The sequence below is a fragment of the Cyanistes caeruleus genome, chromosome 2, assembly GCF_971803275.1.
Source record: "Cyanistes caeruleus chromosome 2, bCyaCae1.hap1.1, whole genome shotgun sequence".
Taxonomy (NCBI): Eukaryota; Metazoa; Chordata; class Aves; order Passeriformes; family Paridae; genus Cyanistes; species Cyanistes caeruleus.
In genome coordinates this window covers 40,067,303-40,211,481 of record NC_141702.1, presented here as the reverse complement: position 1 = coordinate 40,211,481, position 144,179 = coordinate 40,067,303, and the positions used below count along the sequence as shown (strand labels likewise).

The 144,179-nt window shown below is 38.4% G+C and overlaps 1 protein-coding gene across 15 annotated transcripts; it reads left to right on the top strand.

Moving 5' to 3' along the window:
• The first annotated feature begins 26,280 nt into the window (after positions 1–26,280).
• On the top strand, positions 26,281–83,627 carry LOC111925700 (uncharacterized). 15 transcript variants are annotated; one of them, XR_015283043.1, is made up of 10 exons: positions 26,731–26,893; positions 29,343–29,427; positions 30,209–30,312; positions 30,548–30,633; positions 31,405–31,677; positions 63,370–63,456; positions 69,840–69,986; positions 71,486–71,574; positions 72,717–72,880; positions 76,383–77,445. XR_015283043.1 is itself a non-coding variant. In XM_086876604.1 (6 exons), the coding sequence occupies exons 1-4, from the start codon at positions 26,318–26,320 to the stop codon at positions 71,507–71,509; spliced, it is 750 nt and encodes a 249-aa protein (XP_086732730.1). In that variant the 5' UTR covers positions 26,281–26,317; the 3' UTR covers positions 71,510–71,574; positions 72,802–72,880; positions 82,829–82,988. The 15 variants fall into 15 exon arrangements, 3 of the variants coding, with proteins under 3 accessions (XP_086732730.1, XP_086732731.1, XP_086732732.1); XR_015283038.1 differs by lacking the exon at positions 30,548–30,633 and having other exon boundaries at positions 26,701–26,857; positions 72,802–72,880; positions 76,383–79,346; XR_015283036.1 differs by lacking the exons at positions 30,548–30,633; positions 69,840–69,986; positions 76,383–77,445 and adding an exon at positions 82,829–83,627 and having other exon boundaries at positions 26,685–26,845; positions 71,375–71,574.
• Positions 83,628–144,179: the final 60,552 nt, after the last annotated feature.

Here is a 144,179-nt window from a genome sequence, read left to right as displayed (position 1 = left end):
AAGGATAATTCAGAGAAGCTGTAGCGCCTTCCAAATATCATCGACTAAAGCCCATCAGCTGTTCTTCAAGTTGCCTAAGAATGTTTCTGTTGAAACTGAGTTAATCTGTATTTATATGTCTATATTGTTTTTATTTTTTCGTAAAAAAAGAGAAAGTAAGTTTTCCATTTCGACATTCACAATAGTTCAGGTTTTTAGTTTTGAAATAACTTTTGTTATCAAATGTTTAAATGTATCAAAGTAAAATGAATTGTGACCCCAAATATTTATGAAAAATCCATCGCCTACTGATTTGATCTGATAAACCACAGGAGACTAATTAGTCTTGGTTATGTGACTTTTCAAGCACTAAACATGGCTGAAGGGGTTTTGATTTTTGTAGTTTAAGACTGTATTTTCATGTAGTTATATTAAATATATAGCATATAGGGGAATTTGCTACATGGCAGCATTTACCACTGCTATGATGATTTTACCCCATATATGAAAATCTCTGTTTCACCAAGAGCTATAAGGTTACTTTCATAATGAGAGTAAGCCTATGTAATTTTTCATCCATTAAATTAAAACTGCTCCTTTTCAATTGCTTGAAATGATTTTGTACAGTAATTAAAAAAATAGTATGAAATTATTATTATTTCCCTTTTAAAGTCAGAAGGTATGATATACACACTGAGCAATCTAGATGATTTTTTTTTCTAAGATACAGGCTACAGTGTCTTAAAGTAGACCATAAGACTTCTTTTTTCTTAAAAAAGAAAAAAGAAAAAAACCCTCAAAAGCAACAGAGGACTCTGCCCCAAAGATACACAGAATTGACTGCTCTTGTGCCCTGCTTCACATGGTCTGACATATGTCCACGGTGTTTTTAGCTCTAAACAAACACCTCGACAAACTGAAACATCTAATTCTAATGTTTAAATCAGAAGAAATTAAACTTCCATAAAACCTACTAACCGTATCAAACTCAAATATCTTTCCTCATCCTGCTTCATTTATGCAAATACATTTATACTGTTTCATAAACAAGAAATGTAGCAGCTTAAAAGTTTAAAAATAAAACTGCTGCAGATAAATTAGCTTTAATTAATTTCAAAGTGCTCTTTTTCTTTTCTTTTCAATGGATCTTGTGATTTAAGGTTATGCTGTGTTGGGGTTTTTCTAGAGCTTTGAATGTCTTTCCCCATTTGGCTTGTAGCAGCCCTTTCACAGTGTGGTGCTGTTGCAGGTGAGGAGCATCTGTGCCTCTGCCAGGCATGTGTTTGATAAGGATGTTGACAGGTCAGAGGTTGTCACCATTAATCCCAAAAAGCTATTTCTGACTAACCGTCATGACAGAAACACACTGTAATAAGACTTCCAGGTTCAGTATTGATTTCCCATCTAATATAATATCATGATTGTATATTACTTGTTTTTGCACTTTATTATTCCCTAGGATGTTAACTTTGAAGCTTTAAAAGCATTTAGTTCTACAGCTGCAATCCTTAACACCTTTGCAGACTCCTATGCATCACTTTGTCACCTTCCTCTCCAAGTGCTCAGCTAACCTGGTGCAGTGGAAAAACCCTTTCTACACACTTCATCAGGCGGTAATGACTCCTGAAACAACAAAACAGAATTTTAAAAGATGTAGCACTATTAGAAAAGGGCTTCTTAAAAGAAAACAATAAATAAGCATCTTTATTCCCTGGAACATCTTTACAGGGTAAGAGGAAGGTTCATCAGAGACCCCTGCACTCATGGGGACTTCAGGAGACTTGATTTCACTGTTGACTCTCAGAAGGGGCCAATTGCTTTCTGGTGGTCCATCTCCCCATTGTCTCTCTTTTGTCTGTCTTACTGCTGTAGACTTTGAGGTCTTTAGGACATTCTTCTGCTGAATGCTCTTATCCACCCATCATCTGGGTTCTCCTACAAGCTGCTGTAGATATCTAGAGCAAGGCTAGTTAATTAGAATACAAAATGGTTAATTGAATTCTCTTTTGTTCCCTGGTGATATTCAGGAGGGCAGCACATGGTACCTGCAGATGGATGGCAGCTAAATAGCCTTTTAAAGCTGCAAGCAGAAGTGGAAGTTTGTTTTCATTCATTTTCTCTCTCTCGTTCAGATACAGCAAAACATTTATTAATCCTCCTCCAAACCATATGCCATGTGTCTAATGAGTGGTAGGTTAAGTTAATCATATACAACCAACCAAGTGTAGTAGAAAAAACGTTGCAGAGCAGGTGAAAAAGATAATACCGTAGATCTGAGTTACTTAAGTAAGTAAAGGAGATGAAGAATATGCAGGGCCAGGCTCTCCAGGAAGTTCAAATAAATATTGAGTCAGACAAAATTCTTCTGAGTTCTTGAGGTGCTCTCTTGGTAACTTTTGAACCTCTAGCTGGGACAACTTCACAGCTTTTTGTGAAGGCTCATGCTGCAAGTATTGCTGGTCCTGCTTTTTAACATTTAGGGGTTATTCTGAAGGCTTAGCAGATATAGATGTATATACTGGACTTCATCACACTGCTTTAGGTTGCTTTAGGCTCTAAGGAACCAGCAGAAAACTGAACCACAAGATTTTCCAGGCTTACCTGTGGGGTATCTGAATTACTGAATAAACCCATACTTAAGTTTTCCAGACATATTTTATTGATGAAGTGTCATGACTGCTCATAAACTGTGATAACACAGAACATCTGCAAACTTAGCAAGGAAGAGCTGGAGGATTTTTTTTTTTTTCACTATTCCACCAGTTTTACCAGGCTGTGGTATCTGGTATGATCTTCTTGCTGGGACAGCAAATGCTGACTGTGAAAAATGAGTGTTGACAAATTCTGTGCAAATTTCTGTGCGTTGTTCAGTGCCAAGTTATAACTTGTAACAGCTCTTCTATTCTCAAGAAATTAGCCTGCAATGCTTGCCAAACTAGAGCAGTTTTGTGGCAGGACTAGGAAGACACCATCATACTCATTTCATTTGAGCCCTAATTTGACCCAAAGATTTGATTTCCAGCTTCCATAAATTCACTAACTACTAACCCACTCCTCCAGCTAGGCCCTTGAGTCCTTTACTTGCTGGAAATTATGCTCCTATTTAATTATAAATATTTATAAAACCTCTGTGATCTTTTAAAATGTGAGAACTCGCTTGTGTTTATAATTGTTATAAAAAATATCCCAAACCCACTAATTGAATGAATCTTTCAAATGTGAGTAATTTTTTATTTGAATTCTACATCCTTATGTATTATGTAACAATTAGTAATGATGTGATGGATAATTTTTTTGGAACAGTTCCTGATTCCATTACTCAACTACTCGATCGACCAGTAATTATGAATCATATCTTTAATTAGCTGCCGCTCTTCAGAAACATATGAAAGCCAAGGGCATAAAGTAATTGGCATAAAAGTTTTCCTAATTAATTTATCTGTCTATGTGAGTAACCGGGACTGGAGTCAGGGGAACATTTATAACTCCAGGAAGGCCAGCCCTAAAACCCAATGTCAAATGAGATTTATATTTCTGAATTATAAAAAGAACAACAACAAGCCACAAAATTACATTATCCCCAACTCCAACAATAAAGCACATAATGCGTTGTTCAGAGATGAGCAAAAACTTCTTATTGATCCAATTCATTTTCATCGTATTCTCCAGTGGGTCTTTCAAATCTCTCTGGCTATTTCCCTCATTCCACATAGTAACAGTAATCAAGCACATTAAGCAATTCATTAAACAACAGCCCCACTGACCACAGGGAGTATTACAGCTAACATTCATTAGGCAACTAGCAACTTTATTTAAGCAGAAGAGAGCTGGGGAGTGCAAGACTCAATTCTTGGTCTTTTGGGAGTCTGTGGCCCACCTAAGCTGTGCTGGATCTGCTTTCCACAAACTATAAAACCTTTAAGCTTGCTGGCACAGACAGTGCCTTTTTCAAGGAGCCGCCTGGGAGAGAAGACAAAACTGAGTGTGTGCTGGTTTAATTCTCAGCCTGCCAAAGATTAAGTTAAAATCTGAGCTCATTGTTAAGTGTGGGTTGTTAAGATTTATGCCTGATATAAAACTAAAACCTTACAGTATTGATATTTAGGTCTTATATTTTTCGGATCTGATTTCAAGAGGGCAAAAGCTGTAAAGCATCCAGGTTTGTTCATTTGAATATTGTGGTTTGCCTGGCACTTTGCAGTAAAAATGATATATATTGTTCTTCATAATAACAGAGGAAAGGCTAAAACAACAATGGAAAAAAAGCCTTCCTACAAACAACAATCAGAAAAGTGTTTGAAAAGTTAAACTGATATGCCTGTACAGTGTTTCTGGCCTAATTAATGAAGAACCTAAGATTCATGCTGTTGCAAAGTCCCTGAAAATGAGAAAAGTCATATGAGCAAATGCACTGCTGTTCTCTTGCTTGTTCTCCTGTTCATGTATTTATTTATTTTTTCCAGTTGGTCCATATTACATAATATAGAAAAGAGGATTTTAGACAGTATTACTTGGCATTACTTTTTTGTATAAGGATTCCTACAGATATCCAATTTTATTTTCATAAAAATTTTACACTCTGAAAGCATGAACCCAGATTTTTAAGTAGCTATTCTTCACTGTCCATTATGTGAACCCACAGGATGAATATTATATTCCTGAATCAGAAAATGTCTGCCTTCTCCTTCTGTTGTGCTGTTATTTTCTATTCACAGAATCACAGAATTGCTATGGTTGGAAGGAACCTCTGGAGTTTCTCTAGTCCAACCCCTCTGGCAAAACCAAATTTGGCACAATTACTGTTAAAATATACAATGATGTAATGACTTGGCTTCTTGTGTGGTGCAACAAGGTATAACTCCCTCAATTTCAGAAGAACTAGATAAACCAAAAAGTTCTTTTTTTTTTTAGTCATGGCCTTCTTCTGGCTTTAAAATCCTCCACTACAGCAGCCATGTTTTTCCCTATTACTGATGCAGAAATTATTCAGACAATTCAAAAGAATCAATGGCACTACTGATTACTGACACTTATAACTGGAAGGCAAATACAGCTCTGCTATAGTTTGAAAAGACATTTCTGGGGTGTTTAATTATTTGAAACCTGATGATTAAACCTTCAAACCTTCTTCTCCAGAGTAAGTGGCCATCATGTCCAGAAACATGGTAAGAGGTTCTTGCCAGAATTCAGATGTTCTTCCCACCGGGTTGGACCCGTATCTGGGGAGTTCAGTAAGCTCTCACTGAGGGAAAGTCACAGGACAAACTTATTTCCCTACATTAGGAAGATGAAGCTTGACAATGGATGGGGTTTCATCCTAGAAGCCAGCTGGGAAGATCACTTAATCTTAGTTACCTACTTGTAGCAAAAGTTGTGCAGAGGTGGAGAGGTGGTGGGCCAAAATGCTGGTATGAAAATGAGCTCCAGCAAGTGGAGTGGGCTGTTGGAAGAGCATGAAAGTCAAATACAGCCCATGGGGCCCTGCTGCCTTCTGTGCTCCACCACTCATCAGCACTATAATTCATAAGAAACCAGCAGAAAATAAGACATTTCTCTTACCCAGACGTCTTGAGAGCCCTTGTGAGCAGAATGCATTTGGTTGTATGATCAAATATTTTGGGATAACATGAACCCCGGGTCCACGTTTCTGGTCAGGCAATTCAGAGCCCATACAATAGCTGAAGCTCTAACTCTCTCTGTTATGAGATTTTAAAGAGAGTACTGTGCTTATTCATGACACAGAGCCTGCAATTTCAGCTCTGCCAAACTAGCCCTGGAAGTGAGCTGGTGATTCTAGCAACAGAAAGTATTACAAAAGGTGTGTCTAACATATACGGTCGACTGCTTGTATTTCCTGTGCTTGTTTCCAATACTGGCATACAAATGCATTTATACTAAGCCACAGAGTTGATTAAATATGATGAATGGCACTGGAATACCAGTTTTATCCTTCCTGTAAAAACAAGGGCCATAACTCATGACAGGTGCAGCCTCCAAATGCCAACAGTGGTATTGGTTTCAGGGCCAGGACCAGGAAGACACAGATAATTTTGCTAATTCCCTACATTATATTATATTATATTATTATACTCTTACCTGCACTGTGAGACAGCTTATCATGGAATAATCCAACCAAAAATGCATCCTTAATGTTTTATTACCAAAAATTAAATGTGTGCTGCAATTCAAGCACTTTTCAAACATTATGCATTATACAGCAAACTCTGTTCAGTGAATGCAAAGTTTTTGATATTTTTAAATTTATTTTTGGTAACTGTATGTTTGAATATCAACTTTTTATGTCAGGAATTTTTAAATGTCTCCATCATCATATCTGGGCATGGAAGAGATTATTTCATATATATATATATATATGTGTGTGTGCTCATGTGCTTTCATGACAAAGGACCACTGAGCAGTCAGTGCCATGGGCCCTGGAACAAATGTTCCTGATTTATTCTTTCTAGTTCCTGCTGAGTTTTCCCTCCCAGATAGGGACTAGTAGTAGAATTTAGTACACAGTAGAATTTACGACATCGTAACAAGTCCTACTGAAATGGAGGAATGTTGTCACTTCATTTACTAAAACTACAGGATCTCTGGGGAACTTGTTCTGCATTTCTCTAAAACCATGATTGCATCTCCCAGAATTGGATAATACTTCAGTTCTTGCTTTATAGGTAAGATGAGGCACAAAAGGGAATTCCAAAATTCCTATAGGAGAACTCTAACAGCGTATTGATGCAGACCAGGGTCACCCAAGCTCCAGGTAAATTCCATAACCCCTGGACAAGTGGTCATTTAACAGCACTATATTCATCCTTTTTCTTTTTTCTCTTCTTCTGTTTTTCCACCACTTCATTACCTCATCGATTTCAAGTAGCTCCCACTGCCTCTTGGAAAACTTTGAAAAGCATTCATTTCTAGAAACAATTTTGCTGATTTGTAGTTTACCTTATATCCCTTTCTTCCTTTATTATTATGCAAATGCCTTTGGAAGAATAAGCATACTTCTGAAGAATTACCCTGCTAATACTGCTTATTTGTGTCTGCAGACATTCTCATTTTGCTCTTGTAAACACAAGCAGCAAGTATGGAACATACAGAAGAACAGACCACGAATCAAGTTCACATATACCTTAAATATTTTGTGGAGGTATCTTGAGAATACTGAGTTTGCAGGTCTACCTTATCTGAGGCTTGGATTTTATTTTCACTGAGTATTTACAAAAATGGCCTCTACAAGAAAAGATTTGGCTGCATTAGAATTGCACTCTCCTGCTGATCTCTGGTATGACAGATGGGATCAGCTGAGCTGCCTTAAATGACAGTCTCTGCAGGAAGACAGAGAGAGGAGACTTGCCATTACTCACAACCCATCAAAACACAAATCTGACTTCAGTCAGATCTTCACAGTGCCCAGCATAACTTTCACACACACTATCCAACAAAATACAGCCTAAATCACTATGGGGTGAGAACAAACTGGTTGAGGACTTCTGTTTTGAGAACAGTCACCAGTCTCTTTCATTAGAAGACCCAGCAGGCTTTGTAACACATGGTGAGGAACCCTTGTGAGTCTTGAGCGGAGGCAGGTCTCTTCATCATGCCCACGATGGAGGACAGACAACATAAAAGTTAGAAAGGGGGTGAGTGTGGGAGAGATAGCAAACCTTGGTGAAGGCATGGTTGAGGAATGGTACTGGAAATTACCTGCTTGATTCTACACCCATCTTCTCCCCCCCTTAATGTTTCTAGACCTTAGTTTGAATTGCTTTCCATCCCTTCCCACTCTGCTCTCCACAAACACAAATGTTTAATGGAAATTAGCCATGCACATACGGTGAGAGATCTAGGTTGCCCTGGTTGCATCCTAGTGCAAGGGTTGAGATAGCAAATCTCTGTAAGACTGCAAGGTTTCTATGGTGTTTTCAAGCCATCATTAATTCATTTTAATTACCTCATCCATTTCTGTTCCCATATCCTTACTCTATTTTGTCCATAGAGTTTAAACTTTCAAGCTAGAAAGTGTCACTGTGTTTGTATGGGGCCTGGCAGCAGGGTCTTTTTCTTGGCAGGTCTCCAGATACAAGAGTATAAACCAAATTAATAATAATGTACCATTCAACTACAGTTGATATGCACTGGGCAGAATGATAACACTTTTCTTAGCATTTAGAAATGTATAAAACTATACTGACAATAAAGACTTTAATTTTCAGGCTCCTCACCACTAGGTCTCACTCACAAACTCTGAGAGCTTCAGAGGCACTTTGTTGCCCAATTCCCCTTCCATTTTACCAAATATTTTAAGAACATGGAGCTTAATCTATAGAATCTACAGTATAAATCCAGGATCCACCTAGATTTCATCTGAGGTTTTTCCTTGATGTCTGATTTTGTCCTTGCATGAGATTATCCCCATGGATGGATATTATTATAGGAAGCAACTGACTTAAATTATAATAATAGTTTATCATCATTATTTAGTCCTCTTCAATCCTTTATCAGTACCAAATATTCCTAATAGTGTTCTATATTCCCCATTAGTAAGAAAACATGAAAACAAATTGTAAATATGTCATCACTGAGACTCAAATCCAGACTGACAGCTTTTATCTTTATTTTCTTTACCCTACTAAAAAGGAGTTAATGAGTGTACATGTGGTTTTGTCACTGTTTCTTATATTTTTCCTAAAATTTACTGAAGTATACTGTATTGTTACTTTTAAATTGTTTGAAAAACAATGGAGCAAGAGAACGACTTACTGTAGCACTTTATTTCACTCTCATCTAATATTAACAATTATTTTCTGCACATTTCATTCTGCTGGGCTGACACAGTCATACAAATCAACCCAGACAGTTCCATATATACAACCTGATACAAAACTTTTCCTAATTAGAAAGTGATTCACTGTTTTCTATAGATATATGTAATGAGAACTTCCATTGCAGAAAAGCTTGGAAAGTTCAAAGTTTTTCCAAGCTTTACCAGTTGGATCTATGAATAATTTCACCCTGACTGTGGCAGGAGTGTTGTGCAAAGAAAGACTAGATGCAGAAAAAAATTCCTGTTTGAGGTCATCCTGGACTTTTATGGAAGGAGCTCGGTGGTGCACTGTCAGATTTATGCCATTTTAATGGTTTTTGCCAGCTCAGTACAGGAGCCAGCAGGAGTAGGGAGATGGTACCTCAGCTGAAGCTGATGTTCCTGCACCCTTGGCTGTCCCCTGGGAAACCTGGAACAGAGTAGAGGCCAGCTTTGGCAGCATTCTCAGCTGAGCTATTTGAACCCAGCCCTGGTGCTGAAATTCAATGCTAAACATCTATGTAAAAAAGAAAATAATCTGGACTGAGACACATGCCCAGTGCAGCAATTCAATAAAGACTTCCTCTCTGAAAGCTTTACTTTCCTTTGCAGCTGCCCCACACACCATTATTTGGCACATATTTTAGATCTTTTAAGTGTGTACATGCCAGTTTTGTTCTTTTCAGCCAGTTCTTATTCTTCTCTTGCCCTTAACACTTCCCCTTGTCCACTCTTTTCCCCCACCCACCCACATCCACCAACTTCTCCTCCCCCCCACCTCTGGCATTACAGAACCACTGCCTCAAACTATATAAAACCCTTGGCCTCAAACCAGAGAAGACCTAAATGCAGGAAAGTAAGGATAAATTAAAGTGACAGGGTCTCAGCAGTGGAAATTAGTGCAACTCTTCTAATTGCATGTCTAGCCTGAATGATGGGATACTTAATTCTTACACATCCCAGACAATTGCTTTATACTAACATGAGCTCTGGGAAAAAGGCAGATTCCAGAGACATATGGAGCAGTAGATGGAGTGGAAAAATAAATCAGTTGTCCCAGCCACAGTGGAAAAAGTGCTTTATCTACACTGTTAATATAAGGTGTTGCCACTGTTAAACAAAACTACTAATGTCTCCTTCATCCATTCCTACTATGAAAATAGAACATTAAATAATTAAGTGGCAAAGTGGGCTTTAGGTTCTATTTATTGTTACTTGAACAAGAAATGAGCTTTGGGTGAGGAGGTTACATTCCTCTAGTTAGTGGACACAGTCCTAAATACACGATTCTGAGAGAGACGTAGTCAGGGGAGTAGAATGCTCTACTTCACTTCTATAAGGACTGCTAATAAAAGGCTTCAAAACTAGCATGGGTTCTTATATCTATTTAACCTTTTGCCCCAAGAAGCAAAGAGCATCTGGTTAAGTGGAGAGTAAAAGCACAGCTACTTTTCATTATCAGGGCTTAGAGCCAGCCTATGTGGAAGCCTGAGCTGCCAAGCCTGGGTTAAATGCTTGTTGCCTTCACTGCCTGAGGCCATCTAGCGTGTTTAGAAATGATTAAGTACTGCAGCCTAGAAAGGACCTGTCCTGAGCGTTCATCTCTGACTTCCAGCAGAAAAGAGAGCCTGGCAATGACAGAGGCAGATGGATGAGTCTCATTAGTATGGTGAAGCAGCGAACCAGACTGCCTTCACAGAGCTGTCCAAAAAAAAGCGAGCAAATTAAAATAGGAGCTGAGAAAACCAATGAGCAAGTGTTTTAACTCTCTGATACCTGGATTCGTCTCCAGCCGGTTAGGGCAGCTGGCTGTGCTTCCCAAGAATCTCTGATCCATAAGCAGGTGATGAGCACTTGGTAGCATGGAAATTTCCACCTGTCCATATTTTATTTTTGCATCTTTTTTTTTGGCAAGCTTTTAAAAAATGTAGGATCCTTATACATACTACACCTCACACACACATACTTCGAATATTCTATAGTATGGCAAGTGCAAACTAAACATTCTGCATTTATAAGATTCCATTCATGCTTATATCATTATCAAAACTCACATGGTAATTAGGTTTTGAGAGAGAGTTTTGGCATACAACACACTATGAGGATGTCAAATCTCTTACATTAAAAAGCGTTACATTCACAAGATTGGTAAAGATATGCTACTGCATTCTACTAATATATGGGATTATTGCCATTCTGAACGAGAACATCCCACTGACCACAGCTTTATCTGAAACACCTTTGTGTAATAAAATAGCAACTCTAGCTCTGAAGTGCAGGGAGCCCCATTACAAAAGTGTGGTGACTCACTGGCATCAGACCCATCACCCTGGAAGTCTTCATAGTGTGATGGACTGGCAAACCTGCAGCTATTTTGAATGAGATTTTCTGCAAGACTGATGGGAAATTCTATCAATTTATTACCCACTTTGATTTGTTTGAGTTGATTCAGGCACCATCAAACTATGAAAACAGAAAGAAAAAGCATTTGAATAATTCAGAGTGCAAATTGCAGCATGCAAGGCAGCCATTTTGCTTTGTCTTTTCATGCAAGATGAATAGTGTAGCACAGTAGAAATGTTCCTAGTGCCCTTCATTTTTCCTTTGATGAAATAAGTAGGATCAGAACCCACAATTTGAAAGAATTATGAAAGAAGTCAAAGATCTAAGGCCTTCTCACTGTAAAAGAGGCACTAGAAGTGCCCTCAAAAAACTGACACCACAACAGATCCTTTTGGGATTTTTTTATAAATAAAACTGTAGGTTACAGTGTTAGTATCGGAATCCTTACCCAGGAGTATACTGGAGGAGATGTTGAAGAACAAGTTTCATTCTCCACTACAGGTCTCTGCAGTCATTCAGGAAATGGATGAAGTCATGTAGGAAAATGAATCTCACAGAGGTTTTGTTTTTCACGAAGATACAGAAAAGTAATTTCATAATTGCCGTAGAAACTAGAATATTCAGCCAGTCTTTAATATCTCTGTAGACTACAAGGACATGGTTTTCAGACATGTTAACATCTTTGTGCAGTCCCACTTGTTTCCTACTCAGCACTTTTGTCTTGTGATACTTTGTGTTTGCTCAGAGACTTCATTCCACCCTTGTCATCGTGCCCAAGAGAGTCTGGAAAGAGAGATGTTATTTCATTTTTTTTAAAAAAAAATGTGACGTTTTCTATTCAGAATGAAACATCAGTGCTCAAGGGGCATTAGGAGCCTGTATTTTTTAGGTCTTTTCTGAGTAGGAGGAACAAAATTACTTTTCTCCTCTGGTGAAAATGAGACATATCAAGAAGGACTGAGAAACTGTGGAAGCAGCAGTGTCCTCCCCAGCTCCTATGTTATTTTGCATTCGAAGCAGGACAGATGACCTGACAGATCATCTTTGCTATCCCTTTATTTTCACTTAGTGCCTTCTCTGTGCTCTCTTCTACTTGCCATTGCCAGCCAGCTGATCTGTACCACTGCTCATCTGCTTGTTCTGGGCCAGGCTAGTACTGCTAAGGCCACAGTTACACAGGAAAATATTCCTAATTACCTCATGAAGATGATCATGGGACCTAAATGCCTACGTAATTTTTTTTTCTGGTAATTTTCTTTTGTTTTGCTTTTTTAGCTAATAGAGATCAATGTCATTTTCCCCCTCCAATTTAAGGTAATGTTAAGTCAGTGATTAACTTTCAGGTTTCAGGGCAGACTACAGCGGGCAGCTAATCTGAGCTGTGATATAACAAGAGTACAGACAATACCGATTTCTTACATTTAATACTTGTTTGAACTAGAGCATTTCCTTTTCTGAAAATCTAATCTTGAATCAAAAGCTACTTGAGATGGTGAATTAAAAGCAGTTCTTAGTAAGTTCTTCCAGTGGCAAATGCTTTTGATACTAGATAATTATAATTCCTCACTAATCTGAATTTATCAAGTTTTAACACTGAGCCAATTCATCTGAGCACCTAAGACATTTTGAAAGAATAGTGGCTATAGTAAATGATTTAGGCTTCAAACTGTGATTTTTCAGATGGGTGCCTGGAAGATGTAGGGCTTGGTAATAAAAGAAAGACTTTTAAATAAATTGCCTTAAAACCTAACTGCTAGCCACAGAAAATGACTAGGGTATTTAAAGTACACTTAAACTTACAACTCTGAAAAGCTCATTTGAGATATTACCTAACACTGGAAATACTAGAAAACACAGTCTGTCATTTTTCACAATTACATTTCTCACAAGTGCCTCAATATTGCCAAGGCAGAACAATCAGATTCCTTGTTCATACCTAAAGCCTATCATCATCCACAAGTCAGATGTTCTTCCTCTTAGCTTCATGCAAGGTCTGAGATAATCACACCCAATTGCATTCCTCCAAAGAACAGGCCACTTTCTTTAACAGTCCAGAGGTAAATTTCCAGGTCAACCCCTCTTTAGAGGACTTTCCCAGAATGCAGGAAGTTGTCATTAATTAGTTTTCAGCCTCACAAGTTCCATCTTACCATACCTGTAGCTAACTTTACGCTTTTCCAGAGTGTAGAATATCCTTTTTCTAGCCTTTGAAACAGTGCCATTATGCAGATAGAGTAATTGCTATTTGCCTTAACTTTACCACTTACAGTTCATCATACACTACTGCATTTTTTTTTTTTTCATGAAGCATCCTACTTTTCTACTCTTGTGGTCCTGTCAGAATAAATTTTTCCTGACTGCAAACAACATTTAGCATATTTTCTTGGTCCCTGCCAGTGCAGAAGTTGCTCTTTTTCTTTAACAAAAGCCAGCAAGGGAGAGGGTAGAACCACAGTTACACTAGTAGAAGCTCCTGCAGGCAGCATCAGCACTGCAGAGACAGTGGTGGCAGGAGGCAGAGGGAAGACTGGACAACTACAGTACATACCTGGTTCCTCCACACCTGCAGCTGGGTCAGAAAGGAGAAACTTTGGTGCAGAAATGGTGAAAAAAAGAGAAAGCTGTTTGGGAAACTCCTGTGCTGCAAAGGAGGATTGGGGAGGTCTGGTGCATCTGTCCAGTCATCACTGCTGGTATCCGGCTCTGAAGACAAGAAAAGCAAACAAGATTATCGTCCTCTCTCAGGAATTTTGGGAACACAGCGGTCCTAAACTTGTCTTACTGATAAGCACATATGGCAGTGAGAAGGTGAAGGAGGAAGGAGGAAACTGTTAAATGGGAAGAGGGTTGGTGGAGCTGGACTACACATACAGGCTCTCACCACAGCCTGAGGATTTCCACCCATGTGGCACCCTGGGATGCAGTGTGGGTACTGATACTGCAACCACTCCAAGAAATGCCTGACTGCACCTTGTGGGAGCACTGACAGCATGTCACTAAGCTGGGCCCCCATATTCAGGCATGCTCATGATCAGCCCCCCTGTAGACAGGCAAGTGGTGAAAGACCATCAAAGCCAGCAGCAAACTCCCAGTGGGGTGGCTGTGATGGGGGTCTGGGCTCCTCTCACAATTGACATTTAGGGATGGGAATATGTGTGACTGACTTATCAGCTCTCACACAAAAGCTGCTGTCTGAAGGCTAGGCAAAAGAGATATCTCCTCCAAAACAATATTTGGTGCCAGTTATAAGAAAACGCTCATGGACAGGGGTCAGGAATTATACTGCCGTGCTGACTTCTGAAGAAGAGAGAAATAGCAGTAGGTTTACAATCAGATTTAATTACATATTCCAAATTGACCATGAAATTTTATCATTAGGTAACTAACCTCTTTTAAGTAGGAAAGGTGAATGATTGAGACTGCCTCATTGACTATTATTGCTTTACCTGGATTCCTGTGTCTCCCTAATGCATCTACTAATCCTTTAACTCAATATGAGGAAGAATTCAGCTTTGTTCATTCCATTTGCAAAATGAGAAGATGCCAACTTTTCCCCTTATAGGCTGGTATTTATTTTAACTAACAACATGAAAAAGAGCACTAGAGTTAATCACTTTCAATCAATGTCAAATACATTATTAGTTAATGGGAGTTTGTACTGCATAATATTTGTTTGTGAGCCATTTTCTGATGTGTTACATCTAGTTAAATGCCTTATCCTTGTGTATTTTAAATAGAGAAAAAATGAAGGCTAGAATCAGTGAATTTGTAAACACTGACATACAGAATTTATTTTACTTAATCATAATGAGGACATTAGTTAGGAATGTGAGACTTATTTCTGGAAAATGTGTAGTACACTCTATACAGAGCTAAATTTTGCTTTTTAAGTATTTTGCCAGCTGATTCTAAGCAGATCATTATTCTACAGTCTGAACTTCAAAATTATTGTTTATATATAAAAATATCATTTATATATAAATCTAACAATTTCTGTGTTTTGTATGTTTTTTGGAGCTGTGCAAGCTCCTTAACCTCTTCCCCCTGCCCCCTCTTCCCCTACTCCAGCTTCTGGCATACACATTGCATCTTTAAACAGTCTCATTTTTGTCGTTTGAGGATCTGGGGGAACATTCCAAACATGAAGATTTGACTTGGAATCAGCAAACTCAAATCAGAAAAAGAGCAGATTTTAATGAATTTGTGTATAGTTGAGTCTTGTACCTATAATATCAATATTTCCACTTGGATTTTGACCTCATATTCCTTCTCCACTCTCATACATTTCCTTTTCCTTAGCACCATCCCAGCCAAGAATTAAATGGTTCTGAGCAGTAATAGAGTAACAAGTAGATGGAGCTTGAATGAGAAAGAAATGAACTATACATAAGTTCCTTTTTTAAAAAGGACTTCCTGCTCCATTATTACTTTATACTACGACAAAGGCCTGACCTGAAAGTTAATAAAGAGAGCATGTTTACTAATTAGGCTTTATTCTCATTGGTCCATGTTAATTGCAAAATATCAATCTATCTCACTTATGAATATGCAAATGTTATGTCAGAGTGGCAGAAGTTTCCAGCACACAGTACTCTGCTAGCTTTAATTAGATCAAAAGTGGGTCCAGCTCAATTCAACAAGATGGGCCCTACTCTTTAATCAGGAAAATAAGTTTGTCTCCTAACAGTATCTTCTTTTGACAGTCAGCAAACACTAATTAACAGACATAGCTATATTAATTGCATTACTCCACTGTATTCTTATCAGCTGGCTGATGTTGCCTGTTTGCTAATGCAAATAGTTGCTGCTTTGGTAAAGTCAACTTGCAAAAGTCTTTCTAATGCTAACTAGCAATCAATGCATGTAAGATTTCTAAGATTTCTGTAGGGAATTCTGCATAATAGATGTATTCTGTCTTTTGAGGTATCCACGGCCATTTAGTATAATTATTCCTTAGAGCTGCACCTATCATATTATCAGCTTTTTTGGAGGATAAAGAACACAACTTATTTGTTTAAGAACAAAGGACTATTATCATTTCCTTTAGGAATCACTAAATCACTGTGTTAAATGAAGATGTATGACCCAATGGAAAACTTGCATTTATAGTAATAATGCATTTTTTTTTCTTGAGATTCTTTGAGCATCTTTTAAAAGGCAACTTACTGCTTTTATGAAGTACTGACTGGACAGCCCTGGAGACTGTAATCCCATGTAATGGGTTTTATAGAGACTGTGTTAGGCAAGGGCTCCCAAGGTGCTGTCCATGTGTTTTGCTTTCCGCCCTATTCTTTGAGAGCCTCTGGGAAGGCCAAGAGGGTAATCCAGTCTCTATGTTCTCTGTGTTCTGAAAGCAGTCTTGTGGAGAAGGACTTGGGGAGTGATTCTGCCCCTCTGCTCTTGTGAGAGCCCACCTGGACTACTGTGTCCAGCTCCAGGGTGCCCAACATAAGACAGACATGGCCCTGCTGGAGCTATTTTTTAGGAGCCCACAAAGATTATCAGAAAGATGAAGCATGTCTCTTGTGGAAACAGGCTGAGACAGTTGGAGTTGTTTTGCCTGGAGAACAGAGGGTTCCAAGGAGACTTCAGAACAGCTTCCAGTACTTAGAAAGGGGCTTACAAGGAAGAGGGAGGGCGTGCAGTAATAGGACAAGGATAAATGGCTTTAAAATGAAAGAGGGTAGATTTAGATTAGATATTAGGAAGAAATTGTGAAGGTTAGATTTGACAGTGCTTGAATAACCTGGTGTAGTGGAGGGTGACCCTGTCCATGTCAGAGGTGCTGGAACTAAATGATCTTTAAGGTCCCTTCCAACCAAAATCACTCTATGATTCAGCTCCTAAACTCTCTTGATTGCTGACTTGGGTGTTGATTAATGCAAAGGAGTTTTTGTCAGCCAGCTGGCTGCCATCAACAAGGCTGAGACCACCCACCACTTTCACACAGACCACCAAGCAGATGTTCCCAGGTTGTTAATGTTTTCTCCACACCAGCTAGCACTATTATCCTGAGAGATGCAGTCATCTATCAGGTGACATCTTTCTGCAGCCAGACTGAGCTCTCTCACCTTCGCCCAAACACAAAGCAGACCATGATGAAGGGATCCTGATAAACATATACAGAACATAGATAATTAGCCATGTTCTCCTAAGTCTGGGCAAAGCTAGGCACACAAGGTTTGGGCAACACCATAACTAAGATGGCTTGCACAAACATATAACTGTACTTTCTTAATAACAGTGCCTTCTTGTACCTGACTGTGGGATGACCTAAAGTGAGAGTTCATCCACCCAGTCCAAACATGCAGGGATAATCAGCTGGAGACCACCATCACATCTAATTGAGCTGCTGTTATTTCAAGACCACAACTCTTAACTTTGTGATGTGGAAGGCAATGAAGTCCACAGGGCTCCCAAACCACAGGATGCTAGCTTGGTGTGAGGATACTGAAGGAAAAGCCATGTGCCCACTTTGTATTGCAGCACCAACATTATTACTACCAGTGGAGTCACACCGAAGCAGAATAATGCCTATGATTTTCCCTGGTATAAGCAAGACTAAAATGGTTTGGGGCTAGTATTCCCAAGTGGAATCTGCAAATGGAATTATTATGTATTATTTATATATTTGCGGGTATACCTTCACACGGCTGACATTTTAATGAATCCCTACAGGGAAGGAGTGGAAGTGATAATGAAGCCTCCATGTCAAAGCCTCTCCAGTTTTCCAGTGAAGCTGCAATACCCCTTAATTCTGCCCCAATACTTTGTTTACCTTTATTTATTCTGGATAGGAAAATGAAGTTGAAAAAATATAGTCAAACACATTTAAAGTATAAGATTAATAATCTTATGAACAATAAGGGCATTTTTCATGTCCTCTAAATTTTTAAAATAATGTTTTAAATTTAGGTGTACAAACATAACCGAAAATCTCAGCACTGGTTCTGATTATGTCTTTGACATTTTTTCCTTCTTTTATGATATATAGGGTATGGAATCATAATTTCTGTAGTCAATATGAAACCTGAAGACTTTCTCATTGCAGGATCAATTTTGTATAGGAGTGTCAGATGAGCCTCAGCTTTTTCAAAATACAATGTAAGATTCAAAGAATTTTGTTTTACCACCAGCCCTTTATACATATAAAGCTGGCTGCTCTGTGTGTCACACCTCAAAATTATGGTAGTGGAATCATTACATAACTTTGCTAAACTTTATGTGATCATAAATTTCCATGCTGGAGAGTTAAAATATTCTTTCTAGGTTTCAGTTAAAACTGAATTTTTGAAGAGAATGTTAGTGAAAAATATGTTTTATATGTCAAATAGGTCTAATGGTTTAAAAACAATTCAGTGATGTAAGCTTCCAGGCAGGTACTTGATACTTGTTTGAGACAATTTATTGGGAGTAAAATACATACCTATTGCTCTCCCCATTAAAAATTTGCTTGAATTTGAAAAAATTAGAGCCTTTGAAGGAAACCTATATGTAGGTTTCATGTGTTCTAAGGTTTCCTGTAGGTTTCAAAGATGCTTTTTGGAGAGTCTTCACAGCTATATGTATTGCACTTTCATCTTCACTAAGACATAACAAGAAAGCCATCCAAAACTTCTGGTCCCATAACTGTGTCAGCAAATTAGGCTAAAAGACAAGCAAGAATTATTCTCTGGGTTTCAGTGCAAAAGCCAGAACAACTCGAAGAGTTAGGCACTAGTTCAGTGCCTAACCCCCAGTAGGCAAAGAAGGAAAGAGAATCCAGGTGCTTCTGTTCTCATGGCATGATCTACACTTGACTTACCTGCCAGTGCTATCCGACTTTTGTTTTCAATACTGAAATAGATACCAATGCTACCAAACTGATACCAGTTTATGGTTTTCTGGCCTAGTGAAAAGGATCATCACCCAAGAATCAGCTCCTGCCTCACTGAATGACACCTCAGCCAGTCTGGAGTGAAAGTGTCAACATGATATAGTGGGAAAATCCCTGCTTAAAACAACTGCTCTTCCCTGGAGAGGCTGATGCTTGTTTCCTGGTACAGAGAAAAGTGATTATAAGCTGGGGTACAGGGACATGGATGCCATCTTCTGCAGTGGATTTGGGATTCAGCCTTTCACATATTCTGTTTGTGCCATAGGAGAGTAAAGCAAAATACTGTATTATCCCTAAAGAGAATGATCTAAAGGAAATATTTCAGGCTGGTTTACTAAGGAAACGGAGCCTCTGTCCTTTTGGCTCTATACTTTTCTGCCAGTCAGTCTCCTTTACAACTTTTTAGTCAGTTGGGCAATTTAACTAAAATCTGAAAGAGAAGCAGAAGTCTTAGAGACAATTAACTGCATTTTTTTTTTTAATCTGCAGCTGGGAAGTGGAGAGAGACTCAGCATGAAAACTCCATTGAAAAGAGAGCAGGAGAACTCGGATGTGATATGTTATGTGGCTTGGTAGTAGCCAGCTGCCCAATCTGCATATGCATGGATCCAGATTAGCCAGGGTATGTGTTATTTCTTGCCTGACAGATGTCAGAGGGTTTACAGAGAGAGACAGAACTATTGTGGTGGGAGTGAGGGAAGGAAACGGGATACAAATCTGTAGGAAATCAAACCCAATAAGCTGCAATACTCATAGGACAACTTGTGTTCTTTCGCAAATTTGGTAAGAAAAAATTACAAGCACTATACAGTTGTACCTAACCAAATGCTTTTCACTTCCTCTGATAACTAATAAAAACTCTAACCCTGCTGTGTTTTTAGGGTCTAACATTTCTTAAAAAGGCAAATTTTGGAAATACACACAGTAAAAACTACACTAATAGTGAGTGTCCTCAAAAAGAGATGGAAGAGTCAGGATGAGGTAGGAAAGAAATTCAGGATATATAGTCCCTTTTTCAGGGAACAGTGGGAGGGTAAGCAGCCACCTCCAGGTTAACAGGGCTTGACAGCAGGAGCAAATGGGAAGGCAAGAAGATGGCAGCATTCTGTGGTCAGCTCTCAAGACAGAAACGCACCTCCAAGAAATTATAGTGACGCCTTCATCAAATTTTCTTTTTCATTTTACAGCAATTAATCCAAGCTTTCTATACCCAGGCTGTTCCACTTCTGAAATGAGACTCTAACTTTTATTTATATGTTTTTGGGGTACATTATTTGGAGAAAAAGTAAATTCTTCAACCTCCTTTCTCATCCTAACCCAGAGTTCTACCACAAAATCTAGTAACAGGATGAACAGGAAATGAAAAGGAAATCCATCCTGCTCCCAGCCACACTCCTCTTTTCCCTGCTTGCATCTTCTGCCCCCATTTACATGAATGCCAGGATCTAAATATAACTATGAACTGGTTAGGCTGCTCTAACAACATTTAGACTGTCCCTCCAAACCAGTGGGTCTGCACATCCCCCAGCATGACTGGCAGAATCTGACCAGGCCTCTCTAAAATAGTCACCAAGTATAATTTTGTCCAGCTCATGGTCTTTCCTGCCAACCAATATTTTCTACTGCTTCCTTGTGTGCTCATTTAAGGCAGATTTCACTATACAATAAATACCAGCACCCTGTGACCCTGCTGTCAGAGCTAGTTGTGCTCCTTCAGGCTCAGAAGAAATTACAGCCACACAGCCTCTGATAGAGCAGATTCCAAGAACAGTAATTCACTGTTTGCTCCAACCTTTATATATATGATTTTTCTTTGCCCAAATCCAATGCAATACGAAATTCTTACAGATGCTTTGCTAAGCTTGTTCTCCTTTGGATTTAAATTGGGACTTTACCAGAGCTGTTTAAAGATTATCATGCAAAAGAGTACTTGGAACATGACTGACCATCCTAGCAAATATCAGGTTATTGTTTAACATTACTTGCTCGTCATTGTGTATCTATTATTAGCTCCTATTTCGTTCTTGGAATATAGGTACACTTCAGACTTTTCTCTAGTCAAAAAGATAGCTTGCCCTGTAGCTCTGTGAAAAAACATATAGTCACAATGATAATTTTGAACTAGCACCTAGCACTGTGGAAGAGAACACAGCAAGTACATTATTCCTCAGGTTGCAGTATCCTTGGGGCAGGAACATTTTGAGATTGTTTTAACTATTATTACTTTCAATTAGGTGTTTGTCCAGGACCTGTTTCCACAGTCCTGGTTCATGGCTGAAACTGTAAGACCTGACAGGAACCAGAGTCATTTAGGGAATTTACAGCAGTAAAAGCAGCAGAAACGTGAAAGTAAGGAAACAAAATACAATGTGAAACACTTTCTTGTGTTGCTTTTTTATTCCTCATTTTTTCTTGTGGGAAATCCTACAAGGAAACTATCATGATTTCCCTCATTTACTAGAGAGATGCTAGATAGGACATAACACATCAAGGACTTCAGAAACAAGCACTTTTTACCTCTGAATTGTCTGTAACTGACGACCTTAGTAAAAGACTCCTCCAAAAGAATACTGTAAGTTCATTTCATGGGCTTCCATGCTGAAATCCGACCAGAGAGCACAACCAAACCAGTGGCAGTCGGTGGAGACAAAAATCTTTGTCTAGTGGGACACTCAGACTTATTTTTTGCTATGGAAAAATTACTGCTAGGGCCTGCACAAGAGAAATTTGGGGGCCAGACAGAGCCATCTACTTGCCTGACTGAAAAACCTTGGTGATCCAGCTACCTCCTCAGGGTGCAGCGGCTCTCTGTGTAATATGGATCCAGACACCTGGGACATCATCCATGGTCCTTTAATGTCAGAGGGATTGTCTTGAAAACACTAGACCCTGAGCAACAAAGTGCATTTAGAAAAAACACTTATCAAGCCTCCTCATGAAAGTTGCCAACTTTCAAAGATGCAGTCACCTGCCTACACAGCACATCAGAAACCAAATTCTTGCTCTATGCAAACAACAAACACTTTAAACCCCACTGTGCACTTTGTGAGTGAAGCTGAATGTGGAGCGTTTTCACTGTGGCTTGGTGCTTGACAAGCACAAACAGCAATGGCTGTGAGAAGCAGGGCTGGCTTCTCTGTACACAAAAACACAACCTTTATTTAAAAATACATAAAGTACAAATATTTGAAGGCAATTCTCAACAATCTCTTTACCACAAGAAAAATTGATACTTTTAGCCATCCTTGTAGACAAAACTTTAATCCTTATCAAATGGAAATCACCATCTGTCCAGTAGATCAATGACTGGCACTTGGGTCTCATTGATTCAGCTATTATGGAAAAGATATCATATAAGACACATGATAAATTAGACTCTGTCATGGATATTTGGTCAGATTTTGCTCCATCTTTGCAAATGAGATAATTAGTTATAGCTTTCTAATTTTAAACTAGTGTAAGTGTTACAGATTAAGTGACTGTAATCTCTCTTTCCTATTCACTTTTCTTTTCACATACATGCATAATGAGGCTTTTGTCTATAATTCTGGTGTCACATTAAAAACATTAAAAGATGGAAGAAGGGGATCGCCCTCCAGTCTGAGCTGAGTAAAACTTCATTATTAGTCAAAATCAATCACTGTAAATAAATTGAAAATTATTCAGTATATTGTAAGGAAATAATAAAAATGTTCCAAATAAGCTTCAGTCATTTGAATAAAAATTGCATAATATTTCTACATCTTAAAACACCTTTTCTTGAAACAACTGCAATTCCAAACCAGATGTCTATCTTGTCTGTCATAATTTTAAAATGCATGTGTTTCTTTTAAATTTCTGTCATACCAGAAAGACAAAATAATAACTGCAGAAACATGGCAACTGCCTGTGTTCAAACATGTAAGCTGTGTTCTTATCCAATCTGATGTTTTTAAAGGTCTTGCATGTGCACAGTTGAAAGCAGCTGCCATTGTCACTGACTCTTTGAAAATCAGTCCTCCCTGTGGCAACTGCAGAACCTGGCTTTGCTACAGTGGACATATGTAGAGAGGCAGTTCTTCTTGGAATGGGCTCATGGATACACAGAGTTAATCCATATGGCTGCTTATTAACTTTTTTCCACCTGTATTTCATCCATAAATCTCAGAAGGCACTTTTCTCCCTTTCCTTGGGCTGGTCCCATTGCTCCTCTAAAGTTTTGTGCACAATCGTGGTGACCTAAAGCTCAATCTTGCTATCTCACCACTCTGTACTCTGCTTTGCACCTCAACATTACCTCTGGGGGGCTTATAGGAGTGCCAGCTCTTTATATCATGCAGAGAGAACAGCATTGACTTTACTGCCAAAAGTAGCAATCATCTTCTTTATCCCCTGTTCCTAATCCCCAGCCCCTCTGTGGCAGCCCTGCAGGCAGCTGGCTTGGGGGATTGACTATGGCGAGTGACGGTGGGGATTTCTACTTCCTTTCCACGCTTTTCCATGGGGTAGGGTATAAAGGTCATCGCCAGAGGTGTTTTGTGCCTGCTGGTATGATAGTGCATGATCATGCAATGAGGAAGATGGATGGAAAAACCTACTTGGGGCCAGGGGCAGGCAGGACTGCTTCTTCTGGTGGCAGTGCTGGATTTAGCAAATGCGGAGTGTCTGTGGAGCTACACATTTAAATGGCAATGAAAGTGTATACACCTGTCCTCACTGTCCCACTGTTGGGTGCATTATCTCCCGATCTGCTCCAGAATGAAGCTGCTGTGGAAAGCGTAAGAGCTTCTTATCAATAAAGGCAGTGGAGAGAAATAGAGAGAAGAGCACTGGCAGCCTGAAGGGCTTCGACCTTAAGCTCCAGTTGATGTTAGAAAAAGCCTTATCTCTGTACCTAGCACAGCACCAAACCAGCAGTCAGCCCTACCTCTTTAGTTCAGGAGCAACATCTCCCCCTGCTCTCCACTTCCCCCTTTCTTAGCCCACAGGCTTTTACTAACTGTTTTAAAGTACTTTTCTCTGCGAGCAATTACCATGTCCTACTTGTTTAGATTAAGTTGCTGTCAGTTCATTTTCATCCAGATTCCTACTTCAGTCAGACAGTGAGGAACTGCTAATGAGACAGCATAATCTGAGTTCAAAGAAAATAGCGGAGCAGAAAAACATTTTCCCTGGTTAAAACAGTCTCAGATTTTCATTATACACTGGGCTACATGTCTCTTGTAAAGTCATGGCCACTGAACTCACCACAAGATTCAGAGTAGCTTCAAAATTATGATTCTACAAGGTTTTCTTGAAAATACTCAAAATATAATTAGTCCTGATTAGATTTTTAAACCTATCAATATAACTTAAGCTGAAGCAGATTTGTCTTCAAGGACCTGAAAATAGCAATAAAACAACATTTCTTAGAGAGGAAATGTCCCACTCATTTCCACATTTTACTCCTGAAGGTTAAAAGAGATGATGCACATTTTCAAATCATAATTACTTTGGCTGTTAATCTTATCCTACTAAGGCTACGGCTATATGGTCACTGGAATGGTTACTTTGCAAAATACAACCACCCACTTGTCAGGAAACCCTTATATCCAATATATCTTCAAATCCTTCATTGCAGTTATGAATAGGTGCTGTTGAAAAGCAACACTAGAATAAAGTTAGCAAATAACAGCCATGGAATAATAAGTGAGCCTTTGGAATAATTATTATATTAATTAGAAGTACTATTTTTTGTTTGCTTGTTTTGTCTCAGAATTTCCAAAGAGCAATTACAGAGTGCTATAGAAATTAATAAATATAGTAAGGGGGCCAGACGCCCATAGCCTTACCACAGAATTCTCAAGTCCTTGATTTTATAAGAACAGGAAACATGCACAGCATCTGGGATTACAATGATGCAAAGGACTGAGCAGTTAGAATACACACATACAGACCTCTGGCACCAGCACTTTCCTACATCAGTCTTGACTTCAAAAAATGGAGCTCTGAAGCTCTAAATAGAGGGAAACTGCCTGTCTTTTGCCTGATTCTACTCCAGCAAGACCAATGGCGTTTTCTGAGATTTCATGGGACATATATTAGTGCAGGATTTGCTGCTTCTGTTTTCTCATAAGCCCCCCTTTCCCTAAAGTTTGGTATATTAGAATTTTTGAAGCCAAGCAAACTGTATCTATATTAGCTTCCCATTATTTTTTCATGATATCTTCTAACCACTGTACTTCCCTTGGTGCTGTAGGGTTTCCAGCTTATATCCTGAAAGGAGGTACTTTCATGACCCTGACGGCAAGTATGATGTTTCCAGCTTTGCTGTCATACTAAAAAACCCAAAACCCCATGAAAAGCCCCAGTAAGCCACAATCCCAGAACTACTAAATGAAGGTACCTAATAATGAGGTGATTTATAAGATCCTGTTTCACAGCAATCTAAGTAGCATAAGAAGCAAACCAGCATTATTGCCTAGCACAAAGTGATGTAAAATGAATTAACAGCCATAGAGCCAGTGCTACCAACTGAAATTTGCTGCTGTCAACTTCTAACTGAGAACTAACTGCTCATATGATTCACTTTTAGCTTCTCTCCCACCTTCCCATGTATTCCAAGTTCTCCTGTATTTGCAGCACTAGTTTCAATAAATCTAATTTATTGCACAGTTACTATTTCCTAATGTGGCTTTTTTTGAGTAAGGCAGGAGTCGGCATGGGAATGTTTGTTATTCAACAGAACTTTTGCTCCAGTTAAGTAACACATTTGTATTTTTTTTTAATAGATGCCATATATGTTGTCAATAATTTCGGGGGCTCACATAAAGCATGCAGATACACATCAAATAACACATAGCATTGGAGTCTATCACATATATGCCATATATGCTGTATGTTCAGATAGAGGGCTCCTTGTTTTAATATTCTGTATCAAATATATTTGTGCTTAGGTTTTCACAAAATATAAACCCACAATGTTGAAACGCGCACTTTGTTGTGCCATAGTAATGACACCAGGTTAAAGAACCCCAAAACTCAACTCCAAAATAACCCAGCGCAAACCCCCCTACCCTATAGTTTAGGCCAAGCTGCCAAATCCTATTACAAATTCAATCCTATTAAAATGTTCCCAGGTTTAAGCCTGCTTTGGAGTTTTTCATAAGAGTGCGTGACCCCAACCCAAACCCCTCCATGTGTGGTCAAGGGACCTGCGGATAATTGTAAACTTCACGGGCTCCCATTAATCTCGGCACAGTCAGATATTAGCGCTTGTAAATCAGCACCTAAACAAGGACAATAGTTAAAGCCATCAATAGTCTTTTAATGAGGCAGATCAAAAACAAATGAAAGCAGCGGGGCATTGGGCTTTGCCAAGGAGGGGCAGGGGAGCCAGGGGGCTTTGTCTTTCCCCCTCGCACACCAGCCCATGGACGGAGTCCAGGACCCCTCCGCGGCGGCCGGGCCCGCCGCCCAACTCGCACGCACGGCCGCGGGTGGAACGCGCCCGCCCCGCCCGGCCGGGCCCGGGGAGCCTGCCGGGGAGGCTGGGCACAGCCGGCGGTGGCCGACAGCCGCCCCGGGGGCGCGGGTGCTGCGGCTCTTTGCCGCTCCCACCGGGACAGCGCCCGGCCCGGCGCGGCTGGCTCGGCAGCCGGAGCGGGGCCCGCGCTCCCTCCCGCCGGCCGGGCGCCGCCGCGCCCCGGGGGAAGCGGGCGGGCCGGGGCTCCCCGTTGCCGGGCAACGCGAGCCCCAGCAGGGGCAGCGGCACCCGAGCCAGGCCGCGCTGGGCTGCTAGAGCACCCGGGGTTTGCACGGGGAATGCCCTTCCACCTGCATCCTCCCTCAGAGCCGCATATTTTAGGTTCACAAAGGTGAAGAGTTCGGTGAGAAAGTGGAGGTGAAAGCCCGGCCCCGCTAAGGTCCCCGGGGACGGACATTCTGGCCGGAGCTGTTCATTCGCTGAGCAAACGGGGTTTTGCCCGTACAGTACAACGGGGGCGGGAGGGGGTGTGAGGCGAGGGCCCAGACTTGTGTGGGTTGTGATATTTGCGTGGGGAGAACACACGGTGATCGTGCCTCGATGAAGCACCGAGAAGCTCCGCACTTTGGGCACCTCGGCAAAGCGACGCACTTTGAGGGTGGTTTGTTTTGGGGTTTTTTTGTTGTGTTTTTTTTTTTTTACACCTACGTAAGAACTACAGACGTAGCATGTGAATAAGAGTTTGTCATTTAATCACTAGGAAAAAACTCTGTCGCTGATAGTATTTTCTTTCTCTTTCTAATGAGATCACCTCACACTCACTGGCACTGATACAAACATTCACAGCTAAGTGCTCAAAAGAGGTTGAAGTAGAAACTGTATATAATTCACCGCTTGAGAAAACACTATTTCAGTACAACACAATGCGAGATACTCTCAAGTATTCCTGAGGCAGGAAGAGTGTACCACAGTCAGGCTGAAGTGACTGTTTACATCAACTTGATTGCACTTAGTCTTTAGTAAAGCTAACAGCTCTTCGTATTATTAGCCCATCTTCTCAGTTCCGAGGACCTCGCAGATAAGGGGTGAAATCTAAGTTACGTGATAGCAACATGGTGTGCGCTAACATGGGCGGTAGTAGGGAGTGCTTCAACCTTGGTTTGGCATGAAAGGGTGCTTTTGCCAGATGCCCAGCCCGCTCTAGAAGGAAGTCTGGCAAAAATCACCTCCTCGCAACTCCCTGGCCGTGGCCACAGCCAAAAGGTGGCAGTGTTCAATTCATCATCCATCTCCACGCCAACACCCGGGCAGGTGCCTGCCTTCAACAACGTCTTTCATCTCAACGCGGTGACCTGTGCCGGTTTTCATGGCAAACTCCCTCCTCTCTCCCTGGACTCAAGACATTAACGAATTGAAAAGTTAGCAGAGTTAGAGAATCTTACAGCTCGAAGAGAAGAAAGCAACCAGGTCACTCAGAGGAAACTCTGGTTTCACAGATCCCCAGCTCTCGCTTTGGTGAGACATATCCAAACAAATTGCTTAGTTCACGATTTGGTTTTTCTGCTCTCGTGCCAAAATGGAAACATGGTGTTTAATGAAATTTGAGGCTCCCTGAAACTCACAGGTTCAGGAGTAAAAAGTAATGCTTGTATGAAGGAGTAATGCAGTAGTAATGACTACCAAAGACATACTGTCATCTCTCTCTCCTTCTCCTTCTTCCTCTCTGTCTCAGATAGTAACACTTATAGAATAGGTACACTCATATAGGCATGCATGTATGTGAATAAGCACATTTCAGTCTCAGTGAGTTTTTAAAAATTTAGTCAATATTTTTGTGTGTGTGTGTGAAATCTAAAAAGCTAACAACTTTGGCCCTGAGAGTGTTAAAAAGAACAACACCCAAGGTCATTTGACTTTCAGTGAAAACCAAAAGAAAAAAAGTGACCCAGCCATGTATTTCCTTATAGAATTAAGGAAGAAGCCTGGTCTTGATAACTTAGTCTTTAAACAGGAATCAATATTCTTTATAGGATATAGGATTCTATAGAATGGAGGTGCACTCAAATTCACATACTTAGTCAAGGGCACAGTAATGAGTAGAGCGTAGTGTGTTGTTTGCCTGCTGTCCAATACACTGTAGTACTCTGCCATGTAATTTAATCTAGTACAGGTTGCAGCATTAAATAACAGCAGAGACACAAAATATTGTTGGTTTGTTAACCCTAGAAACAATTAAAACCTTCTTAAAAAGTCTCTCTGTCCATTTGTTATTTTCTTTTTCTGTATAAGGGAAAAAGTACACAGGAGAAATAAAATTATCTTCCCAATCCCAATGTGAGAACACTTCTGTTTCTCCTGAACTACATACTACTACATGTATAATTCAGTGGAAGGGAATACCATAAACTGAAGATGAAGACCCTGATTACATATGCTTTGATTATTATTGTTAAATATGCTCTGATTAAATACCTTTACACTGGGTGCAATAGTGGATGACAAAACATTTGTTTTTGGCTTGGGTATAAGGAGAGTCCTCCTGACCAGGAGAGGGGGAAGGGAATTTAGGGTAGTCATTCAGACATACAGACCAGACTCCCCTTATTCCAACATCAGCCTTTGCCATTAGGGACCCCAAGGCATTCAGAGCTGTGTGTGGGGTCAGTTAACTCACACTTACCTTCTTCCTCTGAGAGATGTCAGTAGGTAATTCTAGACACCTGCTTATCCTCACCGGGAGTGCCACATGCCACTTCCCTGCTCCATGTGTATGTAATTGCAAAGCCAGCAGGGGATATTGGATGATATTAGAAGCTATGGCACCATTAGTATGCGCTGCAGCTTCTCGTCATTAAATACTGAGTATATGTTCTCTCTATTGTCATCAGGAGGCAGGAAACTACAGCAGAAGAAACCGATTTTCCAGATAGGAACAACAGGAGCAAACTGAAGTGGTTACAGCACAAGTTTGAGGTACTTTGCTCATCCTGTACCAAAAAAATGGTTTTCCTTGCTGTCCTGTTTCCCTGCTGGATATATGTTTCCTCAGGGATTACCTGTTGGATCAGTTTTGTTGTCACCTGTCGATGACTTGCTTTCTTGACATGCAACTCGCTGGAGTCAGCCAGCAGCCAGCTACTGCAAGTGCCTCTCACCAAAACTTCCCCACAACTGTGCATGAGCTTCTCTCAGCATCGCTATTACTTTGTGTCTCTGTTAGAGGTGCAGACATTTCTAAACCAGGACATCCAGGCTCCTACATTGTATTGTATTGTATAGCATTGTACATTGTATTGTATAGCATTGTATTCCTACTAACTTTGATGTGCAGTTTAGCGAGTGGAGGTGTCGGTAGCTGGTCAGAAGATAGATACCCACTCTAACTTAGATGTCTCGAGGCCAGCAGTAGTCACTGGTTAGAGACTGGCACTTCAGAAGGCAATTGATCTAATTTTCAGAAACCATTTTAGAGTGAGAGGAATTGCCCACTGAAATTTAGTTTCTCTGTTTGCTCTAGAGGAAGTCTAAGTTAGCTTAAACCATAAATCTAATTTTTCAGCCATTAGCTTTGTGTATGATGAGTCCTAGCTTGATAATTATTGTACATCCTTGAATTCTACGCTTCATTTGCCTTACCTTGCCTGTTACATTTGGTGACTGGTCAGTTCCTAGCATTATCTTAAACAAATCTTAAAACAGAACATTTTAAACTAAACCATTAAAATATCATATTCGTTATCGCTTGGTTTTACAGGACTTTCCTCTTGGTCGTGAAAGCTCTATTTATAAGGCAGTTTTGTCAACCAAAAAGAAAGAAAAAAATGCATGATTCTGTGTCTCTGAAGACTGAACGTCAAAGTATGTTGTGAGTTAGAAAGATATATGTAATGTTGTTGGCATAGAAAATAAAAATAAAAATTTCTGACAAGAGATATGTGTTAAGATCTAAAATTAATATTTTGCTATAGAAATGGTGAAAGATAGCATTAAAATATTTTAAACAGACCCATTCTCCTAAAATTTTCAGCATAATTTCATAATTTTAAGAGATTTGGAGCAGTGTTATGTGATCCAAGCTCTCATCTTGTTCTAGAGCCCAGTAGGTTTAGGATAGAGACGAGGTTTAAGTGTGAGTGACATGTGCATCCCTGGGAAACAGCTCGTTGGAGGCAGAACCTTGTAAGTGCCTTAGAATGAAAAGCTTACTAGGATGTTCTGGAAATTTGCATGATAAGTATCCGTAAAGTCACAGGGTGCAGTCCTAGTCCTATTTAAATCAGTAGGGTTACTGATTTAATAGACCTTTCTCTTGACTTTAGGGCTGCCACTCCTGTTCTTATTAAATCTGTTTTGTGGCCAAAATATTGAAATTTTTCAGGGACATTAATTGTCTCAGGAGATAATTAAATGAGAATGCAAATTTTATGTCTTATTTAAACCATATTCTTACTACATGTAAATTAGGAAAGCAAGAAACAAAATGAAGGCTATTCTGTAAGTTTTGTGTGTGGGGAGAGCTTATTAGTTATATCTCCAATGGTTTGGTTAAATTCTGTTGCCTGAACTGTAAAATATTAAAGATCCAAGATAAAAAAGTGCTCCCATGCTTCAAATCTGACCAATTCTATTATGTGCACTATTGAAGGATGAAACTTTTCTCTTGGATCAAAATGCTCGCAAGAAATAGCTATATTTTTTATAAAGCTATCTTCAAGGAAACAAGTATATACCGTGATACAAACAGCCATAAAAATAATTTTTATTTTATTTTATTTTGAAGTAGGTCAAATCTGGGTATATTATTCCTGTTGCAATGGTCATGTAAAGCTTTTCAATTAGGAAAGGATATGTGTATGAAGTTTTTCCATTTTTTATTGATCCCTGTGTAATTTTTAGGGTGATGAATATTTGTGTCATATGCAACTGAGTTAAGTATGCATTTCTTTCCAGAAATCATCTGAAGGGAATGGCTTTGGCCATTTTAATGCCTGTCCACTTTACCATCAGAGGACTTTACATTAAAGGAAGCTTCATGTATTTTTAATATCTGTTGCAATGCTGCCAAGCTTTAAACTCCTCAGTAGACACAAGCCTGCTGCAAAAATTCTGATCTGTGTATTTTCAACCCCTCAAAACATGATTCCAAGCCTGGATCTCTGGGAAATTATCCCAAGTGCTAAATACACTTTGAAGCAGTGGAACCCTCTATTCCATGTTCTCAAGGCAATGTGTGTATTGTTTCAGCATCCCCAGATCCAGACATATGCGTGACATTGCTGTTTGATCTGGCGAACCATAATGTACTTTGGAGAAAGAAAATAGGCAGGGCAGAATTACAAGTTCCCTACAAGAATTACTTATCCAAACCAAATTTCTCATAAACAGCCTACTCTGCTACTGAGTGCTGAAAAATTACAGCCTCCTTGGTCTAATTTCTTTATAACTGTGATCTTAAGGATCATAAGCTGAGGCAACTTGGCTCTTTAACATATATAAGCTTGGGAGACTCCAACTTAAACAGAAAGGCTGCTCTTTAAGGAAGGAATAAGAATTTCTCCTTATTTTTGTCAGGCTGACAGAAGGAGCATTTGCAGCTTTCTAGTTATTCGTGTCCTGTGGGAAGTTACTGTGCTCTCTGGTTTTGGCAGGTCATTATATGGATGAGCTACTGAGTTCATTTGCTCAAATTTACTATGCAGAGGGTTCCAGAAATAGGAGTAATTTCAACACTGATGACCACAGTGCCTCTCCTACCTGGTTGTGTAGGTACTGGGTGCCTAACAGTAAGAAGATCCATTCATCCTCAGATAGTAAAAGAGCACAAAGTATAGGTGACAGTAAGGGCTGTGATCCAGACTTAGAAATGTAAGGGTTTGTGCAACTGAAATTTGATTTATCACAAGACAGGGATATATTCTTTTTCCTCAGTGTACAGTACATAATATTCTTGAGTAATTCTAGATTGCGCTACAAAAGAATAACTCTATAGAAAATGTTAATATTTGTTCGGAGCAATTCCTTTTTATCATGCTTCAAAAAGTAATAAAATTGCAGTCTTGGATCTGTTATATGAGGTCTTTGAACATGCCTGCAAGTAAAATTAAAAAAATAGCAAGAAATAAAAATACTAAGAAATCATGTCATCCTCATACACTTTCCAAGACAGACTGAATGGATGGACTGAATATTTTACCCTGTGGCCACCTGCTGCTGATCTATAAAAAAATGAGTAATTCTGCCTCATCTTGCACGTATGAAACCTTTTTTTTTTTTTTTTTTTCTTTTTGTTAAATTAGAGCATTTCTTTCCTTAGTTTCACATTGCTATGCTAGCAAGAGATGTCCAGAGGTGTCTCATTACTTCCCATTATCTCAGTCCCATTTAAGAGGAAAAATTTGGCTTTAAGGGTTTGTTGCTCCTTATCTTTAGGAAAGATATTTGTATCCAGTATATTTTTCTTCCTTGTTCCCTTCCCCCCATGAGCGGAAAAGATTTTTTTGCATTCCAACAGCAGGTCATGACCACCACGACCACTGAACAAAAATTAGAAAATTTATAAAACCCAGTCTCTTGCTCTTCCTCAGTCCCCTACCATTAGATGAAAGACACAAATGCTTAGTTTCTCCATCCTTGATGCCATCCAGTATTCTGCACAGAGTGAATGCCACAGTATTCAGTGTCATCAGTCCATACCTCTTCTCCCTCTCTTTTGGCTTAATGTCCCTCTCTAATGTGTACTTTTCCTACTAGATCTTCCCTGAGATGTCTCAGAAGAGTGCCTAGCCCATCTTGTGGAATCTCCCCACTTCTAGTGGAGCCTGTGCTGGTCCCTCAACCATGAACCTACTCAACTCTTTGTTTTAGGGATTCTTTCCCTGTTCTCAGTGTTTTGCTGGATACAGCAGCTGCTGCTAACCGGCTGAGATGACTTGTGACCTCTTTGGCTTGGGTTGTGGTGGTCTAACCCAGAGTGTATTTGTGCCATACCTTCAAGGAGTTTTTCCTACCAGCGCAGCACAGCAGACTGGACAGGACTGGCGTGCCAGGCTGCGTGTTGTTAACAGACCAGCAGAATAACTGGAATCTGCTGGAGGTGCAATTAAGCCTTTCTTCCAGTTTCCTTTCATGTGTGCCAGATTGGCCTAGCCTGCCATTTTATTGAGCCTGACAGCAGCTTTCATCCAAGCGACATTGATGAGAGTGCGTAGTTGCTCACACCATCAGCCTGCCAGCTCCAATGGACAATCTGAATAGCTGTGATCCTACATTAAAATGTCAGTATTAAGGGAGGAGAGTGCACCATTTTGTTGCACAGCTGTAAAACCACTTCAGCAAGGCTTTCAAGCTCATTATTGCACAAGCAAGGGGTTTCAAGCATGAGTGCTCGTTCCCTGTTCTCTACTTCGCTCCATACCCTCCCCCTCCCCTTGTCAGCCTTGCTTCTATAAATATACTTTTTTATTTTATATTTTTAAAATGGAATTCCCTGTCTCATCCAGGAGCAGCTCTCAGGCTGAGGCAGTAGCAATGTTGCAGACGTAGCAACAACACTTTACAACTGTGGAGCAGGACAGTCTAAGCAAACGAGGGGCTGTCTTTCAGAGACAAATCTCATTTTCAGTAAATTCCATGCAGGCTGTCTTGCTGGTATAGAAACAACACAGTACCCAAAAGGTTTTTGGTGAGTGGCTAAGCTTAATCAATTATTCAAAGAAATAAATAACAACAAAAAGAGTGTAACATCTCACTGAAATACTTGCTTTCCCTCTGCTAGGAGGACATATGTACTCACAAATTTGTCATAGTAAGGTCCCTTTATGCTTTCTTGAATGTGCTGTGCACTTTCCAATATCTTTATGCAGAAGGGTATTTTGGAAGGGTAAGAGAAAATAATAAATGCATGTGAATGATGATTCACTAGAATGTGGTGATGAAATAAGAACTTATTCTTATTTTATAGAAATAAATATTTTTTCATGGAAGAAAAAGATTTATATGTTCCACTTCTCTCACTGAGCCACAGCTTTTCTCTGAAGCGTTTCCAGGTCTCCAAATATTCTTTGAATTCCTGTCAGGTGCTAAGAATTGAGCCTTCCCACATACCCTCCTAGTTTCTCCTCTCCCTCTCCCTCTCCTTCTCCCTCTCCCTCTCCTCTTTCACTGAGAACAAGTAAATTAACTTAGTGCATCTTTAATATTCTTGGTGGGGAAAAGAGATTTTTACCATTCTTTCAGTGCAGAGGACTTTTACCTAGACAGATATTTCATCTTGAAACTCTGGTGTTGTATAACGAAAGAGTTCCATGTCAATTTACTGGCTTTGCTAGAAGTGCCTCGGGTGCTTTGCACTGTTGTGGGCCTATTTCTAGTTTTGATCAAAGCCCTTTTGGTGTCAGAAGACAGCAAGATCACTGGCTGATGTTCATCATACTTCATTGTAGAAGATCTGTGTATGTGCTGACCAGACGTTTCAGCTGCTGTCACTCTGCAATTTTGCTAGCTATTTTTAGAGAGCCCAAGTACCTGGCTGCTCTATTAAGCACTGGATCCATTTCTACTCACAAGAAAGCATTCTACAACTTGTGTGTTTGTTTTTCTGTTGTTCTTCTTGGGAATTCTTTGACCATTTGCTCTTACATCAAATACATGTTGAAATGGTGGAAATACACCTCTGTGTTTGGACCAACATGACCACCTAGAGAATTGTCAGCGAAATTTAAATAAAAAGGTTCCAGTCACTGAAGTAACATCATAAACAACATCAGAAGCTAAAATTTCTTCATCTTTTTAGTACTGAAGAGGGTATTGTTATTTACTCCAATATTTTTACTCTGCATTTATCTGCTGTTCATAAGACAAGCTGTAAGTGAAAGCTTTCAATGAAAATCCATTATGAAGAAAAGGAAATTTTGGGGGGGGGTAGTGAATATTAGTAAATAAATACTGAGTGCTGAGTTCTTTCTCAGGCCTTGGAATAGTTTCTAGTCTAATGAGCTCAAAATATAAATCAGATTAATACCATTGTGTGATTTGAGTAAAAGTGCAAGTTACCCACTACTGTTAAAGCTCACTTTGCCAAACTTGAGTCATCTGGAGGTGAGGAGGTGGTGCAGATTAGTGTCTCAGACCCCTGTGCAGCTCATGAAAATGGCTAAGTACCTCCCAGTACTGAATCCAGTGCTAGAGGAAGTATTAGGTGTGGAATGACTTGCTCTCTGGAAGTTCTTGTCCTGCTTCCCATGGACTCTGGACTCAGCTGTGAGACCCATCATGTAACCTGTAGTTGTGATCAGATGAAGTGTGGAAAATTGCCAACTGGTTTCCTTAGCCTGTGGTAGAAATATCTAGTTTTTCAGATGACTTTTTGTAGTCATTCAAAATATTTAAAAGTCCCGAATCAATAGATGTGTTTATTTCTAGATTTTATCCAACTTTCTCATAATTTTAAATTGGAAAGCAAAAGAAGTTTCTTCCTTATGCATCTTGAATATGCAGGATTCAAGCACATGTATCATGGTGTTACATAGAGCTCTGAAAATCCTGTTAATGGGGCCTTAAAAAGGGGAACCTTTTTATAAAACTTTCTATTATTCAGACTTCTTCTTTTCATTCACACTGAATTACTGCTTTATTTACTGCATTTTAGGAAAGCTGGTACTTTCCAGTGATGTGAGATCACTCTCTACCTCTAATAATAGTGTGCATCTTCTCTGACTGATTTTCAGTTCATATTAGCATGCTTAAGTTGTCATTTGAACTATCTTTCCTTTCCTGTGCTCTTGAGTATTTCCAGAAGATCAGTTATTTATACACATTAGCACTTAAGATGGAATTTAAGTGGTTGGAACTTAAAAATTCTGCTCACAAAATATTCTGTTTATGCAAAAATTAATCACAGAAGTACATCAGATATAATTTTAGGATTATGTGGGCATATTTAAGAAGGGGTGGCAAACAGCCACATCTAATATTTATTTCCTGATGTATGAATTCAGAAGTTTTCTAGTCCATGAGGTTGTTTACTTAAGACCAGCATTTATTTGGGCAGCTGCCAAGGAAAAGGCTGCAGCAGGTCAGTGCTTCTTTTCTTGTATGCATACCTGCTCTTTTATGCTTTTCCTTATGTACTGTTTAAACCAACCATGACCTGTAGGCACAAAATTCTGCAGTATTTAGAGAACTTGTTTTTTCATTTTTGAAGAAAGCTTTATATCTGTGCTGTGGAAAGGCAGTAAAGAAAAATAAAAGAACCAAACATAATAAAACACACAGCCACTCTCAAATAAAGATCTTCTTTCCTCTGGGTTCAATTTTGCTGATATCTTAAATGTCTCTTATGCTTGTGAAGATTTGTTTTACTGTTTGATACGTCCCACCTGTGATGCATCACTGAGCACCAGACACCCACAAGGGAACAAGCTAAAATGTATTTTCCTGCTTGGAATTTTCCTTTTCTACAGTGGATGTGGAGAGACCCCACCCAGAACACTGTCTCATTTGCATCATGTCTCTAATCATCCTTTTGTCCCTCAGAAAGCACTCCTGCTGAGAGCTAAGGGAGAAATCCTTCGATTCCATCATTTTGGTATCTTGCTTTACCATCTTCATTTCCATTTTTTGTTTGATAAATTAAATAGATAAAAGCAAACATCTCCTGCTTGGAGATGGCTAATCTTGCAAAATGTTTATTCATTAGGATTTGCAGTTTGTCTTCCCATTTTGGGCATTTGGCAGTAGTTTGAGAAGCTTGCAAAAAAATCAGATAGCTTCTTTGTTTAGAGTGGAAGAATAATCCAGCTCTAATGTGTCACAGAGGACCCAGTATCCACTTCAGAGGAAGAAAATTATGAGTAGGTGAGTACGTTTTACATCTCTCTCTCTAGTTTGTGGTAAGTGCTCTGTTTCTAAACGACCCTTATTTCCCATCTGGGCTTGCTGGAGCTAAGGCCAAAGATATGGCTGCATTATGAACTACATTTAACAGCTTTCACTGCTCTCCTGGTTCTCGTCGTGAGATTGGAGAGAAAATACAAGGCAGCAGCAAGCTTCTGTCACAAAGCAGATGCAGGTGCCCTGGAATCCTGACTAGTCTTGCCTTCTGACACTAGGACTGTAAAATGGGCATCCTAACCAAGCATAACCTGCTTTCTAAACAACATTCTCATTGAATTCTCTGTTCTGAAAGAGTTAATTTACTGCCTCAAAGGGGGCAGCTTTTGTCCAGGATTGCTCTCTTCAGAAGTTGCCACATGCTGGAGAAGACTTTTTCAGAGTCATTAGCTTTGTCGTGGCACTATCTTCCTGAAGCCTCAAATTAATTTTCTCTTTAGCTTTGCGAAACATCCTGTTTAAAATCCATGGCCCTAAAGAAAAATAGCTCATAAACTCAGGACCTCTGTAGTACACATTGAATGCTAAATCATTTTAAAAACCCATGATGCACTATTTCTAGGCATGAGTTTCTGCAAATGAGAGTCTCAAATATATTTAAAAAGAAAATTAATTATGATGTACAGAAGTAGGTTCATTGTCACCAGGTGATGACTGTTTTCTTTAAAAGGTGGTATTTTGAAAAACAAAGGAACAAAAAAGTTTGGCTTCCCAGTGACAAAGGAATAGACACATCAGTAATATTGTTTGGCCAAAGAGCTGCTTTATTAACATACCTGAGAGTTGCATACCTGGAACATATTTTTCAAAAACTCATCTAGAACTGGTCTTTTTAGTTCAGTTTGTTGTACTTGAGGGAGACACAGACTTTAACCTTCCTTCTCTTAGTGATATTTGTCAGATTGTTGCCATCAGCAGTCTCTCTATCATGTTGGCCTTCCATAGTACCAGTGAGACTGGAAAAGACCCCAGAGATCATGCAATGGTTACTCTATCACTGACAAGTTCCCTCTGATGCTTACCCATAAACACTCAACCTTACTGCCACCACTGTTAAACTCCAGACAGTCAAAATGACATACCCCTGAAATACAGGGCTACCCCACTGCCCCTGCATGACCATTCCCTGGTGCTTCTGTGGTTTCTTGCACATCAGTAGCCCTTGTATCCTTGCTGCCGCATGGATCTCCATCCCCTACCTCTGCTGAGGTAACAAACTGACTTTGCTGCTGTGTCCCTTACCCTTCCCTCATTAGGAACTCACAAGGGGAAAAAGGTGATGGACTCTTTTATCAGCGGCATTGGGGAAACCAGTCACAGGCCACATAATCTCTAGGACATAGCTTGCTTTCAATCTGGTTTTAATGTCAGGTCAGTTCTCACAGTCAGCCTCAAAACACCATATAGCCTTTAATTATCCAATACAAATGTAGCAACAATTCAATCTTCATTCTGAACATTAAGTGAACAACTGAATACATGATGAGTTATGGAAAAAAAGTATTTTTAGTAGCAGTTACTCAAAAATCACCATTTTCATAGAAAAGTTAGGAGGGAGAACCCACTGAATTCCTATTACTATTATTATCAGATTCCTATTACTTATTATTATCAGATTGTCCTGATGCAAACTCCTGCTGAGTGGCTGATGTTTGCAGTAACATCCACCTGACCTGACCCTACTGAATTTTAAGAGAGATTTTGTACACAATGTTGAAAGAAACCTTCTCCATTAGCAGAATGAAATATTAGACTTTATTAAGACAGAAGTAACTGGTTTGCCATTTTCAGTGTGAATACTGTAAGGCAGTGCTGTGATTCAATAAGAACACCAAGATTTATCATTTGTGCTGTGATAAGTTTTAATAGAGAAAACATCAGAAACATACACCCTGATTTTTTTTTTTTAATCTGGCTGATACTAGGCTTTTTCCAATTAAATCCACAGAAGTGTTGTGTAAATGTCAAGGCCTTCCAGAGTTTGCAAGTTGAACTTCAACTTATGTCCAACCAAAACATCTGGGACAAAGATATACTTAAATTTTAGGTAGGAAGTCCTAAGAGAACTTCTGAAAATACATATGTACACAAAGAATGAGGAAGGATGGGCATTTCTGAAGATACTAAGAGATCAGTCTTGGCAATTCCACTGAATGTGAAAGAAACCAACACAGTGCTTTCCTCAGTTTTGAAACAAGCTGTCTGTCCAGCCTCTCATGGAGGAAGGATTTCATGGGGCAAGGTACTCCTGTGAGAATTGGAGGCAGTGACAGCAGTGCACAGACGTGGCTTGCTGAGGACATGAGGCTGGTGTGGGGATTTTGAGCAGGAAGCAGGAAAGGCAGAAGCAGCTGATGTGACGCCCTAGTGAAGCTGAAGGGAAACTAAGATCCTGACTTCCACCTCCAGTGGTGCATTGCTAGAGTTCCAGACCTTGCCCCTTGAAATAAGTAGAGGTTTAACATTAAACCATCATGGATAAAACCCTGACACTGCCAGGACTACTCTTCCTTAGAAAAAAATCCTAAACCAGAGCTTTCTTAATCTGGCTTACAGGGAGAAAGAGCTACACCTAGCATAGTCATGGCCTGGTGCTTGAGGCTTTTTTGTGGACGTTAGATTCATATACTGTGAGATGAGGGGATCTAGCACTTAGTTTTCTCTTCTAATGAATGTATTAACTTACTAAACTATAACATAAGAGAGATCCAGAACCATTTTTATGCTAAACCACAACTAAACTTTCCAGTTCCAGAAGTGACAATACAGGTCACTCGGTGTTGAACGCTAAATTTCTTCCTTCGAGGTAGGTTCCTATCCTGCAGGAACAGAATGTTTCTGAGTGCACTTGCCTCTAACCATAGGTGTCCTGGCAGAAAGCAGGACAATAGGCATCTCAGGAGACTTCCACAGATTGGAAGAATATACTGTGTTTTAGCACTGAAGGCTTTGAGAACACTGGAATGTGGGCAGTCCAGATTGTTATCTGTGATTTAAGTGGAACTTCAGCTCTTAAATCACAACTGACATTGGGAGCCATGGGATGGTACCATGCCTTTACGTTTTGAGCAAGGAAGCAATGAATCTCATAGAATCACCAGCCTTAAGGAATGTTTTTTATAAGTAAAATGATAATTTTTGTGGAAGTCATGATAAACATTACAGCATAATGTGATAGACCCCCATATATCAGAGAAATACATATTTTTTCACCCCAAATCCTAGACATGCTAATTTGTTTTTTATCTGCTAAAGATAAAGTGAGAATTCAGTTTAAAGGAGACCTGAAATAAAATTTAGTCTTAGTGGGATCATTTGTAATTTTAACTACTAGCACAGCTAAAGCAAGAAGGAATCCCTCATTTGAGGGAGAACAATATTCTGCAGTCGCTTCTGTTCTCTTTCCTAATAGCACTGTATTAGTGTTCATGGGAAAGTAATTAATATTTTATGAAGTAAAATGATAAAATGTTAGTAACTGAAAAAAACCCAAACTTTTCAGTTTTAAAAAAAGAAAAGGACCCAAACTTAGTTCTGAGGGAAAACTGAATATCCTGGAAATCCAGTTCACATTTTTATCTTGTGGCCACAGGAGCTTCCAACAGTAACTTGTTGCATCTCTTTCTATGTAGTATCTGATGAAACTGTAGGATATTTTGTGAAAGTGTGATAACAGGTCACTGGTGAGTGTGCAGTTGAGGAGGTACAAATAATTTGGCTGCCAAATTCAACAGTGTGTCACTTACTGAGACTAAAACTTTGTGTTCTCTGGACCACTGGAATCTATATGAGCAGCTGGCAGCCATTGTGCTATGACTAAGTGGTGGCGTTTTCTGTCCTCCAGGAAGAATTCACCACTAGGTGCTAAATGCTATATTAGCTTTATGGTTATTAATGTTTTATAAACAGCTGTTGGAATTAGCCTGTGTAAAGGACTGGAGAAGACTGTTTCCAACCTCTGTGACAGGTTGCTGAGAACTTGGTGGCTTTGCAACAGATACCACATTTTCTTAGACCTAAATAAGAAAACAAGGATTGTTATGGGTTTTGGAACAAAATGCCTGCATAACTTCAACAAGAACATATTATTACCAGAATGATTTTGTCTGTAGGAATCTGAAGACATGCTCAATCACCAAAAGCTCAATGTTTTTTGTTAAACAGAATTATATGTGGTGTGAGGTAAAAGCAAATTCAGCAAGCTTGCTTTATTTTCATATTAATTTAACCAAAATCAAAAGTACGATCCCTTATGCCCTTACAAGATCCCTTGTCTCAATGAGGTAAGAGTTGTTGTTATTTATTACCAGGCATTTTGAAAGTGAAAGATATTTTTGTGTTGTGGCATACTGTATATTATTTGAATTAAGAGTAGTCCAGCTTTCCAAGAACAGGAAGGAAGGGTATGACACCCACAGGAAGATTATGCAGGGGGAAGTAACTTTGCAGAGTTATCTCCACAGATGTTGTTTAGTTTATTTCATAAAGAAGTCAGTGGTAGGCTATTATTTTTTCTGAAACCACCAAATCAGAACCTGCATGCCTGGGTAAAATTTGACACTCAGGATAAAGTCTGCCATTGCAAAGAGAAGATCGGTGCTATCTTACACAGCCATGTGTACATGTATGTTTAAGAATGAGTATACAGATAAAGAAGATGATGTGTACTTTATTGCCCTTCTAAATGCCCCCTCAGAAGATTTTCTCAACACTGTCAAACATTAAAGACTTTTGTTTGAACGTGTGGAATTTGCTTTGTATTGCCTTGGAAAGGAATACATCTTTCACTACCACAACCTTCTGTAACCCTCCTGCCCTCTTCACTCCCACACCCCCACACAAAGACACTCCTTAATTGTATTACTGTTAGGCTGACCTCCAACCCCTACTAAAATGAGGACAAGGCTAGTTTTGTGTTTCATGGGATAACAATTTATGAGCAATTAAAAATGAAGAGACACAAAGCATTCATCACAGTCTCAGCTAGACAGGCAGCTGAGGTCAAAGGTTCTAGCAATGAAGTGTGCACAATATATTTTTATTTCTGTTTTCACTAAGAAGGAAACGGGTTAGCTAAAAATTATGGCATGCAGCCTCCAGTTCAAAATAGGTGCACTTAATCTTTCAGGACAGTCCATGCTTGGACAGATAGGTTATGGCAGCGCGCACGCACACACACACACACATACAGAGACACACTTCCAGTATCTCAGAACATATTCAGAACATATTATTGGCAAGCTCAAACACACAATTGCTTAAAATGTGAATCACTGACTGATACACCCTGAGAGTTTATCCAGTTTACAGTTTAGCACTTACAGTTTTTGTGTGGGAAATACCTTTTCCTTTCCTCACAAATAAAATAAGGTAGGATTTGATCCCTTTTTTTTGTATTTCATGCTGTATTTCAGCTCACATCTAGGAGCTCAAGGAAACTTCATGTGTTAACATTCCCAAAGCTACAGTAGATAGTTTACATAAATATGGAAATTAAGGTTTTCATATTAGTATTGGTATTATGGTACTTCTGTGTCTCCACAACCACAGTAATGTCCTGTGGAAACTTTTTGTTTTGTTTCCATTTTTTGTTTTTTTAAGATAGACAATGCAGTTCCAAACCTGTCACTGATTGCTGATTTAGGGTCTGTGCCTCAGTCTGGCACAAGCAAAAGTATTGGTGAATCATCTATTACATTATGCCATAAATCTGGCTCAGAGTGATTTGCAATGTGTCATATTTCCAGCCTGGATCCAAGCTAAAATCTGAGAGTGAACATTTCTGAATTGTCATCCCAAAAGGGCTTGATATGCTTGTTTTATCAAAGCACCTGAATGGCAGTGCCAGCAAGAACAAAGTGAAGCACTGCCTAATGGGTTCAATTTTGCTAGAGATGTGAATGAACATGGCCATATGTATACAGTTCTTGTGGGATTATGGTAATTGGAAGTTCACTTACACAAATAGGAACATTTCTAGCCTTCTGGAGTAAATTTCTATTAGAAGAGAAAATGTAAGTTAAAAATGTATTTCATTTGCATCAGAATCACACTTTATAGGTGGATAAATAATGTAAACTACCAAAGAAGGGCTAGGATCTTTGTGCTTTATTTTTGTTGACTGAAATGACACTAGTTTATTCAATAAGGAATACTTTTGAGTAAAAAAAGTGATTTATATGAAGCATGACATTTTCTGAATTGAGCCAAATGATAAAAGTAAAAAGAGTTGGTAGTGATTTGACTGTAGAATATGATGCATTTGTTAAATGAGAGGTTTCTTTCACTAGGAATGAAAGCCAGTAAATAGTTCTCCAAGAAAACAGGGGAAAGTTAAGAGGTCAATGCTACTTTTAGTCACTGTTGGTGACTAGAAAAAAAAAGAAACCTTAGTAAGAAAGTGAGATGAAAGATTTAGTAGATTGTGTCAGAAGGATCTATTTCATTTGTGCAATGTTGAGAGCATTCTTCAACAAAAGAGATGATTCTATCAAAGACTAGTCAGAACATGACTATCATGACAATAGAAAGATGTTTTAAAGCATCATAAGTACCTATCATGCAAATATAGTCTAATCAGGTTAAGTGCTAGCCTGTATGCTAAGCCTAAACTGAACAGGGACATACACACTAAAAGCTGTTGGGAGCTGCTCTTGTGATTCTCGTGACAGTCAGTTAACACATTAGCTATGTTTGGGACTCATGCTATGACAGAACAGTGACTCCCCTTAAACATCTCCAAGTCTCCCACGCTGACTGGTGAAAATCAAGTAAGAGTCTTTGGGAGAGAATTAACTATCAATTTTTAGGGTTTTTTTCATATTAAAGGACAATAGTGCATATACTTGGCTCCTTCTGTCTGAGTAGGGGCAGTGCACGAGGAGACAGTAGTCTTTCAGGACTTATAAAAAGCTGTATCAGGAAGGTGAATTATGTGAGATAAAATACAGAAATTATTGTAAGAATACTGATTTATGTATATATAATACATAATAATAATATATATAATATAATAGATACCATTTATATAAGAGTATGTCTATATAGTGTAAGTATCATTGCCGTTAAAATGTGCAGTGGAATATAAAATTTTTACTTTCATCTTGAATGGTGGAAGCATCAGCAAAGCACACAGTTTTTCTCTGAGAAATTTCACACCTGGTATTAACGATAACCTCAAATTATGAGTTAAAGAATATTTTTTTGGGGTGGTAAATTTCATAAGAATTTAAAAATAAAAAAGTAGTTTTAATAAAATATTTTTACTCCAGTAGTATTATCAGATGTCTGTGGAATAACAGAACACGGAAAGAAATGAAAATACAGCCAGGCCTTTGTGAATCCTTAAGATTATACAAAAAAACCAACTTTCCTACAGCATGTCTCTGTTTTATCATTCTTCTATGGATAGTTCATGTGTTTGGGCTGAAGAGTATGTTGTAGAGTTACATGCACCTGGCAGATATCCCCTATCCAGCATGGTGCCTGAATGGCTCAGGCAGCTGAGACATGATCTTTCCAAAGGATGGTAGGGATACCACTTTCCACCAAAGGTATTTCAACTCCTGACCAGAAGAATTTCTGGGATTTATAGTGCAAAATGTTTGGGATTAGACACAAGTGGAGCTCTGTTATGGTTGTGTCCTGTTCTCTGTCACCTTTGTAATTGCCTTCTTTAGTGCAAAGAAGTTATGTTAAGGTTAAAGTCCAGAGTCTGCATGTTTCATCTTCTTTTCTAGGCACAGAATAAAGATCTCTCATAATCTCTGCTCTTCTATTTAGGAACATTTTCATGTATTATTCAATGATTGAATGGGGAGGGGGATACTTTGTTGTCATACTGGTGTGGTTTCCAGACCTTTATGACTCCCCAGTGTGAATTCTCAAGAACATTTTGCTAGTCTGAGAATAGGTTGCTAATTCTTTCTTTTTGCACAGCAAAAGTCACCTTTGGTGTCTTACCAGATTAAAATTTGCAGTGGTTATGAGAAAATCTGTTACATGCACTGCCTTTAAAGAGTTTATTTCCAGTTATTTCAGAATTAGAACTACCTACCTACAAGGAGAGCTTGGCATGGGAGATTATTTGATCAGCTTGGTGATGGAGGTCCCACTTCCAATTGACTTCAAGTTACTAAGTGAGGAGCAGAGCAGACAATGTGATGGTGAGATGTCAGTGATGGGTTGTACTGCCTTGATTGGACTCCGAGGCAGACTGTCCACATATAGGCTTAGTTTGGTGCTGTTGCTTTTTTGGTGATCATGCAAAATTGATCTGCACCCGGAAAATATTGACAGCTTAATAAACACCTTGATTGCTACAAGTTAGCAAAAATATATATTTTTTTCAGGATAACTAATAACAAGGAAGTGTTTTCAGGTAGTCTGTGTGTGGCTGGATTTCTAGCCCAGGTACTTACTCTTTTTGTGGCCATCTACCTGGTCAAATATTCTTCTTATGTCCACATCCTGCTTTTGTTTGGGATCAAAGTCAGCAAAGAGAGTACTTTCCTGAAGATCATTGCAGCTGGATTTGGCACCTTGTTCTGCTAAGGAATGACTGTGAAGGATGTGGGGAGGAGGGACTAGAAGATTTTCCTGGACAAAAGAGGATCACACATGCCCCTGTGGAGACATCTGATATCCTCTGGAGAGAGATCCCTGGGAAACCTCTGATGTGATTATTTATACTGAGATCATCAGGACAGTGTCGGAGAGTATCAAGAGGTCACAGGATATCAGTTAAAGCATCATCACATTTTTGGGGGATTAATTCCGACATTATGCTTTTTAATGTGGAACACTTCTTATTTAATTGAGTTAATAAATTCAATCAAATGTTAACATTTGGTCTGCAAAATAAGGAATCAAGTCTCAAAAGCATCTTGATAAATGACTTGAATATTAAATAGGTGGCTTCATCAATTATAGATGCATGTATTTACAAACGCATCCACATACACAGTGGTATGAATGTGCCCTTTACTAAATGAAATGCAGCACACCTGAAATCTGAATTATCTCTTTGGTGGACCTTGGAGATATACTTTTGGACAATGCTGCATGACAACTATTTGGGCAGCTTATGTACTTGTCATAAAGCTTGGCTACATCTGTTTCACCTTGTACTTGGCTCAGGCCACTTCACAATTTTGCAATTTTTGTTCTGGACACAACACCCCTGACCCATTTTTTCTTCAGACAAGAGGCTTTTTTTGTAATCTAAGGCTACATATTTTGTTGGTAGTGTTAGAGTTTACACTGTGAAGAACTGTGAAGTCAGGAATATTAAAATGTTTGTAGAATTGACAAGCACAGAGAGCTGAGTGTAAAACAGAAAATAACATCCAAACCCTTCAAAATAGAACACTCTTCCACTAACTCTCCTTTTATATGGAAAATAGTTTCTTCTGCATCTCCTCCTTGACTGTTTGATTGCTGGTCTGGTATTGCAATAGCACCATCCTAAAGGCTGTGATATGAAACACAACGCAGACAATACTTGAAAGGAATGGGATCTTCAACAGGAGCTTCCTGGGAGCTGAGGATGTTTGGATATCAGCTGGCTAGTTTTAAAAAATGCTGCCCTAAATATTTACAAAAAACTGTGGAACATTTCACGCCTCTCTTCTGTCCCTCTTTGTGGTCTTGATGAAAAGCATCACAAGAAGAAGTGCCCTGGTCCTGACTGGTTTCCAAGTCTCATTAAGTACAATGGGTCTGCAAGTGCTTCCGTACATACCGGCTGCACTACATCATCCCTTGCATTCCTGGGGCTGAAAGCTGCAGAAGGCAACCAACGGGGAGAGGATAAAGAGTACACTTTTTCAGACTCTCTTTTCCCAGCTTCTATTCTTTGCTCCAACCAAAGGAATGAAATCGCAAAGCCATTACCTCATTTCTGAAGAGTTTGGAAGGCAGCTTGCTGCTCTGTTTTGAACTTGGGAGGTTTTTCAGTTGCATGGAAAAGTGGAAATTTTGTAACTGATTTTTGTTTGTTTGTTTGTTTTATAAGAGTCACATTTCACAACAAAATGAACATGAAATGGTAGTGAGTTGGAAGTTGAAATGCGAGAGTTTGCAGGGGCTTGTTTCCCAGAATTTGATTACAGGCATATGTCTCCCCTGAGGCTTGTAAGATTTCAGTAATTAATTTTTTCTAGAATTTAACTTGTGCTCTCTCTCGTTTTTTGCGTTCCCCACCTCTTTTTTTTCGAATACCACCTGATTTCAGTAAGGACAATATCATTTGGATTTTGTGAGGCTTTCTCATAAATTGTCTGCTTTGTTTTCTTCAGATGGCTCAGTACAAAATATACTATCAATGCTGTTCATATGGAGGCGCATTAATTGCTCAAGTGAAATAATGAAGTTTCCCACACACATAATTACAAATAGAATACTTTGTTTGCACATTATCACATTAATTTAGTCTTTGTAATGAAAAAATTTCCTTGAATGGGGAACCTCAGAATATCAGGTAAATGTCGGTACACGTCATTAAATCATAATTAAATCAACAGACATTCATCAGAACTGGTGCTTGGAGATGGTCTAGGCTTTGTATCCATTTTATACAGGACATTCCATTTGTGGCTATCCAGGCTGAGCGATCATATGTGGTCTGCCAGTTGGTACCACAGCAAAGCAAATCATCTTGCAATGCAAGCCAATAGGAAAAATTTCTTCATGAATTTTAGAAGCTCCTGTGCCTTTGTACACGTGTAGTTCTGGGTGCTGCTGACCTGGCCCAACATCAGACCTTTATCCTTAATTTTGATGCTTTGTTAGCATGTTGCCTGGGCTCATCCATCTTTACAACCTCTTGCCCAAGGAATGTATGGCTCCCATAGCTCAATGTTTGTGATTTTATTTGGAACATGGCTCCCTGTTCTAGTCCATCCCTCTCTCTCTATTCACTGAAAGATGCAATGTTGTGATCCTTGGCCCTCAGCAGATAATTGTGTCTTTATGATTAGATATCAAAAGTATTTACAGAGCCTACTGATATCTCCTGATGTGCTGTTACATTGCATCTGCCCTTTTTCACTTTTTATACCAGCTAATTAAATTTTTTCTCTATTGCATCTATATTGTGCAATAAATTAAATGTTGTGTAACATGTACTTAATGCTTTGCTTCCTGATAGCAATATGGTATACTTTGCCAAGCACTATCTAATTGCATGTGTGAAATCCAGAATTATGTACCTTTTTAAAAAGGATGAGAGTCTGCTGGGGTAGAAGGCCTTATACAAAGTCTGTGTATCAGTCTTCAAATCAACTTATTGGTAGGATTTTAACATTGTAGAAGTCTTAAGCTGAGTCACTGAAATGAAATACTTTAACACTTCTACCTATCCAGAGGTACAATAATAAATTGTACTGAAGACATTGATATCTGAATGTTTTTCATAGATGAAGAGATGTATTATAGGAATGTAGAAGAGGAAATCACATTCTATCAAAATAGTGTACTGATTACAAATGTCAGATGGATAGAGGAGACAGAAAAATATTTGTGAAAATATTTTTAATGGAAAATCAGTGACAGAAAGAACATCTAAAACATCAGAAATCTGAACTAATACCTACTTGTCCTTCAGTTTTTACAAAAATTCACTTTCCATGGTGTAAATTGTTGTAAAGCTCATGAGCTGCCATTACAAAGAAATGTTCCTTTAGCTTTGGTAGCAAATCCAGGGACATGTTTTCTTCAATGACTGACATTATCCACCCCTAAAAAGTGAATACAAAGAGAGTATAATTCTTGCTGTCTGCAATAAAAATAGCACCATCTCTTTGTGAGTTATATCAAACCTTTAGTATAACTTTCTTCTCACAGAGGCCTTAATCCATCAAGGAAATTCAAAATATGATGAATTCAGGAGTAGGAAGTAATCTAATATTAATGAAATTGCTCCCGTATTTTTAAAAGTTCAGAGATGGGCTAAAGCGGTGCTGGAACCAAAAAACCTTAATTCAGGGACCTATGGTACGAAGTGTAAAACCAAACTATAGTATCTCTTGTAAAAATTGAGTGTGTTTAAAACTAGCAAAATTGATTCTTAACATATGCATTTGAGCTGAGTTTACATATAGCATGCAGTGTTGACTCCTTGAAGATGAATAGCATTTAAATAGACTGCTTCTTAGATCATGGTGTTGAGCTGACCTCCCTTAATGCTTACTGCAAAAGTATCTTATACAAGAGGATAACACAATTCTAAATGGCAAATTCATATAAATGGTGCACACCAACACATAGGCCATTAATAACATATGAACCTCCCAGTACTTTATCTTCACTATTTTGGAAAAGGACCTTATAAAAAATGCCAAGAAATACACATATTCTTTTTTCAATACACTTCTCAACTTTTCTCACATCTGGTGGTAAACTCTTGCTACTCCAGCTGTGAAAGCATAGGAAGAATCTGCATATAAAGGGAGATATTAACAGTACATAGCTGTAAATGGTGTAGATTGTTGTATTTCTGATTCCTAGAACAAGTGCACTAGGTTTTGCTAACACTGGGAAAGGTGTCCTGGGATACAACAGTGCAGAAGCACAAGTGCCAGTCTTGTGGTTGTAACCCAATGTTGTGTAATTTTTAGCTGTCATTACTGAATATAACTTCCCACAGCATATCTTCCTCTGAATCATTACTGACCTTCAAGACTGTCGATGCACCCTTCCTGCCACAAAAGCCCTTTTGTCTCAGTGTGTTTTTGGGTGTGTGTGAGTGGGGTGTGTGTGCGTGTGTGTGTGTGTGTGTGTGTGTGTGTGTGTGTGTCCATTCTGCCCATTTCCTCCACATGGTGAAAAACAACTGCTTGAGTTTTTCTTGTTTTTCGTTTGAGAATCACAATTTGATCAAAAGAGATTAAATAAATCAGCAAATGATAATACAAAGCCATTAATACAACTTTTCTGCTCAAGTGGTTTGGCATCCTTTATCTTCTGGCTTAAACTTAAACAATTACAGGCTTCCAAACTAATTACAGTACAGAACATTATAGGATTTATGAAATTTGGCAGCTATCACTTAAAAAAGGGGAAGGAAAAGAATGAAGTTCATCACTATCCATTATGGAAATCTCCAGAAAGTTCCTCAGAACAGAAATAATAGGGTACTGGTACAGCCTTTCAGAAGCTCTTAGCATCTTGACTTTTAATTTGTATATTTTTGTTCATTTTTGATGCTTCATAAGCAAGCATATGGAAAATACTGTGCAGATCTCATGCCAGCAAAATGTCTTCCATACTATTTAATTTACAGCACCAATGCCTTAATTATATTAACTAATACACAGCCTGTAAATAGGGTGACAGTTGTCTCATGAAAACCCTGCTGTAGATTCCATCCTTTGCCAGAAAGAGCTCTAGTTCTTGCTGAAACAGGTCATGATAGGGAAAAACAGGGGGATGATTAATGGGGGGGATTGGAAGAAGTGAAGGTGGCACCAGTGATGTGGGATGGAGTGCAGCTTCAGCAAATTCGCTGACAACCGTGCTCTGTGAGGCAGCTGACACTTTGGAGGGAGGGGATGCCATCCACAGGGACTCTGACATACTTGAGGTGGGTCTGTGTGAACCTCATGAAGTTCAACAATATGAAATGCCAGATCCTGCACTTGAGTTGTGTCAGTCCCAGACACACCTGCATGTTGTGTGGAGAAGTGACTGAGTGCCACGCTGTGGAGATGTACTTTGGGGTGATGCTTGAAGAAAAACTCAACATGGACCTGCAGTGTGCACTCATAGCCCAGAAAGCCACTGATATCCTGGGCTGAATCAAAAGTAGTGTGGCCAGCAGGGTTAGGGAGGTGATTCTCCCACTCTGCTTTTGTGAGATCCACATGGAGTACTGTGCACAGTTTTGGTGCTGCAAATATAAGAAGGACATGGAATGGTTGGAGCAAGTCCAGAGAAGGCCTTGAAGTTGACAAGAGGACTGGAGCACCTCCCCTATGAAGAGATGCTGAACAAGCTGGGGCTGTTCAGACTGGAGAAGAGAAGGTTGTGTGGAGACCTCATGGCAACCTTCCAGTATCTGAAGGGGCCTACAGGGAAGCTGGAGATGGACTCTGCATCAGGAGCTGTCGTGATAGGACAAGGAGGAATGGGTACAAACTGAAAGAGAGGAAATTTGGTTTACCTGTAGGTAACCTATTGGTTTACCTTTAGGTTACCTATCAGGAAGAAATTCTTGACTGTGAGGGTGGTGAGACACTGAACCCCAGGGAGGTTGGTGATGCCCCAACACTGGCATTGTTCAAAGCAAGGTAAGGCCTAGACCAATATGGTCTAGTGGGAGGTATTCCTTCCAGGGCACTGGAAGATGAGACTAGGTGATCATTAATGTCTATGCCAACCCTTTAACATCCCATGTTTCTATGATTCAAGGCTGAGCTTTAAGCAGCTTTTATTATTCCAGTTAGGGCTATATGCTGTGTAGGCACTGTGTACTGCTGAGTGTACACTGGTTGTGCCAGAAGTGAGAAGTGGGAGTCAACAGGATGACAGCTAATTCAGGGAAAACATGGGCTGGCATGACCCAGGCAGACCACAGACTCTCCATTGCTATCAGTCTCTATTGAAGCAAAAATTGCCTAGCACTGTTTGAAGCTATCTGGTCATCCATTCTGTTTTTTCTTAATCACCAAACTCCTCGGCGTTAGTCTCACTTTTTTTCACCCTATGATTAATTAACTGATCATCTTCTCTAAAGATTTATTCCCTTTTCTGAAAAAAAAATTAAAAATAAACTGAAGGCTTTTTTTAATGGAACCTTATGATTTGAACAATCAATGTCCACAAATGCTATAAGAATACTGTAGGCAAAGCAACAATTTTAGAATTGACTCTTTTTTTTCCTACATCCATCTCATTCCTCCATGGATATAGTCCAAAACTAAAAGCTAAAATCCAGGCTGAGGTGAATGAAAAAATCAACCATGCTTTTGAAAACACAGCTGCAACCTGGTGATCAGCACTGAAACTCATTCAACACAGACACTCCAGTACTTTCCCTCGGGGCTAAATGCCTTGAATTCTTGCTGTGATGTACATACACATGCAGACACACGTGTGTAACATGTATTAATGCACACATGTGCATTAATGCACACATCCCTACAGACACACATGCTTACAGACATACATAAATGTTCTCTTTGCTAAGTGTTGCTAAAGAGCCATTATTAAGTAATGTGATTCATGTACTGGGTAGCATAATCTTAGTTTGTCTAGATCTAACCTGATTAATTAAGGTTAGCTCAAGTGAAGACAGATTTGCCTGTATTTCAGCATGGCACACACTCCAGCATGTGCCATAGGAAAGCACAGACCTTTGGTGGGAATTTATGTTGTCAGTTTGGAGTGAAGTGTGCTTCACCATGTATAGAATACTACTACATTTGCAAACTAAACTGAAGGCAATATGAATAAAATTCATATACATGTGACTTTGTATCCACACTGCTGCTCTATATATTCTGATATTGTCCATGAGGGTATTATGAGGCTCAGTGGATCTAAAGTCTTATAAAATGCCATGTATTTGTTCAAAGATATTTGCCAGTTATTTGTTCGAAGGACAGTAGTGAGTTCTTTTACTGCTGAGTTTTACATTAAATAATACAGACCCACCAAAAATGTAGGGAATGTCTTCATACACTGACTAGTCCATGTTCACGGAAGACTATTCATGAATCTCCTACTCTGCTTTGTCACCAATATTTGTTGTGGTCTGCCTTACACTCTGCATTTCATACTGACCACAGAGCGCTGCTGAGATATAACAGATCAATTCACCAGGTCTGCCTAGACTCAAAACTTCTTCCCAGATGTCCAAGCCAGAGTTGGGTGAAACATCAAATATAAGCATGATATCAGTGTATCTCCTTTCTTTGCCACTCCAGCACAGAGTCCTTCTACTGGCCTATTGGTAGGGAATATGTGAATTGATGGGCCAGGGGATGTGCCAAATAGCTTTTCTGCTCCTGAAAAAAAAAGTATCCTGTCCTTCCTAGTAAATGCTGGATCCAAATTATTCTGTTCTAAATGGTCGAAGTTACAATCTTAACTTGACACATGACAAACACTCTGAAACACAGATTGCTGGAGCCAAAAATAGACATCTGGGAATCTGGAAAAAAAAAAAAAAAAGAGAGAGAACTAGACATGTGCTAGTGGTTTTAAGACAAATGCTAATAAAAGAAACAGAAACGTGATGATTGCTTCTCCAGGAGGATTGCAGAAATCAATCCCAAGCCTCAAAAAAGGTGCAAAATGTTTGGGAAAGAGAATGAAATAGATGATATGTGACATGACAGAATTTTTAGCAAATCTAAAACTTGAAAGAACTGAAACCCTCACAAGGCGATATTCAGCTTTCTCTCAGTTTACACACAGATTTTACCATTCCTTCTTTTGTGCAACAGGAATTGGGTCCTTTTACATGGCTTACTTCAAACTTGATGTCAAGGGTAGGGCATTTTATGACATAGAGGCCTGTCATGCAAGAGAACATGGGTGATGGCCAAATGTGTGCCAGCTGGAGAGTCACAATGACTGGGTGTAAGGGTTTACTACTCTCAACCTATTGCCACAGTTATGTGTTTGATCAGCTAGGACAGTACTTTAGGAGATCTCTGTGCTTGCAAATAAAGCATGTGCAGCACAGGAGTTCCCTCCATTGTTTCCTGAAGATTGATGTGGACAAGTGCATGAAGTTACTTTTGTTTCTCAGTCATGTTTTGATGTATCCTGTGTGATGTAAATTAGCATTAGTTAGCATACAGAGCTGAAATGAAAGACATATCCCCCCATCCCCCCAATAAAACTTCCTATCTATAATATCTTCATGCAGGAGAGACAACAACCAAAATTTTCAAGGCAAGGGAGTAAGATTAACCTTCTTAAAACATACACAGGCCCATTAATAGGAAGTGCTGGTGAATACACCCAGTTTCTATTACCATCACAGAAAGTAAAGCTGAGGATTGGCTTTATTTAAAAAATATATCAGCTATCATTTCAGGTTGCCTAGTCAGACACAGCTTGTGGCTGCAGGTTTCATGGCTCTTAATAAGCTGTTGCAGGAAAAAGGCCAAAAGAACAGGAAGCAAATAAAGCTGCAGAAGAAAAGGGAGAGGGATATGAAGGGATTGGACAAGAGTGAAAAGCATGCAAAAAAAGGGGAAATTGCAGGATGGAGACCATGAATGGAGAAGGGAGAAAGATAAGAGCACAAGCACGGATAATGAAAGAGAAAACTGGTGAAGAATGGATGGGCTGCAAGAAATACAAGAGAAAGAAATGACTGGAGAAAACCCACCCAGGGACTCTTTCCAGTCATGGACAACACAAAGCACTGACCCAAGGGGAAACAATTTTGAATTTGGCTGGGAGACAGTCAGAGCTGTGGGCCTCTGCATGGGATTTTGAGGAAGAGACCTTGCTGATTTTCCTGAAATGTGGGTCGCCATGGATTTTAAATGTGGAAGAGTATATATGAAAAGGCATTTTTTAACCCTGTCAAAAGACAAAAATTGGAAGAGGACTTGAAATGTACCATTCTGTATTAGGTGTCAGATAGCAGACAGACAGAGAACAATTAAGACTGCACAAGGCTCTCCATCAGCAGCGTACAATGGGAATAGGATTTTCTTTTTCCCCGGATGTCAGCCCAGCCACTCAGGCGAGACGAAGAGAATTTCTTCCACTTAAGAAATCCTTTGTTCAGAAAAGAGCTGTTCAGGCCTCTGTTCTCTCCCTAGCCAAATTGTATGTTGTTTTCCTGAGAAGACTTCACTTTCTGAGGGGCATTGGTAACCAAACAGCTTCTGGACAAAGTGCAAAGTGCAGCAAGTCCAGAGTATCCTTGGAGTCTGACAGGAAGGCTAAAGAATGAATGGAAACATTTTCAAATGCGAAAAGGTTGCTATTTATTCTTGCAAAATTTGCCATAGTGAGTTTTTTCCTGTGAACCTTGCAAGTGGGGAACTCATGTTTGTTTTCTGCAGGGTGGATGCTTGGTCCTGTTTGTGTTTTTGTTGAATTGTGGTTACTGTAGTCTCAGTACAAGACAAGTGCATGTAAATCTATATAAAACCTTTCTAGATTCTTGTGGAAGTGTAGATAATTCCGATGAAAACTGCTTAACTTGACCATGAATATCCAGCATCTCTACTAATTTAGTTGCACCTTCCCTTTTCTCCTGGCTTATTTAAAAAACAAAACCCAAAAACCTGTTCAACAAAGGACGAATGAGACATCACAACTTCTAGAATTTATTGAGCCTTTTTTCACTGAGATTAAAATCACTGGATTCAGCAGAAATTGTCTGATTTTTTTTTTTTGTCTTATGCCATGAATACGTATGTGCACATACCTGCAAAAATGCTGGAATGTACATCCACACACAGATGGAAACTTGGAATACAGATTTTATCACCCAACTAATGACAGCTTTATCTATAAAACATTTAAAGACTCATAAAATTATTACCACAAATGTGTGACTTCCCAGCTTGTGTACATTACTTGAAATTTCTTCTTTATAAGGGTAAAATAAATCCTCCATGTAGTTTTGAATGCAGAGGTACTGCAATCAGCTATCTTCTCATTTTACTTTTGTTTCACTCTGGCTATGTGTAGTGTCAGTATTTATGTGTAGTGCCCTGCTGGCTCTCACAGACCAGACTAGGAGTCTCACAATTGGGTTTGATACTAGATCCTACTCAGTGGAAGGAAAGAAGCCTGTGTGTCATCATTTCATGAAACCATGTAACTAAAATGCACATTCAGGTCTTTATATCATAGTATAAGTACAGAAATGCTTGGGAGTCCATTCTGTATCTCCCTTATTGGGTTACTGATTACTAGTTACACACTTTACAAAAATCTACATCTTGAGATCACTTGGAAATTTCACCTCGTGCATACAGTGACTATTCACTTGTTAATGGGTGTTTCTCACCGGGATCTCATTACAGCTGTGCCCCATTTTCTGCCCTCCTCTCCAGTTCATTTTCAAGTGTAGTGTTATATGCTGGTTCAAATTTGTGTGCTTTTAAATGGTTTAGTTCGTTGATACCTAAAGAAAACACTTCTCTCTTCATGTGTGACCAGAGGCTGAGATCAGCAGAAGGGGATGAAAACTGTAACTTTCTTCCCTAACTGTCCCATCAGATTGTTGGCTGCCTGGCTGATATGTCACAGAACAAACTTTGGCGCTTTATTTTTGAGGGGAAAAGAAATTATGGGTATTATTGATTGATAAGAGGGCTATGAATGCTTGGTGGGTAGAAGCTAGTTTTTTGATATTATCTCTGATTTAGTGCTTAATTTTTGAGTATGTATTCAAGCATCACATGACTGCATTCATAAATACATCAAGAGGATTCTAAAAAAAATTAGCAATTAAGCAATTACAACAGAACAGAACTTGTGTCTGCAAATGCTTTTTGCTGCACATATTTGACATTCTTTTGCTGGCACCCTGTGCTTTGTAGTCTGGATGTCTTTACACATTCTGAATCTACCCCTTTCTAATCCTTACTTATTTTCATCAGTTTATTACAAATAAAGTTGTGTATTGCAACAGGAAAAAACCTTCACATCCTGCATTGCCTTATTTTTTTCATAACCAGGCTACTTTTCCCATCGCACTTTATTAGAAAAAACTGAAACACACATAGGGCAGGATCAAAAGTCCAGGTTTTAGCAGAACACATATTACCATAATATTTCATCTACAATTAGGAATTAATGCTAGATTAAAAACAACCCAAAATAACACAACTGAAAAAGGAGAAGAAAAGCCAGTAAAGAATATCATGTGTTTTGTATTCTCTCAGTTATCTGCTACCACATTTGTACTGCATATTTACTAACGCCAGAGCCACACTACCCAGTGCTTCTCATTTTAAAACAATCATTTATGGGTGTTAAAGTATGCCTGTGAAAGCAGAAGTGTACTATGTCAATCAAAGCTAATCACTGGTACAGGCAAAGTGCTTTTGTTGGCCTCCATGCTCTAAGCCGCGCTTCCACATCTGTGTTTGAAGAGATTAGAGAGGTGCTTCATACAAGAACTGTATTAGTTAAAGCTGATCGACAGTATTTGGAATAAATCATGAAAAAGTTGAGTGCCAGAAAGAAAAGGCATGGTGAATGAATTTGAAATGGACCAGGACTAAATCTGACTCCTTCCCATCCTACCCACCCTTCCCACCCTTCGTCCCCCAGAGGTACATGTATAAACACCTACACACTCGTTCTTCTGAGGGCAATAGTAGTTATCCCCCTTCAGCCACTTTGCAACTAATGTGCAGCTGCACAGCCAAATTTACCCGAGCTTGTTTTTACTGAGGTACATACTGTTTATTGGACAAGGCATTGGTATCATATTTAATGTGTTTATAACAGTCAGAACTGGCAAGGGATGGGGAAATGGGTGTTAAAGGAGAAGAAGAGCTCTTGCAAAGTGCTGTGGCTTGGAGTTCTGCAGCTCCCCCCACCTCCATTTCCAGCAGCACTCTTGCCTCATGAATGCCATACACTTTCAAATAAATTATGAGTGACAAGTATTTGAACCAATAAAGAGGGCACCATATTTTATATGCAGTAAATTTAATTCCAGATTGTGTTTCACCTCAGCAGTGTGACATGTTTATTGCTGCTGAAAGATGAAAGCACCAGGAGTTAGAGACAAGCGTCAGCAGTTCTACTGGGCACCCGCAAAATGAAGATTTGACAGACTGGTGGCTGAGCCCGTGAAATGAAATGCCAGATCAAATTTTACCCAAAAGGGGTCAGATGTACTGTCATGCCCCCAGACTCTCAATACCAACTGAATAAATGACTCTGGTTCAACAAGCTGCTGAGGAAGGTGGTGTGCAATCCATAATTCACTGCTAGAGGGCTATGATGCCTTTCAGAACACACCGATGATTGGTAGTGCCAGAGCTGGCTTTGAGGATATAATGCAATGAAGTTACTCTGTTGGTGCTGAGACGTTTTGAAAAGTACTATTAACCAACCTCCAAAATTTGTTGTTTGATCTGTCTTTGCCCTACAGTTGGCCCTGCAAACTCTTGCACTAATAGTGAAAATCAAGGAATAAGCCTCTACATTTGCTTAATAAGATATGCCTGCATTTGGGACATTTCTTTCTATTGGGGTGGCCCAAATCCAAGGAAAAATCTTCTGACAATCAGCTATAAAATGATGTTTCTGTTTCATCCCTTTGGAAGCTGAAAATAATAGGGAAGAATCATATTTGGTCATTTCTAGCCAAGCTTTGCCACCTTTCATCATGTGCAGCAGCACTTATGTGAGTTATCCCACTGAGACCTCATAGAAACTATTTGTTTGAGGGTTACTTAACATAAGTAAAGCTGGCAGAATTGGATCTGATATTTGCATACAACAAATTATATTAAGGGCAACTTGTATGCAGATTTAATTGCACAATGCGGGAAAAACATTTAGAGAATCTTTTGGTTTTATTGAGACATGCTCACTACAGACATACCGGTCAGCAAAAGTCTCCACTGACTCTTTAAAAAGTTTCAGTTCAAATACCATTCACTGCCAATGGCCACAAACACTAAAACATCTCTATCAGTGACGCCACCAGCAGCAGTGCTTCCAGGATTCAGATAACAGCAGAGTGTCAAATCTGCGGGTCAGTAAGCAAAACTTGCTGCTTCTTAAATCCACCCTGTATCTGCTGGTAAGACAAGACATATTTCAAGCTGCTGCTGCTGCTTAGAAGTAGTTATAATGTTTTTTCTTCCCATAACAGAAGATGGCTGTTCCAGATGTTTACCTCATTCCTGGTTATAAATCCCCTAGTTTCCAGACTGAAGCTAGTCATGGGCAGTATATACCTATTTGTTCTTGTGCCAATCTTTTCAAAATAGCTTTAAACCTTTGTAAATAGCTTTTCACTCTCTGAGATATTTTCCAGCCTGATGTGTATATAACCAGTCATCTGGGCTTTGTTTTGCTAAGTTTACTGAGATCTTAGGTTTTCTTCTAATATGACAGATCCTGAGGTCCCTGACTATCATAGTATTTTCCTGTCACTACTCCAAATATACCAGCAATTGTATACACACTGAAATTGGAGTCAAAATGAACAGAGGTGAGTAGATATTTGAAAAATATACCAGGTAAGGATATAAAAATATATAAAGGCTTGAGCCTCTATCAGAAAGATATCAGAAGCAATCTTCATCATCCTAATTTTGCACCTGCCCTTCTCATGACAATCTCGTGCAGTACCTCATACACCATGCATGGGTGCTGCCAGCATTTGGAAGGGCAACATTTCTGACATGAGGAACATCTTTTTAGTTTCCAACTGGGTGAACTCCTAGATGTTATTTGATATTTCTGATACTTGTTTAAAGTAACTGACTGCCTTTTCTGTAGAAGTTCCAGGGTGAAGTGGGGTGCTCATTCCAAGTATTCCCAGCTGCCATCTCCTGTTGCTCCTGTGTGCCCATACAAAAGCCTCTGGAGAAGATATTGATAGCATTTTAGTTGGCCCAGACACTTAACATAAGTGGAAATGATTAGGCCTAGAGGACCCCATGGGGCTCCAGGGTACACATACTTAGCTGAGCCTCAGCAGAATGTTGGCAGCCTTAAGGAGACAAGTGCCAAGTGAGGAACTTGGCACAAGTGCTGCTAAGTCTGATCACCCTCCAAGTCCATTTCTCAAACCAATCAAAGCCAAGAGTTTAAATGACACATTTGAAAAGAAAGAAGCAGGTGTGATTTCCCCATCACTCCAATGAGGTCCCTTGCTACTTTTCTGCATTTAGGTCTGTCTGTCTTCAAGTCCCGTGGTGCTTGCTCAAGTCTGCCTTCATCATCAGGTTGCCTGATCTCCTCATGCCTGTTCTAACTGGCAGGGATGTGCAAATCTCAACAGGGGTCCTGCAGAATGAGGCTCACATCGTCTCAAGAAGCTGGAGTCCCCAAATAGATAGCACAGAGCTGAAGACAGGGTTAAGGCAGGAAAGTAATATTTGCATAAACACGGTGATGTGCTATAAGGAACATCAGGCAAAGCAGCCTCCATTTGAGGAGGGCATTTTCTTGCATTTCTTGAAGATCAGTTTAACTTCTGTCAGTCCTTTTAAATGATCCAAGGGTTTGACTCTTTGTTATCATTTTAAATAAACAATATGGGTTTTATTAGTTTATAGTTTGTTAAACCAAATTTTATTTTAATCCAGCTGTAATAAAGTTAATGAACTACAATAATTGCTACAATAAAATCCCATGCAGTGCATTGCACGTAGAGTACAAACACCACTAGCCCTTGGGCAGTGCTAACAATGTGCAGATATTCCAAAAAACACTTCAGCATCTTTCCTCCAAGAAAATAAAACAAAAACACCAAACCAAACCAAACCAAAAAAAAAAATCAAATTTATTAAAAAATTTAACAGATGACATTATATCAGGACCTTGTGTTAATCAAGGTACAAACTTTGTGACAATGGCTTAGCAAGTCCTGATCTGGGCAAGTGCCAGGCCTATGAAACATTCATTTAGAGCCCTGGTATGCTTCTTGTATATCAATATATATATACATATACACACACAAATATCTATCTATCTATCTATCTATCTATCTATCTATGCACTTAGCTGCATTGGCTAGTGACATTGCTCATGCTCTCTCTTTTCTATGGGAACTGTCACACAAGGGAGCAAGCATATATTTACACTGGACTAGTGTTTTCTTCAACTTTTATGATTTTATTGTTTTCAATATGTAGGTATTGTAGAAGCAATACTTCATTGAATGTCACCCAAAATCTCTTAAATTAAAAGCCTGAGAAAAAAAGCCAAATATTGATCCAACTCCTTATGCAACATTGTATTAGAGGATTTGTATTTATTTATTTATTTTTTAGGGCATCATAGAATCTGTTCTCCAGAAAATCTAAAGGTTTTACTCTGAAGCTCCTTCTGTAGCACAATTTCCAATGAGAACAACAAGAATAGGCATAAAAAGTACATTAATACAGACAAGCTCTGTATTTTGCTTTGGCATCAATAGCACAAATTTATCTATCTATCTATCTATCTATCTATCTATCTATCTATCTATCTATTATCTATCTATCTATCTATCTATCTATCTATCTATCTATCTCTATTTATTTTTGTATAGAATCAAAGCAGATATTATTACTTGTAAAAGAAGTTTTACTTTATTTTTTTTTTCATAAAAAGAGGATCTAGCAAAGAGAACTCACATGCACAGGGTTTTTAAAAATTTTTGTTTATGAGCAGTTGTTTCTACCTAATTAGATTCTTTATCTATATTTGGTTTTTATTCATCTTTTTGGGAAATGGCTGTAAGATGACAGAGCATAGGTTTAGGTTAGATACTAGAAGAAATTATCTACTGTGAGGACAGTGAGGCACTGGAACATTTACCCAGGAGTATTATGGACTCCCCATCCTTGAGGCTGTTCAAGGCCAGACTTGATGGGGCCCTGAGCACCCTGGTCTAGTGTAAGGTGCCCTGTCCATGGCAGGGACAATGGAACTAGATGATCTTTAAGGACCATTCCAGGCCTAACCATTCAGTGATTCTATGGTGGTTCTATGAGCTGTTTGGATTTTAAAAAATATTGGAAAATATTAACAGACTTTCCAATATTAATCTGTAGATATTAAAAGATTAATATTGGAAAACATTAATCCTGAGATGTACCCAGAATACAGAAGTCCTTTTATCTGATGTAGATCAAGTTCGAACCCTTTTTTTTTGTCTTACAATACCTTTCCAACTTATTTCTATTCACAATGTAAGAAAAAATATACTGAAAATAAATTAATTTTTTTCTTCTAATTATTTTGAGCCATTCCTTAAGTTAATTAAGGCTCCTGAAGTCCTCTAGATGAACATCTTACTAGTTTATGCAAATAAAACCTTCCTTTGAACTCCTTTTACATAAATAAGAAACCTATGAAATTTAGCTTTTACTCATTCTGTATTTCAAGCACCTCTAAAAGATAGAAATACATTTTTATAGATATGACTGAATTTTGTTTGTGACCTGTGCGGGTAATAGATCATAATTTCTTAACAACTCATGGCTAATAAATAAAACATACATAAGTCCTTAATTGTAAGCCTGTTCATAGATCAAATATCAACAAGGCTGTCTAGATATCTTAGACTACGTTATCATTTGCAGAATTGGACTCTAACATTTGTTATAGTCTAGATCAGTTCACTCCAGGGATTAATAGAGCATCTTACTCTACCAGACCCTCAACTAAGAATAAGCTGAAATAGGTTCAGCCCCACATGATCTTGATGAATAGTTCAGACTGTATAAAGTTTATGTTATTTTAATTTACATCAGCCTTTGGGGTGGGAAAGGTATTGAAGTAGAGCATGAAGAAAATGGATTCAGTGTCTCCTCAGACAGACTTTCTTTGTCAATTTGGGTAAGTTTCTCGATTTTTCAGTGCCTCAGTTCTCCCTCCATAAACGGAGGAATTAATGTTAGCTCTTTTATCTGCCTCGTCTATTCATACAGAAGACCCCTTGGAGCAAGGATTGCCTCTTGCTATATGTATTGCATTATTGAAGTGACATTGCATCCCTTCCCTTCATTTCTCTTTATGTTCATCTCAGTTAGCCTTTAAGGTTCTAAAAGTATGCACTATTTTATTAATTTTTGTAAAGTGGTTAGTCCAATATAAATGAGAAATGATAAAAAATAAAAGCAAGTAATAAATCATATTTAGCAATGAAAATACTTTATGACTGCAATTGATGGTAACTTCAACATTTCCCCAGTCCCCTTCTGTAAAATTATCTCAATTTAAGCTCTTATGACAAACATTCATTTCTTATTCTAAGCTCTATTTTAGATAATATTTGCTCAATAACTTCAGCCAATAAAAGTACTTTGATCAGAGCACTTTTTTTTAAAACCATTTAAACTGTACTTATTCTTTTTGCAGGCCAGATCCTCATCTGGAGTAAATAGAAATAGTTTCAAAGTCATTCTGTCGAAGTGTGAAGCTCTGAAGAGCAATATTGACCTGCAGGTACCGATTTATGCTACTCAGATTCCCTGTCTTGCTTTACACCATGGAAATGTCTTGGCCCAGGCCCTCTCTGTTATCATAAGAGCAGGGCCCAACACAGTCTTCCCTCCAGTTTCAAAAGGATTTACCTTCTAAAACACCCTCTCAGCTATTTGTCCTTTTAAAGTTCTATTTTCTTACATTCTGAGAAGTTTCTGTTTAGTTTGAACATTTACTTGGTTAATCAAGCAATAGCCATTTTGAGAGAGAGACCTCTCCCATTATAGTATTGTTTGTCTAGAACCTGATTCTACCTCGACATCTCAATTTTTGCCTAAATCCAGCAGAAAAGGATGCATCAAACTTTTGTGTGTGTTAACCTAGGTGTTAAGGAATGTGCAGGAACAGTGATGGAGAACATATTTATTTTCAAATATCCCTTCTGCGATAACACACAAACAAAATCTTACCTGTCTGCATTACCTCTCAGTGGCTTTACTAGATTAGGAAATATTGGCATGCATTTTCTCTCTATCAGGAGTGCAGTCACACCCTTTGAATTGTGTAAGTGGCACAGAGGAGGGTTCTGATCCCATGCTCTGTAGCTGGACTTGTTTATGAGGAGTCCTTCTGCCCAGGAAGACCCATCAACCCTGCCTGTGCCCAGGGTTCTGGGGATTGAGACAGAGATATTTGTGTTAGTGTACTGAAAATTTTTTGATTTCCAAATCTTACAAATAATTAAGGAGGAAAAGTAGCTGTAGAAAATGGTAAGTGGCCACACAGAACACAACTGGGAAGAATATTCCCGAGTGTTTTGTGAAGCAACTTTAAAAGGGAAAGAATCATTATTCCTGACCTATCTTTGAATTTAAATTGCACACTTAAGCAAACTTTGAACTGTACCACACAATAAGCATAACAAGTAAACCTATGCTTTTAATAGTTAATCATATGATGCATGACAAGTGTCATTCTGAATTCTGTGTGAACTGATTCACAAAAATCATTCAATAAATTAATGTAGTTTTGCAATATTATCAGCAAAATAGGCAAGCAGCCAAATGTCTAATGACAAATTGAAGGGTTTTGAGATGTGTCTGTCTCTATGCAATATTGAAATTGTTTTCAAAACAGAAGCACCCTGGAAAAAATTGAGCAACACCACGTGAACCATAGCACTATTATGAAAATCCAATAAATAAATAATGTGACTTATATGCAAATAAGTTTATCCATCCTTCAACTTTGCCATCAAAAATTTTTTTAGTGGCCCACTTTGACTCCCAGTGAAATAAATGGCAACATTTTCCTTGGCTCTTAGAGAAATGGATTTTCTTCTGTACCCAGCATTTATTCAGATCTGGTGCACTCTTTACACAATATAAATACCGCATTTGGAAAGCCTAAAAAGGAGCCACTCTGCGGAGAGGGTAGCAATCTGTCAAAGCAGTGGTTATTGTCTGGAGCATTACCTGTCTTGCAGGTGCTATTCCCCATCATTTATCTTCCAGCCTCGATCTGATGGATTGGGGATTATTGCTCTTTTGGCAATCAGATCCTGAACATGTCTCCTATTTAACTCTGGGCTGTAAAAAAGGGAAAATTAAAAACCATTATGAGACCTCCATATAATTAATCTTCAGATGGCTTGAAGCTCAAGCATGTAATGTCCTCGGTATACTGTCTACTATAACAAGTAACAGGAGGGAAAAAAAGACGACATATCAATACACTTTATCCAAGGAAAGAAATTCCAGTCGTAGCATTAAATATAAATACAATAGTGTGTTGGCATAATGTAGTAAGGTTCCTGTACTATTAAAGGCTTTGTTCTAAAGCATATCTGTGTACACAATGAGATGATGAACACAGTGCATCACATAGCTAAATTTAATATATGCAGGGGTATGATGTTTGCAATGCATGCATTTCAGCAGGTCCCATTAGTGCGCCTTTCCCCTCCAGTGAAAACAGAATGAACCACAGCCCCTTCTGGTTTGCATAAAGCAAACAAAATTAGATTTGCTTTGCTGAATTGAAACCCGCTTGGGATTGTGAGCCTCTCTCGGGGACAAATTACTTCAAACAATCCCTTTGTACCATAACAAAATCAAAAAATTCAGGCCAATCAACATGGCTCAAAACCCTTAACACAAGAATTAATAATACAACCTAGTCTATTTTTATTGCTTCTGAGCTACAGATCCTTGTTTTAATATAATTACACTTATTTGTGGTCCACATGTTAAATAAGCTTGCATATGTTAACTAATGTGACATAAAACAACTTTTGTAATTTCACTATCGCTACCAGTTTTGTTCCCCCTAGAGTAACATCCCTAACATAGGACAAGCTAAACTTTAATTGCATTAAATTAAATATATATTTTTTTGGCCTGTATAGATATAATAATAGACATTTCTGAAGTTAAGTAGGTAAAAAACATTTCATTTACATTACACTTTAAGTCACATTTCCTGATGAGTTTCCAGACCTAACCCTTCCTTCAAAGATATGACTTGTTTTCTGTAGCAGAGAAAGCTCGTTTAAGGTGGCACAGGGTTTTTATCACTTATTAACATAATACCTTTACTCTCAGTGGTGTTATGCAGGTCATGAGCACAATAACTTGCATGCCACATTTCACTCCAAACTAAACTGATTTTTACAATGTTTCCCAACCTTTTTTTTTCCTTTTTTTTTTAAGACTACAATGTTTTGAGCATTGTGCCTACTTAAGCTGAAAAACACTGTAAAGGAAGGCAGAGAGTTTATTTGCTTTCTTCATCAGACACACCCAAAACGAACCATGGGGAAGTATGTTTGTCATTTCTATTTTCATCAATATTTTATACATTGCTCCAGACAGTGTTATTTCTTAGCATTTTTCAAACTCCAACCTTGGTGTTGCACAGTATTATTTTAAATACAACAAAATAATGGCAAACATAACCAGTTCTGATTTTCCATCCTAACGTAATACAAGATTATGGACAAAAAAGCAGGAGGTCACTTTTATTACTTTCTAATAAGACTTTACCTTATATGAGGCTATAAGCAATATATCAAGATGTCACTTTGTGCCTCCTAATATGACATAGTGGTGATGGAAGGAACCAAGGAGTTAGCAGAATTTTCTGAAGTATTCTCCCCAGAAGCATGTTTCTGCAATGCACAGTCTCAAGCACTTGGGAAGGAAAACGCTGACACAGGGCAGAATTATACCCTGACTCATAGTCCATGTAACCCAGCTGATGGATGCATAACGTATCAACCAAGACAGTTCTGCTCCTGGAATATATATTTTCTTCACAGAAACAAAACAAACCTTTTCCCAATTTAACCTGAAAAATTAAATCTGGAGATACACAGAAGAAATAAAAGGTTCAGGAAAGTAAAAAGTACATTTTTGTTATAGCCACAGGAATGTCAAAATTATATTTGCATTTAAAAATGGTGTCAAAAAATTAAGAAATGAAACAAGACAGAGCACCTTAACTGTGTTCCATAGTGTGACTGTGCATGCAGATATGACTATCAGATAATACACTTCTAATCTCAGTAAAACTGACAATGATTCCTAAAGATAGCTTTGTATATTCTGTTTTTTCTCTCTCTTGTTGCCGGAAGATGGACGTAGCTGGACTGCATGCACCTAATTAAGACTTTTTTGCTACTCCACATTCCTTAGGACTATAATCAACTCATTAACACCTATTTTCCTCAAGCTTTTAATAGTTACTTTATTTTCAGCTCATATCCTGCCTTATCTTGCTGCAGATAGACATGAAGTTTTAGAATTATATCTAAATATCATTTTATGTTGGAAGGAACATGTGTCCAGAGGAAAATCAGATGTTTGTATGCCCAGCATTAGGGGAGTCAACATGAAGTACCATTAACTAGACAGAAATAATATCTGCTGGGACAGGAAAAGGAAGAGTAGAGATTGATCAAGCTCCACATTTTAGACAGATTTTGGTACTTAAAGCAGACAAAGAAAACAGGCTTGCCTTATGCATTCCTTATTTTAAAGGGGTTAGTCCCAGCACAACCAATTTAATTTTCAGACACTGTTAGGTTTGTTAGCCTAAACCACCAATCCACAGGAGATTCAGAGCTTCTGCAAAATGAAATTCTACCCAGTTTACCAAGATGAGTGTGTCAAAAAAAGCAGAGGCCAGGAGATGGCAACTCCAGCAAGAGCAGCAGGCATGAATGGAGTCACTGTGGAAGGGGAGCAATTGATGAGAGGGGCACAAAGGAGAAGCAGGCTAACTTTATTCCCTGCACAACTGCAAAGTGATCACCTGATTCAAAGGCTAATATTCAGCATACAAAACCATTAGATATTTCCTGGAACATTCCTTACCTGCTGCTTTCTCTCTGGCGCTGTCCTGTGCTGGACCAGATCCTGGAACACAGGCAATTCTATGGCATAGTCCGTAAAAGCCTCAGAGTTACGATGTGTTTTTTATTAAAGTACTCTCTGAGTGCAATTGCATGGAGGTGTGAATGAGCAGCAAAGCTGTTTAAACACCAGTAGAAACAATGTCTATGGAAACTTGCTGTGTGGTATAGCAATTTGATATGTTGTCACATGTTAAATGTTCTTATTTGTGCACTACTGTTCTCTTAAACCTCTGTTGCACCTTGCAGCCACTGCATGTCACTATTAAGACAGAGCAATAGAGGAAGATTTCAGAAAGATTTATAAACTTCTAGTGGAGATGGATGCCACCATCAGCCAGATAAAAGCTGCCCCCATACCTATATAGTCATTTATTGTTTAAACCCCAAGCAGCCGAAGTACACAGAAGAGTTCACAGTCCACTCTGTGCTACACAATTTAGATTGTTTAGGCTTTTTCATGCATTTGTTATGTATTTAAGTGTGTGTTAAACCATTAGGTCCCAAGAAAATCATAGTCATTCATGATTCATTGAGTCATTCATATCTGAAAGTTGTGCCCCAGTGCCAGTGTATTTTCTTGGGCTGAGATATGTTCCTCCTACAAAATATATAAAGTATTATCCATGGGCAATTACCCGCTTCTACCCATATTTCAGGGGAAGCACTTTTAGCAATATAAATTATTCATATTATATAAAGCAGCATACAAGTGGTGTACTCTGTCAGAAACTCAGCCTTTTTTGTCATGGGGTTTTTGGTTTTTTTATTTAATCTGACGGCAAAATTCTCTTTAAACCCACGTGATAGCAGTTTGCTTCAATGTTCTTAGGTATACAGATTGCCAACTGGTATAAAGGAAAACACGTATGTCAGTATAGTAGATTAATGTAATTAAAATCTATAGAGCAGATCTGAGAGGAAATTTTGGCCTTATAGGAATATATCACTCTTTCAAAGGAAAGCAAAGATAACTAAATTTCTATAATTAAATCAATTATTGATACTAATATATTTCTTAAACTATAGGATCTGGAAAGGTTTCTTGTCTCCATATTTTGGTGCATCCCCTCCGGCTATGGTCTGGCTCCATGCTCAGACCTAGGTCTGCAACATCTCTTTGCTTCTTCTCCCATTGCACTGGGGAGAAAAGCAGCACCTGATCTAGAGGGGAGGTTGATTCCTGAGACATGGAGAGAGAAATAGGAATCAGGACCCTGCCCCTATCAGTTTGCACCTGCTGCACAAACACAATGACAGGATCAATGTAAGTTGTGGCTTCTCTGCACCATGTTGGGCAAATATAGATTAAAAACATCCCCACTGTGAAGTGCTTATGCTTACACCCTAGACAGTAAACAATATGATGATATTTGATTGCCCTCAGAAGCTGGATTCTATTTTGTCACTTTCTACCAGAATTTACCTTTTCATAGTCATTTTGCTATGAATTGCTTTAAGAAGTGTTCATGGAGCGGTAATGGTGATCCTTAACTGTACTTTTCTAGGGAAGTTAGGCATCACCATGTAAGCACTGTTCTAACAATCATATTAATTCACTGGCTTTATATGAAAACCTTGATACTGATCTTATAAATAGTTCCTGCTAATGCATTTTGGGTGAAATGCTGCCAGGTTTTAGTGATGCAAATTAAGATGACTGTAAAATTGTTACTTAGCGATTTTGTTAAATGTAAATTTGCAGTGTTGGATAGTGTCATTCTGTTTCTTGCCGTATGTTCAAGCTAACAGGCAGAACCATGCTCATTTGTATAATGTTAATATCTTCTTGCTTAACTTTTATAACATTCTGCACAAATTAACTTAAGATCCTAATAATCAGGCCAGCTATTAAAGAATTCTGTGATGTGTTCCAAAATGAAGTGTGTAACGCCTATTGGGTTCACACAATAATTACAGGCTGACTGCCGTCTGCTCTTCTCATCACAGTGACACCTGCTAACAAATATGTTGCTAACTGTGTTTGCAGCATTACAAATAGGTAGGAGCTTATTGGCTGCTATGGGGTGAGGGTGCCTGGTCTGTGTCCTTACTAGTGGAAGGTGATTTAGTGAATCTGCTTTGATGATCTGCTTTTCACAGTGTGAGACTGTATTTTGCACCCTAGAGTTCCCAGGTATGGTGTCACAGTGCAGATACTCCTTTTTTCACCTCTCCCTTTTCCTGCTATAGCATCCTTTTGTGGCTACAGGGTTTTTCAGCTTATTGGCATTTCTGCTAAAAAAAGTTGAATAATTTGAGAAGCTGGAGGCCAAAGTCTTCCTTTTGTGTGTGTCTGTATGCATGAGCGTGTCTGTGTGTGTATGTGAGGCAGAGACAGTAAGAGCGAGATATTCTCTTTTTCCATTGCAGTTTCATGTATATACTATTCAGCAATATGTGGACTGATATGCAATAAAAATATTAGACATATCTTTTCAGAAATAATAGCACTCCCTTTCTGGAAACATGCTAATGACCTGAACGGTGTACTCTTAGACAATGGAAACGATAATAGTAAAAATATATTCCTGACATAGAAAAAGTGTGATGCCTCATTCCATATAATGCTCTGGCCTTTATCCAGTTGCAAACAGACTAAGATTTGGATTCATGTAATGCTGATCTGGACCATTCTGATACAAATTTGTCCTCTCTTTTAGTTATCTGTTTATGAGGTCTACTTTAAATTCCAAATACAAAACCATAGCCCAAAAGATAACATTACCTTCAGTAAGCACCAGCTTCAAGCTCCTTGCTACACCTTAGAGGGTCAGTGATTAAATAACCTCAATGTGCATAGTCATTGGTTCTTATCTCTTCTAATGGATCACTAGAAAAAAAAAACTTTCTCAAAAGCAGTCCTTTAGGACTCCCAAAATGTATGACATATGAAAACTAAATTTGAAGAATGAAAATTAGATGCACATTTGTAGATAGGATGGGAATGGGGTGTTTTAGAAAGGGAGGGACTGTCTGATATCAGGATGAAGAAATTCTTAAAAATGATGAAAAGTTGTTTCCAGTGCTTTCATTTTTTAAACAGCCTTTTAAAAATGGGAAAGCTGAAATGAAAGCAGAAACTTAGACAAACTGAATATTAAATAAGCTGCCAAGGTATCCAAAATGGGAACCTATAAAACCATGATAAGCATTCTTTCATGAAACTACACTGTTCTTATACTCTAAGTTCGGTGATTGGGGTACAGAGTGGTCTGAAGAAACAGGTGAGATCTGACTTGAAAAATATCTGCTCACAAAATCTGCAGTATACTGATGTAGATGGTTGTTTTTCCAACCCATAATGCATTGGAAAAAGAGCTGAGAAAAAGGGGGCTGATTTATGAACAGTTTGAACTCAAAAGTAACTTTCAGTTTAGCTATTCAAGACCTTCAAGATTTGTCTTGCCTATAACTAGAAGCTTGAACTTTTGTAGTGCGAACACTTAAAAACATAGTTCAAGTTATTTTGATGCAGAAGTTGCCCTCCTCCTGACTCCACTGTCAATGAATCTTATATTTCAGCTAAATTCTGAACATTAGAGGGAACAGGAAAGGAAAAAAGGGTCTCTATATTCACTTTCACCTACTATGGACAGTCTGTGTTCCACCAGTTTTTTGTGCTATTGTTTGCAGCAAAGTTTCTGGAAGATAAATTAAGTCTGCTGTTATAGTCCTGCAGCATATTGTTTCCAGATGATGGTCTTCTAATAAAGGAGAGTCTGGTGAGTCTGGTGTGTATGGACACTTGGAAAATGATGAAGATTGAACAGAATTGTGATGTCCTTTGGCTTAAGAATTCTCTATTAATTTGACCTATTTGAGCTCGTTCCATGGTTTCAAAAATTAAATTTTTCCTACGTATATTTTATACTTCAAAAAGATATAACATCAGTGCAATTGTCAAAAAAATGAAAAGCCAAAGAGCACCAAAGACTATTTCTCTCTTGCCTTCCAAATAAAGGTTTTATAAAATGACCAGAGATATGCAAAATCCTCCACATGGTTACTCTTGTGAAAGGCCTTTCACAGAAAGGATGTGAACAAGTCCTAGAGGCACAGCTTCCTCATCAAACAGGTGTAATGGATCTTCTGAACCTCTGAGCTTTCCAACAATTTCTTCCATCCGTTTCCTGATGTTTTCTGATATTATTTTGTAGTCTGTCCTCCATCTAGCCATGCAAAAGTGAATCTGGAAAACCAAAAGGTTTAATTTTAAAAGCAACAATTTTTAAATGCATAAATATCTAAAATATTCCTATATATAGTCCCACTCAGGACCAGTACTTACTTTCTAAGAGTCAATCATCCTAACATCCATAAGGTAAGGTGGAAATGACAGATGGTGGCATGCTTCACTCTAATTTTAGGATTGCAGATAGCTCGCCTGCTCAGCCTCTCTTCTGGCTTGGACTGGACCAGGAACAGCTACTCCCTCAGTCATCATGTCCAGAAGTTTAAAAGACTTTCATGGAATTTGACGTTAGTAGAGGCTTGTTCTCAATACCCAGAGATGCATAAAATCCCTTGGATGTAGAAAAGGCTTGGTGCTGATCCTGATATATACGCTATATTTTATTAAGGAGTATTTTTCATCTGTTTGAACTGCATAAGTGAACTTTCTAAGATAGTAAATGACTCTCTTACGGCACCTCACTTTATGAATATTCTAATTTAACCAGGCTGATTTGTAATTTTTCTATTTTATTACTGAACGATTTAAGATCAAGCACATCAAGTGTGAAAACTAAAACCTAACTAAACAGTTTGAGATTTAGAAAATTCATGATGGATTTTTAAAAGCAAGTGAACAATTGGTTTATTAATCCTATAATTTGTTTTTTATTCATATTTTTTTTTTCTAAAGGAAAATTCTTAAAGGATTTGAATTTTATAATATTCAAAGGACAGAAATATTCAGGATTTAAATGATTTAAATTCACACTCAACAGGAGACTGAATGACACAGGGATTGCTGTTGGATCGTGCAGTCTATCACCTCCATGGCACTGGGCCTATCCATCTTTCTAGGTGCGTATATGTGTCCACAATAGTAGAATCTGTTAGTCCAAATCAAATACAGAACAGATTGTATTATGTAATGACTAATTGGAGGTGTATGGCAGTCATAATTAAGAAAACATACATCAACACTTGCCAACAGTTTTCACAAGTTAGAATGTGAGAGAGCTCAGCTATTTCGTATCGTCATCGTAGGTAAAGAGACAAAACTGATGTCAGACATCACGGTAGGAAACTGAGAGGAAGGCTGGTTAATGCAAACAACTCTGAGGCATGACTTAGTGGTCCAACACTTGGTGTCCACACCAAAAAGCTGCCCTTCCCTCTTCAGGGACACTAACTGGCAAGCTCAGCCAAGGACTGAACGAACATGGGGGCTAAATAGTGTGCTCCTCTCTGGAGGTGCCATAAGCAGGTCAGGATTGAGACATGTTGACAAGATAGCTTATGGAAAATTGCACTGCCTTCAAGATATATGTACTTTGGACAAATTGAGGAGCTCAGTCCCATATCGTGCCAGTCCAGCTTCTACAAGTTTGAATTTACATTTTCATTTTTAAGCTACCTAAATGCAAAGAGTATCTTGAGAACTTTTCCTTTATCTTCATATTGAAGTATGGTAAATATTTTTTTCTTCAGAATATAGTATTCTTTCATAATTACAGGTATAGTATTGTCTTTTTGAATAATAGCATGTTTGTTGACAATGGCCCTCTACATGCTAATCAGTTATTTCACTTCAGCTACTATTGCTAAAATTACTTGGGTTTCACTGGTCTCTCTTTATGCAATTGATTCTGATAAAATCAAGATAAGGCAACTATTTCAGGATCAGATTTTGAAGGCTTTGAATTGTAAGAGTTAATTTAAATAAGAGGAATCTTTTTCTGAAGAGTCTTATAGATGCAATTTATCACTTAAAAAAATCAGATTTACTCAGGTAAATCAGGTTTGGGTTTTTTTTTTCATCAAGAGTTTTGAAAGGTTATTTTACACAGAAAATGAAAAATAATGTCCTCTATTCTATTGAGCCATTTAACTGAATGTGTCTCTCGAACTTGTTATCCCAGTGCTTAGCATCCTGATTTCACAATCTTGCAATTAAATCATGACCTTTCCCACACGACACAGTTGTTGTCTTTAATAATCTTTTTTTTTTTTTTTTTTTTTAAGACTCATGGCTCAAATGTCATCTCAAGTCTTATTTCCTATTCCTTGTCTGTAATTTGGCAAATAAGAATAGAACCCAGAAAAGGTTATCCATTATCAGTTACATCCTTTAGCTCAGAAGCACCCTGCATTGGCAAGAAGCTGGCAATTCACGAGATCTTTTCCACCTCCGACTCCAAAAGTATATTAATGTTCAGACCCTATAATCAACTGCAATAGGAAGAGTCTGTCTCTAATTAGTGGCCTAGATGTGTGTCAGATACATTGCACTGTAAAAAAATGCTCCAGCCCATCATATTATTTTCTGATCTGGGGTTTTGTATGCTTAACATTTTAGGAGAATAATTATCTGACTCAGCTTTTTTTTTTCCCCTAATCATGTATGAAGACCAAATTGCAGCTGTATCAGAGGGATCTCCCAATAATCAGTGCCATATAGTCACAGCAATCTTTCCCCTTCCTTAGTCCTCTGGGAAAATTACAGTGTTCTTTTTGGGAGCTTATTTATTTTCTGGTACTGAATCTGTGACATTGATTAGGACTTGGTGGGATGGGCAAAAGAAAGAGACTTTTAGGGAATCGTGGTTCTCCTTCCTCTGTGCCTTGCTGGCTAAACTTCAAATGGTATAAATAGCAACACTAAATACTTGGTCTTATTCAAAAAAAGTTTCCCTGATTAAAACATTACTCACACGCTTGTGTAAAGAAAGTCACGCTCTTTCATCCTTTTCATGCTCATTTAAATCTCATATTTTCCTCCAAATCGTCTGCTGTCCTGAAGATATCAAGATGTTTAGTTTTATCTGGATAAATATATAGAATTCATATGCCTACTCAAATCACTCATTCCTTTGATGGGGAGGAAATTTTCTGAAATTAGACTCTCTCAAAAAGGTCTCTATTATCGTGACATATAGTTTTAGATAAAAATCAGCTTTGGTTTAGAAGCCACATAACCTGGTTGTATTCTAAAAGCATGTAAGTTACCAAGAGCTTAAAAGTTTATATAAGCACTATTAAACATATGCATAAATTTTGGAAGCAGACAGACCTTATTTGCTCTTAATTAAGCTTGGCCTATTGGAGTGAGTCCAGAGGAGGGGCACAAAAGTGATAAGGGAGGGGATAGAAGGCATTTCCTGTGGGGAAAGGCTGAGGGGGTTGGGATTCTCTTCAGCCTGTAGAAGGGAAGCCTCCAGGAGAACAATATTGCATCCATTAAGTACTTAAAGGTGGCTTATAAGAAAGATGGGGACAAACTTTTTATCAGAGCCTGTTGTGATAGGACAAGTGGTAATGTCTTTAAACTGAAAGGATGTTGATTTAGATTAGATGTGAGGAAGAAAGTTTTTACTCAGTGGTGAGACATTGGAGCAGGATGCCCAGAAAGAAGATGGATACCCCATTCCCAGAAATACTGAAGGTCAGGTTGACAGGGCTCTGAGAAATCTGACCTAGATGAATATGTCCCTCCTTCTTGTAGGAGATTGGATTAGATAACCTATAAAGGTCCCTTCAAACTCAAACTCCCCAGTGGACTTGGTCAAGTTCAATTATTTCTTGCATGAAGCAAAATCTTAATATTGCCAATGACATTCTCTTGAGGGATCCAGCCATTTTAGGGCCATAGTGATATACCTACACTAAACTCAGTCTTTAACACAGTAAGTGCTGCATGGTATTGAACCCTAATCTAGTCATAAATAAATCAAGGTTAAAAGAAAACTAATGGGTTCAAAGTAAGCACTTAAATTAACAACTCAGCACATAAGACCACGAACAGCTCATGCAACTGAAATGCAGACCTGAACTCTGTGTACATGTTAGAATACAGACTTTGCATATTTTGAGTCTTTCTGTAAGTCCATTTTGTAGAAAAATAAAAAGGACCTATAACTATATTGGTGAAGTTCATCAGGAACAGGAGTGCTGGTTACACCACTGTGTGACATGAATATTGAGAGTCATACTTGTAATGCTATTTGCTTCATGATCTCACTACATACTTGTGTGTGTACCTCACAAATACATACCCTTGTTCATTTAAGCCAGATGTAGATACCTACTAGGGATGCAAATGCCTGTATGTTCTAGCAGAGGATGTAAAAAAGGCAAAGCAGCCTCAGTTTCCTGGTGTTGTTACCTATACAAGCTTGGGTTAAAGGACCCTAAACCAGTGGGGGCAGAAAGGCAACAAGGGATCTATCTAGCCCAAAGCATTTCAGGGGACTTTAAATATCACAAGACAGCCTCTGTTCCTCCAGCAGTGGGCCACCTTGATCCCTCAATATGCAGCTACCTCTCAAGAAGACGAGCAATAAAACGTTTGTCTAATTAACAGCTCCAGGAGACCTCGTGTAGAAGTTCTTATCCTGAAGCAACGCCTGGTGAGCACATGAACTGAACTCTGAGCATCTGCCCTGCATAGTACAGAACTAAGAATTCCCCTAAAACAAGCTAAAGATGTTGCCTGAGCCTCAGTAAAGTGAGCCCTAATTGAGAGGGGAGGGACAGTTTGTTCAATGCATGTGAGACCCTCATACAAGTTGAAACCCCTCTGAGAGCTTCTGGGAAGAAAAAAAAAAAATTCCCCCTGGATTTATTACCAAAAGCTACAAAAAGCCTGAGAGATTTTCAAAATGGCTTTGTTCTAGAAAGATGAAAGGACACAGCTCTAAGAACATCAAGTGTATGAAGTTTAGTCTCTGTGGGAGAGTCATGAAGCTTGGAAAAATACTGGTAAATGCATAAACTTATTTGAATAAAAATCTGAAACAATTTAAAAAAAAAATAAAAATTCTAGACCGTAGGGAATAAGTGGATGAAGGACCTACCACTTATGCACAGTCTGCATTTTGCACATTCTGCAAGATGAAATGATAACTATACTACAAGTGTGACTGTTTTGAGAGGTGATGAACTGATAATTTCAGACAGAGGAAAAACTCCACAGTATTAAATTCCAGATAGAACAGATAAAAATATGCGAATTTTTTAAAAGGAATTGGAATATGGTGAAATGCAAAAGATCTTAGGCTACGGAAATTTCTGTGGACAGCAGGGAAAATAGTCTAGTAGAGCTGACACAGAACCTAGCATTTGACACATAATTTACTGAGAAGCATTTCTCAATTCTTGCAGCTTGTTTACTTCTGCCTTTTATATTTGAACATGTGATCTATGTATGGTTTGTTGTATAACTTGCCAATATTTTATGGAATTAGGATGGGGGGTGGAATGAGGATGGAAGAAAATTTAGTTCCATTCTTACCTCTGCAGACTTTGAAAAAGTTACTTTAATAGTCTATGTTTTGGTCTCCAAATGTATAAAGAGAAGGTAATAACAATATTTTTGTAAGAAGTGTTTCAAGATCTCCAAATTAAAGGTATGAAATCAAACCACAGCATTATTACTGTAATAATTATTATTATTAATTGTTATTATTACTTGAACTGGTTGAAATATTTTATAGGTTGTACTTAGTTATTTAACAGAAAAAAATGGAGAACAAAAGATCAGAAAATTGAATGCACCTCTAAGTAGATGGGAAGAAAAAACACTATGCAAATCTTACAGACATCTTCAAGATCAAAGCTTGTTGTACACCTCACACATAGCAGGCTCTTAGTGAACTTGACTCTATGACATCATATTCTGAGACGGGGTTGCAGGAATAAGGCCAAATTTATGTCTGTAGCTTCATTATTTTTTTAGAGAATCACTGCTAGGAAAAAAATCACAAGGCATGAGTTCTCCTTCCTATGTGTAAAGTATACTCTGTATTTCCACACTTTTATATTTAGCCCGTGAAGAAGGAATAGTAATATGGATCATTTCAGTACACTAAGTGTGCCATCAGTTTTGGCTAGGTGACTGGCTTATACAGTTCATTTAACAGGATCTAGTCTAGTTCTGTCTGAGTGCAGATGCAAGGTAGCAGCACGGCAACTTTCATGGTAGATGGAAGCAGAGCAGAAAGTAGTTATGAACCAGTAGCAAGCCATCACTGAGAAGTGGCTTCAGCATTAGAGACACCTCCTTTGACATTTCCATCAGAAATCAACTTTAGATATCATGCATTCTGACATCTGCTTAGCCAATGACTCATGAACTGAACCGCTCTTGTACGCAACTCCTGACGGCAAGAAAGCCATTCAGCCTCTCGGTATTCACAACCACGGCTGACACACAGGCAAAGCAGACTTTAAAGTCTGGAGCTCAAGTGTCAAGTGTCAGCCCTGAGACCTGTGTCTCAGCACTCATTTGAGACTCGGAGGTTGATTTGTTTATTCCCTTGAAGGGTTATTGCATGTTTTCTCTCCTTTTGTCAGTAGGCTTCAGAATGACTTGTAACAGCAACAGAAAACGTGTGGAACAGAGCTGTTCCAGGGTGGATAGGGCTAATGAAATTTTCTGAGCTCCTGTGACTAAAGCCTGCATACCTACTGAGGAATACTGTCACAAATGTGCTAAAAGTCTAAATCTCTGTAACTTGTCTTTCTACAGAACCAGTCTTAAGTGTTTGTGTCTGCCAGTCTCTGTACATGTATCTATCTGGCCAGACAAGCTTTATAGAAGATTTTCAGCTGTCTGGCAGTTTTAATACTCATAAGATTCCTAAAAAGTTCACAAAAATAGACTGCTGGGAGAATGGAGGCCTCCTTATGTCAACCTGAGGGAAAAATTTCAGATGCAGTGAAATCCTTGTCAAATGAGAGATCTTGCCTGGGAGGAGAAGTGCTGTGATGCCTCAGTGGCATGGAGAGCATCAGTCACAGCTGCTCCACAGAGAGGCACTGGAAGATCTGACCATAGCATGCAAATCCATGAGAAGCCAATCTTCACCAGTGCTACTTTTCCTGGACCTACTAATGCTCAGTAAGACAGTAGTAGGTGTTGCAGTGTGTTTCTGTTCTTAATAATTTGTTCCATTTCTCCCCTGTATTGTTGGTTTGTCCCAAGATGTATCCTCCCATTCAGCAGTCCATCTTGTTGCAAACCTGCCCCTTGTTCCGCAGTATTCCCTGTTCTTCCTCCCACCAATCTGTCAACCCCACTTTATCCCAGCCCCTCTGCCCTGGAAATCCCCTAATCCTCGAGGCCCCATTGGTTTGTTTAAATTGTTCCCTCCCCCTGTGTCTCTTCATAGGTTTATGGATTGTGAACCTTGCCCTGTGCTCTTCCTCAGTCTTCCCCCATCTCTCCTTGGACCTCCGCTGTATAAAAGTCCCTGCTCTCCCAGTTTCTGTGTCTTTCATCCCTGGACCTTCCTTTTGAATAAACCTCCTTGGAAACCATACAAAAGACCTCTCCCTCGTCCTTGCCTCTGCCTGTCCTGACAAGACCCAAAGTGGGGTAGAGCTGCACCCTGCAGCAGCTGCACCTCTGATACTAGCTTTGGAGAGCAGCTCACTCCGTGACATGGTGTCAGGAGTTAGCTGGGGGAATCCAGCACCATGTCAAGTAGGGTGCTGACCTCCAGAATTCCTTGTCCATTGCAGAAGCAGAGAGGAGAATAGCTTCAGGGGTGATGTGACTGCTGCAAAACAGGGAGAAAAGGCCCCGGGAGCAGATCTGACACCACTACCTTGATCAATGCTTGCTTAGAAACGAAGATTTATATTCCTTGTTTATATCAAGAACCTGAAGTGAAATACTGACTACTTTGAATCTCGTGACAGATAACCCATAACCAGGATTTCATCACAGTTCCTTTCTGTAGACTCTTCTGATTTGTTGTACATTAAGAGCAAGGGGAAGTTAAAATGCTGTGAATCAGGAAAAATATTTTACAGTGCTAGGTAATTTGAAAAACATCTTTCATCTGTTAAGGTTTGAGCTTCTCCCAGTAATAACAAGAACTTGATCAAGCATGAACACTCCCTAGCTATCTATAGATTTGTACGACACAACCTTAGAAATGTCATTGGCACACTTCACAGTATAATCAATACATTCTTTTTAACCTTTACGCAAGAAGGTTGGGATACAGACTAAGATTGATAAAAAGACTCTCCTGCAGTGTGAAAGGTGCAAAACTAGAGAAAGAGCAGAACTGGGAGATTTTGTTGCCATAATGCACAAACTGAAGTGTGCTGTTTTGATTCCCAGGGGCTGCTGGTTTGTGCGTGAGCACAAATCCAAACCAAACTTCCAAAGTGAGTAATTCAGATGCCTTGTGTCCTCTGGTCCCAAATTTCTTCCCTTACTTGGGGGCATCAGTGTCTTGCCACTGTCTACGTCATCATGCTTTTTGTGATTACCATCAACATTCCAAAGATCTGAAGAGCTTCCTCATTGTTCTTATTTTTAATGTCGGGGAGAGGACAGCTGCTCCTGACCCACCCTCCAGAATAATGGGAAATGTTGCCTGTGATGGTGTATATGACACTAGAAGTTCTGACATAGCTACTTTACCAAGGTGAGTCAAAGAAGTGCCTCAGAGTTTTTGGAGCTTTTACCCAGTAAATTCCCAAAGGTTTCCCAGCAGCTGACCAACAGGAAAAAGAAACATTATCATCTCCACAACATGATGTTTTTTATGAATCTGAGAACAGCTGAAGTGCTTAGCAAGTGTTTTTCTTCTCCTGCTGTCTTATTAGAGGGCAGGGATTTCTTGACTGTTGACCCTGTCCCCCATCAAAAAAAAATCTGCTGTGCCAAAGGAAATGTGCAAGTGACTGTGATGGGACCTTGTAATGACATTACAGGATTGTGTCTTGAATATTGGCATTGAATACTTACAGCACATACTGAGTGAGCCCAAAAAGGAGCCTGATCCTATCCAGCTATAAAGACAGGGTCTCATCCCTGTTAACGCTTTTAAGTACTTCTCAGCTTATTTCCTATGTCACCAGAAACAGATTTCCACGCAACATATTCTGCAGTTCCGGTCTCTGAAAAAGTTCACCACCATATAATCTTTTTCTTTTTATTGTTGTTTTCTTTATCTCTGGTTCCCATATCATATGTCCCAAGGGAAAATACAAAGATTTGAAAAATAGAAACATAGGTAGATAAAGACTGGACTTTTATTTATTTTTTTTTTCCAACAAGGACTGAAGGAAAAAGATTGTTGCTTGACCCCAAAATTACTCCTTTTGAAAAGCAATCCAGCTTTGGCTACAGTAAATATTTTATTATCTTGAGCTTTGTTGTGCAATTAACAGGAGGCTATAACTATATCATATAGTAAATGTATATGAATTGCAGTGATAAAATGTCTGTTTTGCTCATATGTGTACAAGTTGCTCTCCACAATGCAGCTGATAATTGTTTCCAAAGAATCTTCTTGTAAAAAAACAAAGAGTAATTTTGAGGAAGATAGGTAGTACTAACATGAACAAACTGGAACAATTGAAAATTTGCCTTTTGCCGGATGACCAGTGTCTGATAGAAGGAAGTGACAACGAGAACTGAACTACACCTTGTTTTCCTGTTTGTGGTTTGTTATTATATTCTGCATCATTAAACTTTTTTTTGTTAAAAATAATAGTGTGCAGAACAGTGTTGTCATATTAAAAAGAAAACATATAGTTGGAGCACTCTGCCTTTTGTATAAGCTAGTTTTCTGTGGGGTCTGTATGTCAATGAAATTCGTTTTTTATTGTTTATTATTTTCTCTTTATAAGTCCCATTATGTTCCAGTTTGTAAGTGAAGGAAGGACAAGAGGCAAGAGGAGCTGTCTGCAAATCAGAACTTCATGAGAAAATATTTTAAATCATTAATGACTCATTAGCCACTCACTTACTGAAGTGTCATGGAGTACCAGAGACATGCTAGGCAACTGAAGAGAAGCAATAGAAGCTGGACAGTAATTTTTGGTTTGAGAAGTTGTTCACAAAAGCAAAATGAGTGACTAATTAAGATTTCAGATTACATTTGGAGAGAATAAAAAAATGAAGTGTTTTAGCTTCAGGTCAGTGCCTACAGAAATGGACAAGTTAGCCAAGTAACTGGACTTGAACTGACATGTGCTCATAATTTATTTTTTTTAAGTTCTTAAGAGATCTGTATGTTCTTGTATTGAAATATTATTTACAAGGTGATTTATGAAAGAGACAGATTAAGTATACTATGATAGGTGAGTGTTTTGGTATAAATACTTTCAATGTTATTATAAGGTAACCAAACATCGTAGGGTACATGTGTGTGTGCTTGCATATGTACATAAAAAACATAGGTATATACATGCATGTGTGTATATATATATATATATACACACATATATATATAGTGTAGATGGACAGTTCATTATATGAATAAAATCTTATTTTTTTAAAAAAAACACCTTTTTTTTTTGTTTGTAAACTAAAGTACAAAAAACAGAATTGTGAATATATTCAAGTCCTCCAAAATAAATATTTAAAAGTCTATATAAGTTTTAGGTAGTCAAAGTGTTCTGAGACACAAATATCTTCATAAAATTTGCTGTATAAAGCATTCTGATTAGTCATGAGAACAAATGAAAGTAGAGGCAAAAGTCTTTGATAAATATTGAAGGTAAACAAGATTAGCAAATATATTGTTAATCCTGAAAAGAAACAAATGTATTTGACTCCAAATCCTGCATTTAAACTAGGTAATGATACATGAAGATCTTTCTTTTATATATATACCTGTTATAAATGCCTGTAGATGCCTATATGTATGAATATGTATGTATATACATACCTAATGTGGCTTGCAGTGTGAGACAACTGAATATAGGAAGGATGCCAAGTCATGTATATTTTCATCCTATTTTCATCTTATAAAATTTGCTGTTCCTTTTTCCATTGCACAGGGTTTGCACATCAGGTAAAATTTCAGAAGAAATTAATGGAAGAGCTGCTAGTGACTAAAATCGAATCAGTATTTCACCTCCACATGACATGGTTTGCTTCCTTCCAGCTAGCATTAAATAGCAAGCAGCAAATAAAGACACATTGCAGTGGAACCAACAACAATTGTTTCTTCAGTCTGTGCACTTGACAAATACCCTAAAAGAAGATGTATAAGGATTCTCTTATACTAAATTTAGTATAGGAAATCTTTAATAACTGGAACTGACTATAATTTCCTCCTTTAGACTGTTCTGTTTCGATGTTTCATAAATCCTTGTATTGATTAACTTTACATGGAATGTTGTACAGCCCTAAACACAAGAAATTAAACTGAATGTCAGGTAAATTTTAGCAGAGTTCTTCCAGCCAACACAGCAAAACAACAAAGCAAAAAAATCAAGCACACAAAGTATAACTCCAAATATCTACAAAGGAATCTTAATGCCAGTCAATGAGTCAATTGTTAAAGTTCTGAATTTTTTCTTGCTGAGTTTGTAGAACCAAAGGCCTAAGAGAGGAAAAAAAGACTTTATCCATACTTATGACACATATTAACACTTGATTATAAGAATTTAAGGCATACAAGATGTACAAATAATATTCAATAGTAGAGATCATGAGAGAATGAAAAGTAAACTAGGAAAGATACTTAACTGACATCTGAGAGAATTCTGTGAATCTTGTCCATGGAGATTTTTCTGATAGAAAGACAAAATGGAGTGGAATGGAATGGAATAGAAATAGAAATAGAAATAGAAATAGAATAGAATAGAATAGAATAGAATAGAATAGAATAGAATAGAATAGAATAGAATAGAATAGAATAGAAATTTCAGTTGGGAAGAACTTATGATGATGACCTAATCCCACTGCAATATTTTTATGCTTATTTCATTTGACTCCTTCACTTCAGGCCATGAACTTGATTACTTGTACTGAGCACATTAAGCCTTTAAATTTCTGTGTCACAGCCCCATTTCCCCATTTTTGGTATGGGAGTTTCACAAAATGTACATTTTATAGACTCTAAAAACATTTGTGCTTGATTTTGTGTGCATGAGCAATGTGAAATGGATAAATTCCTCCACTGGGATACTTTTTTAGCTGAAAATGTATGAAAATATTTTCCAACAAACCAATTTATTTGGGAGAACAGTCCTGTATCCTGAAGAGGAATGATGCTAGCATGTTATGGGGGGATCTTTAACAGTTCAACCTTCAAGTGCTTTGAACTGCTTTTCAGCTAAATAAAGATTTAAAATGAAAACATGAAAACAAACTGTTGTACAGAACACTACTTACAAAGACATTTTTCAGAAGGAAGGCCTGTGTGATGCTCTTTGGCTCAACGTGCCCAGAAGAAGAAAGGGATGGGATTTTTGGGAGCATGGGTGGGATATGCTTTTGCTCTTTGGAGACCAGCTCGTCCATGTTTTTCCTGCACACTGAGCACCACCTTTGTCCTCCTGCCCTGCTCTCCTGGAGCCATGGGCAGCCTTCTGGGTGCTGCTTGGGCATCATGGTTTGTTGGCTGAGGGGTGCCCAGTGCTCATGTTGTTTAGGAAGAACAGTGAAAGCATTTTAAGTTCATGTCTCTGGAAGGTACTGAGCACTCTGTGCCTGTGTCTCCTCGGTATGAAAGCTTCTGTTGGCTGCTTGGCAGTGGAAGTGTCTGTAGAGCAGGTATAGATTAAAGTTGTGTCCCATTTAAAGAGCGCTCCGGTGTCACAAGAAGATCAAATGGCCACCTTGTTTCTTGAGATACACCCTTCTGGCAGCTCAGTGTCTCACCCAAAATTGGTGCTACTTTAGCAGGGAAAAATATAAAGTTTAGCTAATTATGTTTAAGTTTGTACTGGTTCACAGGCACAAGGGAAGCAACCTAAGTGACAAGAGAAGTTAGAGAAGCTTCTATTGCTCTTGCACTGTCTAATCCAGCAATTCATGTAGCCAAGGAACTGAACAGATTTTGCCTCAGTTTGATATTACATTATATTTTTTCAACAAACTAGAGTGTGCCACAACGTCCTGATGGTAACTGCCTACTGAAATGCTGTTCTGTTTCTGTCTTTGCTGTTTCAGGGATTGAATGTGCAATGTGGTTAAAAACTGAAGTTTTGGCTTTGTGGAGATTAAATTCATCTTTGGCATAGAGTAGTTCTGTACTGAATGGGAAAAGAAATGACAAAAAAGTATTTCAGGCTTCAAAATGAATTTTTGTAGTTGAAAATTTCGAACTTGGCAAAAAAAGAAATCTGAAGATTTTGATCAAGAATAACAATGAATATTGTTTTCAGAATTTTTCTGTTCTAAGTCTGCAAAAGAAAACTGTTTTCTGAAAAATGCCTCACACTCAAGTTTTCTTCTGATCCGAAGGATTATTCAGAATAATGGACGTCTTCAAAAGGAACAAAACAAAATTGTATCTTGGAAGTCTTTCAAAAATTCTAACACTAGGGAATAGCAATCATTTAACTAAAGTTGTGGCACAATATAGTTATTTTGGAATATTGCATTCTATTTTTCAGTATACAAATGTTTCAGAGATAGGGTAAGAATGGGTTTGAAGCTTTCTGCTGAATACAGTGATGCAAGTAGGTAAATTTGGCTGCTCGTTTGCTATGGACTGTTTCAAGCAACTCTACACAGCCTCCATATAACAGACAGGAGAGTGGAGGAAAGGTCTGTTAAATTTGTTAAGTTTTCAAAATCAAGTAGACAAAGACAGGCTAATGTTTAGAACCTGTGCTAGGTTTCCCATTCAGAAGCATTGCCATTACAATGCATGCACACCAGGCACTTCAAACTCCAAATCAAGTACCTGTGTCAGTCCTATCTTTCCATGTTGTCTTCTGTGAAAAAATAATACTTTGACAAACATAAAACCTGAGTTTATGAACTTAAAATTTGTGATTATTATCCAAGTTTTGTTAAAATTGTGCTTTTTTGGAAAAAAAATCAAACTTAACCACCGTTCTTATTGTGGTGCTATGCCTATTTCCCAGTTCTAGGAAGCCTTAAACTGGATTTACTGTGTCATCAAACACTGACCATCACCTCTCTCAATCCATGACTTCTGATGCAATCTTCAGTTAGATAAAAAGATTCTGCTACTTTTCCTTAGGATCCCTTCCTCCTTCAGGGCACAGCAAGCATCAGTGCTGTGTAATGTTCTTTTTAGCTATCTGGCACCTCCTTATTGCTTTTCTTGGCTTTGTGCCTTATTTACCACTTGCCTCTTCTGTAATAAGACAAAGCTATTAATTTGCTTGTGGCTTTTTATTTTACAGTCTGTATGCTTCTCAGATATGCATTATATTTATTTTCATTATGTCCTTGGTGTGTGAGGTATATGATTGTTATTCAAACTGTCTAGGTGGAGAATCAGGGTACAGGGACATGAAGGTCCAGGTTTTCCATTAGCTCTGTGTTCCCAGCTAGCAGAGTTTAGGATCTGCATTTGGATGTTTTTCCCCACAGAGATGTTAGCATTGCACTGTACAATGCTTTATGCCGTCAAAGTACAGCTCCCATTATTGATTTTGGTTGCAGGTGTGACTGCTCCAAAGCTCTGTAAATCAAAACCCAAGGTCTAAACTGAGGTACACAGAAAGCACAAAATAAAGGTGGTATTTCTTGGCTTCATAAATCTCCTTCATCTCTTTCTGAGGCATTGCTTTTCAGAGCAGTTTGGGTCTCCTCTGAAGAATCATCTGTCCAAAATTTAGCTTAAGTGATTTGACCAGAACCTTGGAGGATTCCCATGGTGGAGGTTTGGCTAGAGCTAGGTCTTCTGATCTGCATTTTTTGCCATAATTTGTGCCTTAAACTTTCTTTGCCCACTGTATTCAGCCTACATGTCTTTACACCAACCAAAACAGGATGTCTAAGGAGAGCAACCACCTTCACTGCTTCACTCTGATTCATCCCTGCTGCAGGTGCATCCCATGCCTCCAATGATACAGGGGCAAAAATAACAAGCAATCAGATAATTATAGACTGTATCATAAGGCATGTGCAAGGGGCGTGCATGTGAGCAGCAAGGTTACCCAGGCAGCACAGATTCTGGCATTTCTTACCTTTTGAGTGATTCAGTTTGTAACCTTGATAATTAGAGCTGATCAGCACATTTTTGGAAAATGCTGTTCTGCTGAAAGTGAAAACAGCCTGCATCGACGTGAGGATTTTAACCAATAGACTGTTGCTAAACAGCCTGCCTGGGCCCTGCTGATTCATTTACCTTGTTATAAGGTAGGCTTGGGTCTCTTACACAGGTCTCAGGGGTCCAGGCTCTAAGATTGGCTCCTCAGGCATGTTAACAGCTGCACCAAAGTTACAAGATATACCTAGGAAGTAGAGTTAATTACAGATTTACCTGGTTCTGGGAAGCTTGTATTCACTTGCATGAATTTCTCCTGTTTAGTTGCTTAGACACAAACTGAATCCTGCTCCTCTTTCAGTCTGCATCAAAAGGTCTCATTGCTTGGTATTGTGCTGATGTCTAGAGGGCTCTAAAGTGACCCTCTGCTCAGTCCCTGACTTGGTGAGCTGAAGGATTGCCCCTGACCATGGCCTGGGTCATTAGAGTGTCGATCCTACAAGGGAACTAGTCACACTGGCAGCAAGTTTCACAGCTACATATTCACCAAGACTAGAGGAGCAGTGACATCCAGAAAACCTAATTTGCATTTCCACATCAGAAAAAGGCTTTTGCCACTCTCTAAGTGTCTTATTTCTGTCCTAATCTTTTGCCCTCACAAGTCCCACCTCATGCCTCCTGGCTTTTAGTAATCTCCTCTCTTTTTTGCATCGTGCACTTTTGTACAGCGGGAAAATACCCCTTCTTCCAATTGTTATTCCAGCATCAATTTATTTCTCTCTTTGCTGTTGCCATATTCTGCCATCAATTAAATGGTTTGAAATCTCCTATGTGATCTGCACTCTAACTGAAAAGAAATCTCCCTGGGCTGGGAGATTTCTGAGAGAAGCTCCCAGCCCAGCTCTTGTTCCCTCTGTGGAAATCCATGCAAGTGAGTAATGATCAACCTACACCTCAAATTCAATTGTATTGGTAGAAGAGTTAAAAAAACCCTGTGTTGTCCTTCAAGTACATACAAGAAAGAGGGGGAGAGATTATTTACAGGGGCATGTAGTGACAGCACAAGGGGAAATGCCTTCAAATTGAAAGAGAGCAGGTTTAGATTAGATACTAGGAAAAACTTTTCTGTGAGGGTGGTGAGGCACTGGAACAGGTTACCTAGAGAAGTTGTGGATGCCCATCCCTGGAAATGTTTAATGTCAGGTTGGATAGAGCTCTAAGCAACCTGGTCTACTGAAAGGTCACTGTCCACAGCAGGGGGGTTGGGACTAGGTGCTCTTTGAGGTCCTTTCCAACCCACTCTGTGATCCTATGAGTAGGAAGCAACTATTATAATCTCTGGCAGTCAGTTATTCCAAACAAAAACTGAGAAAACTTACCCCTAATGAAAACAACTGTTTCTAGCACCACCACACATATATCCTGACAGCCTCTTTTTCTCAGGAGCTTTTAAAAATATTTTTGGCCAAAATTCCCCTAGCAGTAGAGCTATTACCCATGCCAGGCTGCTTATAGCTGTAAAAGATTCATGAGGGATTATTTTTTTACAGCAGGCCTTGTGACTCTGAAAAGTCTGTCCAACTCTTCTGTACTTCATTATTGAGGTATATGAATTCACTTCACACCAGCCCAAGCAGGAATCATAAATAAGGTGCAACAAGAACTGAGAGGAAGTACACAAAGTTACATTTCAAAATGTTATACATAATAATACCAAAGATATTATAAAACAAGAGAATAAGTATGTGCAGCTCTAATAAAATTAAAAGCCAATTAATTTATAATCACTGATTTACATTCAAAGATTTTTTTTGATATTGCATATTAATTTACTCTGTTACTCTCATTTTCCTTTTCAAGGTTTCACAGCCATCCCACTTTTTCACATCTGGTGTAAAGTTCATCTCTACTGCTAATAAAATGACTAATTTTTTTTGATTTATTGTTTTAAATAGTTTTATGTCGTGGATGTCTTCTTGATGAAAAGCTTTTATAATGTCTTCTCTGCCTTAGTACTTCTGCTGTAAATTACAAGCCATACAGTTTCTTCATCTCTCCCCCTAATGCTTTGAAATAACTGGGTTTAGTGTAAAGCTTTTCCTTCTGGATCTGTGTGTTCCTTCCATCTCACGCTTTGCTTTTCCATCTTCCTAGCTGCCAGTATTTCTAAGTTTTTATACACATGATACTTTCATACAACCAAGCGAAACAACATCGGTGGCCTTCTACCTTCTTATGTTCATCCCTGTCATCGTGTACACCATTCACAGCTTCAAAGGTTTCCCCAGGGGTCCTAGCACAGTAGAAAATCCTGATTATAAGTGACATTTGAGTGGATTTTTAGAATTAGTGTATTAACAATTATACCCAACCTTAGGCTCTTTATTAACAGTATCAAGACTGGAGTCTAGTGCAGAATTCAATGCAGCTGTGTCATCTTTTCATGAAAGCAATTTCCAGTGTATGCATTGATCTTAACAGTGATCTAAGGCTGGGTAAAGGGGTTGGCACAATACTTTTTTAAAATAGAATGAGGATCTTTGGCTTTTTCTGAAGGATGAAACGTGGTTAGAGTCACTGAGGCTTGCATCGTTTGAGGTAAACAACTTATTTGCCCTACACATTTCCATCTGCAGTATTGAGGGCAGCCTGGGAAATATATAGATTTTATCTATAAGGGGTCCTCTGAAATAAATCTTTGAAAATCACCTAGAAATTGACTTGCACGCCTTAAAACAAAATTATCTCTCTATATGCACATGTGACATATCCCAATAGAATATAATGGTTATAGGACAGACGGTGGTTTTAAATTCTCACAGCTTCATCAGTATAGATGCAATTCCATTGAAAATATCCTTAATAGGGTTTTAGCTGTATGTTATAACACTTTCATCTGCTGAGGCAGTTCAGCAGTTTCCCTTACCTTTCTAACCAAGGTTAAGACTAAAATCTACCGGCCAGTATCTCTGAAATGAAATATTTTGGTGTCATAAGATTCTTGTTTTCTTGTTTGTGTGTCTGGATGCCAATTAGTTAAAATCAAGTGAGACTTCATGCACTTGGATTAGAAGCTCTGTGGCCTAAAAACAAGATGGACTCTGTTACCTGCTGCTGTCAGGGTTTTATTAGTACTCCTGTTGTCATGCGTAACAGAGAACAGATTTAAGAGCAATGTGCTTATTGCAAACAACTAAGACTACAAATGACAATTGTGGTGATTTCAAATATTAATAGACTTGTAAAAAAAAAAAAAATTAATAACATTTTCTTTCCATGTAAGAAGCACATTTGTTTTTAAGGGTTTGAAGAAGAAAAAATTAGGTAAGTCAAGTATCAGGACAAGGTGATTACTTAACATCTGTGACCAAGGAAAAGGCTCAAGGAGAAAAATCATCCAACATCTGCACTGTCGGTAAAATACTTGTAAAAAACACAAGTGAAGTGTGATTAATCACCATGGATGTATGATTGAGTCAATTGACTGTTACTTTTTCATGATGATTAATCAGCTACAAAAATTATAATTGTCCCACTTGTAGTGGCTGCATGCTGTGCCTGATGACATCATTTGGGCTACAGATACTCAATGAGTGGTTTTCAAAAGAATATGCAGATGAACCAGGAAGGGTGGGTGAGGTTAAAACTACATTTTGAAGACCATCTCTGTCTTTGGGAACCCAGACTTGAGACTGTTTTATGAGCTCATTGAATGGACAAATGCTTTGCTATCTGATGAATGTTTTCATTAGATTAAGCTAAAATCGAAGGCATGCATTTTGTCATTTAACATTATTAAATAATTTTTACGTTATGGATACATTTGAAGGCAGAGAACAGAACTAAATTTTTTTTCATGACATTAGATAAATGAATGTTACACTCAGCATACTGTATAGTGTATCTCAGAAAGTAAAGATCTTCCAAAATGGCAATGAAATGCTTAGATGGTTGAATATAAGTTAAGAAAATGCAAAAGAAAATAGGATTGCTTGCTTTAGACTGTGGGTGAAAACCAGAAAATGGTAAGAGTAATGAAGATAAAAAATATTTAGTGGAGAAAAAAAAGGAGTCTGGCTGCTTACTGTTTCTATGAATTTAAAGCATCGGGTTAACAAAAAAAGAAAGAAAATTCAAATACAACAGAAGAGACTTAAAAAATGTCCAAACCAACCCAGCTGAATTAATTAATGGCAGCTTGGTTTCTGTGACTGTTTTAAACTGTGTGATCTGAGAGCCCCTGTCAGGCTGGGAACTAGGCATTCTTTATCTCCCCCATCTCTGGGCAGGACTTGGATCCCAGGAGAAAGAAACTTGACCGCATTGCCTAAAAGCAAACTGCAGCCTGTCTGGGTCAGCCCTCAACCTGGATAATGATCAGGGAAGTGGGACTGTGCTGTGGAATCTAGACATAGCCTTGAGATCAAGAATATAATACAAATATTACAAGGATAGTGACAGCTCCTGTAATTATAACAAAAACCCTGTAATTTTTAAAGCATATATGCAGCCACGCTTTAGGGCATAAACCAGTCACTTACTAAGGGTTTAAGAAGCAACTCCCTTTACAGGCAGGTGCTTCCAGAGATTTTTTTCTGATGAGGTTTCTCACACCTTCCTCTAAAGCAGCTGGGATTTGGCATCTGTCAGAGACAGGAACCACTCTAGATGGATCACTGATCTAATCCAGTGTGTCAGCTCCTGTGTTCCTACGAAGAATGTGCAAGTTTCATAGCAGATATTGGTTTTGCATGTAAGCCTGAAAATGTCATCAGACTGTTGAGTGGGTAAAGTGCAGCATTTTATAAACATACAACCCTCAAGGCTCCTAGGGAAAGATTGTTACATTGGGATCTTGGATAATCTGAAAGAGATGATGTACTAAGATCTGACACAATAACCAAAATGATGAATTATTCTGGGCAATTTTGCCCATCAAGCTAGATTCATATATACTAATGGACTGTGCAAAGGACTGTGCACTGTAAAAACCTTAACCCCTGTACGCTCACGTTTATTTTAAATATCTTTGTGCCTACATAGAAATAGTTTCTTGCAGAGTACAAGACCCTGCTTTAAACTTAAAGTTCAAAGTCTTATTTAAGAGGAGAGATTTTTTTTAATGGAAAATTTCTTTAAAATCCTCAGAGATAACATCCTTGGAGGAATACCATCTTTTACACTCATTTAAAATAGACTTCTTTCCAGTCTGTTCTGAGCAGGCAATACCTTTCTGAGCTGTACATAAAACCTCACTAATGATCTGTAATGAACTGCTTCTTTCTGCACATCCAGCATTTTTGCTCTAAAGTTCAAGGAAATAGCACAATTTTGCCAGCACTATTCCTGTTTTAGCACACTGGCTTTGCTTTTGAACTATAGCACTAACAGCAAAACCTCAAAGTATAATCCCGATTCTCCTCCTTAGGTTGTCACTGTGTCTTACAAACATGGATCCTAAAGTTCAGTTCTGTTTTATTCCTCAACTCTTCACCTTTAATAAAGCACATTTTTTATCAGCCACCGAAGGAGAATTTATTTAAAGGTTTATGTTTACAGGAGATTGTCTTGGTAACTTCTTGTATTTAGATAAGAAAGGGAAACAGAGGAGCTCTATTCTCTTGAGCTTTTCCTAGGTACCTACTAATTGTTAATTATTAGAGACTAACTAAGTCACTGAAGTGAGTCGTTTGGCTGGTGTCTCAAATGCTGTCATTTACTACTACACAAATCAGCCTAGTGATAGAGTGTCTTTAAATTAGGTTACAACCATGCAGTTATTGGACAGGGAGTAATTGATAAAACCATTAGTAACACTTGTAGAGATAACAGCTAGCAAAATCATGCAACCATAATTATTCCTAATGGATACATGCTATAAATTGTGTCAAGAAAAAAAATCTTGCATTATCTTTCAATCAAATTTGACAGTCCTGGTAGATTACTGTAGACTAAATGCTCATATATGGAAAAAAAAATGACCTATCAGATTATCTTTGCTTTTCCCCTTTCCCATTTCCCATCAATTTATGTGGGGCTTTTTCCCTTTTATTTTTTGGGGGTTTTTTGGTAATTTTTGCATTGGTGTTACAGCTAACGAAAATACAAGTCCTTCTTATTAGGTGCCTTTACCACAGTGTTTTATATTTTCAGTCAGACACAAAACACATCAAGACTTTTTGTAATGTGACAACATGAAAAGAATTACCAGTTTGAATAAATGATTCCAGGTTGCATTACATTTTTCCAAGAGCAAAATGTATTCTTTAATAATACATAAAGTTTTATCTGTATTCTGGTGTTAACATTTGTTTCACTGAACAAAGGCTTCTACTCTCAATGTCCTACCCCACCCCCTTCTGACTCTTCTCCCATAAAAAAAAATCACTGGTTGTTTCAGTGAATTTTCCCTCTCCCTCTGCAAGTGACAAAGATCAGAAACTGCCTCTACTGACTAAAAAATCAGACTTATAGATCAGATATATAGTTTGATTATATCTTTTCTTCCTCCCCTATGTGCAAGGTGATGCTTCTCAATCATATGCATGAAGGGTTTAAGAGGTGAATCAGCAAAAAAGGAAGAAGGTAATTACATATGAAAATGATCATATGATAATATCTTCTCAGAAGAGAGATGCATAAATTACTGGAGATCTGTTGACCTTTAAAAATATTTTGGTCCTGTGGCTATTATTGTGAACTTCCAAAGTCTCAAACAGTAACTCCTTTGTACCAGGGTACTGCACATACTTTAAATTGCACATTTGTGTGTATCCTATAATTCTAGTAAGATGGAAACAACTGAGGAACATAGCTTAGTTTGATGGTATTTCAGAGACTTCAGCTCTTAGGTCCTTGGTTCAGTATCACCCATCTGATGCTTTATCTTTGAGCCTGATGGAAAATCCACATAAGAAAGTCACCACTGCAATTGACATGCACAGATCGTCTTGAGCATCCAAGGGAGAGGGGCTATCAATGCTGAACTTCTTCCATGCTCAGGAGAGGCAATAATTTGAGAAGAAGGTTTGAATGATAATGTTTGGGAGAAATTCATCACTGAAAAGGTGGTAATTCAATGGAACATTTTGCCCCAAGACATTGTAGACTCCCCATCCCTGGAAGGGGATTTCAGGCCAGATTGGATAGGGCTTTGAGCAACTTGGTCCAGTGGAAGGTGTCCCTGCCCATGCCAGGGGGCTTGGAACTAGCTGATATTTAAGGTTCCTTCCATCCTAAACCATTCTGTGTTTCTATGAAATAAGGAGTTGATGAGCTATGGACACTGATGCTGCTGAAGATACTGTTTTTCTGCAAATTAGCAGAAAAATCCATAATCTACCTTGCATTAGGCCCAAAGGGAAAAAAAAAAAAAAAAAAAAAAAAAAGAGAGGGTGCCTGACAAAATGCTGCTAGGAAGTGTTTTTCCAGGCTGGCTGTACTGTGTGACTTATCCCAGCTTGCTAAACTTTGTACTGTGCATCCTGCACTGAACACATCCACTTCCTATCTTGTTCCACCTCCTCATTCCTTGTGGGTAGCTTCTCTCCTTGTCATATTCCTACACTCCAGGGCACAAAAATGCAGTACTCACAGAGCATCACACATTACAAATGGTACATCTGCTACTTTGTGGAATTGAAGGAACTTCTGGGGTTAAACATCCGCATTCCTTACTGTGAGAAAAAAAACACAGGTCCATTTTTTCCATCTAGAAAAGCACAGACGTAAAATGCAGTTAAGCCTAAACCCCATGTCTTACTGCAATTCAAGGAATTGTAAGCACTGGGAGGTTTTTATTTTCCTTCCCTTTTACTCTGACACATGGATTGCAGTGTACCTATCATTTCTGCATTAGCTAGACTTAGATAGCCTTAGCAATATTTCCTGGCAACTCCTGAATTCACACTAAAGTGAGTCATCAACATGTTAACAGCATGCCAAAATGATTCCGATACTTCTACAAACAAGCCCCCCAACTTCTTATTGATTTGCTGCATGCAGATTTAATGAAGATAAGTCAGCATTTACTCAGCAATGATAGCAGGAGAAAAACATTTGGCCACGTTAGAAATCTGAGAATCCCTGTTGCCTCTCTGTGTGGGAGCAGGGCAAGTACACTTTCCCAGTCCTGAGAGAGGATTTAGGACCCTGTTGCAGGTAGGACAAGAGCAAGTGTCCTGGCTTTGCTTTCCGCTGTGGGTTCTGCTTTGCTACGCTGAGGTGGTGAATGCTGTAGTCTCGCAGAAACCTTTTGTGCCCAACTCCCTGACGTGACAATCTAAATGGATTAGTTTTATGGCTGAAGCAAGGACAACTCCTTATGTATTATATGCATCAAATTTCAAGCAGGTAAATGCCATCCTCATCTTCAATAACCACATCCACTTGATTTTTCTTTCTGAATGATTTGTTGAATGTGCATACAGACCCATACATAAAATTCCGCTTATTACAATACAAAATTTGAATCCAGTCTAGGCTTATGTGCATTTTTATGATACCACCCCAAACTATAAAAAATCCATTCACAAATCAGGTTAAACATAAAAAAATGTTTCAGTAAAAATCACAACTGAGCTTTTAATGCTGCTTTTTAATGGATTGTTAAATGCTTATAAACCAGCTTTGAGTATAACAAATTAGCTCTGTGAAAATTAGTTCAGGTGAAACCCTTTGATTTTCTCATTGTCCTCTAAATTAAAAATTAACCATCCTAGCACGTGCACTACACCACAACTGTATAAGCTTTTAATATATCCAGTCTCATACAAACCTCATACTTCCCTTGAGAAAGTTGAGTTTCTAAAGATTTAATTCAAGTTCCAAGGTCAAACTGAATAGATCTGAATTTCTCCTTAAAATGGGAGTTTCATTCCAATGAGGACTCGACTTCAATTTACTGCTTCTTCCTAAGTTGTGACAATATGGCACATAACATCACATGCAGACAGCAAATCAAATGCACTGACAGCACAATGCCAAAAAAGGTGCCCAAGAGCACATTGTGAAGGCTAGTTGTGAGATGGGATTCCTTCTTTTAAAAAAAAGTTTTATAAGATACTTCCAAATCACACATTTGCAACTTTTAAACAAATCCAGTACATTTGCTGTGTCTTGCGGAGTGTCACAGGAGAAGCCAAACAAATCTCTCATCTGTTTTGTAGGCAGTGGAGCTATATGACAACATTTTCCTTTCTGAACATTTTATCCCTTTTTCAAATGCACTCTCATGTAAATCTGTCTGCCTCCATATTTACTTCAAATGATGAGGAAATAACCACATGTTGGAGGCACAGATTCTGCCCTCCCTTCAGTCTGTTTTACTGAGCAACTTCAGGCTGAGAAACAAAGTAGTTTGCTTTTACATAGAGAATTTGTGGTGATGGAACTTTGTGGTTGCCTCTGTGCTGTGCCTCCAGCAGCGTATGGAGGAAGCAGGATTTTGTGAAACAGAGTCTGCCAGACTCAGTTAGTAACTGACTCAAGGCAGCCAGGGATAAATTACTGATATTCAGGGCTCCTCTAAGCTTGGATGTAGGTTGGATGTTCACCACGCGCAAGTGAAGGTCCCTGAGACCTTTTGGTCCAGGTGAGACTCAGACCCATGCCATGACTGCATCTAAGGATCAGACATGTGTGCCTACATTGCACAGTGCATCACTCTGTGGTGGGTCTTGTGCTAGGTCTTACCAAGCTGGTACATCTGTGAAGCACGGCAAAGCTTTGCAAAGGAACCAACTGAGCTCCAGGAAACACTCAAAGCCAAAGGCACTCCATTTGCACTAATGAGCTGTGTGTCTCAGCTGGTGGGACTGCCACCCTGCCAGGGCTTAGGGATGTGGTTTAAATGGTAGACTTGGCTCTGCTGAGTTAATGGTTAGACTTGAAGACCTTAAGGGTCTTGTCCACCAGGAATGATTCCATGATTCAGACCTGGCTGAATGGCAGATGCCGGAGGGCTGTGATCAGTGGCACAGGTGGAGAACTGTCACTAGTGGTGATGCCCAGAGCTCAATACTGAGCCCGGTAGTTAACTTGTTCATCAGTGACTTGGGTGAAAAGGACTGCTGCTCAGTAGGTAACACAAAGCTGGGAGGAGTGGCCAATCCCCCAGGGTGCTGTGCAGCCCTTGGAAAGGACCTCAGCAGGTTTGAGAGATGGACAGAGAAAAACTGTCTGAAATTCAACAAAGGGAAATCCAGGGTCCTGCACCTGGGGAGGAATAACTCCATGAACCAGTACAGGCTGGAGGCCAACCTGCTGGGAAGTAACTCTGTGGAGAAGGACCTGGGGGTCCTGGTGGGCAACAAGCTGTCCATGAGACAGCCATGTGTCCTTGGGGCCAAGAAGGCCACCTTCCTAGGGTGCTTTAGGAAGAACATTGCCAGAAGGTCAAGGGAGGTGATTCTGTCCCTCTACTCAGCCCTAGTGAGGATACATCTGGAATGTTATGTCCAGTTCTGAGCTCCTCAGGACAAGAGAGACATAGAGGTACTGCAATGAGTCCAGTGGAGGGCAACAACGGGGAATCAGGAACAGGATCATCTCCCTTACAAGGAATATTGGCTGATGTAGTTGCCAAGCCACTCCCTGTAATACTTGAAAAGTCATGGCAGTCTAGTGAAGTCCCAGGCCACTGGAGCAGGGGAAGCAGTGTACTCATCTTTAAAAAGGGGTAACCCTGGGAACTACTGTCCTGTCAGCCGTGTATCTTTGCCTGGGAAGATCATGGGACAGATCCTTCTAGAAGCCAAGGCACATGGAGAACAGGAAGGTGATTTGAGACAGTCAGCATGGCTTCATAAAGGTCAAATCCTGCCTGACCAACCTGGTGGTCTTCTATGATGGAGTAACTGCATCAGAGGAGAAGGGAATGGTTACAGACATCATCTATCTGGACTTCTGTAAAGCCTCTGACATGGTCCTCAACGACATCCTTCTGTCTAAATTGGAAAGAGATGGATTTATGAGTGAAGTGTTGGATAAGCAAATGGTTGGATGGTCACATCCAGATGGTAGTGACAAGTGACTCAGAGTCCCAATGGATATCAGTGATGGCTAACATCCCTACAGAGTCTGTGTTGGGACCAGTGTTATTTAATATCTTCATTAATGATAGAGGTGAAGGGATTGAGTGCAGTCTCACAAACTTGGTGATGGCATCAATTGAGTGGTGTGGTTGGCATAGCTGATGAGGAGTGGCCACTCCTATTCCATGGGAATGTCATGAAGCTTAACATGACCAAATGGAATGTGCTGCACCTGGGTAGAGCAAGCTCTGGTATCAACACAGGCTGGAGGATGAACAGAAGATAGAAGTATGTGAGGGACATGTTTATAATTACAGCACACCAAAGGAAGGAGTCTTCACTTTAGTTACCTTCTATTTGACATTTTTTCAATGGGTGAGTTGCTGTTCTCTGACTATCTCCATGATCTTTCTGAATTTTTTGTTATGGAAAGTAGGCAGTCCTCTGCTGGTTAGATACTGAAATTGAGGAATACTTCTGTAATAAGTCCTCTAATTTATTACAGCACTTTTACAAATTATGTTCTGCATAAACTATTTGTTATAAAATCTGAAAATGTGACTGTAATGGTATTTTACTTGGGGACTTGTATCTGATTTGGAAATAGCATAGAAGGAATTTGAAGGTGTGTAACTATGAGTCTAAGAACCACAAATTAGAAATTGGGAGGTTTCTATAAGAACAAAGCACATTAAGAAAGGCTATTCCAAATATAGAAGATAAATAGTAAGGAATAACATTAAAGTTAAATTTTAATTTTTTTTTCTCCATCCGCTAAATGTATATTTACATGATTATAAGAACTATTGTTAAAGACCATAAATTGCTGAACACTGGTATCATAAATATAAAGCACATGTAAAGGTGACTAGAATATAAGTAATGCAGTTGACTTTGACAAGACCCTTCTAAAAGTTGCTCCAAAGACATTCCATCTAGGACAGTCAGCCAGGGCAGCAGAATATATGCGTTTAAGAAAGTTAGAGACAACACTCAAGCTGCACAATGTTACCTTTGATATGTATTATAGATGTGATATTGCTGTTCATGAAAAGATGGCAAGGTTGAAGGCATAAGTTCTAAGGACAAGCTGAGCGTCTAAATCTATGAAGTCTAGAAAGAAAAATCACTTAAGAGGTGATTTAATTGAAGTATTTAAAATTTTAAATGGAATAGATAATGTCAACATGAGCTGCTATTTTCAGACCAGCACAAGAAGCTAGGACAAGAGGAACATAAATGAAAATTAAAGGAGAACAAATTCAGAACAGATATAAATACTCATCCATGACGAGAATAATAAACACACAAAATATTGGATTTGGCCAGCAAGGATTTGAAGCAAAAAGGTTGGAGTTTTTATGATGGGATGTGCAGTGCCTGTTCTTCAGTCAAGTAATAGAGGCATGTGCTGGTGAATAAAATCACTCTGCTCATCTTCTTTCCATCTCATTAAAATTAAATCCAACTTAAAAATAGTTTTAGAGTTCACAAATCTTTCATTGCTCTTATTTACATCAAAATAATTTTTAGGGGTGAGGCTTACGAGGCTGCAAGCTTGCTATAAGCTAAAAGTGAGCTTCATGCAGAGAATTGCATGGAAGACATTCGTTTTCATTCAGTTTTTCAAATTCTATCTTGAAACGTTTTTATGTTTTTTCCAGAAAGCACTTGGAACGAAATCAAGCAAAATTATATGTAGATCTATACAATAAGTAGCATGTGATTCTTTAGGAAGATATTTTTTATTCTCTTGAGTGACTATAGGAGTGAATGCATTTCATACATTGCACATTTTTTTAAGAGGAGGTATTAAAGACTTCTCTAATAAGACAAGCAAAGATTTCAAGGGAATGTTGTGTATGTATATATTCAGTGCTGGAAAAAAGTCTCAAGGAAGCCATTAATAGTCTTAATCAGAATAAAATATGTCTAATCACATGGCAATACATGTCATAATAAACAAGCAAACTGTGTCCATGAAACTTGCCATGAGATACTATTTGAAAATATAAAATATGTGGTGACATTCTATGTGTCACTGTTTATCCAAAAGATTTTCAGCAAGCAAGGGAAGATTTTTACATCCATGCTATTAAAGTATTAGCAAGAGTCTGGGATTTTCACTGAGGTGAGCATTGAACAACAGAAGAGTGCTAAGCTATGACTTAGAGTGGTCAATTGGAGAAAACAGTTCTTCAGTGTGCAAACAAGATGAATATAAGCAGTTGGACTAAGATTAGTGCACAGATAGACTAAATTAGAGACTATTGCTTGAACTTTCAAAAGGCATAGCCATAAAATGAAAAATCTGCTGTCTGGCTCATGCTTAAAGAGAAATCAGAGTTGTCTGTGTAGAAAAGACAGAAATATTTGAGTAAGTAATCTGAAGAACTGCCCAAACAGATACAAGTAATTATGAGCTACAGCATTCATCGATAAAGGTGATTTCACTCCCCCTGTCCCCACCCCCAATTATTGTAGTTTAATAAATTTGGCGTGTTTATATCTATGTGAATAATTAATTATTGGAGTGAATATTGTCTTCCTTCCTCTACAGAGATGAGGCAAGCAGTTTTTCTGGAACCTATACATAAAATTTACTTTGTGGGGGCAGGCAACCAGCTCAGCAGCAGCCAAAGCTCAGTTGCTGCTATTATAAATATTCTTCTGTCAAAATTCCCAAATAAGTAGCTGTAGTATAATTTTAAAGGTGAGACTACTGATGCATCTTTTAAGACAGATGACTTCACAGAACTGCTGTAAAAAACCCCTCCAAACCACAGTAACTATCAGGCATTATACATCAAGGGCAGTCATTATTAATTTTAAATTTGTTTAGAAATGGTAATGTACACTTAGGGTATCAAAACAGCCTTAAGTGTGCCTTTTGATAATGTTACACAATAATCAGGAAGTCAAGCTTAATGGAAGCAATTTCATGCTTGCAGTTTCAGATTAAAGTGTTTTCTGCATTCCTCTCCGTCCCCCAAACCTGGAAAGTCTTCTGTGCAATGCCACTGCCTGACAGTGTTGAAACTGTTTTATTTGCTTCCCACATGTACGTATCTCAACAACTGGAGATCAGTTCTTTAATCTTGCTCATGCATTTCATGGACTTACAATATTTGCACTGAAAATTGGAATGAGGTAAAATAAAATGTCATCTAACTTGCATGTACACACCCACACACACCCACACACACACATTCCCAACTTCATCTCCTTTTTGCAGCTGGGGATTGTTTCAGACCTGGCTGCCCCAAATCAGCAGCGACTTAAAGAAGGAGGTCAGTCATCCAAAGTTTCTCCAAGTGAAACAGTGAGGGTCAAGGCAGTGACCCAGGAGCAGGGGGAACCCATACAGTCCCTCCCATGATGAAGCTGCAGTGGTCCAGCTCATTCCCTCCCACACCTCAGAATGCACTACATCATTTATTTATTTATTTCACAGCCAGTAGTGGAGCTGTATCACCATGTAACAGCTCAGTAAGAGTTTAGACAAGACCCATATTGCTCGTAGTAATTAAACAGATTTACTTGTAAATTCTCAATAATTTAATTCAGTACTTAGGGAGTAAGTGCTATAATATTAGGAGAGAGATCATGTGTGTTTTTTTCCCTTTAATTCATAACCAAGAGGTTGAAGTAATAGCTATAAGGGTTTTTTTCTCTTTAGCTAAGTCAGTAATTCTAGTTCATGCAGGGGGTATTCATTAAAGAGACTGAACTTTGTGTTTGCCCTCCTTCACTAACATTTATATTTTCTTCAAATAACACAAAGCAACTGGTTGATAAGGGAATGTTTCAGTCATTTTCAATTAGTTGTAAAGTATTTTTTTACAGTAGTCTGGTTTCTGGTTAACTGACCAACAGAACAATGATGGCTATTTTATACTGCAGAGACAGTGCTGACAGGGGGTATAATGAGAGAAACTGTCTCAGATTTTCTTATTAACAACTGTAGCCAAAGCCCCTGTTGGCCTTGCTAAATGGGTAATAGCATATTACTCTCTTGGTGGAGGCCTCTAGGAGATTACAGACAAAGTTGGTTAATTAGTGGGATCTGAAGTGTTACTTCAAATGCTGTCCCAGCTCTGCAGTTTTCCTACAGTTTCTAATTATTTGCCTTTGAATAAGAATACAGGAGTAGATTTCCCAACCTGATTATTTCATAAAATCTGAATGGATAATCAAGCACTACTTATTTCAATCAAAATACGGTCAAATTGAGCTTAACCACAGATGTATGAATACGGCAGATTTGGTATTGATATTGATTTTCCAGTAAATCATCTTAAGTTCAAATGATCAAAAATCAAGACAGGTCAACATCAAAGAAACAGGAATATTGGCATGAAAGCAAGCTCGCTTGATTGGTACAAATTAAAAGATCATTTATTAGTGATTATGCCGTATAATACTGCCAGTGCCAAATGAATGCAATTAAGATGAAATGGGCCCCTGCAGCTACAGGGGTTAATAAAGACTGAATTCCTAATGATTTTTCCATTAATTATGAAGATGTCCACAAAACAGCTTTAACAAAGCTGTGGCCACCTCTGACAAATCTTTGTAATCTGTATAAAATGCCTCCCTTAATTGACATGTGGTTGGGATAATGTAAAGATTTAACAGTTCCGAAATCATTACTCACCAAAGAAGGGTACTCGCTGAAGAATGCAAAACTTGGGGTTTGTAGGAAGTGAAAATGTTTTGAATGCCTTGAAAATTCCACATAGATTCAAATCTTAAATGACATACATCCTTACTAGAAACATTGCTGCACTCTGCCTGCAATGAATAAACATTTACCTCCTCTGAGTGCTTGTGCTCTCCGTAGGTTGGGGAGGCAGAGTATTAACTGGGAGAAGAAACTGCCAGGGGACTGGACCGGAAACCTCTACAGACTCTACTATTATGAGGACAATTTTTTTCTTTTAGGACCAAAATTTGGCCCTAAAACTCAGGAGATAAAGAAACAAAAATGTTTTACCTTTGAAAGCTTCTTGCCTAGACACGCCTGCTTCTCCGGACTCTTGCTCTGGAGTCGCCTTGGGCTGGTGTGTGCGTCCGGGTATTGCCAAGGCAAAGGAGTTTGACCGTTCTGTGGGAAGGGTAAAGACAGATGATGCCTTTCTCTCACTTTTTTGTTGCTTATCAACTTAGATAATCCTTCTCTGATTGCTGCTGAGAGCAGCCTTGCCAGTCTTTTGGCCATTTCTTCTTTATTTGTGGGATTTCCTTAGGTTTTATAACTGTTTTTTTCATCAGTATCATCATTGCCTCTCATCTGTCAGTTAACAAGGAAAAAACCCCTAAAGATCTAAAAATGAGGAGATTGCTTGGATGCTCGATTAGGCACCTGTTGCCTCTCAGCATTAAGTTAATTTCCCTGCTAATTAAACATGTTTTCCATACCCTCTGTCTCGGTTTTCTGTTTTCGAGATGACATCGATTTGAATGTGAATTTTAAAGCAATCGGAACTGCATGAAGGGAGAACCAAAATATTTGCAGTTGGGTATTCTCAGGCAGAAGGTGGTTTAGACATTGCTTTATACATACAGAAATTTAAGTCGCCAAAAATCTTCCTAGTTTTGGAGACATCATAAAAATGAATGCTTTTACCCCAAAGGTGGCTAAATGGTCGTATCTCCTCCTAACAGGAGGCACTGCAGTGTGCAGGACTGTGTTACGGAAGCAATCACCTAAAATGGAACATTGGGAAGGTAAAATCATCCCAGGAAGAGTAGGAAAATGAACTCTCTGGATAAAGCCAATTGAGTCAGTAAGAACAGTGATAAAGTAAAACATTTCAAAATTCTTTGCAGTCTTGCCTAGTTAGGAAGTTAAACTAAATATTTCATGTGTAGATGTGTAAAAAGAGCAGCTGAAGAAGGTAGAACATTGTAATTATTTTGGATGCAGTCAGGATTAAAAAACTAATCCAGACAGGGCCCCAAAATAAAACAAATGTCCCTGCTCTCAATGGGTACATTAGCTATACAGGCAAGGAGAAAATATGAAATGGTAAATAGGAATAAGGTTTCTACATCAAGAAACAAAACTTCCAGAGTAATATATTTTGCAATAAAGATATTAATTTTGAATTTTTTAAATGAGCAGAAATATGACATTCTTAGATTACTAACTTTGAGGTAAAATGTGTGTCCAAACTATAGCTTAAATTTCCTTGGTGGGAGACAAGTTAGAAATGTGTGCTTTTAAAGGATTTGTGGGACACTTGAGAGTACAGACTATTTGAGTCTGAGCCAGCAAATTGCTTCAAGTTGTAGGAAAGAGGAGAGTTAGTGTGGATAAATAAGAAGAGTCAATACCAATTTTGTAGTTGAAGATCAGTGCTACAAAAGCTCTTCAAAGAAATCAACAGGCGCATGGATTAGTCTGCATTTATTAACATGATTAACATGGACTGCAAAAAACGTTTTGATAAATCATATTTTAGAGGAATTACCTGAAGAACCTGAAGGTTCTTCTTTCTCTCCTCTTGCTCTCTACAGGGAACCTAGATACTTATTTAGGTTTGGACAAATGATTTCTACAATCCCAATCCAAATCTGTAGTATTTCCCTGATGGAAAACCTCTCATTGGAAACTAGACAAACCCACACCACGGAATAGCACATGTGGTAACACAGGTTATTTTTCAGGTGGCAAGCTTCCAAACATTGCAAAGCAGGATGAACCTAACTTTATCTTCCAGAATTTTTCAAAACCATAAACACTCAGCTTCTCAAAGAAATCAGGTGTTTGTGACTTTGGCAGAGAGTAAGGTTTTTTAACAAGCTGTTGTTATACAAATACAGATTGCACAGCAGAAGCAATTTCTTTTTACCACAAGAAAAACCTACCTGCACTCTAAAAACTTTAGTTCTGAACAATGTCCTAGAACTCTGAAATTGGTTACTGTTTAGATGTAAGGCCAATTCTAATCAGATTTGAAAAAGAGTTGTGGAAAATGAAGATTGACATAAAAATTTTGAGTGTATAGAAAGATCAGTATTGGAGCCCTAAATCTTCACTCTTAATTTGAAATATTTTGATCACCTCTGATTAAAATGCATAAACATTTAAAGTGATATAAAGAGACAGGAATTGCTGCAGATGAAACCTCTAAATCCTGTATCTCTAAAAAAGCTGGAGCAAATCCAAAATATGTGTTTTACCTGTTCATAAGTATTCCCTACTTGAAATTGTTTAGGAAGAAACAGTCAGAGGATGCTTAAGAGGAAATAGATGCAGGGTGAGATGTGAAATGCTTCATGAAGAAAGAAGCCAAAGACTTAATGCTGACAGGAGTATTGGAAACTGAGAATCTGGGGACACAGACTTCAGCTGCTCACAGTTTCCTCTGTGCCTTGGGGTCTAGGTGCAAAGATATAAGACTGACCTCTTTCTTTGAGTACCCATTTCTCCATGTGCTTTCGGCTCATTTTTGTACCCCTGGGATTGTTGCTGTATGACTGAAATGCGCTCCTTCTACTTGCACATCCTTGTTTTCTAAATCTTGCTGATTTGCATACTCACTAAACTTTCTTATCTTACAGCTTTATTATGGAACAGCCACTGTTCTTTGCTCTAATACTTTTTCCTCTAGCCTTCAGCTTAGTCCAGTTTTGTCCCACTGTTTTGGTGATCCTGTGATTCTTCCATTTTAAGAACTGTATTTCCTCACAGTTCCTGATATCAGTTGAGCTTTTTGATTTCTCTGAATTCTCTCTAGCTCAAGTGTCATATCTCATCTAAATCCCTAATCTTCACTAATTGGACTAATGTTCACTAATTATATGTTCAGTGCAAGTACATTGGAATTTCCTTGACATGAGTTGCGGGGATATATTTTGGAAAAAAACCAGACAGTGTGTTGTATGTGTAAAAGTTACAAGTGAATATCGCTGGTTTCATCCTACAGGGTATCCTTACAAGAGCTAGTACTAAACAAAAAAACAAACAACTCTGATATAAATAATCTATTTAAGTGTGAAATTGGATTTTCAACATAAAGATCAAATTCATTGACTTCAGTGATGTTACATGAGGGATGAATTGGCCTTTTAGTCATTTTATTGCATCTGCAAACTCATACCTCACGCTTTATCTTTGTCTGATCTGCTATCAAATTCTTATACATACAGCAAATAACTTATTTGACTCTTTAGTAAAAAGGCACCAAATTCAAATGATATTTGCTACACCAATAAATATGAAAAGGCTGCCAAATATGCGTGCATAAAACCCCATAATCTTACTTAGATTTCCACCTATACAGGAGATGTTAGGAAGAATATTATAGAGGAACTGCATCTGATTTTGATCTCTGTGGTATAAATCAGAAATAGCTCTTTGGTAGTCAATAAAATTATACTGTTAAATCAGAATAAGTGTTCATTTTTCTTTTTAAAAATGTTTCAGCACCATTGCATCAACAAACATCTTAGAGGTAGCAGAATATTCAGGTTTCATTACGATACCTTTCCTATAAAATTACAAGATAGACTTTTTCCTGTAATAATTTAATTCTTGGTTATTATAGCCACTGATTTTTAGAACACAGCTGGGGGCAGTTTTGCATGGGTGAATCACCAGAGAGCAAAGAATCTGGGGGAAGAACAAGCCTGTTATTAAACAAAGAACCTGTACTTTTGTGTGTAATTGTATGCACATGCTAACTTCAGGAATATTTATTTTTTTATATTTTTTTTTACAAATTATATACATCTCACACTTGCATTTGTTGCAGGGTTAAATTTGTGGTGATTTTCATCCCCTTGGTGGTTTTTCAGCATTTTTCTAAGGTTTTTAAAATAGTTTGTGAATTATGTAAGGAAATGCTATTTGTTGATAATACAAATAAAAAGACTGAGGAAAGGAATTATGGCCTGACCTTTAACATGCATTTTCATAGTTGTGCACGTTTCAGTCATACAAATCAAAAGAAGGTGTGAATACCTGGCACTGCACTTAAAATGCAGCTGTAAAACATTCTGCAAACTACTGAAGGGTGTTAGAGTGATGAAAATCTGCAGCTGAATGAAGCTTCCAGTTTCTGTAGCTCAATGACTGCTTTTGATTTCTACCTACTCCACCTACCTTGGCTTCATATTTTTGTGTATACTATATCCATATATATTATTTAATCATCAGTTCTACTTTATCTAGTTCCAGGTGATCAATAATCTGTGATACAGCAGCTTCTACACAGAGAAGCAGCCAACCCTAATTGCCTTAGAAAGATCTTAAAGATTCGCTTCCTCACATCCTCCTTTCCTAAATAAACTTAAGGACTAAGAATCAATGTCAGCATAACACAGACTTAAGGATGCTTTGAAATATCCTAGTAACCAAGCTGAAAGTGGATTTCAAGTAGCACCTGCAATGCCTACTGTCATTGTGTAGACCTAAAAATACCCTCATAAATACATAAAATATGTCAGACATTGGTGTTATTTCTGGTTGGGCTACATCTTGAGGCAGAGCCAGCCCAAATTTGCTAGGTATCTCCTGTCTGAGACCTAACCAAAATAAGTGGTTGCATTAGTGTTCATTGCTTCTTTACCTTCGGGGTTTTGGGCATGATGAGAAGATCATGATGATGTCACGAGCAGATCTTCTGACTCGCCTCTTGTTTGCTACCACTGTTGCCATTCTTGATATGCTTATTTCTTCTGAATTATAGGAGGTTTTTGCTCCTCATATTTATTTATATATAAAATATTTTATATTATCTGTCCATGAGAGCTCTGTTACATTTTTACTTAACAAAATTTGAGCAGATGACAATTCCTGCTTCCATTGTGACAACTTTGCAATTTCCTAGTGCCTTACAGCATGGCTATCCAGCTTTCTTCTTCTGACAGTGTGTTTCTGTATCTGTAATCTGCTAGGTTAAGGGTATGAGAGCCAAATTTATTCCTCTATTTACATACTTCTATGCAAATTGCTTAAATACGTGTATACTAGGTCAGGTAGATGATGTTTAGCAAAACAGAGCTGCTACAGCACCTGCTTAGCAGATGTATCTCCCAGTCATGATGCTGGAGTGAAGAGGGAACAAATAAAGGATGATATACACACGATTAAGGAACTTTTTAACAACAAATTTACCCAGCAGCCATGGGAAACAGAAATCTGAACTGTGGGATCTACTTTCAAAGCATTTCCATTTGCTGTAGGACTATCCCAATTCTCTCCAAGTATTTAATATCTTTCCTTTCTCAAAAAGAGCAAGCGTCTAGGAATTTTTTCCTTGGTTTGATGAATTGAATGCAAATTTCTTGACCAGAGAAAAAGAGAAACATATGTAGAGCAAGAGCCACTGTTCAGGATTTCCTGCCATTTTAAACTCTCACTTAGAAAACTGTTTTCCATTACAGATCCCTTAATTTATTATGGTTTACCTCTGCATGACCTTAATCTTGCACAGTACGCAGAAAGAAGGGAATGCACGGTACCGTCTATTACAACTAAGAATAGGTACAACGTACAATCTCTATGATGAAGGTCATAAAGGTCAACTCTCTTTAGTTTTGGTTCCCTCCAGGATTTTCACACCTCTAAAACAGTACCGAAGAGCGGCTGAGTGCAGGATGCAGAGTTGCTATGAAAAGAGTGCAGATCCTAAAGAAAACCACACAGTCAGGAGAATACTGAGGTCCCTGTTTCCTGATGCCAGGCAGAATAAATGATGGTGCTGCACTCTTGCTAAGAGGCAGGAGCTAGCTTTTTCTGTTCTCCTTTTCCTTTTTATCAAGGCCTGTGGTGAGAGGACAAGGTGTAATGGTTTTAAACTGAAAAGAGGGCAGGTTTTGATTAGCCATAAGGGAAACATCTGTTTATAATCAGGGTGGTTGAGACCCTTTTTCAGGTTGTCCAGAAAGTTCTGGGTGATGCATCTTTGGAAATGTTCAAGGCAAGGTTGGATGGGGCTTTGAGCAATCTGGAAGAGTGAAGGAATTTCCCAGCAGGGCATCCAATAAGCAGAGAATTAAAAGCTAAAAGACTGAGGTACTAAAGAAATAAGTAAATTTACACCATAATTAGCAAAAGTTTTCTCTGCAGCTTAACATTTTATCTCATATCTGTCAACATTCACATAATTTAAAAAGTTGGTGCTGTTTTGTAATATTTTATTTTCCTGTTCTGTACTTACTATGCAGCTATGCTCCAGTTATGCTAATTGGAGTTCCATGCATAAATTAGTAATATAACATGCTAATAAAGATGGATAGTATCTCAGAATGTCCTGAAAGGAATAAAAAAAAACAACCCAGCATTAAGGAGGTCTGTCCTAGCATATGTTATTTCAATATTTTATGAGAAGTTATGCAACAGGCAAAAAACAGGTGATAATAACAGAAAAACAGTTGTTCTGTTCAATTATGGCCCTTATCAATTACTGCAGATTTTTCAACATTTGTCCATATTCTCTTTCTATGTGAGGAATGAGTATCAGAAGGATTTATTTTTAATAGAGATAGTTCTGAAAAGATTCACAATCACTTGCCTCCTGTTTCTCTAAGCCTTCTGTTTTATTGTTTTCATTTAAGGGATAAGGCATTTGAGAAATCAAACTGAACATTAGGTAATGGTTAATCATGCTTAATTGAAAAAAAAAAAAAAGATTATTTGTGACATGTAAATTGAAACTAAATATCAAAATTGCAATGCTATCAGAAAAACTAAGACAGAAGGCATATCACTCGATCCTCTAACATGTGCTGTTTATTGCAGAAATAACAGTGTTCATATATTTCCCATTTGCTTTAATTTAGTTTATTTTTTGCAGAAAAAAATGTGAATTTTTAAAATTTGATTAAGATGTTTGCAAAGATAATAATTAGAAAATCTGTTTTATTCCCCTTAGTTTTCCAGACTACAAGTGCTACTCTTACTATTCAACTTCTGAGGAAGATAGTTCATAATTATATTGGTTTTGCTTTACCATGACTCCTGTTTTATTATTTTGAGAAAATATTGTATATATTTGTCAGAATTCCAGAACTGCATCACGTGAATAAGATTGTGCATCATGTGAATAAGGGTATTTACCTTACGGTCCTATTCTGCCTCTCTTGATGTTATTTTAAAGTTAAGATTCCTGTTCTTCTAGAAAAGAGATTTAATGGTCTCTTAAAATTAAGCTCTAGTTTCATTAGTTTCATATATGAGCAATGAAGGCATCTTTAGAAATGGTGCACTTATTATAGTTCTTGTTAAATAAAAAGTGGGGCAGGATTTGCAGGTCAAAAGCATCTCTAGCAAGCAGAGAGGTGTTCAACAGGATCCTTTCCAGTTTGTTTATCTTGGTCAGTGTTTTCCCATTATCTGATAATACTCTAGGTTGCAAAAGAATGAGAGAAAGAATGAGAGACAAAATAAATCTGGTAAATTTTACTCATTTCCCATTAGAATTTGATGAAGTGAAAGAACATCTGACCAATTTCTTTCTTTGAATCCCCAGGCTCTGCATAGCTAAGTTTTTTACCTCTGCCACCTGCAGAAATCAAACCAGAATCTTGTGACGACTGATACCCAGCTGAGCTGGTTTCTTCTCTTTCATAAGAATAGGGAAGAAAAAAGAAACCCAGCCTTCTGTAGCTTAGACTGCATTTTTGCTGGTTTGATATTTGCTCCTTTTTGTGTACTGTAAAAAGAAATATTCATAAACAGCCTTACATCCTATACTTCATTAAATCAAGAATGATACAGAGATGTTAAGTCAGAGAATATGAACAAAACTGAAGAAGCACAGCCTGCTTTTAACTGTGTTTCATCATCAGGGGAAAAAAGAAAAAAAGAAAAAAAAAAAAAGAGAAAGAGAAAGGACAAGGAAACCATCAGTAGGGAAGAAATGCTAAAAAGTCTATATATTATTTTGAATTGCCTTGATAATGTGTCATAATTGCAGAGACAACCTTGAAAAATGAATACAGGAGAATCATAAAGATGTCCATGAATGAAAACCAGGAAGACCAATCAAAAAAGCCAAGGAAAGTTCTTTTTATTTCTCCATTATCTATAGCCCAGAGAGGGTATTTGAACAAGAATAACATCACAAGAAATTTACAAAGGGCAGAACAAAATGAACATCTTTAGTAACAGCTTTCTGCTTATCTCAAATTTCTTTGAAACAATCCAGCAATAGGTGGGTTTCGATTTCAGGCCATACAACCCGGGAGTTCAAAACACTGCAGAAAGTCTCAGACCTGGCTGCACCAATGTGTTTGTTGTTTTATCACCAAAATAAACTATGGGAGTGCCATGCTCTGCCCAAAACTGATTTCATTCCCTCAAATACTGCTTAAACTACATTGGCATCTCCTAAAGGGTGTGAGAGGGAGCATGGGCATGTGTGTATGTGAGCATGCTGGCAGAGGAGAATTTAGACAATTTTTTTTTTAACCACTCATATGTTGTAGTGCTGTTCTAGAAGGCCACATCTTTCAAATCTTGCCTTAAATGAAATAATCTTCATATTGCTGAATTAAGGTAGACATATGAAGAATAGCATTTGAAAATCAAATCACATCAAGCTAAAGGCTGCACAGGGAAGTTCATGAGATTTCTAAGACCAGACAAAAATCACATCAAGATATTAGTTTTTTCCTACTCCTCTCTTTATGCAACTCCAGTGGAAGCTTTCAGTGATTTAACACTACTCCTTAGAAAATCCACATCTGTTTTGGATGAAAGGAGCAAGTTCAGCCTACAGTAAGTTTGGGGAAATAAATATTACAGGTTTTTTGCTTATTCCTCCAAATGAGACATATGGACCTAAACTGAAGAGGATATCTGATTTATTTAATGAAAATATGAAAAAAGCGTCAGAATTCAGGTTTTGATTTTCAGTTTGTAGAATCCAAGTGTGTAAATTTTGTATGTCTACTACAGGCTGTACAGAGTTTTCACCGCTTCTCAGCATCTGATGAAGAAATAGTAACACAGAGGGTGGTTGATAGAGAAAAACCTACCAATATAAAACTTACTAGGCTTTTGAAGAAAGATACAGAGGAAAAAACATCAGTTCTTCAGTCTCTGGTTTAAACAAGCAAAATATACTACGATAATAGTATATTGAACAAATGCTGATACATTCTGACTCTTTTGTTAGAAAAATTAGTCAGTACTGCCTTAGCGCTCACAACAGTCAGGTTTCCAGCAGGGTCTTGAAAGGAATCAAGGATTTTAATGGGGTTCTGTTCTGTGTGTGGAAACAATCAAACTATTTGCCTTCATTTTCTAAACACATTGAACAACATTTTAGTTGTTTTATATCAGGTTAATTTTTCTGGTTTGAAAGGTTTAGAAAAGTCTTTCCACAGTCTTGTATAAGGTCATTTTAGCACACCATATTGTGTACCAGGTCTCTTAAAAGGCTGAAAGGAAAGATAGTGAGACCCAGAGGAGTAATTATGGGTATGCTAAGAAGAAAATGCCAAGAGGGAAATATGTGTTAAAGGAGAGGAAGGAAGGTCTGCAGAAAGAGGTGTCAAACTTACCAGAAAGAATCAGGATGGAAAGGCATTCTGACCATTTCTTGAGGATAAGGTTATCAGCCTAGACAATCTCTTTGAAGATATCCTGAGAGGTACTTTAAATTTGGACTGCTGAAGGAGAAGTAAAAGTCATGGACTTGTTTGGATTGGGAAAAAAGAGAAGTATGTGGTTTGGATTTAGAGGTTTTCTGGAGTTTCAAATGCACATTTGAAATTTTGTGTGCTTTTTCAAAATGAACCTGATCTCAAAAGACACAAAGGCCTTACTCAACCTTAGATAAAGATGGTATGTAAAATCACTACCCTTTTAACACTGTCAGAGAATGGAAAAAACCCTCATCAATACTGTAAGTTTTCACTCAAAATAAGTTAGCTAACACAAGACTTTTACTAAAAGTAATTTTCATTACTTTTTTTGGGCACTTTATCAGTGTTTTATTAATCTGCAACACACAATTTGTGTGGCATGCTGAAGCATTTTGTTGCTTCTTTAAAGTTTTAAAAATACATTCCAATTCCTTATGTACACTTTCAAATTCAGGAAGTTATGAGTTGTGTTTAGTGCTAATGTTTAATTCAAGACTCACACTCACATTCTCAAATATTCAGCTTCTCTATACAGTCATGCAAGTTGTGTCTGCATTAATGTTTTGATTTGAGCAGAAATCTAGTTTTGAAATAAATCTTCTGAATATCTCTGCTAACTGAAGGTTGCCTTGCTTCACAGAACCATTCCTGATGAGTGAACTGTTTTATTTTTGAAGAACTCTGTCTCAGCACACAAGTCACTGGGATAAACTCCAGTGCCTGCTTCTCTGAACAATGTTAAATGGTATGTGTGGTTGGGATGTTCATTTCAGGGGCCCAGGTTAGATCTTGGATGGAGCAGAAGACGTGAAATGCATATAATGAATGTGAGGACCTCATCATCTCTGCCTGGGCTTACTGTCAGACATAGCCACTGGCCACCATGTGATGGTATCGGCTGTTTTCAGATTAGGTTTTGGGAGAGGATGGTAAGGAATGCAACCTGTGAACAGATACAAAGTTTATTCTTATCTTTCATAATATCAAATACTTCTTCAGACCTTTATCTAAACAAAACAGATTATTTGCTTTGCACTTGGTTTAGTATGGAAAATGCATGAAGGCACCTAATTTGAAGCTCCAGTGCAAAGACGTATCATTCCACAAATATTTTTAACACATCTGAAAGTTTCTCTTTCTATATTAAGATACGCTCATGCCTAGAGCTTTTGATGAAAACCCAGAGGAATACACCTCATGACTGGGGAAAGATGATTGCTTTCTCATGTGATTGATCTGAAGCAGAGATTTGGATCTGGTTTCTTGTTTCCCAGTGTTTAGCCAGGTCTTTCAAACGCCCAGAACTGTCTCAGTCCTTGCTTATATTGCAGTGTTTGGAACCACTTCCCTCTGCCCACGCCTGTCTACCTTTGCACAATCTTTTCCTTGTTTTCAACACCTGGTATTCAAAGAAGAAAAACACAGTTGCTTACTCCAGAAAAATGACATCAAATAGTCCAGGTATATATTTGTGTGGAAGACTAAAGATGTGATCTTCCAGTCCTGTCTGGCAGAACAGGGGACTCAGCAGTTTCTGTTTCAGTTTCTCTGCTCTGTGTTACCATCTGAAGCTTGGTCTCCAGTGTCTCAACCTTCTCCAGGTATTCTTCCAACAAGCTACTGTCTTTCACTACTTTTTGCTTGTGGCAGTTAAAGCAAAGCAGCTTTTGGGATCTTGTGTTCTCAAATTTGGACATATCATCAATCGTTTTTATTCATTCTTGGGCTAACAAATCCTGAAAAACATCTCTGCACAATTTCTCACCTGTCATTTCAGGAAGAGCCATCCGTGGCGAATTTCCACACTTTTGTGAAGGTTGAATGATAAATGCTCCCTGTCAGTGTATCAGTAGCTGTTATTTAAGCAACAACACAGAAGCGAAGGCACTTTACTAAAGGTCAGCAACTTTCAGTTCCTTCCAGTCTGCAAGACTGTGAAAGCAAAGCGATCCTCTTCTCTCCGCAGTTTTATGTTGAAGCAACACCTCTTCTTAGGGAAATACTTCTGAGAGTCCCTGCAAATGGGAACAGAGGAAGTATGAGCTGCAAACAACTTGAGCACTCTAATAACTTTAATTCTTGCTTGGAAAGTTTGAGACTGAAATCTAAGTGCTCCCATTGTTTTGTCTCAAAGTGTTCAACATTCTTGTGAGGACTTACCCTGAGGTGAGACTGTATTTTGTAGTAATTTAATAAAATATGCAAGGAGACTTATCCCTTCTGATCGGGAAATTCAAAAGGGAAGAGCAAATTCACCAAAGGAACTAAAAATCCAGAACAATGGATGCTCCATATTCACAATGAGGGGAACATGAAATATAAATGTCTCATGCAGTTACAGGGTTAGTTAGAAGAACTTGAGGCCAAAGGCTATATTTAGTTAATTTTGAATGAAATTTCTTTTTATTATCCACAAGTCATTGTAAGCCCTTATAAAGCCAAGGGCTGTACCTTAATTTGCACTCTCTACCTCTTTTCCTCTTTGTTTCCATCTTTCAGGCTCTTTTTTTTTCCCAGGGTGCAATTTTCTTGCTGGATTTGAGGTAATGGCACATCAGAACTATGCCCCTAGCTCATGAACATGCTACAACTTCACAGTGTTCCTGCTACTGCTGTATTTTTGATTCCAAATATACCAATGCAATTGCTGCACTCATACCACCCTTGTTATAAATCTACATAGACTTGCCTACGTACGTGTGAATTCAGGCGCACTTGACACATAAGGTCTTCCATGTAAGTGATTTTTCCTTCTCTTTGCAAACTTCAGTTCCTTCTCTGAGTATACTTTGCCTAGTGTTTCACAGCTTCTTCATGTTCCTAGTTAACTTCGAAACAAAAACAACCTTGTCATTCATCCAGAAATTCAAACATATCCTTAACCTCAACATCTCCTCAGACACTTCAGTAGAATGTATTGCGTTGCTTTCAAGAACCCTGATTGATATGGTTATTAGGTTCATGTAACTGTGCAAGAAAAGCATTCTATATTCAGGAAGAGAGATTCAATTGTCATCAGAAGTTCCATTTTTCTGAGCAGGAAGAAATTCTGAGATCAAATGTTGCATCTCTTTACTCCATTTCACTGCAGAAAGTATGACTTGATAGACCTTTCCTTCTTCAGAATAAACTGGTGCCTGAAAAGAGAAGCAGCCACTGAGGCTGAACTCCTACAAGAAGCTGCTGTGCACTGGAGCACTTGGTGCTCCTCAGATTTCTAAAGCCAGCAGGGTTGACTACGATTGCCTGACTTGATGGCCTACACAAAATGAGTCACGTGGCTTGCTTTAACTTTTTCCCTGAAGTTCACAGGGAGTAAAAATACTCTGGAGCTTGAGTCATTTGCTTTTTGTAAACGTGCAAATGGGAAAACCCTAAATACTAAAATATATTCTGCAAAAACGTGCATTTTTTTAAATGAAGAATTTAATTTTTAAGTTTTAACAGGGAAGGTTCAATTCCGCATTCTAGGTGAGAAAGAAGAACACACCCTGGTCTTTTTTGTTGCACTTTTAGACGACAGAGCGTAGCATCTCTGGTATTCTGGGCTTAGGCACACCCAGAGCTTCAGGAGAAGGACACTGTCAAAATCTCAGGAGGTCTGATCAACATTTGAGGCAGTTGAGAACACTGACAAAAGGATGAAAAATAAAGGTATAAGTGGAATGGAGAAAAAAGTGGAAGAGAAAAGGGGAGGAAATGTTGAGATTCTTGCATTTAAAAATAAGGGAAACATTTTTCCCCATCTATTTATTCAGACATTTTTGAATAATTAAGTTTCTGTCAAAGAAGATAATCAATCAACAATTATTAGCGTAACTATGTGTTGTAATTAACAACTTATAATTGTACCTTAATGAAATTTTGAAGATTATAAATAAATCAACAGTTGGAGACTTTACCATAACTTCTGAAAGGTAAGACCCGTAGTTTATTTCCAATAAACTATATGATTTATTGCTGAAATAGGGAGTGTGAGAGCTTTTTGTCTCAAAATTGAATAAATCTTTTTTTTCTAATATTTTATTTAAAAATTTGAATTTCCCTTAGTTTCAGGAACAAAATTCCGTACTGGAATGACAGAACCAGTGATTGTTATTAGATTAAATATTTATTCATCAACAGAAACTATTAATGACAAATTATAATTTAGGGCTGTGCTTTTAATGCAGTACCCAAATGAGACATTACCATTTCTTTATATACTGTTCTTAAAGAAGAATTGAAAAGTAGAATTATCTATAAGCTGTAACAGGAAGGCAGAAAATCAATCAATGAACTAATTCTTTTTTTTTTTTTTTTTTAATGTGTGTGAGACTATTCATTGAAGTTATGTTGCTCTACCTGGTCTTAGCTTGTAAATGCTAACCTAGGATGAAATCATTAGCCTTAACATAGATACTGGTAACTCTGGGCTATGTATTTAGTGGATGCAAATAAAGATACACGTAAGTAGCCAATTATCTGAGGAAATGAACCATTAATGGATTAATGTAATTGGAATATATTCTTTTATCAAGAGAGACATTCACTTAAAGTGGTACTGTATTTGCTTTACACATGACTTGTTGCATATCTAATGCAACATATTATCACATATTCCAAACCAGCAACATCCCAGAAGGAGTCAGACTTGAAAAAAAGCCAGACAGAAATAGAGACAAGCCTGACAAGTAACCCCCTATTTTCTTCTCAGCCCACAAATATTTTGATGCATCATTTACGTGAGCTCTGTTTCAGAAAGAAAAAAAAAAGAAAAAAAAAAGGAAAAGCCAGAGGTAAGACACAATGCACCTGCAGGATATTGTTTGCCAATCTTCCTTTATAGAAACAGTTTAGTTTGTACCACGGGCTTTAGCAGTGCCACGATACATTTACTGCATAGAATGATTTGATAATGAAAAGCATTTCTCAGAGATTTTTTCAACTATATGTCATTTCCTATAACAAAAAGTACAAAGAAATGTATCATCATTGAAAGGACAAGTATTCCCCATGAAAAAATCCAAACCATTTCTCATCTTTTCTCCCTTTTTATACCAGGGTTATTTTGAGGGGAAGAAGGAGAATAGAAGTATTTCTGTGAACATGATGGCAACCTTTGTCTGGTTTTTTTTGATACTCAGAAAATACCCAAAATAGATTATATTTAACACTGTTAGTGAAATATAGTAAAATTTTAATAGAACAACTATGAGGAGACCAAAGTCCTTGACGAGTCGAATAGGAAAGAAAACTATATAAAGCTACCTTTATATAGAAAAAAGCAAAGAGGAGAAGGGAAAGAAAATGCAAATGGCCATGGTTATTCATCTCAGAGCATGGAGAATGGATGTATCTCTAAATACATAGCTTTTGTGTCTTTCAGAAATTTCTGAAAAATACGAGATAAAAGAGACTTTAAGTAGTGTAGTTTTAAGCAGAGGTTTTCTATGCAGGTATTGGCACCAATAACAGACAATATTTTACAATTTTAAGAGACATTTTGTTGCTATTCTGTTTATTAGTAGAATCTGAATTTGTGTCCTAATATGAATTGAAAGCTAAATAGCAAAGTAATATACTTTACATTGGCGGGTTTGGCTTCCCACCCCTGCCATATAAGCATGGAACTCGTTTCAGGACTAAATCTCAATACCATATTAGTTTCTTTCTACATAGAAGTACTACAGCTGGAGAATGTGGAAGAAGCCAAAGAAACAGAAATTATTTTCCACAGGCAAATGGACTGACCCTTCACCAGTCCTGTCCGTGGAAAATGGAGAGCTCCTCAGCAGCTCTAGAGATGACCATCCTCCAGATACAGACTCAACCACTCCTCTTGTCTCAGCTCATGTGCAGCTGGGCATCCTGCCTAGATTCCTTCTGTCTTTTGTCCTTCTCTATGAATGTTTGAAACCAAGAATTAAACTTTCATCAGTACACTGTATTTCTGAAGAGTTTGTATGATGCTCCTTTGCATATAAATATGGGGAAGTCTGGAGCAAACCCAGCAAAATTCATACTAATACAGCTTTCCAAAAACAGGCAATCTCATATCATGTTAGTGCAAACTTAGAAAGTGTTATCCAAGTTTAAAATGAAATAAATTTAAACATGTCATTTCAGGACACATATTCCTTGATATAGGGATTAGGATAGATTCTTTATCATTCATACTATAATTTGCTTTCTGCGTCCAAATATCTAAATCTATCTCAATTATTGTAGGTACAAATGCTATATTCAGAACTAGACAGGTAAGTTTTGAGGATGTATCACATTTTTATGACTCTTCAAAAAAAGTTGATATATTTTATAAATGATGTGCGATTTCTTTCCAGGGAAAATTACTTTACAATTTAATTTTTTTTCTGACATTTTCCCCAATAAATAATCAGCTCTTTTCCAACAAGACAGCACACAATCTGAACCCTGAGCCTGGAGGTTAAGGTACCATCCATTTATCTCTGTTCACATAATGTGAATTATTGGTTACTTGCTTTTCATTGTAACTGTGTTATTGGAAAATTATATCCCAAGATATATTTAACGTATTTTACTTAATCTCTGCTCACATTTGATTTGCTAAATCCCTTGCAAAGTGTTTTGCCTTATTCTATTGACAAAGCACGAGCTTCAGATTTTACTGAAAAGATACTGCAGCTTGATATGGATGACATTTACACACATCCCAACTTTATTTATATTTCAGCAAAGTACCTAACTTGTGAAAAGAAGAATGCACATTCAGCAACTTACTCAGTTCGAGCCACAGGACTCTTTTACTATCTCTTGAATAATTAGCAACATGAATTCAGATGGAATATACAGTAACTTGCCTGACTTTGGGGTAGGAAAAAAAAAAGATTAGAATGACAAATAGTCAGACTCCAGGGTCAAATGCTTTGCCAGTAGTTGCATATGTTTATGCCAAAATACATAAAGAAATGTCACTTCAGCACATGAATGATGACAAACACTCCAAGTGGGACTGCACTTCATCAATCATTTCAAATGCACAGATTGGGTTTACCTATATAAACAAAAGCAATAAAACTACTCAAAGCCTCACCTTAAACTATTCAGGCATGACATAAACAGTGTTACCACACAGTCAATCCCCGTTTTACTTGAGAGGCAGTCAGAAAGCAAGTGACAAACTGATTTATTCAGATTAATAAAGCATGCCCTTAATAAAAATAAAGCCTCTAATATTTTGCATAAACATGGGAACTCTGTTTGGGGCTAGAATAGACCAGGATGCATGAAAAAAGGGAAGGTGATTAAGAAATCTTTGTTCACCCTTTAGTACTTGGAAGATTTGAAGAGTTTTTAATCACTAGGAGAGTTCCTAGGCACAGAGATTTTCTGCAGACCCAAACTGCAAGTCTGAGACCAGAACAAAATGGGTTGTCTTGGAAAAAAAAAACCCACAAAAAAAAACAAAAAGAAAAAGAAGGTGACTCAGAGGAAGAGCTCCAAGTCAGCAAAACACTGATGGTGCCCTCTCTGGCTGTGTCCCCTGGGTCTCATCAAAACCCCACTGAAGTCAGTGGGAATCTTTCTGTTGTCTTCAATGAGATTTGGAGCAAACCCCCTGTGAGGGAAATTTAATTGAATTCCTTAGTATTGATCCTTTCACTTCAGTTGCTCATTTAGCCTTTTTTCTTAATCTTGCACCTGCTTTGTCAAAGGGGAAGGGGAGGGGAAGTGAGTGAAGGAAAATTTTAAAGTTTAAGTATTAAATTAGTTTCAGCAATATTTTATATACATACAATTATGAGACATTCCTAGAATATTATAAATATCCACTTGATAATGTAAGGACAGGTTAAACAATCTCTCTAAGTGCTCTTTTGTAATCCTCTGCCTACAAGGAAGTGGGATCCATATCACATTTTCATCACCTTCATCAGCTTCCCCCATCTGCATTATGCTCTTTCTCTTTTTTAATTTCTGTGTGACAGAATCTGAGGTTAAAACTAAACTTTTTCCTTTCTTTCTCTGTAGCCCATTACTGAGGTGTTACACAACCTTGCACACAAACCATTTCTTTAGTCTAATCTAGATAGAATTAGAAAATAATCAAAGCAGGCAACAGTACATGTAGAAGGGTCTCCTTGGTTCAGAAGATGCTGACACAGATGATTTCTAGCCACATACCCTAACATAAGCCAGATATTCCTCACTTAGTGGAGACTATCTGACTATACCACAAGCACAGAAAGACAGGTCAATCTAACTAGATTTGTAATGTTTTAAATTGATATTCCAACCCTTCACAGATAAGTAAAAGGGAAGTGATCCCAAATCTTTTGTAACTTGGAGTTTTGCTCTTTTTTTCTATGTCACTTTTTCACCAGGTATTGCTTGTCCTCTTTATCCCACACAGAATAATTGCCTCTTTATGCCCATCCTGCTCCTTGTCTTTGAACCCTCAGGTCTGTGTTCCTTCCCTTGCACAAGTCCTGGCCATGTCCACTCCTGGCTTGCTCTTTGGGAGTATGCCACTGCCTGGGAAACAACAGAGCAAAGGCTGATAAACTACAACCTCATATAAGTTTCCACCCTCAATTTGCCAGTCTGCTCAAAGAGAGTGTGTTTCACTGTAGTCTCTAAAAGAATTTTTGCCTGTCTACAGCATATTCAGTTTTCAACTTCTGAATGTTAAGATTTCTTTAAACCAGTGAATAATGCTGGGGTTTTTTTTAATATTTACCCTTTACTACTCCTTAACTTGTTAAGCCATACAGTACATGCCACTATTTTCTGTTGTTCTGTGACATTCTTCCTTGACCATGACATCATTGAGGGAGTGAAACAAGGTCTGAGATATAAACAGATAACAAACTCTTGCTGGATCCTGGAGAATACTTTCAATATATTTATACTGAATATTTATCAATATTATATTGAATATTATCAATATTTATAAGCAGCTCACAATGAAGTTACTGGGTCACCTGAAATGACACAGTTAGCTCCACTGTAATGACATGAAGACAGTAGTACAGCCTCCTGGCACCTCAGAAAACATCGTCTCAGCACATCCCTTTTATCAATAAGATACTTTGGGAAGTCTCTGAGGTACAGAAAATATGCCCCTATTTTATAAACAGGAAGACTTTGGAGGATCCAGTACTTGCCCCCAATGTCACAGACTGCTTGTAAACAGCTGGACGTCTTGGGGAGTGAGATGCTTCATAGACACTTCCTTTAACCTCTGTATTCAGTTTCATCTGTCAGTTAGAAGCTGAATTATGCCACAAGAGTAGCTTTGTTCACTTTCAGAGACCTTAAGTCACTAGCAGTGGTGAGAGCTATTAAAAAAAAATTCATAGCTTTTCTGTAGTTCTGAGATTTGAAATACACTATAGATCATAAAATGTCCTGAAAAGGAGAAAAAACAAATTAATAAGGAAGGGTTGCACAAAATGCAGCTACTCTCTGAAAAGAATACTTCCTTCATCCAGCTCAAGCTTCAAACATCCTCCTCACTTAGCACAGCTCAGTTGCTGTTATTTATAGATTAAGAATGTACCGGGAACACTGTATACTATATGGAATTTATTCTTTAATTAGTTGTTAATTAATAGAATGAATTTTAGCAGTATGTTTTGTTTACTGTTTCAATATTGTGAAAGAATACATAGGATTCTATGAAAAAGTAACTAAATCCACATTTTGTTAGATCTGAAGTTTTGATTCATCATGCTGACAAAATGACAGTTCCAGCATTACCAAGGAATTTCTTTTATCATCTTAAGACACCTTTTGGTGACTAAATTATGATATTTGTTATGTATGGCAAACTCTTTGCAATACCTAGTTATACCTTTGAGAGAACTCACTAAGTCTTTGTAAATTTCTTTGACAGATGACAGACTATTTGGGCCTTGGAGATAAGAAGGGAACAAGTATATAATAGTTTGCATTAAACTTACAAGTCACATGTTTCTGGTTAATGCAGGGATCAGAGCAGTAACCTTAGAGTGCATTTATGTATTATTTGAAATGTAGCTAACAGAGATATTTCTGTAGTCAAGTAATCCAGGCATCTTCTCCAAAATCTTTTCAAAGTTAATCTTCAGCAGCATGGATCAGGCAATGTCATGTAAGTGTGATATTAATGCAAGGATAGCCCATAAGGTACAGTTATAGGACAGATTATATAATATATATATATTATATATATATTATATAGGGAAAACATTGCTTTAGGGATTAACCACAATGCATGTAGAATGGAAGCTGTTCTGGAAAAAGATCTCTAACACCATTTGTTTCTGCTTGTGCCCAATGAGGTTATAAGAATTGCCGAGTGCTTGGTTTTATTGGAAAGTGCACTCAAAGATTAGGGAAAAAAAAGTATGTTCAACACATCTTAATCTGCCAATGTAAACATGCAGTATTTCCTACAGTAATTTCAATTAGTATCATGGGAAGATATAGAAGGTTGAACATGTTTAAAAATCAGGTAATTAATCCCCATCCTAAACTTGATCAATATCAAAAAAATAGTTAGCTTTACCCTAGATAAATGGCAGTAATAGATAAGAAGACTTTTACAATTGTTAATTAGCAAGTTTAAAAGCTTTTGGTCATTCTAAAGGCAGAGAAATCAATGTGAAAGCACACCAGATGCGAATCTTGATTTCCTATCAAAGAAAATTTTTTTAAATCACTCTCTTGTCAAAAAGTACCACAATAAACTTGAAAAGAAAAATTATTTTGTTTTATGAAACTGGCAAAAAAACAGAAGGAAAAATCAATTAGTTTGAACAAACTAAACCAGATTTCCTTTTGGGGAATTAAAGAGTAATTTGGGACTCACCCAAAAATATAATCTGGTCTAAAAATCAATATTTTGACATGTTTCTCAGTTTTTAAGTCCTTTGTCTTTTCTTTTTTTTTTTTTTTTTTAGTTTTTTTTCTTTTTTAAGGTCAACTTTGAAATGCCAGATGCTATTCCAAAAGGAGTAGCTGAAACATATTGCTATGAAAAAAATAAAATCTTTCAGCAGATCTGGAAAGAAACATATAAAGGGCTTTTTTCTTTTGGAAAAATAATTTTTTGAGTTCAGTGTAAATTCTTGAAAAATTTTGGTCCTGTCAAACAGTTTTCAGAAAGTTCTCCATCATGATGGTAATTAATTGCCATAAACAAGTTTTGAAGTCGCAGCTAAAATATAGTGTTCTATTCTCATGATGCTCCAGTTAATTTTCATCAAAAACAACTAACTTTCAAATCATTGTTCTTGCAAAAGGTTGAGTTAAGCTGCACAATAAGCAGCACATGAACCTCAGACAGTCTGATGCTAGATCTCTCTCCATGAAGGAACCTCTTGTAAATATCTAACACTGTCATTTTTGGGGTGAGACAAGTCCAGGTACAACATTGCTCTACCACCCTAGGTAGCCAAGAGCTACTGGCAGGAGCCTGTTGCTAGATCCAGTAAAGGATTTGGTGCCTGAAGTTTAACATGTCAATGGAAGATGACTTTCAAAAACCTTTGCTTGTCATTACAGGCAATCAAGCTGACCTGGAGGTATCTTTTTGCCTTCTGTATCTAACTGGAGGTGCCTTTTTTCTAAAAACTTAAAGGTAGCATCCAAGTCCTCTGCTTCTTAACTTTTTTATTTTTTTATGTATTCTTGCTTCATTTGACTGAGAACTACAGTGAGGAGGAGTTCAACCCTGGAGACACCTGTGTTTGTGTTTGGAAGGTCTGTACAACTAATTCCAGACCAGCAACACTTCGAGTAAGTGCTATCCCAACTGTGGATGGAGACTGTGGAAAAAAGACAGTGTGTGCCTGGCTGGCTGGCTGGCTGTCTGCCTCCAGTTATTCTACAAGATTTTAAATGCCTACAAGTTCTGGGAACAACAGAAGCAGTAAGAATGCAGACAACTGGCCTCAGCTGTTGTTGTCCCATGTGTCCTCCTGCCCCTCAAATCTGGGATCCAGGAGTGCACATACTGCTTCTCATCAGGCAAGAGGGAGGGTGCTGAAGTACCTTACAGGTGCCTTGGGACAGGAGAGAGCTGAGTGCATGAGTGTGCAAGGCAAGGGCTCTGTGGGGAACAAGGGGAAAGAGCAAGGTTATTGCAGTTAGGCAGTAATAGATTACTGTTGTGTGAGACCATTGAATCAGCAGTTATTGACAGAACTTCTCTTTTATATCTAGCACCACAAAGTCCAAATCCACTTCCCTCAGCACTCCTAAGCAATGTGAAGGAATATGTACATCTGCCAACAGGGGACCCACACTGCCACACAGGAGGCACCAACACAGCAGGAAGCGCTCAGAAATCCAGCAGAGCAGTATTGAAAATTTCTTCATACTCTGATCTTTCTAGAAAATAATGGCACTCATGTTTCCAGCATGGCACCTGTATCACCTCTGCTCGAAAATCTTCTGCACATAATTTGCCACAAGCCATAACTCAAGTTTCTAGCAGAGAGAGGAATGCAGCTGCAATGGTTTACCTCCCTCTGTTTAATAATAAGGTTTATCTATTATATTTGTTGAGAAGCAGAGCTCTATATTTATGCATTGAACATTTTAACCACAAGACCATTCTTCTTCTGTATTATCTTTGATAAGGGAAAACATTTTTGCGTTTATGTGCTGAACATTTTAATTGACTTCTTCCAGCTAACAGAATATTGCATCTTCTCACATGTAGAAGAGATATGTATAATTCCATATGTAATTTTTAATGAAGTCAAAATTAAATAAGACTTCTGATAATTAAAAATAGATACTATATCAAATATATACAAATTAAGAAAAGAATTAATGCAGTAATTTAATCCCCTAGGTACTGAAATAATAATACATTTGAATAAAGCAAAAAATATGTGAAAAACATTTGACACGGTGAGAGTGGCTATTGCACATTAACTTTTCTGTGATTTTATATTTACCAAGGTGCAGTACCTGATGCAGACTCTGAAAGGTATTTGTTAATCTCTTAGTAAAAATGGAATTGGTTGTCAGATACAAACAGTTCTCACCTTTGGGAACTACTGGCTCCTCAATTGTTTGATAATAATTGCAAGACCCAAGCTGGAAATCTTAAAAAACCCTAAAGATTATGTTGCCTAAGAGGTTATATTTACTGTCATTATAGTATTTTCTTTGAATATAGGTTTACACATAATTCACACAGATTTATATATAGATACACAAATATTATTATTATTATTATTATTATTTTGGCCATGTGAGATGCTATGATGAGTGAAACTTTGTTTAGACCCACAAGCATGCCAAGGTGATTTGCAGGTTTGCATCTTGTTAGGATGGAGTATTTTTCTGTATATGCCATGCTGGCTTTAGCATGAGAGCACTCCAGGCTTATAAAGCTAAAGCTGTTCTTAATTGAAAGGCTATTTGCAGACAAGTTGCGTCTGCAAGTGGGAGTGCAGGTTGAGCAAAACATTGCTTTCCAGTCCTTCAGCCATTTACCCTTACCCCTCTAATACTGTGAGTTCAGAGATGTGCAGGGGGATGCAGAGGTAGAAAATATGGAGATTCAAGGTGTCACAAGCTAGTTCTGAATTAAGGTGATTATCACTGTTTGGCTGTGTTGCAATGAAGTGTGAAAATTTGATGTACTGGGGTTCCTTGGTGATTCTGTACAGTACTTTGCTTCCCAGACTAAGAAGCAAAAAAAAGTCCACCATGTTTGTTTTTTTTTTTCTTTAGTAAGTAGAAAAATAAAACTGACTTTGCTTGAGAAACAGAAATGGTTCTGTTCTTTCCTGTCTGGTTCAAAGGTACATCTAAAAGATACATCTAAGTTTTAATGGGGTTAAGAAAACTAACTTGAGATACACTATCATTTGCATTTTCCATCACAGAAAAATGAAACCCAGTTCATCCAGTTTCAACTAGAAATCCAGATCAGTCCCCAATGATTATTTTATTATCACTGATAAGTGAACTAGAAATTTTACTGGTAACATTGCAGTGCTAAATGAGTGTTGCTGAGAGAATCTAGTCATTCTTCCAGGAAAAAAAAAGATGAACAACAATAACAGACCAAGAGGAAAACATTGATCTTCTTCTGGATATTTCCTCCTATAAAAATTTCCTGTCTAATCCAGCTCTTACCTATCTAAGTAAAAGATGTCTCTCATGCAGTGAGTTGTACTAACATCCCTGTTAGTTTTGAAACAGCTGCATGGAAAGTAGTTCCATCTACTTGTTTATATTAGGGCAAAAAATAAAGGACCTCTATTAAAAGTTCAAGTACCTCCACCTCGGCTGAAAAATAAATAAGTAAACAAAAATCAAATAGCAATTTCAGTGGCGGCATAAATAGTGAGTAGAACTCTGCATGCTGAGGAATGTGAAACCTTTTCTCTTTGCAAACTGAAGCCTTTACACAAGTTTACCTTGCAGCATGAGTCATATCTGATAATATTTCTGGAAGAAATTTCACTCCACACAACTGGGCAAGGTGTATGCATAATTGTATTAGTGTATATGGCCAACGTCACCTCAGTGGGCTAGCAACCTCCATATTAAATGCATTATGCATTACTTTTCCTCAACCTTTCTGTTCAGAATGAATCATATCTTTACTTCTTAAACTAGATGCCATGATAAAAACCCCCCTCCAGCTCCCTTTGACATCTTTCTTTTGGGATAAGATCGGGACAATTTGACATTATGCAATTTACTGAAATGTACAAATGGTAATCTCTCTCTTCTTTCTGATGCTGGTGATCAGCCAGTGAACACAGCTGGGAACCTCACCATTTACTCGAACCAAATTTCTCTGAAGCTTTAGCTGTCCATTCAAACACAATGAAATTTTTAACTGGAGCTCTTAGTGCTGCTTAAGAATAATTTCACTTCAGCAATAACCAGAAACTAGCCCCACTGCACTTTTGGAGATAATTTTCTCTGATGTCTTCAAATGGGTATGAACTTCCATGAGCTATGCCTCTAAAATTTTTTGGCTTAATTTTAAAAATATGTTGTATTAGTACTTCACCCCCTCCCTTTCCTCCCACTCCCATTGTGTTAAATATTGAACTTTGATATATATATAAGTTCAAGATACTGGTTTGCTTTTTTTTTTCCTGGTTTTTTTTTTTTTTTCTCTTTCCTCCCTCAAGTACATTTCTGGGAGATACTTTCAGTTGTAGTGCTTTGGAGCTTTGCTCCTTCCTATTTCAGATGCTAATAACTGCTGAAAAGGTTGTTGAAAAGTTTATTTTGCTGTGCAGGTGACACAGCTTTGCTTTATCACTGAATAGAAAATGCACTGATTTCTCTCCACTATACCCTTGCTTCTCGAAGCACATTCTGTATTCAAACCACTCAGACACAATGGATGCTTCCATAGACACAAGTTGCCCATGTGTGTACAAAGGGTAACTCTTACCAGAAGAAGCATCCACCATCCATGAGAGGGCAGACAGAAGGTTATACAAGATGCATCTGTACATCATAGAAAAAGATTCTTGGGAAAGCTAAGATAATTAGTACAGAAGGTTGTGTTTTTGCACTGGCAAGAGTTGTTCAATATCTCCCATTATTTTTGATACCTATACAGAGACGTTCCAGACTGCAACAGGAATAAAATAAACCCTGTAATTGATACTGCACTATCACTTGAAAGGCAGCCATGTAAATTTTATCAGTTACATTTACTTATAGTCTTCAGAAATTAACAAATTGGCTGAGGTGGGAAGAGATCTCTGCATCTCTGGTTGCCCAGAGTTGCTTCCTGTCTGATTTTTAATGTTTCCTAGGATAGAGGATCTGCACCCTCTGGGCAATTGGTTTCTGTGCTTGGTTGTCCTCACAATCTTCACATATTTTTGTTTAAATGTCATTTCCTGTCTTTCAGCCTGTGCCCACTGACTCTTGTTCTGTCACTGGATACCACTGAGTGTGGCTTTGCCTTCTTACATCATCCCATCAGATATTTGTAGGTATTGATTGAATTCCCCTGAGACTTCTCCATGCTGAACAAGTCCATCTCTCTGTCTTGCCAAATGCTCCTGTTCCTTCAACACTTATTTGGCCCATCTCTGGATATGCTCTGGTATGTCCTGGTCTCCTTAGTACTGGGAAGCCCAGACCTGGACACTCCTGATGTGTCTTACTGGGACTTAGATGGGAAGGATCACTGCCCTGAGCCTGCTGATGATACTTTGCAATCTATAGGTTATTAGCTTGCTTGCTGTAACTGTGCATTGCCAAGTCATGGTCACCTCGTTGCCCACCAGGACTTCCAAGTCTTTTATTGAAAAGTGGCTTTTGAGAGGGCATAACCCCTCCCCAGGGCAAGGTCTTTGCGCTTTCCTTTAATGAACTTACAAGCTCTTGTCAGCCCACTCCTCGAGCTTGTCTAGGTCCTTCTGAATGGTGCACAGACATCTGGTTAATCAACCATCCCCCTGAAAACTCATTGAGGTTACACTCTGTCCCCATTATACACACATCATTAATGAGGCATTGGCTAGTAATGGCCCAGTATCAAAACCCAGTATGGTTTTGGTGGTTGAACCTTATCTTAAGATTCAAGGTGCTGATCACAAGTCTCAGATATTCAGCCAGCTTTCTTTCCATCTCACCCTCAGCTTTTCTGGATCATGCATCAGTTTGTCCATGAGGATGTTTTGGGAGACAGTATCAAAAGTTTTGCTGCTGAAGTCAAAAGAGATGACATAATTTATTCTTTTCTCCCGAACCAAGCCAGCAATTAGTTGTAAATCTATGCTAACTACTTCCAATCACCTTCTTGTCCTTCATGCGCCTACAAACACTTTCCAGGAATAGTTGCTGTTGTGCCTTGTCCAGGATTGAGGTAAGCAGCCTGTAGCTCCCTGAACCTTGCTCTTGCTGTTCCTGAGAGAAGAGTGACAGGCTGTTCAATAAGCTGTACCCTACTGTAGGGTGTGAAGTGCATTTGTTCTGTGTTCAATCAAATAATATACAAATAGCCCCAACCCACAGATTCTGATCCTTTATCTTTGTCCTCAGATGCTGCTCAGAATCTGCACTGGAATTTATTTAACTGCTTCTGAAACTACTATTGTCACATTTTTCCTGATGTCAGACAAGATGGATGCCTTTCCACGAATTCTGCTTAGGGCAAAGCTTCCACACACAAGCAATCAGTGCTTCTCCAGGTCCAACTGGACAGCCAAGGTCTAAGCACTGCACAGTAACTTTCCCCACTGCAGTGGGAGTCATTGTTCCTGATGCTTTTCCTCTCTGGGGACTCACAGAACTTTGATTTTCTTTAGTAAATAATAGAGCGTTGTCAAAACAAAGGAGCAGCTTAAAGAAAGGAAGGAATTCACTGGTAATAGTTTCTATTTGTGTGACCTGGAAAAAATTTAGGTCATCTCCAATAACATCAGATAGAGTGTACTTGAACTCCAGTTCCACCATTAAAAAACACCAGAGGCTTGATGTTAAAAAAAAACCCCAACCACAAAACAAAGTTTCTCTTAAAAAGTCCCTGCTGTTTGGATTTTGAAAAAAATACAATAATTACATTACAGACTTTAATCTCTGTCTTTCTGCTCATTATTTAAAATCACTAAAACAGAGAGCTAACAGGAGGAACTTAAATACCAGGGGCTGGTTCTGTTTTGCTGTAAAGATTTGTGAAGCTTTTTTTTTCTTTCTTTTTTTTTTTTTTTTTTTTGTGGAAGAGGGATCTTTTCTTTGGCAGACACTTTTCAGAGAGAGGTTGACCTCTGCTTGTTATCACCATCACTGAAAGGTAGTGAGGTTGCCTTTGTAATAGGCAGCCAGACTCCCAAAGGGACTTCTTTGTTTGCTCTCAACTTCCCTGACCAGCACAAGGGTATCTCCCAGGTGTTAACTCCCCTTAGCTTATCTCTTCTCAAATCTAAGCTTTAGTTTAAGGAGTGCATGGCAAGGAACATTACAGAGCACAGTGACCCTTCCCTCTCCCACCACATGCTTTTTCAGGCCAGCTAGTTCTCTCATGGGTACCTTTGAATCTGCAGATATTAGGCCCACAAAGTCTGTACAACAATTAGTCTTCTAGGATGGTATTTCAGCTTTTGACTATTCCATGACTGAATTCTCCTAAAGCTCAAGTGCTAAAGCTTTGATTAATTTCTCTTGGCTCTTGGTGCTTCACCTCAGCTTTGCTGTAGCCTTCTGCAGGCATGCAGCTCACAGCAGCATCAGGTACCTATGGATGTTTGGCCCTTTGGATCGATGGCAAAAGCTTTTCCGACAACCGGCCCCTCCAGCTTTGAAGTTTGTGTGGGTCACGTGCCAAAGCAAGATTATCAACTCTTATAACAAAACATTTCAGGTTCACAGTGTACACAGGATTATATTGCAAACCTCCTTTTCTGTGGCATTTTCCTTCCTCTGGGAATTGTAACCATTGAAGAAACAGTAAAACATCACGGCCATCATGTTCTGCATTTAGTAATTTATGCAAGCCACAGTGATACGTTCAGAAAGAAGGAGGAAACTGAGAAGACTGGAACAATGCTTAGCTTTGAACCAAAGTCAGCTCTAAACTATTTCCAGTTTTACTTGTCATGGGGGCAGTTAGCATTTTTCTTTCAATAAATTGAGTAAGGACAGCAACAATTTTATGCCTTCTAAAGAGATGCATACAGTATAACTGCATAAAATATGTGAGACAGCCCTTTGACCAAACAGGTGGTAGAAAGGTTCTAACTATAAGCCCCCTTGCTCCACTGAGGTTGGACCTGGCAGTGTATTGATTTGACAGAGTAGTTCTAAAATTGTGATAAATAAATCCATCCCACTGAACTGTTCAGCAGCTATCTCCCACCTGGGCCTGCTAATCTCATTACAGATGAACAAGGTCAGGTTGCCCAGGATGCTGAAGGCATCCTGGACGACTGGTAAATGGTTGAGCTTTATTTTCTAATACCTAATACTTTATTTTTATTTTTTTTTTCTGTTTTCTCCTCACTTTTGTCTTGATCCAAGCCAAAATGTGTCAGTGGAAATACATCTATTAGACAAAAGGTTTAGGACTAGACCTCTGAGAGACTTTTACAATTCAGTGTTTTCAAAAAATGCAGTAAGTAGAAGCCATGGGGAGTCTGCAATATTCTTATGACAGCTGATAATCTAGAACAAGAAAAAACTGTAAGGACAATTCACCATTCAGCATAACATACTTCGCTCTGTTAAAAAGGAAAGTTATTTTTTTTCCTCTGCAAATGAGACAATATGATGGGGAAATTAAATTAAATGGTGATGTTATTCCCCTGGGGCAAAACAATTCTATTCAATAAATTAATTTTACATCAGTAGCTCTCTCCTTTCTTGAAACTGACAGTAATAACCTGACAGCTTAAAGCTTTAATAAACTTCAAGAACTAGGAGACTGTCCTTCCACAAAATAAAAAAAAAAAAAAAGAAAGAAGAAAAAAAAAAGAAAAGCAAGAGTAACGCAGGTATTAGAGTCTTTCCTTGTTCATTGTAGCATAAAAGTCCTCTAAATTCAATTCTACTTAGTGTATTATTTGATGAACCAGACCACTTAAGATAGCTTTTGACAGCATGCAGTTTTAGTATCTTAATGCTTCCATTCTTCAGAAGATACTCAAAACCTCAATGACATTTCCCATTAGGTGGCTCTAAGTAAATATTACATGAAAAGGGCAAACACATGGAGGAAAAGTATTCCGTCTCAGACAGTCCTGTTTGTTAAAAGAATAAGCAATTCTGTACAGGCTGCTGTGTGAATTAAGCCAGAAAACATGAGTTGATATATCCAGTTATCTTCAACAGTTAGGATATCTCCCATCAGCAGCATCATAAACAAAATAATTATCATTTTAAACATAGCACCTTCCTTCCTTCCTTCCTTCCTTCCTTCCTTCCTTCCTTCCTTCCTTCCTTCCTTCCTTCCTTCCTTCCTTCCTTCCTTCCTTCCTTCCTTCCTTCCTTCCTTCCTTCCTTCCTTCCTTCCTTCCTTCCTTCCTTCCTTCCTTCCTTCCTTCCTTCCTTCCTTCCTTCCTTCCTTCCTTCCTTCCTTCCTTCCTTCCTGCCTTCCTGCCTGCCTTCCTGCCTGCCTTCCTGCCTGCCTTCCTGCCTTCCTGCCTTCCTTCCTGCCTTCCTTCCTGCCTTCCTTCCTGCCTTCCTTCCTTCCTGCCTTCCTTCCTTCCTGCCTTCCTTCCTGCCTTCCTTCCTTCCTGCCTTCCTTCCTGCCTGCCTTCCTTCCTGCCTGCCTTCCTTCCTGCCTTCCTGCCTTCCTGCCTTCCTGCCTTCCTGCCTGCCTTCCTGCCTTCCTGCCTTCCTGCCTTCCTTCCTGCCTTCCTGCCTTCCTTCCTGCCTTCCTTCCTGCCTTCCTTCTTGCCTTCCTGCCTTCCTTCCTTCCTGCCTTCCTGCCTTCCTTCCTTCCTGCCTTCCTGCCTTCCTTCCTTCCTTCCTGCCTTCCTTCCTGCCTTCCTTCCTGCCTTCCTTCCTTCCTTCCTTCCTGCCTTCCTTCCTTCCTTCCTTCCTTCCTGCCTTCCTTCCTGCCTTCCTTCCTGCCTTCCTGCCTTCCTGCCTTCCTGCCTTCCTGCCTTCCTTCCTGCCTTCCTGCCTTCCTTCCTGCCTTCCTGCCTTCCTGCCTTCCTGCCTTCCTTCCTGCCTTCCTGCCTTCCTTCCTGCCTTCCTGCCTTCCTGCCTTCCTGCCTTCCTGCCTTCCTTCCTGCCTTCCTTCCTTCCTTCCTTCCTGCCTTCCTTCCTTCCTGCCTGCCTTCCTGCCTTCCTGCCTTCCTTCCTGCCTTCCTTCCTTCCTGCCTTCCTTCCTGCCTTCCTGCCTTCCTGCCTTCCTTCCTGCCTTCCTGCCTTCCTTCCTGCCTGCCTGCCTTCCTTCCTGCCTGCCTTCCTTCCTGCATTCCTGCCTTCCTGCCTTCCTGCCTTCCTTCCTGCCTTCCTGCCTTCCTTCCTGCCTTCCTGCCTTCCTGCCTTCCTGCCTTCCTGCCTTCCTTCCTGCCTTCCTTCCTTCCTTCCTTCCTGCCTTCCTTCCTTCCTGCCTGCCTTCCTGCCTTCCTGCCTTCCTTCCTGCCTTCCTTCCTTCCTGCCTTCCTTCCTTCCTGCCTTCCTTCCTGCCTTCCTGCCTTCCTTCCTGCCTTCCTGCCTTCCTTCCTGCCTGCCTGCCTTCCTTCCTGCCTGCCTTCCTTCCTGCATTCCTGCCTTCCTGCCTTCCTGCCTTCCTGCCTTCCTTCCTGCCTTCCTGCCTTCCTTCCTGCCTTCCTGCCTTCCTTCCTGCCTGCCTTCCACCCTGCCTTCCTGCCTGCCTTCCTTCCTGCCTTCCTGCCTTCCTGCCTGCTTGCCTTCCTTCCTGCCTCCCCTCCCCCGTTCATCCTTCCTTTTGTCTTTTTGTCCTTTTGTCCTTTCTTTTTCCTTTCTTTTGTCTTTCATCCTTCTGTCCTTCCACCCATCCTTCCTGTTTGAAATTTTAAAGTGCAAATCATGACAAATAGTCAAATCCACCAATAAACCCGTAAGTCCAGAACCCTGTGACTGTAGCTCAGTGTCTTCACTTTTCTGTATGAAATCTTGAGCAGATGCTGCTATGTCTTCTGAATAACTGCAAGGGGAAATAGAGGACTTTGACTTTCTTCCTCCCTTTTTATTTTTAATTCTTGAAGTCAGCTCACAAGTGCAAATATTAACCCCCAGCCCCAGAATAAGTCATCTCTTTTATCATTCTTCTCATAAAAACTTTATGTTTCTCCGAAAGTATTTTACAACTGTGACAGAAAGCACTGTGACAGATTCCGGTAGAAGAGGACCAGGAGAAAGGCTGGGAAGTCAGCCAGAAATTAAGAATGATTCCCCTTTTGCACCCGCTCTAGTGTATGACATCATCCCTTGTACTTCGATGCCTCCACACAAAGGCTTGGGATAACAAGCCAAACATATTGTGCCAAATATCTTTGCTATTATTACAATTTTTCATTTGGGTATGATTCTGATAAATGATTTGTAAATGCAAAAAGGCCATTAAATGGAATAACAGGGAGTTACTCAATTCTTCAGCTGCACTGAGTAGTTCCAATTAGAGCCTGAAGGAGGAATATTGCCTTTCTATCAGTCAAGCCTGTGACACAACACATCTCCCTGAGGTCATGGGTCTTGAATACTCAAAGAAAGATGTCACTTGTATTCTGAAATAGATTACAGAGGTTTGCTAATCAGTAAAAATAGCAATCTCCCTAAAGCATTCATTGGGTAGTTGGGCAGAAAGGGCACTTTAATGGCCTAAACTCTAAGGCCTTAGAGCACTGTCATTATTCAAAGAACATTTTTGAATACTGAGTAATTAAGTTGAATATTTTTTAGTTATTTCTCAGCACTGGATAAGACAATTACTTTTAACTATTGAACATAACTTAAATTAGGTGAACACTTTCTTTTCCTGTGTTCACAACTTCACAACTTATTTGAGGATGCAGCAGCAAACCATTAAAAGAAGATGACAACATAAAAGAGTACAACTTTAAGGACAGGACATATTTTTGTTGAAGATAGGGACAGGTGTTTGCCTTTCCTTACCTTTTCCAGTTTCTCCTTCTTCTGCTCTCAGTGAGCCCTACATAAATTTGGGAGATATAGCACTAACAGAGCTAAGGCTTTTGGTCTAAATGCTGAAAAGTGCAGTGCAAATGCTGTGGCTGGGTTAGCACCAAAAGAGGACGCTAAGGTTTGGGGTTATTTGGAAGTTGCTCAGTGCTTTGTCAAACTGAGACCATGGTAAAGAGTTTGTGCAGTATAGGACTCCTGTTGTCGTCACTGTAGAAACCCTTTCCCCAAGATGAGCACATCTGGACTCCTTACAGCCAACTCAGACTTAACTGGCTGTTAACTGTCCCTGCTGAAGTTTTGAGGAGGCATGTTTGCATATCTGCAAGTGTAGTTAGTGCCCCAGACATAAAAAACCAAGAATGGGAATATGTTCTGGTAAATTCTCTATTCAATTCCACTGAAAATATTGATTTAAATTGATTCTCTGCCTCTACTGTTTTTCACTGAAAACAAACAAGAGGTAGTTTTTGAGCCCTAAGGCCTATGAGCTTTGGCAATTATGGAAATTTTTTTTTAAAAGACTCAAAAGAGTAAATTGACTATGGTCAGGCAAGTTTATTAAAACCTGTATTAATAATATCCTAAATTCAGCCATATTACTCAGCAAGTCACTGGGCCTGGAACACGATCTTAGCCATTCTTACAAGGTCAGCCAGGTAATTTCCTTTGACATATGGCAGCAATTCGGTCTCCATTTCTTTTCCCACCAGGCTTATTTAACATACATATCAGAGATGTGATTCTTTTATAGTACTATTGGCATAATGATAATGTCTTTATAATAATAGTGATTTTATATTTTATGAAAAACATTAATAGGGAATTACTGCTCCTGTGAAAACAGCAAAGAAAAAGAATTAATCATACACTTTCATTCTGTAAATTCCATCTGTTGTTATCAAAATAAATGCAATTAAAATTTCCTTTTTAATACACCAAATTTGAAATCAAACTGACCAACAAATTTTGATTGTTTAATGAACATGAGAATGGTGTATCTCTAAAAGTACAAAGTTTATTGTTGATTACCATTTTCATATCTGTTTAAGATGCAGCATTAAAATATATCCATTAAATGTGGAAAAATAACTAGAACATTCTTTGTGCATTTTTGCTGCCAGCAGCTGTTGGGGTCTTTTAGAAACTGTGTTTTGGAAACACTTTAACATCTGAAAGAGTCTAAGTAGAGAAGAGCTCTCCAGTTTCCCTCAACTTATCTATTGATGTGTCTGACAACCCTCAAGGGACAGCTTGGTTTTGCCCTGCAGACACGCTTCATGCCTCAGGTTTACAACTTCCCTCCAACAGTGCTTCTTCTCATCTTTCAGGACCAAAAAAGCAGTTTTTCCCTTTCACACTGCATGTTTTGTGTGGTCCAGCATTTCCATCTTCCACTCCTGCTCTTCACCTGCTCGCTGGTTGTCCTATTGGATGAGGAAAAAAGGCTTTGTGAAGATTGCAGGCCCATTAAGGAAGTAGTGGGATGAGGCTTGAAGACCTGGTGCCTTGACAGTGGGAGAAAGAGAGGGAAGATAAACCCATATAAATGCTTTAAGAACTGATGTTTCATGAAAATGTCATGAACATGAAATGTGTCATGCTGATGACGTGAAACTGTGGGAAGTGACTGATACACCTGAATGCTGTGCTGCCATTGAACAGGACCTTGGGCTGGAGAGTTGGGCAGACAGAAACTTAATGAGGTTCAACATGGGCAAATGTAGGGTCCCACACCTGGGGAGGGATAACTCCTAATACCAGTACATGTTGTATGGTACCAGTACATGTTGGGGGCTGACCTCCTACAGAGCAGCTCTGCAGAGAAGGATGTGGTAGTCTTGGTGGATGACATAAACTGTCAGCGCCCTTGTGGCCAGGAGGTCTAGTGGGATCCTAGGGTGCATTGGGAAACATGTGGCCAGCAGGTGGAGGAAAGTGATCCCGTGCCTCTACTGGCCACATCTGGAGTGCTGTGTCCAGTTCTGGGCTCCTCTGTATAAGGAAGACAAGGAGGCACTGGAGAGAATCCAGCAGAAGACCCAAAAAGGATGAGAAGCCTAGAGCATCTCTATTATGAGGAAAGACTGAGGGAACTGGGCTGGTTCAGTGGTGCCCAGCGAAAGGATGAGGATCAATGGTCATAAACTAAAACACAAGAAATTCCACCTCAACATGAGCAAGAGCTTTACATTGAAGGAGGGCTGCCCAGGGAGGTCATGCAGTTTCTTCTCTAGAGTTCCCACTCCCACTGGCAGGGCTCCCATGTAACCTGCTCCAGGTGACCCTGCTTTGGCAGAGGGCTGAACTGGAGGATCAATCCCCAGGGTTCCCTTCCAATCCTAAGAGCTCTGTGATTCTGTGACTTCAAAGAGTCACATTTCAAACACACACACACACAGAACCACTCTCACACACCTGTTGGGTCACTCTCACACACCACTTCTGTCCAAGGGTCACATTACCATTAGGTCCTTGAAGCAGAGATGAAGCAGGGAGAAAAGACTGTGTACTCTTGCTGGGTGGGATTCATCTCACTTTAGACATCTAAAAATTATTCATCTCAGTTAGTCAACTGTGACTACCCTCAAATGAGAGGTAGAAGAGAGAAATAGGTGCACCTGAAATGCATTCATCCTTCCTATCTTAAAAGAAGATGAATTGCTCTTTGGAATTACCTGCTTCTCTTCATTGATTATAAAGGGGAACATGAAGTAAGTAACTCAGATGACTTCTAGACACATGAAAGTTAGGAACTATGAATCTCTTCCCTTCTTTAGCCATGAGAAAGACTGAATTTCACCCTCTGAACTTTGAATGAAAATGGTACCTATGGTCTGGTTGCATTTCAGTTGAAGGTTTTCCAGTAATTGCTGTTAAATTGACATTTGAGATGTTTTGAGTAAAAATTATTAAAAATAAATAAAGTAAATAATTGGGGGGCATACAAAACAGGACTAGTATCCCTGGAAAACCCTGTGCAGTGAAAAATCTTTCCAGATTTAATTTCAGTATTCTAGATTAACTAATTCACTAGTAATAAGAGTAGTACTTCACGGCTCTAAAATGAGCTCAAAGTAATTTATTCCATAAGCCTTAGGACTTTGAAAGTCCTTGAAAGATTTGAATTAAAAATGAATTATTTTTGACTGTGATAAAAATATGGTTCTGAAAATATTCCCAAAGTGTGTGCATTGAATTTAGTTTTCAAGACTGGTTAGGGTAAAACTTTTTTTTCTTCTGAATTAGAGTCATAAATTTATTGAGAAAAAAAGGTACCATCATTCTGATCAGTATCTTCGTGGTAACAGTATTTCATGAGGGTATAAAAGATCGTTGCTCAGTTTCATTTTTGAATTGGATGGATTTAAATAACAGCTTTCATGAAAGGATTCAAATCCTAGTGCTACAAGGTGCATGGGAGGAAGTTAAATTTTTAAGGATGGTTACTGCAACTGAATTAATCATTGGTCTGGAATGCCAAAAAGAATGTCTCAGAATTCCTCCACTTTGTTAAAAATGTGTTTAAATCTTAGCCTACAAATGCTAATCCATAGACAAGGCAGCATTCATTCTGATTTTTACAATGTGTGGTTTCACTCTCCTTTTTGTATCTTACCTTATTCAAAAAAGAGAAACAAAGCATCAAAGTGAAATATATGTGCATTTCTATATGTAAAAGTAGCCAGTAATTATTAACTGAAAGGTTTTGTGCTGTGCCTATTCAATTACAAACTATTACAAAGAAATAATGCGCCTCAATAGAATCTGGATGTTGAAATTTGTGCACTGAGACATGTCAAGAAAGAAGAATTTGAGGGGTTTTGTTTGCTTGAGCTTTTTGTTTATTTACTGCTTTAACCGGATAAAGAGGATCTTCTGTTGGTTATTTTGGAAACATTTAGTCAAAGAGGAACATTTGGCAGCAAAAACTTACTCTAAATTTATCAATATATATATTTGGACAAACATTTCCAGATGGTTTTCTAGGTCTTGGACTTTCACAAAGCTACACTAAACAAACACTTGTCTTTATGAAATATTCTAGTTATGAAAGGTTATTTTTTCCAGTCACTGAAGTGATGTTTTTAGTCAATCTTGATCTGGTAAAACAGGAAAAAAAATCCCTCCAGCAAACTGAACTTACACTATGTAGTGTTTAAACACAGCAGGGAGGCAAGTCTGTCCCAGGTATTTTCAGTTTTTTTAAGGGCTCTGCTGTGTATGAGAAGATAGACATATAACAGTAGATATGATGATAGCTCCTGACTGCTTCTTCTTGGAGGTACAACATGAGGACACAAGGACATAAGCACTGGGAAAACATGAATAATAGTAGAAAGAAATCTGGTGTGCTTTAAAAGCTTAGAACTGTGTAGACAAAATTAGTCTCTTCAAATAGTCTGATGATTTCAAAAGACAAATTTTCCAGGAACATCTCCCTAAGTTTTTGTAAATTGATGCAATTATTAAATGCCCCTTTATATAGGCTCAGATGCGGGTAAAAGATGAAGTTCAGCTTTCACATGCTAAAAATCCATGGAGTTAAGGTGTGAAAAGCGTCTGTAGTCTTGGTGCTGTATTAGGAAAGGAAGGATCTGAGTACTTGCTTGAGTTTTTGGGCTAGTGAGGTTTATTTTTGTTTATTTTTTTTGTCATTGCCAGTTCTATATTTTTCCAAAGTAATTTGGTCAAGAGTCTTTGTAGTGAACTGCAAACTATAGATGCTGGGGATCAGTTGAAATAGCAGTTTAAAACCTTTGGCTTTTGTTCTTAGAAAATAATATAATCTGAAGGGAAAGAATCCCACACAACCCCTATGAAAATCTTAAACCTGAAAGTCTTTTATGAAGAGTTGGTTTTTTGCAGGTAGATCTCTGAAAGAGAGAGCTGATCCTTGTGTACTGACATATTCATAAGATATCACTCCTTCAAGTGCAACTCCTATCAATCACATTCCATAAGAAGCTTCAAACTGAAAAGCAAATCCAAGTTTTCTAAGACCAAGTTTACCCTGAATTTGTTGATTGATTTGTTCTCTACTTGCATGAGAATCTTAATCAACATTTTTTAAACCGTATAATTAATTTTTCTTTCTCCTCCAAAAAAAGTAGAAGCAAGTGGAACTTAACATTAATTAGACTATGTATGATGTGTAGTCTTTCAAGATAAATTTGTAGTAATTTTCTTGTCTAGTTACCCATTCTCCATGTCTGAGTTGTATGTTCTCATGTATAGAGACTAATGAGATTCCTGTGAAAGAGGATGAAGTTGGCATCAATCCCTGCAGCTCTGTAGGGCTTTCTATGGGATTTTGGAACCCACGTGACATGGACTTGGATGCTTTGACTCACTGCTGAGAGCAAAACATTTCATCATGAATCTATTGGGAGGGATTAGAGATGGAAGATCTGGACAAACTGAACAGTATGGATGAATTTACAGGAATCAGGTTCACTGACTTAAAATACAGGGAGAAGTGCCTTTCTTGATCAAATTAAGTTCATGTGTTTTTCATGATCAGTGGATATGATACAAAGACTACAACCTCTAAAGCTCTTCCACATCTCTCCAACAGCCTGTCTTATCACACTGTTATGCCACTCAAGGGCTTGACCTTTACTGGTTTCTGGTATTTATTGTACAAAACTATGGTGTTTTAGCACCTGGTCTTATAACTTCCAGCTTTTTTCATTCTCCCTGCCATCTGTAATATTTCCCAGCTCTGGTATGTGAAGTCTATAGTGTATAGTTAAAGAGTAGGCTCTAGTAGAGTACATTATGGTTTTTGTTATGCTGATGTTAGAAGTTGAACTGTGAGGACTGCTAAGGTTCCTGGTTCACTCTGCCAACATACCTTCAGTCTTGTTATCCTTGACTTGAGCTTTTCTACAAAATATTGATTGTACCCGATCGTGCTAATTTGTGTTTCAGACATTGAACAAAATATTACAGAATAACAGAACCTTCTTCAGCCAAGCCATAAGAAAGAAATTAAACTTGGGTTCTAGACACAATATAATAGAACTGAACTGGGGTCTATCATAACCTTGTGGAAAAATTGATCTAGTTTGTTTAAATTTCTTTACATTTTGATTATAGGGGAGATAATGATGAGACCTCATAGTAGTACAGAGTGTTTCTTGGGATCAAACTATTAATTGACAAAACTATTAACTGACAATTCTTTGACAGAATGTTTCTACAGAGGTTTTAAGAAGATTAATTTATTTTTTTTTTTCTGAAATTAAGAAGTAAATATTGATCACCAGCACCTTACTTAAGACATGGAAAAAAGTTACAATTTTAGGGAATGTAACAGTTTGCTTTTAGAAAAAAAAAAATGAGCAAAAATACAGATTTTAAATGAAATCTTTTAAAGAAAAAGTAATATCATTGCCTTCATGGTCCAAAAAATATATCAGCAATTTAATCTAACTGACTTGGCTGTGCTTACAAGACTCTAGTTTTGCTTTCTGTCCTTCCCTGTACATATTTATTGTCATTGACTTAAATTTTCAGACAAGAAAATCAGAAAAAGTTTTGAACTCTTTCTAAAAAAGTTCATAAATTTTGGTTGATGGAGTAGCAGGATTTCCAACTGAATTCTCAGACCAAAGCAGCCATATGGTTCTGGAGCACATTATAAAGTAAGTCTCATTTAATTTGGCTTGTTTGAGGATGTATGGAAGAGAAATCAGTGGAATTTAAATCTTGTTGTTTCCTGGTCTGTGCTGACAAGGTTGTCAGTACTATGAAAACAAGGCTTGTGCTAAAGAAAACACATAATACTGACAGAATTAGCTCTGGATGGCACTTATAGGAACCTCAGGTTCAGGATTTAGAAAATTTATTTTGTTACATCATGTGGATTTCCTTTGATACTGTTCTATAAATCCCAAAGATACTTCCTGTGGCATTGATTTGATTTCAATCACTTTTGAATTAATATATAGCAATGATTTTGGTAAATAAAGTCCAACTTTATATTGATAAAGAAACTAGAAAGAATAACAATTTATGAGAACTAACTTGGAGAATAATAGTTGAGGTAAAAATATGAAAACATGAAGACAGAACAAAGAGAAAAGGAAAAAAAAATATTTGAAAACTGAAAATAACACTATAAGAATTGATTTTATCTTCTGATTTAAGAATGGATCAAGGAGTATATTGTGATCTTTTATAACCATGAGTGAAATTTTCCCTCCAAAAGTCATCTCATCCATTTTTTCACTGGAGCTACTTGCACAAATGTCATCTCACATGTTCAAGAAATGGGTGCAAACTTACTGGCCCCTATCACTGGAATAGGAGTAAAATAAACTAGATTCTTACTTGAGAATGAATGCATCCGTTGTCTTCATGCCTGGATGTGAGCTGTCTGAGGACATGAGCTTAAGTAGCAAACTATAAAACCTAACACTGATTACACTAATCCTCCTGAAATCCATGCATATTTGCCTGGCATCCCGTATGTAATGTTTCAAATAAAATAGTGAACTGAGAAAACTTTAGGCTTGCCAATCCTGTAATATATTTAGGTGCATTTCTTAATACCTCTGATCTTTCAGAAGAAAAAAAAAATCACCTTCCTGACACATCAAAAAGCAACACAACACCAAAGCAATCACACGTTTGATTCTGAGATCTGTGTTGTGTTTACTTGGATTTTGTAAAAGACTTAGTGAAGGATATGGAAGAAATTAAAATATATAGGAGCAGCATTTGTAGGTGTGCACACTTGAAGTGTCGTGAAAATATATGGTTCTCTGTTATAGAGAGGTGACTATAGAGAGCACTGTGTCACTGAAACCATCTGCCAGGGAGACCAGTTTGCATGTGTGGGTCTCCGAGCATGAGGCAACTGGGACACCAAGTGATCCAGGGACCAGCTACTGCTTAAGCCAGGTGTTTAAGGCCAGTTCCTAAAGAGATCTTGTGCGTGTGTGGATGTGTGTCTGTCTGTCTGTCCCTGTGGGTGAGGGACTCTGTACTGGCTATTGGATTTGGGCTATGGTCCCAGGGGTCTCGTATGTGCAAGAGCCAGAAACTGAGTAGACTGGGACCCAGTGGCAGCTACTAAACAGACTCTCTGCTGTAGTGTACCACACTGCATATATTCATAGGTGGTTTTCAGTGCCTTTCTTTCTGCTCAGCCAGAGAGGAGAGCAGGATGAGGTCACCAGTGCTGTTTGCAATTGCATGAGTTTTCTGTCTGGGACAGTCCATGTGGCTGTGTGTGCATGTATGCACGCACTGGGTTGTGTGTGTGTGTGTGTTCCCTCTGGGAATATGTGCTCAGACTCGCTACTGGCTGGACCTGGGGGCATAGAGCTCACCTCTCCCTTATCAGCTTGCTGGGTGCACTAACCCCATACACTGAGGCAGCTCTGCTCCTCGTACAGCCCTGCAGTGAGAGTGCCTGAGGTTAAGTGGAATAAATTATGAGCCTGAAGTTATAAAACATAGTGCCTGACTGCAAAAATAGCCCTGAAATGCACATGTATTTGTTTATCCTTATAATACTGCTTCAAATATAAGTTCTAAATGGTGAAGTCTGACCCATTTCCATTTGGGGTATGTCAAAAGCAGGTGTTGTTTATGTATATGTCCTTATAGCAACATTAATTTTCTCAATGAATTTCATTGTTGCCTCTTGTAAAATAGGGATAATGTCATTAATTTCTTTAGAAAAACTGCTCCTCAATATTTTTATTGCTATGCTGGACTAAAATTTCCTCATAAAACCAAAAAGAAACCTCCAAAAAAATACCAGCACCACCAAAACAAACAAACAAACAAAAACACTAAAGGAAAAACAGAAGTTAAAAATAAACCAATCCCCCTCCCCCCCAAAAAACAACCTATATGATGCCCACTGTGTCTCATGTTGCTTCAACAGTTTTAATTCAGAATAAAATAAAAGAGAGAGTAAACTTGACATACCCTTTTCTCACTTGAGTTTTTCCACCCATCTTCTATGCAAGAATCAGTGTATGTAGCATTTGT

Coding starts and splice junctions, on each gene's coding strand:
- LOC111925700 (XM_086876604.1), top strand. CDS start 26,318: ATGAAAGCAGCGGGGCATTGGGCTTTGCCAAGGAGGGGCAGGGGAGCC. Junction 29,428..63,369: donor GGTTACAGCACAAGTTTGAG/GTACTTTGCTCA, acceptor TTCTTTTTGCAG/GCCAGATCCTCATCTGGAGT. Junction 63,457..71,485: donor AGAGCAATATTGACCTGCAG/GTACCGATTTAT, acceptor TATTGTTTGCAG/CAAAGTTTCTGGAAGATAAA.